Genomic DNA, 116473 nt, shown 5'->3' with positions numbered 1-116473 from the left:
ACAACAAAACAAACCCACATATGCTACAGTATATCACATATGTACAATGACTACATTGATGTCTAGACCCAATCCAACACATCTATAACCCTTCAAAAGAACTTCTATAACATGAGGAGCCATGAGAGGGAGAGCCCCGCACCTGGGTACCTCTGCACCTCAAGACTGATGGCTGCTAACTGATCCCTGAGATTGTGATTGGCAGGCACTGACCACCACTCAACTGGCCCTGGCTTCTCCACACTGCTGAGCACAGCAGGCAGCACGGAGGCTTGCTGAGATTCCCAATAAAATGGACATTACAGGGATAAACAACAGCCCAGCCTTGCAGAGGTGAGTGTTAGGCACGTACCACTTTTCCATCACACAATGTACCAGGGTTCACTGACTCTGGACTCTGTTGCAGAATTGCAGCATATAGATCCACACGGTGGGGAGGGCTTATTGAAAAACCAACAGCTCTAAATGACCACCAGTTCGCCCCTGATGGACTCTTTTGGTCAAAGAGCTTATGAAAGTTGCAGACGGGCGTTATGGTATTGATAATTGTATTTATCTGGTTCTATGATCTGTATGCCAGCAAGTTGAAAGTGAAGACTCTCCAGCTCTGGTGCTTTTAAAAGTATGCATTTAAATACTTTGGTGTTTGTCCTTGGAGATGTTTTAGAGCATACCTAAAATAGTATTCATGCGCTTTCAGAACCAAATATAAACTTGTATAATGCAGGTTACATAAGTGTCATCTTTATCTGGTAAACATTCCCACGAGCGCTGAAAAGAAAGGCTCAAGACCATTTACATCCGTAATTTTCACATCCATTAAAGAGATGAATGCTTTGATACTATTGCAGTGTTTATCGGCGGTCTCTGGGGATTCATTAAACTGAACACTCCCTTCAAAACATAATCTATTGCTTAATTAAACTTCCCAAATATGAAATTTGAACCCACATATCAGGAGAGAAGTTATCGCTTTGTTGTTGCCTCATTTGCACAATATTTTAATGAACACGTTGCTAAGATATATTACCATTTGCATGTAAATAAAGCTTTTTCCTCAAGCACTTATGGCTTTGATTTGGCTGCCATGGATCGTAAGTCATCTTTTTTTATGCTGAACGAATCTCTCAAGAATAAAAATTCAAACTCATTGACTGCTTAGTAAATTTCACAGCTTCTAGCGCTGAAGCACATCATTACAATGTGTGAAATTTTAATCAGAGATGTTGTGAAGAAACAACGATCAACTGACAACCATAATTAATGTCCTCTGTCATAGAGATTATGATGGCAAATTTGAATGTGCAAGTGTTTTAAAGAGCAAGGGGAAATGCATTAGCTAAATTACATAGCATGAAGCGGGTGAGCCATCATGGTTTTCTGTCACTTTATGTATGCGTTGATTTTCTTTGTTATAAGATGCCATTACTTTTAATTTAATTGAACAACATTTTGTTAGGCATACTGAACTTCTCATTTGTCATGCATAAATTTCATGCATGGTTTCTTGATACGTGTCACAATCAAAGTGGATGGGAAACATTACGGTGCAATGCAATTCTGTTGAAATGATGGTGTATATTACATGCATACCCACTGTACACATAATAATTTCAAGTTAAATTTGACCAAAAATGAATCCTAAATCTGCATGTGCATCTTTATTCAAATTATAGCTTGATTGTATCATAACTCTAAATCTATATTGAAAGTATTGTAGCGACGGGGCTACACAGTTAGCATTGTGCCTTGCTGTTCCCAGCATGCATTGTGTTCAGACATCGAGAGTTACGTTATTAAAAACTGAAACCATGGGTGCCATCCTGGTCATAAAGAAGAATGGCAGCTGGAGGTTCTGTGTGGACTATCGCCGACTGAACAACGCAACCCGCAAGGACTCCTACCCTTTGCCCCGCATTGACGACGCCCAGGACCAAATCGCAGGGTCGCAATGGTTCAGCTCACTTGACCTACGGAACGGCTACTGGCAGGTGGAGCTGGCACCAGAAGCCAGACCCAAGATGGCCTTCACCATCGACCAAGGACTCTGGCAGTTTCATGTGATGCCCTTGGGCCTCTGCAACGCCCCTGCCACATTCGAGAGACTAATGGAGAGGGTGCTGGGTCACATTCCCCGAAATCGGTGCATGGTTTACCTTGATGACCTTCTGGTCCATGCCACTGACTTCGAGCTGGCACTGGAGAACCTCCACCAGATATTCCAAGCCATTCGGTGGGCAGGGCTGCCCCTACACCCCAAGAAATGCAACCTCCATCAGCACAAGACCAAGTTCTTCTGCCATGTGGTGGGAGCAGAGGGCGTGGCCACCAATCCTGCCAAGGTGGAGGCAGTCGAGAAATGGCCAGTCCCCCAAAACCTCAGCGAGGTGCACAGCTTCCGAGGGCTCGCCTCCTACTACTGACGTTTTGTCCGTGACTTTGCCTCCGCCTGACTGTGACTGTGCAGCCGCCTTTGCCCAGCTCCACGCCGCCCTGACCACCACACCCATCCTGGCCCTTCCTGATCCTGGGCGCCATTTCATCGCGGACACTGACACCAGCAATGTGGGAGATGGGGCAGTCCTGTCGCAGGAGGGAGACGAGGGAGAGAGAGTGGTGGCCTACTACAGCCATGCCTGACCTGCCCTGAGCGCAATTACTGCATTACCTGACGTGAGCTCCTGGCGGTGGTCGTGGCATTCCATCATTTTCACCCCTACCTCTTCGGCAGGTCCTTCCTCCTGCGGTCGGATCACGCTTTCCTGACCTGGCTGCTCAGCTTCAAGGAGCCCGAGGGTCAGGTGGCCAGGTGGATCGAGGCCCTGCAGAGCTATGATTTCCAGGTCCAGCACCGAGCAGGGCGTCTGCATAGCAACGCAGATGCCCTCTACCGACATCCCTACGAGGACTGCAGACACCGTCGGCACCAAGAGGAGCGAGATGGAGCGACTCTCCAACTGGCCACCACGCGACAGGTCGAGCCAGGGTGGGACAGTGGGTTGACGCCAGGCCACACCCCCCTGGCAAGCTGTCTCTGCCTTGTCAGTGGAGACCAAAGCCTATTTTTCCCAGTGGGCCACCCTGGCCCGGCATGATGGACTGCTGTACCGGGTCTGGCGTGCGCTTGGCCGGGGAAGAAGTGTGTGGCAGTTACTGGTGCCCAAGGACTGGTGCCAACAGGTGCTACAGGCAGTCCACGGCTCGGTGGAGGCAGGTCACTACGGGGAAGCCAAGACCCTGAATAAGCTGCGCCAACGGTTTTACTGGGCCAGTTGCAGGAAAGACACTGAACTTTTTGGGCACTGCTGTGATGCCTGCACCGGCCAAGAAAGGACCGACTGGACGTTCCCATGCCCCTCTGCAGCAATACCAGATGGGGGCCCCCATGGAGCGGGTCAGTGTGAACATCCTTGGTCCATTTCCCACCACAGAAAACAGGAACCACTACGTCCTTGTGGCCATGGACTATTTTACTAAATGGTCAGAGGCATATGCGGTCCCCGACCAGAACCCTGCTACCACAGCAGAGCGGTTGGTGTGCGAGATGTTCTGTCAGTTCGGTGCGCCCGAGGAACTACACAGCGATCAGGGGCGGAACTTCGAGGCGCAGGTGTTTGCTGAAGTGTGCCAACGCATGGGGGTGAGGAAAACCAGGACGACGCCCCTCCACCCCCAGAGCGACGGACTTGTGGAGAGGATCAGTGATCCCAGTGACCCCAGTGTTAAATTTCATGTTAAGTAAGTCTTTGTCTCTCAGCTTGCTAGTCAATAAAGAGACTGTGAAAGCTAATTTGCGTCTTACTTCACCGATCGCCACAGTATGATAATGAAAATGTTATCTTATACAATAACAAGCCCAATGCTACTGAGACGGCTGTGTTGCTGGGACAATTTGTTTTATAATGCTCAACAGCTCATTAAAATGCAAATTGTGCATATGCTTTCATTTTCCACTACAGTAATCCAGGCCCAGCCGTTTATCCAATAACAAACTTTACCCAATTCACAATAAAGAGGGGTTGGTGTTAAGAGGAGGTTGTTGTTCAGAACACACGCACACACACACACACACACACACACACACACACACACACACACACACACACACACACACACACACACACACACACACACACACACACACACACACACACACACACACACACACACACACACACACACACACACACACACACACTTAATGTGCTCACTGACCACAGATTGCAAACTGATGTCTGGCTTGAAAGTGTCTTCATTTGCTCTCATACAGTAGGAGAATGTTATTAGTCCCTCTGTGACTAAGTTGTCTTTCAGTCTAAATTGTGCACTTAAAGATAAGACTTTATGATCTAGGCAGCTGTGAAGTTCTTCAAAGTCTTCTATCATGAAGGGTACTTTAATTAATCTAAATATAAATCAGGCTTCACATGCCTTTATAAGATTCTAATCAAATGAAACTGACTTCAAATAATATCAATAACTTCAGGATATTTGACTGATTGCAAGCAGGTTGAGGGTGTTGATGGGTGCGGAAGCATCTCACTGGTCACATACAGTAGTATAGTGGTTTTCATCAGTGAGTGTGTGAGTGGAACAGCAGAGGGAGAGAGGGATGAAGGAGGGAGACCGTGGGCTTGGCAGCGTGCCCAACTGTTACTAGGACCGTGCTCCCTCCTCTGTCACCAACGTTTGTTTCACAAGCCTCCTAATCAATTGGAATGCGGCCCTCGGAATAGAACTTGGCACGGAGCACTGTCTTCCCATTGTGCCTGCTGTTCACAGCTCAGAGAATACCACACGTCACTCATGTTGCTTTCCAATGTTCCTCCAGACACAGCGAACGAAGAGGAAATTAAACAAATTGTGCGTTTACTGTACAATATTGCTCTGTGCCAGGCCCGCTTCTGAGAGCAGTGTTCTTTTTTATCATCTACAGTGCAGTGTGTGTGTGTGTGTGTGTGTGTGTGTGTGTGTGTGTGTGTGTGTGTGTGTGTGCATGCATGTGTGTGTGTGTGCGTGTGTGTGTGCGTGTGTGTGCGCGTGCATGTGTGTGTGTGTGTGTGTGTGCTTGAGTGCCTTGCCAGGTGTGTGTCCTATTGTGTTTGGCTGACAAGCAGTGTTAATGAAATCACAGCCGAGGGTGCGGTGCGGGGGAATAAAGAGGGCCTGGGAGATCCAGTGTAGAACACTCCCCACGTGGAGGAGCTCTGGAACACCACACTTATTCTAATTTACTTCAGACATCGCCGAGTGGGAGAGCGCGCCCAAGCACACTATCATTAGTCCTCTTGATACAGTATCTGGCTGTAGGATGCAAATTGCTGATTCTTCTCACAATGGCAGACGCAACGCGTGTTCAGATAAAAGAGCCCCGACTGGAACAAGAAGACTGATAGGCCATCGCAGACAACAAGCAGCAGCATCAGCCCCTGCATGTTGGCATGTATCCCCTGACTAATCAGGGCAGCTTGCCTCTCACCGTCTCTGTCTCTGTCTCGGCCCTGCCAACAGATTCATCACTGGCTGGGTTAAAGAGGAATAAAAACACATTAGTGTCATGTTCAGCTGATAAAGAGAGAAGCCTGAACAGCAGCGTCCACAATGGTAAAAGTCTGGCTGTGGTATTTATCTGTGTTACATAAATCTTGTTTTCTGTCTATGCCAGTGAATCAGGGATGACCCCGGGGGTTAACAAACATTGTCGAGCCTTTCAGCTGGCGTGTGAGCCAGTGCATCGCAATAGCCTTGTCCCATCTTGTCATTTCTCAGCCTTCTGTATAGCTTTACTAATTGCTGGCAATCGACAGACAATGCAACGGAGGCTGAAGAAGGAAGGAGTGGGTTCTTGCAGTTTCTTGGCACTAACAAGGAGGTTTGGAGGTTCGGGGGGGCTCCTGTGGCCAACAACAATCAACAATGGATGTGAATTAGTCAGCAGGAGTCTCAGCCAGTTACAACCTGGATTAATTGGCATGAAAGGTTCCAGCATGGCCAGCGCCAGATCACATTAAGCTGATGAGGTTTGACTCAGTAAACTTGTACAAAAGCAAATCCCTCCTTATACCAACTGAATGACACCAGAGCATATTAACTTGTCCACTTATTTCCCTGTTACTCTACCACAGAGAGTATATTTATTTGTACTAAATGTGCCAGTATTTTAATCAAACAAAAACAATTATGTGCAAGACAATAATGGCATTCTGTACTACATTATCGCTAACAGAGAGCTGCTGCAGGTCCACTGAGAGAGTAACTAGAAAACAGACCAGCGCTCAATTGGATCCAAGCAGTTTAGCAGGTTAGGGACCTCTCCTATGACCACTTAATGGGTTATAATCATTCAAAAGGACATCAAATGTAAAATTAAATTGTTTAATCTTTTCACAGTATATGAAATCCATTTGTTTGTGGCTTGGAAGGTTACAATATAGAAAGTAATGATGATATCTGAAGGCCTCATCATCATTATTTATCTTTATGAGATGTTGCGTCTCACTAAATGCCACTGGGTTTGTTGGAGGGATGTGCTTGATTGCTGGTGATGCTTAGATGGCTTAATAGCTGGATTTAAAATGGCTAATAGTAGTTAATGTCTCTCTTTGCCATATTCAGGCATGACTGAACACTTGATTTTATAAAATCATATACATCCATGTAAATGATAAGCTTACCAAAAGGGATGCATGCTACATTATACTCAGTATACAGTACAATCAAATGATGGTATATCAGATCATTGAGAGTGTTTTTCTTCAGATAAGGCCAATGCAGTATTGTAAAATGCTTGTGGGTAAGAGTTGTATTGACAAAGAAATTATGGGCAATTGAATGTAACTCAAATATAATGAGGTATGTTCCCTTCTTATTTGAGCAATCTGTCCACAGTGCCATAAATAAATGAGCAAATCAATTCCATAGCGCTGGGCACACATGGGCCCTGTTATTAGTGCTTTGGAAGCCATAAAAGTTCATGAGTAAAACTGGCTAGCATTAATCAGCTCTCCCGCTGAGAATGAGGTCTACAGTATGTGTGTGTGTTTGTATGTGGAGTGTGTGTCTGTGTGTGTGTGTGTGTGTGTGTGTGTGTGAGAGAGAGAGAGAGAGAGAGAGAGAGAGAGAGAGGGAGGGAGGGAGGGAGGGAGGGAGGGAGGGAGAGAGAGAGAGAGTAGTAGAAGAGAAAGAGAGGGAAGGAAAGAGAAAGAGAGAGAGAATTAAAGAGCAAGATATAGATGAGGGGGCTGGCATGCCTCTGGAGGCCTGTGGACCAGCGTTCACCCTGCTGCCAGGCACGCTACACACACCAGAGACCTTATTTACCCAGCAGCCCTGGAGAGGACCGGGCCCCAGATCTTATTTACTCAGAGCCTGGCCAGCCATCAGGTGCTGAGGGGGATCTGGGCAGCAGCAAAAGCAAATACCCCAGATCAAAACCAACCTTGGAGGAAGAGAGCACAGCACAGCCAAAGTCCTGGTCAAGCACTAATGTTTACTCTTTGGTTTGGAGGGGCTATGGATGGACTCCACTTGAAGAGCTCACTCTAAATGGACTCCAAACCCCCCCTCCACCGCTGCGCTAGCTAGCCACCGTACCAGCCCAGCTACTCTTGTTTCTCATCTACCTGCGGTAATGTAGAGCCTCTCCTGTCTTTTCAACCTGCGCTGCCACTGGTCTCCCGGATCAGACACAGTGTCGGGGGAAGAGAGATGAAGACAGAGGGAAAAAAAAGGCCCAGCTAATGACTAGCTCTTATGCATCAGTGCACTTACTAATGAGCTTCCAGGGAGAGGCTGGAGGAGCCGGAGCGAAGGCTGAGCCGGGATGTGAGAGGCCTGGGCCATCACTTCCCCGCTGTGATCCCTGCCTTCCCACTCACAAGGAGCCCCGGCTCCCAGCCACTAATGAGTGTTAGAGGGAGAGTCCAAGCCTGGCGTCCACCTGCCAGCCTTCAGAGCCCAGCCTGGTGCAAGACAGTGGGGGTCAGACGCATTCCTGAGCTCTTAATAATTTACATCATATTGATTTCCTCACTGTTAGACACTCTCACCTGCATGGGCTCACTCTCTCTCTCTCTCTCTCTCTCTCTCTCTCTCTCTCTCTCTCACACTCTCCTTCTCTCTCTCACACACTCTCTCTCTCTCTCTCACACTCTCTCTCACTCTCTCTCTCTCTCTCTCTCTCTCTCTCTCACACAAAGCTGCACATTCCACCAGAGAGAGGAATTATAACGATACAAAAGAAAACCATGTTTCTCTGCCCTGGTTCCAAACTAGTTAAATATAACATTCAATTTAACTGTCTGTGCTCCAGTGGACTAACTATGCTCTACACATGTCAACTGAGGGTCTTTTTACATAGAGGTACACAGTTGGTTTCTTTGTGCTCATCTAATGCAATCAAGTGTGTGTTAAATGTGTTCAATCGTTCCGTACGAATGTTACATTAATGTCCTTAAATTGGCATTTAAATATATTTGCAAGAGGTGAATATTTCCCTACATTCTTTTTGATGTAAAACACACACAGCACCTATGTCCTATTTCAGTTGCATGCAATGTCTTCCTATACAGTCATTTTTCTTTTTTGATATGAAATACCAAACATAGGAGTTATTCAACCTAAAAAAGCCCTATCAAAGGCAGAAAAAGCAAAAATTAGAATAAATTATGCAGTTAGCATTCTGTTTAACCTCTCATCAGAAACAGAAAGGGGGAAATTAGTATTCTCCCATTGTCAATATGCTGATCTGTGTACTCAATCCTTTAAATATTCATCAACTCAGAACATAGACTTCTCCTCACTCTGATTTATAATTCAAATGATATGAATGTTACATAGGTATGGTGGCATTTCCCCTCTTCAATAGAGCCTTTTCCATTCCAATATTATCATAGCTGCGCTTATGAATGACTCTCACCACCTTCCTACTGGTTTCGTGGGGAGCCGAAAGAGGACTTCAAAGAAGACACTTTCTTCTGCCTCTTAGATTGTCCACTTTACTATTTATCACAGCAGTTCAGAAACAGACTCACATTTTAAGCTCCCACACATCACTGGCCTATTAATTTCCATTTTCAACTAATAATTTCTAATAATTAATGTCTATTTCATCGTCCTCTTCACTGCCACCCTGCGGTCAACTGAAACAGGCAGCAGTGCCATATGTGCTTTGGGAGGGGGGCGGGGGGGGGGGGGGGGGGTTGGGGGGTGGTGGGTGCTCCCCTCTGCCCATCCCTGGCTAAACTACAAGAGCCCATATGGCAGGCTTTTAGCCCGGCTCTGTTCGTCTGACTACAGTATGGTAATCTGACGCTGTCACGCATGGCCACTCCACAACTGCTTCATATCACCAGTCACACAGGTCTGGGTTCTGTCCCAGAGAGGTCAGTACTAGGAGCATCTGTCTGGACACATCAAGGCATGGTGCTGTTTCTCTGCTTGAGGTTGGATAATGACGGTCGGATGAATGCTGTGTGGACGTGTGATCATTTGATCTTCCTTGATATAAGTGTCTATTTCATATGAATTAGTGTTCAGTTTGGAAAGCAACCGCACGGTATATCCTACTTAGAGGATTTGAACAGGTAGCTTGCATTGTTGAACGGTTATCGTCATTTTTCAAAGATCCGTATTTTGACAAAAAAATTAATGTGGCTATAACAACAACTGCCAGAAACCAGTGGTTGACACAGACCTTGATAGTCAGTTCAGATGCTATGATGCTATGAAGTCACACCTAATAAAACCGTTAGAACCAACATACATTGAAATAAGAGGATAACAAACAAGTCCAATTCTACATGTTTTGGATCCACTCATTTTCAGCTTTTTTTGGAGGTTAATCTGAATCAAACTGGGTTTGATGCACATCCAGTGGTCAACCCTGCCCTCTGCTGGATAAAATGAATGCAACACAATTCAATCAATTGTAGATAAAGGAGAACCACACTTTGGGTTCACTTAGAATGTTTACGATATGTGGACAGTGAACCGCTAATGTAAATGAGGTGTGTGCGTTTGTAACGTGGTTTACTGTCCCAAACAAGGAAGACAAGTCTGCAGTCTGTCTTAAGAAAAGCTGATTGCATCATCAACCCTACTTTTACTGCTTCAAGATCATCAGAAAGGTAGAGTGAAACTGAACAAAACACCGTTAATTGATCTGGCTAATTGAGTATAACATGAGACCAATCATTGCTATTAGGAAAAGCTAATGTGATACTGAGCAGTCTCTAAGTCTTCCAACTCCTTCCAATATAAGGTTACCAACTGTCTTTGAACTGCCTAAATATTTGATGTAGGTCAATGCTGTGAAGCAGCTAAAGAGTGTATTTTAAAACTAAGTAGATTAGACAATGCTTTATTTTAATATCAGTCAGTCTCGGCAAACATTAATTATGTTTATTTTTAGGCTTTAGGCTAAATTAATAACTATAAACAACCATAACATATTTTTCCTTAAAATGTAACCCTGGTAAAAGTGTAAGGCCCGAAATAACACATTTGTTTAAAATTCACGAAGTACAATTATGAAATGATCTTTAATAAACAATGGTGTTTCCAGACTGCTTCTAAATGTGTTTCCTTGACAGGCAACCTCCCCTGCACTGAAATAATGACCTTGAGTCTGCTTTCTGCTACATTGGGTTGGAGTATTAATTTTGGATGCACAATGTCCTTAAAACAACCTGGTAAATTGCCCAGCCATGACTGTAATTGTTTATGAGGCTGTAAATTGCTTTGCAGTGGGTTAGCCTAATAACCGTGGAACATGGAAATCTATCCTGTGGGCTATTTTCTCTCTAAACTAGAATGATTTCCTCTGTATCAAATATGAACTAGTTACATTTTCTACCAATTTCAGTCAACACGGTGGTAATGTAGTCTGCCAACCCTTACCATGCAGTGTCCACCACACCATTTATAGCAAATGTCTACTTACTATATACAGTAGAGTATCAGGAATCAAAGACAAGAAGTACACACAAACTTTTTCCAAAGAAGACATAATAACAAAAATGTCTCATGCCATTGACTTTGTAACTGAAAGAGTGATGGGGTGCTGATCATGGAAAGCTTGAAATCAGTACTGATCAAGGAACTGATCCGTGAGTAATCAATATTGTGAAGAGTTGTGCTAAGTTATCAATCATTCCCAAAGATACACTCTCTTGTGAAACTATGTGTGCACTTTCACCTGGCTAAATTGTGACTGTACATGCTACTAGCCCTAGGACCTGCATGACATTGTTCAATGCACCGGAACACCTACTGACTGTTCATGAATATGATGAAATGAGAGCAGGAGAGTGTAAACTCTGACCAACACAAGTTAGACATGCTGTAATTGCAATACTTTACCTTGACACAGAGCACCTGTAGAGGGACCTGTCAGCTTGACATGGAGTTGTGAGACAGGAGGTTCTCGTGTTTTGTTACAAATGGACAGCGTCTCTGAGTCGTCTTGATACAGCACCAGTGGAGGCTGGTGGAGGTAGAAATCGGAGGACAGGCTCATTGCAATGCATGGAACGGAATGAGGAACGGTATCAAACATGCGGGTTTGATACCATTCCTTTTTCCGTTCCATGCATTACAATGAGCCCGTCTTCCAATTTCTACTTCCACCAGCCTCCCCTGTACAGCACTCACCCCAACACAGCCACTTCAGAACCAACGGGAACCTAATGCAGTGGATACAGTGTCCACTTGCTGCCTTAATGTCACACGTGTAGAGTGATTGAGGTATTCTCTGACGCTGAACGTATCCCAGGCCCATTGTTTACTTTCCACAGGCATATTGCTTTCTTCAAAAACAACTTCGAAACAAGCTAGGCTACAGTAACCTCTCCTTGAGTCTAAATCAAGGACTCATGATACTGTATGAACTTTGAGTAAAGGACAACTCTCGATTTCTATCAGTCTGAACTCCAACTTTATCAATTGTATTAACCTATGTATTTATCAAAGGGTCAGCTACATGTAGTCAGTTTCCAGCATGACCATGCTTTTATCATGCTCTGCACTTCTTATATCCAGAGAGGAGATACAATACAGTATCTTTTGCCTCATCTTAGTTTCCATCTTAGTCTCAATTATGTTATGGATATTATCTAATCATTAAATTAACTCATATTGTTATCAAAGGCATTGAATAGTCTAGTCTGGTCTTGTTCAAGCCACCACATACTGTACAGTATGAGGGCACAACAAAGGATTAACCCTCGGGTTTGAAACTCTGTGCTCAGCAGGGATGAGATGAGTTGTTTGTGTCTAGAGGTCATTGTCACATATCATGACTTGAGTCTGAGTCGGTTTTAAGCTCCTTTTACCTAGAGATCAGGTGGTGGTGTTATGTGTTAGGTGTGATTTCAACTAGGTCAAGATTCAGTGTGCGATCAGTGTGGTCAAGTAATGCATTCTGAAAAGGAGTGAGAGGAGACTGTTGGTAATTTGAATTGTTTTATGTTTTATTTATACTCTTTCTTTTCAGTGTCCATTTCAGTCCTTGTTAACCTTGCTTCAGGTGGCCTTAAATACGAATTCTCTCTATGAAAGGCAGAAACATTCAATGTACATTGCCAAAAGTTCCACAAGATGGCACCATAAAACCTTTCATATATCATAAGGCGCTACAATCTACACTCCTTCATATTCAAATCCAGCACACAGTCTACAGTATATGGGTATCACAAGACAAATTCCTCACTTTTTGAATAGCTTTTTCATGTTTACTATTCAACGATATACACTGGACATTATCACGGATGGACGCTATTGAATTTAGCATGCCAAACAAATAAGTTAGGAATTAAGTGCCTGAATAAACCATAGGAATAAACAAACAAAAAAGCAAGCTATATTGATAGTAAGCTGATAGGTACAATAAGCGTTTTCAGTTACATAGTCTAACTGTCCCTCAAAATGCATTAAGGCTATTCTAAATTCAGGATGAGTGCATGATGTAGCATGAGGTAACATTCTGTCAAAGACACCAATTATAAATGGCTCTGTGGTTTTTTAATAATGAAAGCCAGTTAATTACAATTTCCTCACTATGCCGGGAGTGATAAGATATGTGCTGATATGTGTTAAAATTAAAACAATAACTGCGTTTCAGAGCAATAATAACCTATGACTAGAGCTATGCACATTTAATAACCTGATATTTTGCCTGATCTCAAAATATGATTAATTAATTCTGCAGCTCATTTTCCATTCATTTAAGGGTAACTAGTGAATGAGATTGCATCAAATGAAAGCCTGTCATTATCTCTAGAACACCCTGAATTATGGAGCATGGATCTGCAATCAGTACAGATGACCTTTTAGTAATTGATGCTTTGCTGAGGGCTGAGTATTGATTTAAAGATGCTTATGCAACCCTTGTTACTGTGTATTTACTGATGCCATGTGTCCCTAGTGAGGGAATGTTGGACGTAGACACCATGCTTAAACTTTCTTATTTGGTCAACATCATATTACAAAACATGGTTTAAACATACTTACATACACAGCGATTAAACGATTTAATTTGCTACTACATTTCACAACATATTCTACCAAAATGTAAGATACATCATTAAGGATAGGATTAAAAAATAACAAGCTTTTTTTTTGGCAAACAGCAATGAGGAAAGACACTCTAGGAAAGACACAGAAGGAAATGTGGGCTGTCTAATTAAAGCATAAGAGATTTGAGCGTGTCCCTGCTGAGAATTTGGGCGTGGAGAGGAGCTTTGAGTGTTGGCAGTCCTCCAGTGCAGGGATGCTGTTACAGGCAGACTACCCACACAGAGAGTCCCCAGTGTAGGCTGTGCCAACCAGACAGACCATCAGGATATGGGCTTTTGTCTCTTCCTGCAGTAAAAAGTCTCCCATTTAAGACATATTATCTAAGGGCATATGGTTTTGCTAGGCTGGGTGTTGTATTGCATCAAACTGTAAACTGCAAAGTCAAGCCTAGATCTGAATTCTGTTTTTGATGATGATGACTGCTGGCCCTATCTTAACAACGACAACAGTCAAAACGACTCCCAGTAACAGTGCTTTCCAGTCATTTCTGATCCCAGGCCCAGATACGGTGATTTCCAGGCCAGATGTAAAGCCTGAGCCTGTGGCTGACGGGTTATGAAGAGATCAGAGCCTTAGAAGTATGGGGAGTCAATTGACATTACATTGAGAAAAAGCAGGAGAGGTTCCATTGGGGCACGGCAGTTTCCGTGGCAACGTCTGATCACGTCGCCTGGAAATAGCAGAGATGAGGTAATCACTCCATTGAGCTCTGCCAACAGTGGTAGTGAACTGGTTCTCCAAAACTTCCTCAAGAGGAACACTAATATTTTCCACAATCTGTGACAGCTGTATCAAGAAATCTCCCAAAGAGAAAAAGACAGAAAGCTGCTTTAAAATGTAACTACTTTCATCCTTAAAAAAATAAATGATATATTTCTAGCAGGTTTGATATGGCTGTTCTGAGAGTGGAAGGATAACATATTCACATGTTGTTTGAGAGAATCTGTTGATTCCATTATATTCCCCCTGCATATGTTCATATTCTGTTTGATAGCACAGCTTTGAATACTTGATTGTGATTGGTCGAGAGGGTTGATTATTGATTATTACTAGGTGCTGATTATGATTATTGTTTTTCATACTTGTCCTATAACTGTATGCACAGTATAACATATGAAGTTCCCTGTGATGAAATGAGCTGACTCATCAGCTTGCGACTGGAAAGGTCTCCTATATAATGTGGAGACCTATTAATAGCAGCTCGTTACATTGTGGTTTGTGGGTCAATTTAAAGACAATATACAAATATTCCAAATGTTTTTTAATGTTACTGTCAAGAGATTGTAAACAATAGTAGACAAATTATGTAATGCTGTAACTGATTGTACCATTTAATCAATAGTTTTGAATTGTTTACCCACTTATGTTATCCAAACGGTCTATTACATATTGATCTATTGCTCATCCTCTCATCATGTGCTATTACTGTATGTCACACTCTGCAGAAATCAGATAAAAAAGCGATAACGATTTGTGCATGTGTTTTAGTCGTTAAAACCTAACCCTAACTAAATTATTCATGAAGGAAAATGTGTACTTCAGGAAGTGTTTTCTGGGATAATACCCCCTGTACTATATGCTATTGAAAACGGCAGTGCATTGCCCCTGGGCAAACGATCAACATTTTTTAGTTTTTATGATAGTCTTAGAAAGCCATTTCCATCTGAGAAAGAGAGGCACTTACAGCTGGGTGATCTCAATGGGACACTATTACTAAGACTATGGAAATGTTGAAATGTTAAAGTGAATTCTCCAACTACAATTTTCTGTTGTGCCCTGATTATTGTACAGAGCTTGAATACACCAGTGATGCTCCAACTCGGAAGAGATAGTCCTAGTTTGTTTTTGTCATAATCTTGTGTTGTGCTATTCAGTTCTTCATTTGTGAAATGAACATATATGTAAAACAAATGTTTTGTTGCCATTGTGTTTTCCAAAGTCTTTCCAATTATGAAAGTGTTATCAAAATTAAGAAATATCCAAAGTGAATTAAATAAGCAGCAGCAGGCATTTATGTTGCAACATACTGCATGCTTGTGGCCATTAGTGTTGGTCCTGGTTCTCTGCCAAACCTCCAACACCAGTATGGTCGACCGCTTACATGAGGACAACCTGAGGATGACATTCTGCTTTGTGATGAGGCTGCAATCACAGCTTGGACAGTGACAGTGACAGACACAGCCAGAGGTTTAGGGTCAGTTGTTGCCCTATTTGTGTGTGACAGTGTGGACCACAAAATCCCTCCTCCTGGTCCCACCTACAGTGAGCCTGGCTGTGCACTAGTACAGCTGTATTCTCCCAGGGGCCAGTAGCACCTCCCTACAGGTAGAGACACAGGAGGACTCATGGCGCCACACTTCTCACCCTGCAAATGAATGGAAAAATGTGATGCGAGTGAGCCAGGTCTGAAAACAAGCTGTGGGCCATGGAGGATAATGAGGAGTTTTTCACCCCAGTGTGCATTATGCCTTCGCAATGCATCACCAATAATACCTCTAACTCCATTAGCCATGATGATCAATGAGCTCATTGCTTTCATTCTGCAAGTGACAACCAGTCCTCAAAAGCCCATTTGACACAGTATGTGGGCTTCATAATCATAACTGTTAGGTCTGTAACTTTAAAAATGTATAGCCTTAAGACGCTAAGCCCCTGACCTCTAGAAGATTACAGCATGCTGTGAAGTCATGTTAGAAAAGACAGAGGTGCCAGGAAGCTCGTATTGTTTGTTCTGTTGTTCTTTTGTCTCATTGGAGGCAGATGGTTTTGGCTGTGTGCGGGGATGTTTGGTATAAGCACAGTGGCAGCAGCACTCTATTTGGTGTTTTGCGATGGTGGATTAGTCTCTGAGATGGGGCAGTAATGGTTTATATAGACAATGGGTAAGCCCTCCGCTGTGTTCCCAGGATGGCCCTAATCAGAGGGTGGGGTGAGTGTGTGTGGTTCTGTCTATGTGTGTGTGTGTGTGTGTTTGTGTGTGTAGCATGCATGTTTGTGAGAGGGAGAGAAAAAGAGAGAGAGAGAGAGGGAGGGAGGGAGGCGATAGGGAGAGAGAGAGAGAGCAGGGACTAACACTGCAGGGGACAGGGAGATGCAGCTCCTGCTGTGAGACCAGGATTAGGCCCTGTACACTGGCTGCTGCTGCTGCTGCTGTTTTCAAATTGCTCTAAATTCTCAGAGATTAAGGGAAAAAATGAATGAACAGTGACAGGCTGTCATGGGGAAAATGTTGGTTTTAGAACAACCGTGCAATAACCAGAAAACATCCTTAAATAGCACCGAGCACTTTTATAGTGTCTGTTTTAAGACATATCAATGGTGCAGCAACAATAACTGTCTTATTATTAGTGTTTTGTACTTTTGCTTAGAAAATGCCATCTCAATTAAATCCTTTATCTAACTTCAAAACATCAACAGCCCTGAGTAGAGGATTTCTTTCATATGGATTCCTACACTACTTTCATGGATGGAAACCATTTGGGCAGACATGACGATCAATGGTCTTAGAGTTGCCGAACGATGCTGCTAATCACAATCCTCTCCAGCTCATCCACAACAAGATGTTATTGATGGGGGCTTTGTCAGCCTATTCCAGAGGCTGTATAGGGATGGTAGGTCTATAGGGAACAAAAGATCAGACAGTACACGGCTCTCTTAAATATATATAGAGGACTTGGGGATACATCTACAGCACACCTCAAGGGAAATCATTCATGACATTCACAGGCGGGACGCTACCTGTTCATCAGATGTCTCAGCCCCATAACTTCTACTTCCTACTAGTCTCTATGGAATCTCCCCTCTGAGGTCTATCAGCTGTCTGTACAGATGGTTTAACTCAGATTTATCTCATACAACTGAGCAGCATATGTTTTACTGTATACGAGCCCCAAACATTCAACATAAACATATAATCAGGACTATAATCGGTGACTAGCAGCAATTAGAGAGATCAAACCAGTGCTGGTAAGTCGCTGCCCTCACCATGTCACAGTTTAAGCTCTGCTTACTCTGTTAGCTAGTTCAGGAATCAGAGGCTAGTGCTGTACCGTGCCATAGCTCCAGCAGAGCCAGCAATTTCTATTTCAAGTCTTTCACACTCATGCAGATGCTGTTGAGAGATGAGAGAGCAGATTGGAGCAGATATAACGTCCATTACCCAAGGGCACCAAGGCCTCCTTGGGAGACTGTTTGCCTTGTATGGAGCTCTCAAATGAGGTCAGTAAATATCACCCCCTGTGATATGCTTCCCTATGCCTTTAACACTCAGCATATATTCCAACATAAATCACAAAGGCTACTTTGGGTAAAATGCATATAATATCAATATTTCTCACACCAACCGCAACATAGTGTAAGTTATTCTTTAACAACGTATGGTCCTCTGAGAATGTAGCAACTGTAACAACTACAAAATAATCAATTGAGTTTTAATTGTATGGCAATAATGAGGGGGTCATAAAAGCATGCCATGGTTTTCACATAACTGGATTGTTGGTGAATTATGACCACCTTCTGACAGGATGCTACTGTAGCTAACTCTGTTGTGAGTAATGGGTGGGACCTGCAGATTGCCTTAATCTAACAGTGATTTAATAAAAGCCCACAAATAAAGCTCTTAAGCCTGGGGAAGGCTGTGTTTTTCTGTAAGCCACACCAACAGTTCTGCACAGCCACAACGACACCACCACTGTGGCTCTTATAAGGGATCACAATACACCTGCTGACGGCAAAAATACACTAGTTTTCACTCTCTGTCCTGAAATATGTTTTGCCAAGAGCAAAGTGTGTCTAAATTGAGATGTGTGGGGAACTGTCTACACAAATCAGTCAAGAACGCCTGACAGACTTTCACTTCGAAGCTGTGCCTTTTAGTGGTCTTGTTGGTAAAATGAGAAAAACACTCAGCTGTAAATGTGACTGATGACATTGGAAAAGCTTAGTGTGTATAGTTGCACATTTCTTGCAATGTATCTTCAGTTGCTCATATAATATACCTTTACTTGTGTAGTAATGTTGTTTTGTATTGTATGTATTGTATTAACATGTTGTTACATTGTAATAATAATTTGCTTTGTAATTGCATATTTGTGTAAATGTATTCCACTGGTGCAATTAAAGTGTTATTTACACAGGAATACCCATTATGTAATGTTATAGTTTAGTTAGAATAGTTGCGTATTCTGCATGCATGCCCAAGTTCCTTGTGAAAATGTTGTTGTGTTTGTATGCATGTTCTGCCTTCATTCAACATGTTTTCTCAATGGTCCAGATGGGAGATGAGCTCCTGGTGAAATACTGGGACAGATGTTTGAGTTCAGTAAGAAGGGCTTTGCATTCTGAATCTGCACACATTTGCATTTCTACACAGCTATATTGTAGTCTACTATGGAGATAAGCTGCTGTCCATTGGATTTTTTTCGCTTGAATGTCAGTGTAGAATCCATTGAGTAATTCTGATGTATAAACCATTGAGGAAATGTTGCATAAGAGGGCAGTGTCGTGTACTGTGTGTGATGTATTTTAAAAAGAAAACCAACCAAACCACCAAGTGGTCTCAAATACGCCATGTGCCATTGATGAAACTTCAGCACCATGGACAAGCGCTATCGCCGCAGCCTGCAAGCTGTTACAGAATGTTTTCAATGTAATTCAGTTTAATAACTTGCAAAGCTGTATTACAATGACATCCAAGTACAAGGGATAAAGTACATCTTGTAATTTCCCATTCTGGATTGTAATTATCATGTACTTATTATGACCTCTCAGTAAGCTTTTTCGTGCACTTAGGGTTCATCCATGCTATACAAACAAAACCACGTGCCTCCCCATCACAGATGTAACTCTAATCACACGTATCACGCACTTGAAAGGCGAAATACACGTTTTGAGATCGCGTTTCCGATTACACTACAGTGTCTCCCTCACCACACTGGGTATGAACCTTACCCGAGGTGGTACTGTGTAGAGCGCTCACAGTGCACTAAGCCCCCAGGGAGTAACGTCACTCCCCCTGGCATATCAACCCCTGTCCTCTATTTCTGTCCACCACACCGCCACAGAGAACGTCAAGATCGCATCCATCTTCAACTAGAAATGGTTTGCAAACTAAATATAACCCGAGCAATCCTCCCCGATTCCGTGCGTATCGGCGAGGAGTCATTCAAATGCTCCGGTATGCATGCTGGCTGAAGAGTATTTCGGTGAAACTGGGAAAGGTCATTTAAAGTGGAGAGAGTGCGTGCGCCGAGTATGATTTGTGACAAAGGAAATATCATCAAGAGGCAACAATAGTAACTTCGGGCTTTCGTTGCAAAAAGCTCCTTTACACAAGAGCCCGGAATATATTCAATCATGCCTGTTCGAAGAGGTCACGTTGCGCCACAAAATACGTTTCTTGGAATAATTATACGAAAATTCGAGGGACAGAGTGAGTATTACTAAAATGTGCTGGCATCATATTGATGTAAAAGTGTTATTCCTCGCACTGTGCCAGTTGTCCTTTTTAGTCTGCTTGAAAAGTGATCATTGAGGAGGCATGAAGTTTATCTATATATATTTGAATATTTAAAATGTTACAAAAACATTCAGTATGGGTTTGTAATATTTTAAACATATTCATAATGGGTTTGAAATGGAAAAATACTGTAACTACTGATTGAATAACTGTGTTAAGTGCAACACAAGTCAATAATCATACATTTGTAGACTCAAGATGTAGAGTTCAAGATATACTCATATCAATTATTTTCAATTTCATACCACCATTGAATCCAATAAAGATCTACAACTTACAAATAACAGTAAAGCATAAATGCGCATGAACCTCTTATATCAAATAATACCATCCTACATTACGAGACCATGTTAGGATTGATATGAACAGACTTCTTTTGCTTGTTTTGCTTTCAGATAGGAAATTTGTGATAGCCAATGCCAGGGTGCCCAACTGTGCGATCATCTACTGCAATGATGGCTTCTGTGAGATGACGGGGTTCTCCAGAGCGGATGTCATGCAGAAGTCCTGCACCTGTGACTTTCTTCACGGCCAAGAGACGGAAGGACATGCCATTACTCTAGTGGCCCAGACCCTCATGGGCTCAGAGGAGCGCAAGGTGGAAATCACGTATCATCGCAAGGATGGTAAGTCAGTGACCCGGCAGAAAGGTGGTGTTGTACAGCTTCACAGCAGTATGTGTGGAGTCATGTTGGACAGCTGACGCACATGAGAGACCAAGTCTACAAGTCCCCCAGTCCTGTACAACATTTGGTTAGGTAGTAGGGGCTCTAATTGCTGCTCAGATGCACCATCAGTGACAGAATTACTGTAGAGATGATGGTTTATGAGGTCTTTACAGTGCACTTGGCAGAGAAAAGCAATGAAAGCATTTCTCTCCTTTTAGTCTCTCTGTTGACTAGTGTTGGAAGCATCTTATTTTCTTTGGGCACTTATGTTATAATGATATGTACAGTGAGATAATCAACTGAGAATCTTCTTTGTATGGCAAGAGAGGCACAGAAATCCAAGCCATTCCAATAGGACACTTCATTTTCGTAAACAAGATCAACAGGGAGGGACAAAGTGCTACATCCATATGCATTTTACTGTAGAACTGTTCCAAGAATTACAATTTCAGCCTCAACCATAGTAGTTAGCATAGCATAGTGAGAAATAGAACTAACCATTTGATATGGTAGATGTCATTGTTTTTGATTAGGAAGTATGATGCAGGTTGTAGTCCTTGTCTTTACACTCTGGCCTCTGCAAGGGAGAGCGCTAACCTCTAACAATGATCTCTAGCTTAATAATCAAAGAGCAATTGCATTACGGAGGTGTAATCAGCAGCATGGCAGGTACAACAGCACAATGCTGAACACAACTATTTATTAAGAGCCTGTCGGAGCAGAATTAGAGTGTCATTCATTCACCATCTATCCTGTTTCAGAGCATGAAGCAGCAGATGGTTCAAATATACTGTATTAAACTGGCAATCTGGTTGTTGGTCCTTGTTGACAGTCTTCTGTGTGACTAAAATACAACAGAGACAGAGAGATCAGATCATGACTGACAGGGTCAGGGGGGCTTGGTCGGTTGCCACGCAATGACACAATGTGGAGTAGTCTGCTGTGACAGACAGAGGGAAAGTGCTGTCTCAGACAGTTCATTCTAGTGTACAGTATGCTGCAGCTCACCTGCCTGTCTCACTGGCTGTCTGTCACACACTGTAATGAGGATACAAATAGCTCACAGCCAAAGCCATTTGCAATCTCGTTTCACAATAAAAATAAATCGATGCCTGTCTGCAATATTTTGCACGTCACACTGAAATATTCCTCAACAGTAGAGAGACCAAGCCTAGTCAGAGCCCAGACGAAATCAATCGAGTGATCAATTTACCGTGATCCGATTGGGGATCTAAACCTGAACCTCTTTCTTTTGTCCTCGGAATGAGAGTTTTCTACCCAAATTGGATCTTATTGTGTTTTTATATTACCACTGCAGGTGCAAATGGAGTCATTTTACGCTCTGAAGGTCTCTTAACCGAAACATCAGTGATTATTAAATGCTGTGATTTTTTTTTTAAAGAAAGCAGCAACTCCAGAGTTGCAAGGAGTTTTTCTTTACAGTTTTATAAGTAGCTCAGGGCCGGGCTCATGGAAGTGTAGATGCTGGTTCCCCAAAAAGGGGCAGAGGCGATGCAATGTGATAGGCCTGTCCTGCACTGACAACCTAACAAACACCATCCAGGAGGGCACTTTGTGACTATTGCCCCTTTCCTCCCCTACCTGTGCATGTGTCTGCTATAGCTCATTACCGCAGAAGGACTGTAACAATTGAATTCTTGATCTTCCCTGTGGGTGTGAGACCAAGCCTCATACTGTACATAAGGCTGTGTTAATCAGCTCTAATTACACAGAAACATTCAAGGACCTTCACCTTGGAGTACATTCTCCTTTTGTAGAAGTACTCTAAAAGCAGATGTTGTTAAATGGATATATGCCTTATAGGAATGTCATATATCAGTCCATTTTAAGTATACCCGTTTGACAGTACCCATTTTTTGTCCACTTTAAGTTCCATTTCCTGGAGGCACTGTTCTGCACGGATGGATGGAGTGTTTTTATAGCCAAATCCTAGTCATGATACGAATGGTATTCTGCAGAGACAGCACTCCTGCCGCCCTCTGTGAAGTCACAGTGAATTAGAATGATGTCGCTGCTCAAAGACATAAATCCCAAAATCTACTGCCATCCCTTGCCATCTTCAGGCAGAGTGCATTTTTGGTCAGCATAATACACCGCTCAAAGTCAGCGCCATAGCTCTTTTCTTATTCAGGCATATGACAGGAGGGCAGGTTGTATTTCTTGTGCCCCTTCTTGACTCATGGCAGTAAAGAACGTCAATGCTACAGTAACTTGCTCTATGGGTATTCAATATGCACAATGCACCATTGATGCTTTGGATATCCTCTAAATTAACTCCATATTTGAAGCACCATTAGATTTTTTATCATCCGGCTTCTGTACAGTCATCATCAGCCTGGGCATATTTTGGCTAATCGCAAGGAAATCATAGCCAGATGCTCCTCTGGTAGAATGGATTGTTTTAGAAAACCTGCAAGAAGACAATTAAAGTCCTCTAGGGACTGGTGATGAGAACTCTCACACAGCCCCGCTCTTGACTAGCAGGATTTAAAAGCCACTTCTGTCTTCAACCTCCTCCTCTTATCTGTTCCACACAAACTCCCCGTTGCCTATGATAGTTAGCATGAGAGCTAGATATAAGCCATAAGAAACATTCAAACATAATCATAACTCTCTCTCTCTCTAACCCTTCCTCGTATGCCTCAAGACATGACTCTTAATACTCCTCAGAGGAATAGAGAGCGAGCCGCTGTGCTCATGAATAAAGATGCCAGGGATGACACTGTGGTGACTTGGAATGAGCAGCTTACAGCGTAAATGCATTACAATGTTACTGTATGGACGCCACAATGCACATGTTCCCACATATGGGAACACACATGCAATATTCAAAGCATCTCTGACAGCAAGGGCCCCTATTGATTCAAGTTCCTTATGTACAAACCAGAGCTGATGGGGTGGAAAGTGGGGGATGTTCTTCAAGTCCCTCGTCTTCCTCCATTCCTCCACGGCATATATCACTTATATGTTAGCATATTTAACATACTGCACGTGACATTACTGCTGCATGCAACAGTAGTGAGACATTGTCGTCAGCATACAGAAATAGTTCAGCATGAGGCTATAGAGAGTTGATCTGGAAGAGGAAAGAGAGGATATGTGTCTCTAAATAACGTTAAATCATGTATGACTCACAATTCTCTTAAACCTCAGATGCCCTCTCTTTCTTTCTTTATCTTTCTTTCTTTCTTTTTTCTTTCTTTCTTTCTTTCCCTCTCTCTCTCTCTCTCTCATAACACAATATCCTCATCAGACCTTTACACTGTTGAGGGTCTTGAAATACAGTCAGTGTTTGAGGAAGCCTGGTGACATCAGAGGCAGCACATCTTTGGCATTTTGCCCTGCAAAAAGCTGAAAGTTAAGCTGCTTACGCGTATGCTTAGAAATTAAAGCAAAAGGACAATGGAGACCACAGTCGTACACAGCAAAACCCTTCGCCACAGGGACATCCTCCTTAATCTTTGTGTGTTCTGTTTAAACAGACAGGCGAGATATGAGAAACAAGATAAATTCATGATGTCTCCTTTCAAGGAGAATTGATAATCAACGAGATAAATGCTCATGAGTTTTGTAAAACGATCCTATTCTGAGGGGTGTAATATTACTTTGTAACGGAGTCTTAACAAAAGGAAGCTGACACCATAGTTAAATGGATAATGGGTATATAACAGTGGCAGCTTAGTTAGCCCTGCTGAAGGATCTGGGGCATGTGGTATGCGTGGGTGCTGGGTTTCAAAAGGTGGCTCCCCTCTGAGGACGTGAAGGGCCATATCTCCCCCTCCTGCGGGTGGGGAGGCGGGGGGCACAGGGTACCTAGAGTACACTAGGTGTGCTGCGGGAGACTTGGATGACTGCTCTCAAAAAGAGCACATGCATTTTTTAGTGTTCCTAGCCTCTTCGGTTTCTCTCGATATGTTACAAAACGCATAGTGTAGTGTACAGTACAGGGTTCTCCTGAGTCAAGGTCACGTGTTTCTTAAGAGTGAAGTCAGCCAGAGGAACGATCTTGTGAAGATTAAAACATCAGGTTTAATTTCAGATATGGTAACAATTGATATTCTATAAAGGAATAGTTTTCCTCACAGGACTGACCGTGATAAGTATCTGACAAGAAGTTAATCAATACTGAGTCTGGAGCAGATGGAGCCTTGGCCAGCACATCAAGGACACATGCCTCGTCCTACTTCCACATATTAATTCACATGAAAGGACATTTCCATCTCAAGGGGACCTTATTGAGTCCAATCCAATGGCCACCAAACCATCTGTTTTATCTTCCAATGAATGTTTGCCATCTGATTAGCCATTTCAGTCCACTTCCAACAAGTAAAATATTTACATCTTCAATGATGTGTGGGAATGAGGCAGTAATAAAAATATCAATATTTAATGATGTACACATTTGCATGTATTAATGTGTAGTAATAATAATATACACATTTGCAGATGTTATACAACTCAATCATATGTGCTGAAACACTGTTGGATCTTGTCGCAATTTTAACTATCAAATACAGATATACTCTCTATCTTACTAGCAAGCAAAACCAATAAGATGCACTTTGAAGTGAAATTGGTAGTTATCCTTGATGACTTGGAAGACGCTAATTAAAAATGAAAGTAGGCCATGGTGTGTAGCTTCCAGCAGTCATTCTCACTGAGGCGAGATATGGCCACATGACCAAAGGACTGCAAACAAAGGGTTAGTATGCCCATGCCCTCTCCTTAAATACCCCACTCCTGATTGGCTATGCCCCAGTGCAGTTGTGTATTTGGCCTCAGAAAAACAGCCCAGAAACAACCATGCCACATTAGATTAGCAAGATTATTACCATTGGAGGGTGTTAAATAGAATAAACTCCAACGAAAGCTGTTGTTGTTTTTCCATAAATATTTTGTATTACAGTATGTTCATGGAACACTATACAAATAAGGAATTAGTGGTTTAAACGATCAAGTGTAGGCCGTTTTACCTGCCTAGAGAGTTTACAGCTATTGTTGTTACTGCAGCCTATATCCCACCGGATGCTAATGCTAAGCTAGCAATGAAAGAACTCCATGCTGCTATTAGCAAACAACAAACTGCACACCCGGATGGAGCCTTTATTGTTGGAGGGGATTTCAACCACTCCAACCTGAGAACTGTACACCCATAATTCCACCAACATGTCTCCTGCCCCACAAGAGGAGACAACACTCTAGATCATGTGTATACAAACATTGCTGAGGCTTACAAAGTAATTCCCCTCCCCCACCCGGGACAGTCTGATCACCTCTCATTGTTCCTACTCCCCAAGTACACACCACTCATCAAACGTGTGAAACCAACAGTTCAACACACTGACTGTTACGGTCCCTCCCCCTAACCAACCCTCTGACACCACCTTGAGGCCACGGCGATCATCGCTGGAGTGCCCAGCCCCCAGTCGACAGCGCACCTGTTCCCTATCCCCTATCAGCACACCTGTGACCCATTCCCAATCACCCACCTATAAGAACCCTGCCCGGTCATCACTCCAGTGCCAGAATGTACTGTAACCTCACAAACCCTCGTCTTCCTCGGATTCCCCTCCTCTACCCATCCACGGACCTAGCCCCTACCCCCTATTCGCTACTGGACCTCCCTGCTACCGACCCCTGGACCGAACCCCGACTACTCCCCACGGATTACCCCACGGCACCTTTCCCCTCTCCCGAACTCAGTGACCTTGGCATCAGCACCTCCCTCTGCAACTGGACCCTGGACTTCCTGGCCAACAGACCCCAGTATGTTAGGTTAGACAACCACACCTCCTCCACCCTGACCCTGAACACCGGTGTCCCACAGGGCTGTGTGCTGAGCCCTCTCCTCTACTCTCTCTTCACCCATGACTGCGTGCCTGTGCATAGCTCTAACACCATCATCAAGTTCGCAGACAACACCGTGGTGGTAGGCCTGATCAGTAACAACGACAAGTTGGCCTACAGGGAGGAGGTCCAGCACCTGGCGGTGTGCTGTGCTGACAACAACCTGGCTCACAACACCAAGAAGACCAAGGAGCTCATTGTGGACTACAGGAAAGCTGGGGGCTGCAGACACACCCCAATCTACATCAATGGGATGGAGGTGGAGCATGTCTCCAGCTTCAAGTTCCTGGGTGTCCACATCTCCGAGGACCTCTCGGAGGCGCAGCAGCATCTATACTTTCTGAGGAGACTGAAGAAAGCCCATCTGTCTCCTAGGATCCTGGTCAACTTCTATCGGTGCACCATCAAGAGCATTCTGACAAACTGCATCACAGTGAGGTATGGCAGCTGCTCTGTCTCCGACCGGAAAGCCCTGCAACGGGTGGTGAAAACTGTCCAGTACATCACCGGTGCCCAACTCCCTGCCATCGAGGTCCTCCAGCGCAGGCGGTGTCTGCGGAGGGTGCGAGACATCAATAGCGACACCTCTCACCCCAGCCAAGGACTGTTTGCCCTCCTCCAAGGCGGTACAGGAGTCTCTGTTCCCGCACTAGCAGGCTCAGGAACAGCTTCTTCCCTGCAGCTGTTCCCTGTTACTCTGCTGAACTCAGAATCCAGGCTGTAGCCCAGCCTCCTCCCCACCTCCCAGCCGCCCCCCTCCAACCCCAACAACAGGAATGCTGACTCCCAGTATCAGTGTACCCTCCCCTCGTACCTCTACTGGATGCCCACTCAGGACTTCAATTTAGCTTTTGCACTCCTGCTTGTTTACACATACCATATTTATTATATTAGTCTCTAATTTACATGTTACATATGTAACATACCTCAAGACCTATTGCCCTTGTTCAACTGTACATATCATATTGATATTCATCTCATGTATATTCACTTATTATATTCATTTATTTATACTCACTGTAATACCTTATACTGGGTTAGGGTTAGTAATACTAACTCAGGGTTAGGGTAACTCAATACCTTATACTGGGTTAGGGTTAGTAATACTACATGCACTGTCTACAATATCATGTCTTTTGCACTATCTGGTTAGATGCCAAACTTTATTTCGTTGTCTCAGTACTTGTACTGTGCAATGACAATAAAGTCTAATCTAATTTTATCTAATCTAATAAATAAATGTTTTCAAATATAATGGGTTGAAATTATTATTCTATTTATGCCTCTCCCCAATTGTACAACAACCCTCATTTACCGTTCAACTAAAACTGAGGCTGTTGAACAAACAAATCTAGTAAAATTAAGTAATAAAGAGATTCTTTGTTGAAATTGTAAGAGGGATCAAATTGAGTGTGCAGCTTAACTAAACTGACGTCAAACACAGTGTAGTGTACCTCCTTTGGAAGCATTTAAATATCCTCCTGTTTGAAGCAATAGAATAGTGGACTTCAAAAGTAAAAGCATCAGAGAGAGCTGTAGACTCTTTTTTAAATACAATGTATTAAGAATTTCCTAACCCTTAATTAGCAGCAATGTTTTAAATGATTGATGGTGGAAATAGAATCAAATTAAATTTCCATCATCTTGAAATGGACACTGGTCTCAATACAGCATCTGCTGATTCACACATTTGCAGTACTTCTACACTACCTGACTAGTAGGGCAAGATATTTCACACCTGTGTAGACATCGGTGGGGAAGGATGCCTGCTTTTATCTTTAATTGAAAAGCATTCATTGAAAGTTATCGTTCACATGACCAAAATGATGTACAGTACTACTGTACTTATGTGATGTAAACATGTCAAATTTAAAAAGATTATAATCCCGAAATACCGTACCATTTATATATCTGTACGCTATACTGTAGCAATTTATACCACTGTATTGTCGCTATATTCCAAGCTATTTGGAATTTGAGAAGTTATTAGACACTGATCTCTCATGATTTTCCTCATACTTTATGTCCGCGGACCATCTAATAAATGACACAACCGCTTTGCCCGCTGACCTTAAATACATTCATAGGCAGCATGATAAAAGGTTTTTTCCATGATAGATGTATTATCCTAAAAGGCCAAAAATGGGGGTGAGGGGGGTGGCTGAGGGCAAGTGAAGCCAAGAAGAAAAATCCTCAAATCGCTAAAGATTTTCATTCCCTGGTGGCCTAGAATTTGACATTTAATATGACCAAGGAAAAACCTTATCTGCCCTTCTGTGATTGGGTGGTCTGGTGATACAATAATCCTGCTAGGGGACTGAAAGAGCACCTTTGGGGGGTGTAGGGTGATGATGGGGGGATGGGGGCAAGGAGATCTCATAGAGGGACAAATACAGTGAAACTTGAATCGGCTGACTGAGGATGTTGACAGACATGCAATAACTGTTGGAGATTATCCAGTCTCTTTGTATTTTTATGTCAGTCCCAATGATCTCAATGTGCTGTAAGTTGTCCATATTCTCACAGAGGGAATGAGGTACATAAGTAATGCCGCAAGAACAAATGTCACTGCTATTAATGTTTATGAACATGTAGCATCGAATAGCCTTGTTATCACTACAAACATACCTGAAAGAAATCAAATGCATGGCTGACTGTTCTTATGGCACATATACCAGTGCCTGGCAGAGAGGGATAGCCATTAAATAGAGAAGTATCATTTATTGGGTACCCAGGCGAGTGCACTTTTCGCAGGTAGGAAATAGTCCTGTGCAGGCAGAGAATAAACGGGGGAATTTTCTATTCAATCAGCCCGTCTGCAATAACAATCCTTTCTAATGACCATAGAAGGCTGTGAATAAGTCTTCTGACCACAATGGCTCCACTCCCCATCCTGATTTGAAGTAATCATAATTGTAGTAGTTTAGTTTTGCAGTAATTGTAGTAAAAGTTAAAGAAATTGAAATAATTTACTCTTTTACAGTTTTTCTTGTTAGTCACTCAATAATAAGCGTTTGTGTGTATGTGTAGGTGCACAGTATGAGTGTATTATGTGAGACCGTCTGTCGTTGTCTTAAGACAGTTTGAGTGACGCCAATCCCAAAAAAGATAAGGTAGTAATCCAAACTATGCTGATCTTGCTTTTCTCCACTGCTGTCTGCTCAGCGATAAAACGTGGACGTTTCCCTTTTCACACCTGAGTGGAGGTGACTTTCAGCATGAGACAGGATGAGGAGGGACCCCCATAGCTCAGCCTTTTAGCATGCTATTGTTATCCCATCTGCATAGGTAAATTCTTCTCCAAACGGGTTTCCACTGAATTAACCATTTTGGCCAGTGACAATTAAAGGGATGGTACAAATTTCAAGTGTCGATACAACAACACCTGATACTTCGATCTGACCACTATCACGCAGATATCGCTTTGCAAGATGCATGTAATGCAATGCGCAATACGCCAACAAAGAGATACAAGAGATACAGTATCTCTTGCCATGTATTACTGAAAAAGATGTCTAAGAAGATGAATAGGGGTAATTTCTTCATGTAATTGCTGAGAATCGTAAGTGAAAGCGATTAATCTTTAATCCCAATGCATCTACCTTTATGTCAAAATCCAAAAAGCTGCAAGCAGCACCGATAGCAAGTTTTTCACTCCAGGTTCTATCATTACCTTTACCCTGGTAAGGTCACATGTTCAGGAAAAACATCTGGCCCTATGGGGCTCAAAGTACTGTAAGCCACTTCAGTTTTTCAATCCCTGATCAGGGAAAAAGTGTTATTGCATTTTTTCCAATTCACAGTTTTGGAATGAAAACATAAAACACAATTTGTCCACAATTGTTAATAATGTGGTAGGTTTTCATGCAATAAGCCATCCTATTAAAGCCTGACATGTTAAGGCAGTTCAAGTGTGGCTTGTTATATTTAGTCAGACAGCAAGCCTACTGCTAATGAATGCTACTGGCAGGGTGTCTGTGAGCCTCTGAGTGGAGGAGGATGACTGTGAACACTGTTAATGTGAGTCCTCTGTACGCTCCACGCTAGAGGGAGGCAGAAATGGAGGCAGACAGACACATTTGCATCAGGACAGATTGGGGATCTTTTCATCTTTTTTGCTTATTGCACATCAGATGGCCCCCTTGAAGGGCACTCAATATGTCACTTGTTTAATGAAGGCAGGGACACCTTGGGAAAAGGAGCAGTTATTGCAGTCACTCGGATGCTGTAGATACTTTGAAAAGGCATGTTGAGTTTGGGGTTTTTGTCTGTTTTTACTTTGGTTGACTTGAAGGTTTCATGCAGATCCTCTTAACATATAACTTTTACACCTCTCCAATGAAAATGCTGTTGCTGCAGCATTCTAATTCATTGGTAGATTGGGCATTATGGCAATAGAGGCTTCACTGAGGGATTAAGGACTGTTAATCATGACCTGATCTAATGAGTGGATGGATTTAGCAGGCTGATCAAGTCTGCATCATCAGCGGCCAGACTGGGTGCATCTGTAAGCCAGGTAAAGCACCGAGCACAGGCATCAAGAGACCAATCAAAAGCTCCACCATTGGCTGATGCCAATGTGTTCACTGTGTTGTGGGTTAGGGATTATTTTCCATAATTTTAATGATACATACTTTACATTGTAAAAGTGTCTACATGAGTTTGCAAAAAGCCTCTGTTTAATCAGCCTTAATATCCACAGCATTATAAGAACAAGAATTTATAAAAAATTTAAATACTTTTTATCCAGTATTCCTTTGAAAGAAGAAAGCAATCAAATTGGATTGACAGTGATGTACTACTAAGGCCTTAGGATGCTTGGCATAACGTTCGACTGGCTGTAAATAGATTTGAGGACAAAACATATTTTTTCCCCAGTATCATCATTTCTGATGTTGTTAAATCGGCATTATACAAAGGGTTGATCAGATGAAGCATTGTGATTGGCCGAGAGGCATTCGAAGCAGTACTTTATTCCCTGATAAAGCGACAGCTATTAGTTTTTTTCCTCTTTACTGGCCCTCAGCTTCATATGGGGCCTAACAACACCCTCAGCTGTGACTTTATTCACGATAAAGCACGGCCTCTTGTGCCTTATTGCTAAAATAATACATTAGCATGTTGAGTTATAAATAGTTGAGAGACAGAAGTAATTCAAAGGTTACTTGAAAGTTTCTTTGTTCCATTATTACAGAAAGCCAGTAAAACTCAGCTGTGCTGTAACTGCTTCTCTTCTCCTAAAACTAATTTTCTGTCTTGAGTTCAGATTTTATTGTTGCCCAATTCTGCCTGGAGAAAGAAACCCTGGATACCAAAACATTCCGTACTCAAGTCAGTCAGGGCATACAGATATTGTTTTCTGTCATGGACACAAGACCAGACCTTTGATAATGGATTCTACATCAGCTTAGCAAGCAGCTCAGCACCAGTGAGACTATAATGATGCAAAACAAACCTGGAAATTCATTTTGTTCTAAGCTCTCACGTGTTTATGATCTTTGCATGCTATTGCAATGTGTTTCACACACACACACACACACATACATACATACATACATACATACATACATACATACACACACACACACACATATATATAAAGCTGGGCCTTTTAAGACCTCTGGTCCTTTTATTACCAAACACACGCCACTTAAGAGGTCCAGCCTTGACCAGGCAGTCACCCCATCATACAGGGGATTAATGATGAGCTATTACAAGCCATGAGAGGTGTTAGCCACGTTTTACTGCAATATCAATGTTGATAGAGGAAATAATGACTGCAACTCACAGAACTATCGCAATAGCATTAATGTCTCTAAATGTTTCTGTGTTGGTGACAAATGCTACTCTTGTCTCAGATGAGAAGTAATCCAACCCTAGGCATGATATATCTTCAAAAGAGAATTTTCAGGTTGCAGGCATCAGCAAGGTGATGGATTAGAAGTTACAGCAAAGTTCAAAGAGAAGATAAGCTGCTGCTTGGTATGTGACAGATGTATTTTTCTTCCAGGAACTGACTTTCAGTGCAACACTCACATAATCCCAGTGAAAAACGAGGAGGGCGTGGTGATGATGTTCATCCTTAACTTTGATTACGTCCTTGAGGAAGAAAGCAGCGACTCCACAGAGAAGCTCAACCACACGTCCCCTACCAAGTCTGATCAGAGTGAGTATTCTGCTCTATGCCCGAGTGTGAAATGCAATGTGATAAACGTAGGAACAAATTATAACAACAACAAAAACTGCATCTTCAGGTCTCAGACCACTCAGTCTCCAAGGCATCCAACTGACTGGGGGGGGGGGGGGAAACACAGAGCCCACTCAAAGGTCTGATGGGCTTTGTGGGGTTTTACCTAACAGAAGTGCCATTTAGTTCTCAAATATGTCATCCTTCTAAATAGAAGGGCAATTACATAATGGGCTACCACTAATTGAGATTATTCATGCACATGCTCTTCTACATCTGGTAGAGACTAATTAGGCAAGTCTGAGATATTCAACTCAAATTCTTGTAATGAACCTAGCCTCGTTTCAGGAACAGATTGTGTTTTTGTTTGCCCCCCCCCCCCCCCCCCCCCTCTTGAATAGATGACACATTTACCCTGTGACTGTATTCCTAAGAGCATCGTTTCTGAATGGGAAATGATAGAACCATTGCAGCGAACATAGACTTATTCAGCAGATGCCTATTGAAGGGTGTGGAGTTGACCATTTGTTCAGCCTGAAGGGCATTCATCTAGATTCTGCTCCCAATTAATTTTTCCTCTGTCATTGTTAGAACGCGGCCACCAATGTTCCTTATTATGTTTCAGATGTGCTTATTTTTAGGCTGTAGATAACTGAGCAGTGGTATTTGAACCGAGGCCAGTGTTTCTTTAGTTTCTCCTGTACTGCTGGGTGTCAGAGGGTGTAAATGTCAACCAGACATCTCTGCTTGTTCCTGATTGGAGGTGCTGAGCATCTCCTCCCTCACTGAGCAAGGCACAGCCATCCACTCAGTTCAGCATGAATCCCTCTACTGCACCAACGGCGCCGGGGGAAGTGTGTGTGTGTGTGTGTGTGTGTGTGTGTGTGTGTGTGTGTGTGTGTGTGTGTGTGTGTGTGTGTGTGTGTTCTAACACCACCACTAATCAGAGCTGATTGCTTGCGTCCATACTTTACTGAGATCTTTACTGAGGGGGACAAAGGCAAGTGAAGGAAGGCACAGAGAAGCATGTGATGTGACAGATCAGTAACCACATGCACACTTGGACAGTGCTTTATATACAGTATGTCTCTTTTTTATATTGCAGATGGGTAGCACTTTATCATACTGTAAATAAATTACCATACATTTACATATAAATGACATGGTCATATGAGAGCCATACATAGGTCTAGGTAATACGGTTATCACACAATGATGACCTATACTGTAAATAACATTAATTTCTTCACCACTACATACAATTTTAACCAGGTGTAGTTACCAGTTCTATTGAATTATTTAAAATAAAACACCAGGAAACACTTATTGTTAGAACATAATTTCCAGGTAAAGTACCCAGTGGAAATATTAGACTTAAAAATGCCACGTCCACTATTATTGGCCTCATACTAATGTGCTTTCCTTGCAAAGTGATTTTGGGGCAATGGGGGACTAATTATTATCCCATGCAGACAGTGTGTGTCTGCAGGTATCATAGCAACTAGCACAATAGGGTGCAGATAGAGTGCAGGGGAGAGAGAGTGAGAGAAAGAGTAATCCCTCTTTTAGAGAGTCTGCACACAGGAACACATCTCTCAGCAGTTTCCACATGCCACCAAGGCCTGAGCAAACAGAACAGTTACAAATGATGAGGGGGAAAAAGATTCATTGCCCTGTACACAAATGCATCTTTCCGCTATGTTATTTATGGAAAAGTATTGTATAACCTTATACAATACAATCAATTACTTTAATTTAGGATTCTATTGTCAGCTAGATTCACTGTGTGCAACCACAGAGATTTCCTCTCATTATGCCCTTCTCTTTGAACCGTTTAATTCTAATTTCATACTGAGTTATTGCTACGGATTAATAGCTGGAGTATGAGATGGAAAATGAATGTGTTTAGAGTAAATGACCCCAGGAAGGCTTAATGGTATAAATCGGACATGGTGAGCAGGCTTTCTTTAGGCTGGAAATACTGTTCAGTAACAGGGTTGGGGTATAAAAATAGGCTCTAACACTCTCTTCACTGACTGCTTCACAATAATACCATTTTCATAGGCTGTTCCTTTTTTTTTCTTCTTTTTTTACAAATCCACAAGCACAGGAATTTAACAACCTAATTCCCCAGACAATATTATACAGTACTTGACAAAGTGATCAGAAATACACAATAAATATACGACAGAGGGCTTAGTAGGAATCAAGTGCAATTATTCTCCTCTACCTTTTACAATCAACAGCGCCTATCCACAAGAAAAAATACATATACATACAAACATACATACAATTACTGAGAAATAACAACAGTCAAACCATGTGACAATGCCACTTCTAGCAATGATGATGGCAGCCATTTCTGATGACACTTACAAGCCTGATGTCATTTGCATACAGATTAAAATTCATCCAATAAGAGGAGTCGAGCAGCAACGACAGTCCATTTGATCTCATGATGATCCAACCCATGATATCAACCAGCACTACATACAGTCCAGTACTTCCCACCATCACCGAGATTAACCCAAATTCAACCTAAAGCAGCCCTCTAAAAGATTGCCTTATCCCTACAAAATCACATACTCACTCTGACTAGAGTGTCTCATATGATGGAAACTGAGACTTGCAGAGACACTGAAGCAGCTATCCCTCCCTACAGTAGAGTACAGTATGTCTGTAATGGACTGGATTCAGGAGACACCCATGGGGGTAGAGAGTGGACCTCCTGTCGTTACAGGGTATTTCAGAAGCTTGTCCACAGGAGCCTTGTTGATTGTGATGGGTTGATTGTGTTGGGGGCTTGTTGTTATATCAGCATATGCGGCAGGGGAATGGAAACAGATGGCAGTGACAAGATGTAAGGAGGTTACTGAATGACAACTGCCTCCTATTTATGAGTGAGGTGGGCTCACTTTCACCCTCCTTCTATTGTTAATGAGGCAAAACTACAGTGACTAATTCCCACAGGGGACGTTTACACACTGTTTTCCTGTGTGTCCATTCTGAAGATGCTATGGCTCTTGGTCTTGGTTCAATAAAGTAAAAGGATAGCATATCTTCCTTGTCCCTGCTTCTTCTTACACACTTGATAGGGGTATGTTTCATGGGGGTTTCTTGATAGGGGTATGTTTCATGGGGGTTTCTTGTTAGGGTTATGTTACTCTATGCCCAAACTCTGCCAAGTGGTCTATAGATGTTGTTCTGTGATCAAGGTTTCATTCATTAATCTTCAAAGAGGAGGGAACACATAGGAACACAGTTTGGGTGTTCTTGTTATTATTATTATTATTATTATTATTATTATTATTAGAGGATTCTAAATTGGCTCGGAATTGACTGAAAGATCCTTTATTAAAGTTGGCATACCTGCAATATTAAAAGAGAGGTAATGAGTAGAAATTCATTCACATACAATTAACTAGTTGGATTAAAGGTCAATTTCACTGCTTTCTCGGGTTTATCATGAACACACACACTATAAGGGAATCCAATAATAGAATTTCATATAATCAGGGAAATGAAAGTGTACCTTCAAGCTCAGAGGATAATAATGAGCTTTGCGCTTATTGGAAATCTGACTGAGGGGTTCAAGTACCAACACTTGCTACTGCTTGTGCTATACTGGATATCTTTGAAATTACAACAATCTACTTGATACATTTGTTCATATCCTGCACTTTTTTCATAAAAGAAAACACTCAAGGTATACTTTAGGTTGATATTCCATCCTTAAAGATCGAATACAATTTTTATTATGAAATTAAAGTAAATGCAGTAAAATCTCTCATCTCTCTTCCCATTCTAGTGTCCTTACATTACGAAATTGCACCGTTAGCGCAAGTACTGTATACAAAAGGTATCTAGACAATTTTCCACATTTGTCGTTTTTTTAGGAAAGAGCCGATTCTCACGATTCCGCCAGGCCGCCTTCAGCCTGATGGGAACCAGCAAACAGTCTCTTCCCCAAGAGGACCCGGACGCCGTCATGGTGGACGTCCCCAACCAGAACGAGGACTCAGTGGCCCTGAGGAACTTCCAGTCGCCCACCAAGGACAGCTGCAGCCCCACCGAGGCCAACGACATGCACGCTCTCATCAGCTCCAGCCACCACTCCTCCCAGGCCAGCGTAGGACCCCCCGGAGTCCCCCTGGACCACTCCTCGCCCAAGCACCCCTGGGAGAAGCTGTACCAGACAGAGAAGCACCAGTCCACCACCTGCCTGGCTCACCCCCAACCCTATCCCTACGCCCACACCATCCCCAGAGGGAGCATCTGCAGCATGAGACGTGCCTCATCCGTCCAGGACATCGAGGGCTTTAGCTCCAACTCCAAAGGCCTGTTCAGGGACCGCCATGCCAGTGAAGGTATAGTGAGATACAATAAAGTCCCTAAGTCTTCTAGGCCTTTGGTTTAGAGTGTAATAATGTTTGGGGACATGGTTTGTTCTTGTTTGATTCCAATTGTTCCCTTCCCTATACTGTGTACTGGTGGTAAATCATTACAGGTGAAAAGAACAAGGAAGTTCAGGCTAAAACAAGGTGCTGGTTCAGAAAAGTCGCCACAGGGTGTCCCGTAAGAACCTAGACAAGGACGTCAGAGTAAGGCAATAGTTCTTAGTTTGCCAACACACCATGCAGCACGCCAACTTTCACAGTATTATTTTTCCCTTCTCTTTTCCTCTCAACGCTCTTATGCTGCTCTTAGACAATGGTCGCTATATCACAGGTAACAATGTGCTCCCTGTCCATGCTTGCAGTGCACCGGACTGCTTTGAAGCATGTCTTTCAAGCAAAGCAATTGGCACAAGAGATGATGATTGTTCTCCCAGTGGAGTGCATATTGCATTTAAGAAAGTGTTATTATCGTGATTATATACTCAGTAATCCAGTGTGGTGACGTTGTTGTCATGTCGGCGAAATTAATGAATGGCGAGTGAACATCCCTGAATGAAAGCCTGCTGCCTGCACTGACTGTTAGCGATGCTATCCAGACGTCTGCATGACAGATACAGTAAAAAGTTTGTTTTAATTGGAAACAAAAAAAGAATCAGTCAAGCATGACTATGCATCCTGCTTCCCCTGAGCCTCCGATGCCAATCATTATGCTGATCATTATGGTTAAAGCTCATCACTACTGCTTTTGCCTTTGTCCATGTAATTAAATTGTAACTAATGTAACTAGATGGTCAACAGTAATTAAATGTACTGTAAATAGCTTAACAGTACTGAAAATGTAAGTATAGATTTCCACATTAAACCGAGAACTATTCCAAGGCACTATCAAGAACCTAAATAAACATAGCAGTATGTATAGGCCTACTGTGATTGTCATTTCCATCAAAAACGAAATTGTGACACTAGTGTCGACTTTGGTCCCTTATCAGTGGTGATTTATGTAAAGGCATCAACCACTAAACCTAAATTCTACAGTACATGATGTCTTTGGGGTCACCTCACTCTCCACTAAATGTCTATGCTGTTCTTGGAAACCTTCCAGGTCCATTTAATCACCTGAAGCACAGTCTGCTGGGCTCCACCTCAGACTCCCACATCAACAAGTACAGCACCATCAACAAGATCCCACTGATAGCCCTCAACTTCACAGAGGGCAACAACGACAAGAAGACACACTCTCCCCCATCCTCAGAAAAAACCATCATAGCACCAAAGGTCAAAGACAGAACACACAATGTCACTGAAAAAGTCACACAGGTGAGACCACTAACTGACCTTTTTAGGCAATGTCTTGTCAAATTAAATCATGTAAAAGATTGAAGATCAGTTCTATTTTGATTCTAATATTATGTTTTTTGTCCTTAGAGCATAATAGGCACATCCTCTTCACAAACCAATACAAATATGAAAAACACATGATTTAGTTACTATGGTTCAACCTGTGTGCAATAATGCATCATTTTTGTTTATTTTGCTTATACGCTGATTAAGCTGCTGAATTAATGTGTGACTCATAATGACATGTCATGTGATTTAATTAATGAAGTGAAGAAACCACAATATTTAAATTGATGTTTACTATTCCCAGTGCAGATAAACAAGCAGATAAACAAGTACAGTGTAGTCTATTGTAGAATCTCTCTTGCTCATACAGTAGGACAACTAAGCAGCACTGGGCAGTAACTGTCCTCTCATTAACGTTAGTGTCAAAGCTTAGTACAAGCTGTAGGGCAGAGAGACGACCCAGGTCCTGACGTCCCACGTTCCTTAGACTCAGTCTCAGACCCTATATGACAGCAGGACAGAGACAATGACAATCTAGACAGATTAGACATCTTATGCATGCTGTGCTACACAGCTACGTACAATACCATCCCATATAACTGTATTTCGAGTTACCGTAAGCAGGATTTGGAGGGGTTTCCACATTACATACACTACCTGTCAGGAAGCATAGAGAAATCCATAATTTATCTTGTGAATGTGGAGGAATGTGCTGAAGCAACAGAAAACAAGGACCCTCTGCCCTCATCACTTCTACTGCACTATTTATCAGGGGCAGCAAGGCCTCTCTTTGCAGACTGTCAGAGCCTATTAAAGCCAGAAGAGAGAGCAGAGAGCTCTCTCTGAGAATTAGATTACAGGGTTCCTGAGCTGACCCATCATTAACCAGAAACTAACAGAGATGTTATTTTATCTACCATTGTCAACTCAGTACTAACTGCTGTTTGAATTCTTCTCATAACAAGCCCTGCAAGGGTTTTCTGCCTCCTCAAGACCTTTAAACATTTATTGAATTACCTACTTGGTAATCGCACTTGATATTAAGTTGCCCCTATACCTGTGTAGTAATTACAGTGTTACTACACAGTTATAAAGGCAACTTAAAGTACCGTTTTATCATCTACCCAAAGAAACTAAAGAATGCAGTCACTCTCTCCCACTATGAGAATGGAAGGCTTCTTGGTCCATGTCTGATACGGGAAATGACATTATTATACGCCAGGACAGGGGCAATCTTCCTGTCTGTCAGGTTGGACGAAAAGAGTCTTGTTCTAATAGAGTTTGACCTTGCAGCACTTACTCTGAGGTTTGCTAAATCATAGCTGCTGTCAAGTTCTTGAGCAGGGTACTTTACCTGGATTGCTCCAGGAATAACCAGTGACTGAGATAAGTGGGTCTCTCTCCAATAAAACTCTCTCCGAGAGTAACAATGTCCGATATTTATGAATATGTCAATATCAATGTTCAAAGAGATTGTAACTACAGCATATGTGAAAGCAAACTCACCGTGTAGAACATGACTTTTTATATACTCTTCCACTACAGACTCTTCTATAATGATGTTACTTGCAAAATATGTTATTCTGCAACACTTAGTATATTTAAAACTATAATTTCAATATCATAGACTGTGTGTTTGCATCCAGAGCTCTGATTATGCATTTGAGAGTGGTCCCATTTCCCCAGCTCCATCACTCAACTTTATACCAAAACACGTAGTGGGTCGGCCATTTTGCAAAAAAACTAAATGAAGGATTGCACCTTTAAGAGCTAAGGTGAGAAATTCACAACTGAAATAATTATATGACATATCTCTCTGTATTATTACAGGTGCTGTCACTGGGAGCCGATGTACTACCAGAATACAAACTCCAGACCCCGCGCATTGACAAGTTTACCATCCTCCACTACAGCCCTTTCAAAGCTGTGTGGGACTGGCTCATCCTGCTGCTGGTGATTTACACAGCCATACTCACACCCTACTCTGCTGCTTTCTTACTTAATGACCGTGAGGAGCAGAAGAGGCGCGAGTGTGGATACTCCTGCAGTCCTCTCAACGTAGTGGATTTGATGGTGGATATCATGTTCATCATTGACATCCTGATCAACTTCCGGACCACCTACGTCAACCTGAACGAGGAGGTGGTCAGCCATCCGGCTAAGATCGCCATTCACTATTTCAAAGGCTGGTTCCTTATAGACATGGTGGCTGCCATCCCCTTTGACCTGCTTATATTTGGTTCAGGATCAGATGAAGTAAGTCATCACTAATGCATGTCTTTTGAATGTGTTTTTCCCTCCCTGTGAGCCTTTCTGCATATCACTTCAGTGTGGCTCCCCACTCTTTCCCCATTTACTAAGCCCAGACTTATGCCTGTGGGCTACTACTTAAAGCCTGAATCTTTCTGTCTCTGCTCTGAACGGATTACTGTATTAAATTGCATGTTGTTGTGTTTTTCTTTTTTTTCTGAATGGTGGTCGTTCTAGAATCCATTTACGTGGATTAATGGCTTACCAAATGGCAATCAATGATGCATTTATATGAGGAGCGAGCCAGCGGGGCTGTGTGCACAGCTTACATGCAGATGTGAAAGGGCCATTGGCAGGCAGGGCGGCTTGTTGGCTTGTTTTTTTTGGGAGAGGGAATATCCCTTCAGGGTCAGGAGCCGCCACTGTGCTTTATCATGCTCTGTTGGCACACTATAACACCAGAGAGAGCTCTCGATTATAAAGCATAATCACCTATTACAGTGCTGAATCAGATTAAGTATTAACGACAAACCAAGAGACAAACCCCAGTGTGTGTCATCATTTCATACTTTGAAAACGATGTACTGTGCATTTGGTTGGAAAAGATTGGAAAAATACTAACCTTATGAAGTGTGCAACCTCAACAAGCATACAGTACATATCCCAATTACAAAGTGACGTCACCACTTAGTATTCTGTATGGTGTATATCTATCTAATTTCATACGGTAACTAGTTTGTATTTTCATGCAATGTGGATAAAGGTCACACAACCATGCCTGAGTAGCAGGTTGTTAATAAGCGCTTCAGTGTTAATTGGCGACAACTACTATGGGTTTACGTTATTGATCCACCACTCCAAGGCATGGACGGCTACTTTATTACAACCTACACGAGTGAATGCCTGATTCATGTTGTTGTCCTTTCATGACCCAGTTGGTGTCTAAGACAGTAATGATCAGGGATCTTCTTAACCTTGCCTCCTTCCTTTTGTGTGAAGTCGAAATGCGTCCACAGTGACTACTGCTGATTCCGCATTAAGTTAAAATTTATTTTTCGACATTTTAAAGAACTGGCTGTATTATTTACTTACTGGATCAACCCTGGGCTATAGTATACAGCACCCAAAGACACATTTATCAAGACGCAACTTAATTATTTAGAGTTGAGAATGCCTTTTTCTTATTTTTTTAACCTTGCCAGCAGCACTGCCAGGCCTCAGCTTCTTACTCTGCTGGCAGCAAATCACACACTGCATTCTATTTCCTCATAACACTTGTTAACACCACCAACCTGCATTACAATACGATTACAAAAGCTAAATCAATCAAGTAAATTGATTGATAATGTCCGTGGTTTACCTAGCCAAAACTTAAATCAGAAACTATAGTAAGTATATAGTACAATATAAAATAGTATCCAGCTGTATAGCGTTTAGTGACACTGTTGGTTATGGTTATGGTTGACCAGATCAATCAGCTGCATTTTAGGTGAATGTAAGTCAGCCACAGCCAAATGGTATTTTCAGGACTCATCTAATTTACAGGCTTAAAAAGAGGGCTTTATTCTTCAAGAGCTTATGGAAACCCTTTCATCAAATGTGCAATGTATTTTAATCAATAGGTTACATTTAAGCTCATGAACCTGATGGGAGGATTATTTAAAATAGCCAGGATGTTAATTTATTCATTAGTCATGTAATTTTGTTCAAATAACAACTCTGGTTTCGTAACAAGGTTTTTACTCAGTGGGAATAGCTTGAAAGAAACTGTGTTTTTTTCCTGGCTTGTACCCCCTGAAGAGTTATTAAATTGAGCAGAACTTGAGAGAGCATGTAATTATTGGGGCTGTGCGTAAGCGTTTTTGTAAGAGTTAAGGAACCGTAAGACTATTTTAAGTCCTATAAGGAGCGGGATAAACCATTTAATGAGGGCACGGATACCTGTATGTAGTTACCAGAGTAAACATACAGTAGAATAAACGTATATGTCTAGACCAAGGGTTTGATAGACAGCTCATTAATTTGCAGTATATTTTATGTGTGTTTCACTAACTCACCCAACAGCACGTCTCACCGCAATTTGCAGTACACTTCTACCACAGAACACTGAGCATTCCCTCAGCTGCACGCCAGGGGATCCATATATTAGAATTACTGTCAGTTTTATCCATTAAGAAGTACAGAAAATAAAGAACAGCAGCTACTAACCTCACTTTCCAGGGCCATATTATAATTGTCAGGTAAATAAATGATCTCCCTGAAGGGGACAATTGTAAGTGTTGCTGGAGCCTTTTCTGATGAGACAGAACAAGCAGCAGCATGCTCCCAGGGACTCATTCATTGTGTTTCCTCCTGTGCAGACTTCAATAAAGGAGGATTTATCTGCAGGCTGCTTGTTTTCTGCAGCTCTGTGTTAATTTGGCTTTGACCAAAGAGGCATGGAAAGTTGCCAAGATTAAGACTGTTTGAATTATACAATGTTTAGAGGAGTGTGGAGAAAAACTCATTACTCTTGTTGACTGAAGTTGACTTTTTTTCCTTTTTTGTAGCGGTGATGCAAATGTTGTTGCAAATAACAAAAGCATTTGTTGGTGAAAACAGCCGAGGTAGATTCCAATGCAGCTTTATCATATCAATACTCTAAATCTACTAAGACCTTTTTATATAACCACAACAAAAATTGCAATGTACTTATAACATGCTAGAGTATTTTGAGAATAGAATAATTCCTGGTATATTCGGAACATTTTAACATGATTTGATGGCTTCTGTTCTTCATAATATCCGATAATGTCTCTGTGTTCCCTGTGACTGCTAAACATTAGTTGCTAAAATATGCTAAATGTGCACCCTATATCTTGTGTCTATAGACCACGACTCTGATTGGCTTGCTGAAGACAGCCAGACTACTGCGATTGGTGCGTGTGGCCAGGAAGCTGGACCGTTACTCTGAGTACGGAGCTGCTGTGCTCATGCTCCTCATGTGCATATTTGCGCTCATCGCCCATTGGTTGGCCTGCATATGGTACGCTATCGGTAATGTAGAGAAGCCTTACCTAGAGCACAAGATTGGCTGGCTAGACAATCTGGGGGTGTCCATCGGCAAGAGGTACAACTACAGTGACCCTAGCTCTGGGCCCTCCATCAAGGACAAATACGTCACAGCGCTGTACTTCACATTCAGCAGTCTCACCAGCGTGGGCTTTGGGAACGTATCTCCCAATACTAACTCAGAGAAGATCTTCTCCATCTGTGTCATGCTGATTGGCTGTGAGTCTATGACTTCCTTTTACTCACTGTCTTTGCTCTGAGTATTGAAATGTGAACTTAGACACTTTTCTCAATACCAGTTTTTAAATAGTAGGTACAGTAGGTACAGTCCAATGGATTATACAGTACAAATAGTGTTAAGTAACAAAGGAATTGTGACTTACTACTACTTCCCCTCTCTCTGTTCTGTTCTACAGCCCTCATGTACGCCAGCATCTTCGGGAACGTCTCAGCCATCATCCAGAGGCTCTACTCGGGCACAGCCAGGTACCACACCCAGATGCTGAGGGTGAAGGAGTTCATCCGCTTCCACCAGATCCCCAACCCACTGAGGCAGAGGTTGGAGGAGTACTTCCAACACTCCTGGACCTACACCAATGGCATCGACATGAACACGGTAAGCAGGCGTAACAACAAGCATCGCAGTATCAAAACAAGTAAGCATCTACACAGCAAGCATACACGTAGTATCCAAGTTTAATCCACAGTTTAATCTTCCTCACCTCAGTCTAGACAGTGAACGTTATAAAACGTGTTGGGTCACTCTGTCTGTACATAATATGCACTGGGAAACCAATGTATTATATAACATGTAGACAAAACAAGCCTCTATTATCTTACTGTAATAAAGCCATTACTGAATTGTTTAAGGCCATGTAAGTACAATGCTCATGCAAAATGCTTAAAAACCTTTCTTTTTCTTGCCTGCTTTTCAATTGGAATAACATCACGACACTGGTAAGAGTAGGAGGTACATATGTGAATTGTAACCATTTTCATAATGTTCATCTTCATCATCATCACCATCACTAGTCTTGGTTTAGCCACACTGAGCATTTCATACCCATTGGTGATACAGTATATGTACCTATACACGTTTGGAAAATATGTCATTTTCTCTTTGTACTGGATGTGTCATCGTGGGAGGAAAACAAGCAAGCAACAACCAAAGGAGTGTAGTGTTTGAGTTGCTATGCCACCTCATGTTGTCTGTGTGCCAGTATAGCGCTTCTACAGTACTTGCATGCCAGCCTCTCATTAACAGAGTGCTTTGAGCTGCTGCTGTGGGCCATGGGCATATGCCACTGATTGGCTTGCATGAGGCTGCTTGAGCTTGCTTTAGCAGAGGCCATTTCAACTCCAGTGTACTGTAGCACAACCTGCAGTACACAGCAGTGTACTGTACTAAAACCTCAAATCGTGGCTTTCATAACATAGTTGGAACGGTCACACTGATTGAACGATTTGTTTTACAGTGTGTTTATCAAACACTGCTAGTCTCTTAAACATAGCAAAAGGCTGCATGCGTATTTGTGCACAGTATGTTTGCGTAACTTCTGAAACAATTGCTGAAACATCATCGCATTCATTTGCATGTACTGTAGTCCCACTATGGGATATAGTAGTTGTGCCCATGCTCAATCCATATATCACATACTGTATATATGTATCATGATATATATATACATATATCATGATACATAAAATATATATATCATATACTCATGAGGTAAGTAGCTAAATCTTGATGTTTTTATGACTGCTTTCCCTTCCAGGAGATACACTGGAAAAGCCTGTCTTAACAAAAAAAAGGGTGACAACAAATAAACCATACATGAAAGATATGGATGGCTGGCTGACTCGAGGGGCGACTCTCCACTACCTGCATCGTAATTATCCCATTTTTCCACACTGTAGGTGTTAAAAGGGTTCCCTGAGTGTCTGCAGGCAGATATCTGCCTCCACCTCAACCAGAGTCTACTGGAGGACTGCAAGGCATTCCATGGAGCTACCAAGGGCTGCCTGAGGGCCCTGGCCATGCGCTTCCAGACCACCCACGCCCCTCCAGGGGACACCCTGGTCCACTGTGGAGACGTCCTTACCGCGCTGTACTTCCTGTCCCGTGGCTCCATCGAGATCCTGAAGGAGGACATCGTGGTGGCAATTCTAGGTAAATAAAGTCAATCTTGTACTATACAGGCTGCGTCGTAATGTAATGTTGATTGGTAGTATACTGTATTCAAGATGTCTGTACTGTAGGTGTATTTTGTTATTGATTAATGAGTAGTAAGCTAGTGTGTAGAACAGTATGTTCTAGGTTGATCATGTTCTGTCATAATGTGTAACATCTCTGCTCATTACGATTTTGCTCATTGATTGCTCATTTGACAGAATGTTTTGAGGTATGAAAAGACAAATACCTTTTTACATTTACATTTATGGCATTTAGCAGACGCCTTTATCCAAAGCGACTTACAACAAATACACCTGTTTAAGTGAATCATCTATCCATCAGTCATCACAAGATGAAGTAATCAATGCTCAGACCAGGGGCCATTGGCAGTCACAATGCTAGAAGAAGAATTTTCATATGAAATTGCATAAATACTCTACTGTACTTGTATTGTAGTACTGTGCATGTATTGTGAAATAGTCATACATTTCCTTGAGACATACTGCAATATCACACTTTAATTTTACACTTGATCTGGAACTGTTCCAACATTGTTTCTAGCAACACAAGGCTATGCAAATACCTAATGTCATTGCAGGAATTAAATAACCCAAGAACTGTGCTCAGTGGAGGGTTTATAACAATGGTTTCGAAAGCACTTATACTGACATGAGCATTCATATTTAAATTCCTCTCCTATTTGTTGTGTATACTTGGTTGGGCATTTAATTAAATCTGCAGATTTGTTGTGTTTGCTTGATGGACCGATTTAAATTATCGATTTAAATACTTTTGTTCAAGCCAGTTTCGGGTTGCCTGCTGATATGATATTTGCAGAGACAGAAGCCAGTTCAGCGAGATATACACCTCCCTAGTGGGGATCGAGCTGGGTCGCTTTTCAAACATACTCATACACTGCAGAAGATGTGCAGTGGGAGTTTTCTTGTCCAAATCTGAGAACTGACTGGAACAATATGTTCTGTCTACAAATAATCTTAAAAAATTCTTGTACAAAGTGTGAAGTGAACACTTGAGTGCATTCTAAACCAGATGTCTAATCCAGATGTGATTTTTTCACACATTTTGACAAGAATACTGAGGTAAGCTTCCACTCCTAAGGTCCTGTCTTTCAAAGCATTAGGACTGTTTATGTGACAGTGTAGCAACTCTGACATTTCTATTAAGTGGCTCTGTGTGAGACTGTTTGGCAACTTCAAAGAGCACAGTGAAATAGCTGTCACTGTCTAGCTCTTCTGGGCTTTTAATAGCCCCAACAGTGAGAGAACAGAGAACAGATACATTGGCTGAGGAAAAATGGAAAAGGGGATGGAAAAGAGGATGTTATGGATTGTGAAATATGGCTGTTAACATTAATTGATAGAACCAGTATTGCGTCATTGCATCATTACATATTGGCCATATTGACCCCCCAAATAAATAAGAAATGTATTCTTAGATTACACAGGTGCTGGAGGCTAAGCCAAGATGAAAGGGACAATTTTTCATAAAATGAAAGCTCCCTAGAGCAACACCTGACATAATAAGGTCTGAGCCAGGGTAAAGCTGCAGTGTCACATATAAACCAGTAATAACAACTAGGCATAGAAAAAGTCTTACAGAACATTTTCTTTCAAACAATTTATCACTCCACATGATGCTTTTTGAGAAGCAAAACTTCTCCACTATTCCATTTTAGTGCATGCTTCATGAGTGGAACTTGACTTTGTCTGGCATTCTATTGTGATGCATTTCGCATTCAGACAACCCTGACGTGGGAGCTGTGTTTCACGCTTCAAGTCTATTTTTAGGTTCTTGCTGTGTACTGTATTTACCATTACATTTCTTAGTAAATATCTGTATTGAATAGAACCTCACCTGATCCACTTTGTAACAGGGAAGAATGACATCTTTGGAGAGATGATCCACCTTTATGCTAAGCCTGGGAAGTCCAATGCTGATGTCAGGGCGCTGAGTTACTGTGACCTGCACACCATCCAACGGGAAGAGCTCTTAGAGGTGCTGGACATGTACCCTGAGTTTGCTGACTACTTCCTGACTAACCTGGAGCTAACATTCAACCTAAGAGACGAGGATGCTAAGGTACGTTTCCATCAAATGGCACTTATGGTCATAAAGCCTGATCAGCCGTTGGCTAATCTGTGGCATAAATAAAGTTCGAGAATATTCTGACCATTATTAGTCACAATAATAGAATACTCAGCTAAAACAAAGGTAGGCCAGGTGAGCAGTGGCTGAGCCAGAAGGGTGCCTTGTGTATTTTAATGACAAATGTTCCATCATCCTGAAAAGTCTACAATAGTCTTTTGTAGAATTATTCCATGCATCCCTATGAATTAGGCATATTTCTCACCATCTCACCATGTTTGCATCTATGCAGCCCAATTATTGTCAAGGTGGCAGTGATTCAGATGGTGAAGAAGACACAAAGGGCAGAAGAAGCAGAAGAATTTCCTTCACACCACATCCATCTAAAGAAGGTGGGTCTCACACACCGAAGTAAGCATAGAATCTGCACCAAGTGCTGCCTTTGTAGAAATGTTTTCTTCGTTGTTATTTTTCTACTGAACAGCGGCTCTCTCCCTGAGGAGGTCTGTGCTCTCTGGAACAGAGAACGGTGTGTTCCACTGACTCTTGTTGATTACAATTCCACAGGGGGGAGCAACAAGGAAGTGGAAAAGGACTCTGTGAAGAAGAGGGACTGTTACTCGTGCCTAAAGAGAGGTTCAGAAGACATGAAACTCTCAGGGAAGGAGGAGCTGAGGTCTCTGAGCTCGAGGACAGGGATCCAGGGTTGTCCCTCCGTAGAGAGCCCAAACCTGGGGCTAGTAGACACAAACCCCACTGGAGACATCCAGGCTAGGGACTGCATGGAGAGAAGAACTTCTTTTGAAGGTAACTTCAGCGTTTCATTATTGAGAAAGACATAGATAACCCACGGTGCTCAGACATTGACTCCTGTTGTTGGATTAGGGCAACCAAATACCAAACCAAAACACTCATCTTTAGTGTCTACTCATACTACCCTCTAAAATGTCTGAACAGTTCATTATCTGATTTCGAATGGACTGTACATTCTCTCAACTAAAAAGCCTTTAAGGTCAGGACTAGGGACCTTGTAAGTATCCTAAGCGGAATGTCTTTATGACAGTGGGGAAATGAAAACCCACAGTTGTAAACATCTCCTTTAAGAGGATCATGGTGAACATCATCCAATTACACCCCCACCCCCTCCCTTCAAAAGTCAGTGTTCTCACAAGCATAGAAATAGGTTTAGGAACGGGTCATTGTTTCAACTAGCTGCAGATAAAAAGCATCATGCAGGGTTGAAATACCAAGAGATGTCAGTGGGTCTAAGACAGGACCTCCAGCACACTATAGCAGACTTCATTATGCACCTTGATCATACAGTATCAATCAGGGGAGGCTGGTGGAGGCCTCAATGTAATGCGTGCAAACACGTTAATACCATTCCTCATTACATTACAAGCATTACAATGAGCCCGTCCTCCAATTTCTACCTCCACTAGCCTCCCACTATATCAATCCTCTTTATAAATCCCAGACTACCGCCGTGTTTACGATGGTAACTGTCCCATCAAAAGGAGCACTGAGAAGAGTCTCAGTGGAGCCAGCTTCCATCTACGGCTTAGTCACAGTGTGGCCTTTTTTAGAGGCTTTAAGAAAATCTGCCGTAGCTACCGCTTTTGAGTCACATGCTCTCACCCCCAAATGTGCACGGTATGTCCTAGTTGTTTCTCATCTGAGGAATGTAATACCTTACAGCAGTATGCCTTCAGACGACTGTGGGAGAACAACATCCGATTTTCATGCTGCCCACCTTATCCCCTATTTTTGGAGTAAACCATACATAGCGCCATAAATATGAGATAATTCCCACTTATTCAAAAGGCTCAATAGACAGTCAATAGACGGCAACACAGGGCCATGGTTAGAGGTATAGTATCAGGTCAGCTGGTGTCTTGTACCAGGCAGATTATTCAGGCAAATACTGCAACCAACCCCATCATCTCCATTTCAAAGTGAAATCATCCATGTGGGTTTTGCAATTCTCATTCAACATTGAACTAGAGCCAAGATGGCTATCAACCATTTGGGTTGTGTGTGCTGTAGGCCTAGATGATAGAGACAACAAAGAGTCTTCCGTCCAAAAACAAACCATTGAAAGTCCTGTGTGAGCGTCAAAGCGGCACCTGCTACAGCAGATAAAGGCAAAACAAAGACATGACTAGCCATGACTGTCAGTTTTATCACCAAAGAGGTCCTGTTACCCACCAGCATGAATGATTGGAAGGCTAGTACTAGCAGGTGTCTAGCAGAGATAACACCAGAGTTAGCCTGCAATCTGGATGTCCTGCTACCTTGTCTACATTAACAAAACATTGCAATAGCAAGTCTACAGCTGCAACGCTAGGCTAATAAATTAAATACACACAACTTTCCACCAAATATTAATGGGGTTCTATTTCTGTGGTTGGTTGGTTAGGGATTACTATGGGCTGACCCACATGTTAGGCTATACAGTAAGTCATGTGTGTCTGCTTCCCTCACCAGATCTGTGCAGTGATAAATGGCCCGGCGAAAAGCCCACAGACTACCTGGATGAGTCAGCACAAACACAAGAGCTGAGAGGGGAGGACGACTCTACGAGCGAAATCACGTATGGTGAGGTGGAGCAACGCTTGGATCACCTCCAAGAGCACTTAAACAGGTACATGTACATCCACTCGACCATCTCTGACCTCTGATCTGTCAAGAGTATAGGCTTCCACAGATAGGTGCTATCAAGCTAATGCCCCAGTAATGAAAGACGAAGTACTAACATTAATATTATAAAGTCCTTGGGCTAATAAATACATTTAATATATATATATATATATATATATATATATATATAAATAAATAAATATAATAAAAACATTTTTAAAACAAAAATAAAAATGTCATTGGCTTTTCTACTGTACAGCGTTTCAGAATGGCAACATAAATTCTGAAGTATCACTAAAAGCCCATTGTTGTAACACTGAAGGCACCTCATGATGACAAATAGAGAACTCACGTAGGGTCTGAAACAGTGCCAGACGGATGGCTGTAAAACTACACCATAAATGGCAGCACACTCCCCAGATAATACAATCAGAAATCAGGCAGCATCACAACATGTAAATGAGCTGCTTGTTCACTGTACAATAATATTTTTGATTCCCCCTTATTTCCCCAGGCAAACAAATGGGTAACAACACACCAGCCGGCATTACACTGAGACAGACTGGAAGACAGACAGACAGACAGACAGTTCCATCTCAATTAAGACACATTGTCTAGTGAACTCTCTCTGACCCTGTTTTTACATTGTTTGGAACCAGGATGTGATGGTTCAGCAGCATGTATCTGCCATTTAAAGTATTTTTCAGTGGTAATAGCCATTGGTCGGACAAGGAGACAAGGCGACGTAATTGCTAGGACGTCATACTCCTCGGTCAGGCTATAGTCATAGCAACGAAAAATACACTAGGTTGTATGTAACCGCGCAGAATGCATACCTATTGTATTATCTCTTTCTAGGATTTATCAGGATCTGATTAAAATTATGAACACATTTGAAATGTACCATAGTGTGAATAGTATTCTAGTAATACAATATACTAGGATATACAGTATATAAGGAATTAATGTGGATGACATCATTTTTGATTAGTAGTTGGGAGTATCACTCCTCAGAGAGAGCAACAGCCTACCACTGTATAAGAGAGAGACAGTTGACAGAATACATTCTCAAGGTGGCATACTGTGATCCTACACTACTGTTCATGATCAAAGTAGAGCATAAGCTCCCTCTAGTGCTAAAGAGCACATATTCAACTAAGTGATCATACTAAAATGGTAGCTGTTGACTATGTTTAAATATCATTCCGTATCCTCCAGTAATTCACTACATAACCAACGATAACCACATATATCTGTCTTCTCGCTGTGTATTCAGGCTCGAGTCCCAGATGACATCAGATATTCAGACCATCCTGCAGCTACTGCAGAGGCAGTCCACTCTGGGACCTCCAGCCTACAGCACTGTGACTGCCAGTCCAGACTATCAGAGGCCAGCTGTAAGGGTCCAGCCAATTGCTGCTTTGACCACTAGCCATTACTTCAGCCAGTCATCAGCACAAGTATGAACTCAACTGTTGTGAGTCAAACAATAACACATTGCAAGGTTTTTTGAAAACAGAAACCTTCGTGAAGATCATGCCTAACGTGAAGTGATCTATTTTGAAATGCCACTGAACTAAATTGTGTTGTATCATTCCATTGAATTACGTTCAAATGTTGGTGGTGGTGAATAAAATGATGACAGCTAATTTACATTGAAAGAGGCAACTGCTTATGTGTGTGCTGTGTGTATTTTTTTCAGAGTACTGAACAGCTGAACTTGGATAAGTCCCATCAAGAATCCAAAGACTCACTGTCAGGTTCAGCTCACACGGATGGAACCTTAGAAGATAGCCTTACAGTACTGCTTGTACAAAGACACACACAGGACCCTACCACAGCACATCAACATTCAACATCCCTCCTTCTTCCAGTGGAAACCTCCTCACCATCAGACTCATCCCTCAACAACACTGGGATACATAGACCAGCCTTGGACCCAGGACCTCCGAGGCCATAACACTTGACTTTCAGTTGCACTGATGTAGTAATGCTGTAATTTTAGTAACATTATTGTACCAACGTTGTTACAGCACAATTTTTGTATCTAGTTGGAATCCGCTTGTGCAGATTTTGCAATTACACAAGCGGAATAAGGACTGTTCCTGTTCCAGCATGTTACAATATTGTTACTAGAGTCATTACCATAGGGAAAGAACTGTTATATCATCTATGATTATTAGAGCATTACTACACAGGTATTGAAGAAACCTCATGTAGAGTGTTACCGATCGTTATTTCTGTTTGCCTGTCTTCTCTGAAGTGTGACTCAGGGTTTATTAATGGACTATTGCATTGCAATATGTAAAGTATACTGTATTTTTTCTTCTTCTTTCTTTAGAAGATGTGCATTATGTTTAATCATGCGCATGCACCCTTGATGTTCCACTGCCAGCAGCAGAGACACCATGCATACATGCTTGTCCAGGCACAGTAGCTAACGTGCATGTTTGAGAGTGTTTTCTGTCGCATGTTAACTTGGAGTCAGGCCTCTGACAAGCAAGTGTGATGTTGGCATGTTTACAAGGCAGTGCATTCAATTTTGTGTTAGTATGTTTCTTTTTGCACTTCTTATTTGAACCAAAATTAGCTCATGATATACTGTATAATGATGACAATGTCAAAATATTTCAGACATTTGGTTTTTGGTTTCTTTATCTAATTGCATATTAGTATTGACTGTAAACACATAACTGTTAGTAAATCAATAGGCCCACAAGATATATTGGGTAGTGTGCCTGGTAACTAAATCCAAATATGAAGTCAGTATCTCTATGTAGCCTACACACTGCTCATTCTATACATCAACAAAATCACATTGTTTTCCAACAGTTTTCATAGTTAATGCACATAACATCTCTTAGGAAAGAAAGATGTACAAATATGTAAATGTATTCTTTTTTTTTTTTTTTATTCCTGAGAAATATATTTGGGGGAAGGGTGTCATTCATATGTTAGTGGTAGCACTACTGTAGGTTTGTCTTGGAACGATGGGAGCAATAAAAATGAAAATGCAAACATTTACTTTTGAAGAACTTCCAAATGGCTGAGCTTTTGTTATGTCAAAAACTTTCACCATCAGAAAAAAGTATTGCACTAATTAGTTTGAATACTTAGGAAATTGCTGCTGATAGCAAATTCATTCTCTTTCCTCATATATTTACGTTTGGCACCCATTGTACTGCAGAATACATACTGCTGTACAACAAGCATTATTGAAAATGTCGTGCTTTTCTCATTTTTCACCTGTTTCTATAGGCTACAAACCTATCCTCTGTATAAGGTAATAGGCCTAAGGACAGCCCAGTAAATTGCATGTACCAATGAACTAAAACTTTCAAGACGTAAAGCATAAGGAAGACTGTAAGCTATAGGACGAGCACTTAGGAAAGATGCAGAGTTGTAGTAAAAGAATTAGAATATTTAGTGATGATTTTAATGAAGTGTACATTCATAAAGCATATATTATGCAATAAGCTTTAATAATGCTACAGGTATATAGTATGTAGCTAACATGTAATGTGCTTATTGAAAGTGAATGTTTTTGCCACAAGTTCATTATGAATAAGCTTCATTAAGCTTAAGTAATGGTCTACTACCTACATAATATGTCATATTGTGCTTATAAAGGTGTAATGAATGCTTTATGAACATACAGTTTATGTAAATTGTTACCAAATATTTAAAGACATTAATGTTTATTTTCACATGGATTAGTACACAATGTGTCACCTGTTAGAACATCCCCTAAAATGAGTAGGTAATATAGGCTACTGTGTTATGCTGCAGCCTGAATGAAATGCCCTGGAAAGTTTCAGAATAAATCGGTCTGTGTCCACCATATGCTTTGATAAACAATAACAAAAAAGTAAGAATTGCTGCACATTTGCACTACCTTGAGCTTTGATACACTTTTGTGGTCTATTTCACGTTTTTGGTGCATTTTCGAAGTTCGCCACGAAGCCTACTGCTACACTTATTTGAAGGTTTCTACTCTGAAGTATTTAGATAATGTATAGGACATAGCTGATAAGGTAATTAACTATTTAAAGGAATAAAGAGGTATATTGGATACATTGTCATGGTACAATTCATTGTTTCATGTTAAAATCGCTTTGAATGTTTTTACATGCATGGCCACTTCACCAATGTACTTTAAACATCCTGTATAATCTTGAGACTCCAATATATGTATTTGAATTTGGCAGGAAAAAACAACATGATTGATAGTCGGCCTGCAGTGACACAATGGGGTTGCTTTTTTGGGTCAGACTTGAAACAAAATGCCTTGAGATTTTTGTACTTACTGTAGATCAGCCTGTTGAATCTGGAACATTCTGGTTTACCTGTGTATCCTTTATCGCACAGAGTTAGTTGGATGGTGAAGACTTATATTTTTCGACCCCTCTGATATCTGAACAATACGGACCCCTAGTGGCTTTTTTTATATCAGTGCATCATCGAGATTGTAGAGAAACGAAACTGAAAGTCCTCCATTTCTTTACAAGAGAATATCTGTTGAGTCACATGAATTTTAAAGGCTGTTCACGGTAGTCTGCTTTGCATCCGACTCTCTGTACTTTGGCTTTTGGAGTGATATTATTACATGGAAATGGCCTTTGACATAGATAATACCAGGATTAGTCTCATTGAGGATTTCAGACCCAGACTGAGACATCTCATTCAAGTAGAGCCTGTTCTGGATCATCTGGACTTCCTATCGACAGACCAAAAAGATATGGTCAGAAATAAGGCAAAGACGGAGAGCAACTACCGAGCAGTCGACCAACTTATTGATTTAGTCATCAAGAAGCCTCACCCAGATGGTTGGTTCAGGACATTTGTGAGTGCACTTTCAGCTGGAGGCTGTCAACATGCAGCGAGTTACGTGGACAATAGTCCCCCAAATCCCGCTTTGGAGGAAGAGAATGACATTTGTGTCCGACTCATTGAACTCCTGTCCCCAAGTCTTTTGGAAATGAAGACTACTGACGTATGCCACACTTGTTTTCATTTAGACATTCTCACCGCAGAAGACCGTGAACTTGTAAGTAGGTCCATGTCGCATTAGTCTACAACTCATAGGAAACATGAAATAGTTAAAATAGACTTAATTGACATATTAAATTATCTGGATGATGTTTTCAACACGACTACGGGCAACGCTAAAATGTATCTATTTACATAATGCATAGGCAGGTAAGCAAAAGTGTACTGTAACAATGTAGTCGTTTATTGTTACATTGTGACATTCTTACAACTGTCAAAGGTCTACTGTAGGTTTAGCTGTTATACCAAGCACGAGCAAATAAACTCACAATGAAGATAACAGTATCTAAAGCAATATTTCTAGGGTGGGGGGAGTTTACAAATCCAATGCATAATGTTACAGAAACTTCAAACAGGTATCAACATACTGTTAACATGTACAGTACTCACAATGCAACAATCTAGATGTAGGCTGACTACCTAGATGTAGACTGACTAGTATGTGAACATACTGTAGATCATAGAGTAATGTTTTACTGAACAATGTATCCATGTTTATGTAGTACATCTCTGAACCAGAGGAGGGCAGACTAGTTCCACTAATATTACAGAGCAGCTGTTGGCATCTGTCAATCTTTCATGATTGATTGGCCTATAGGTCTCTCTCTGTCACATTCTATTAAAATCATTATATTTTTGTTCTACTGTAGATACTATCTGAAACTACAAATAAGGGAAATATTAATGGTGCGCGTGAACTCCTCAGAAGAATAGTGAGATTTCCACCAGGGTGGTTCTCCACCTTTCTGAAAGCATTACAGAATACTGAACACACTGACCTGTACAAGGAACTGATAGGCGAGCCTCCCAACAATGATGCAAAAGGTAAGACCTTGTATTAGGATTCATCAAATCAAACTCATTTGAAATTGAGGAATAGTTGCAGTGAATAAATCATGCAACATCCCTTGCCCTTTCACCATTTTGAGTGTATTTATTAGATTAATAATATAAACTGTACTCATTGATGTGGTTAACATTAGTCTGAACCTCTGCTTTCGCATTCTAGACCCAGCGACAGGAGAGGGCGATGAGCCACATGGTCTGATGGAAGTGAACGAACCTCCGGGGAACGATGGGAATGATGCCACCGTGGAGGAGGAGCCCATGGGAGCAGAGACGTCTGTTTCCCCAGGTCTAGGGCTGGAGCTGCTGGACAGCAGTGTGACACAGAGGAGTCTGGATGAGCCCTCAGAGGCTGCTTCTGATACTATAGGTGGAATATTAACCCAAACCAAGTCCTACTCTATCATTGACATGTACATTAGTGTATATTTCATACTAGTTATAGTAATAATGATTGTAATGATGAATCGCATAGGACAGTGTAGTTCTGTTTTAATCCCTGCCCTGTATTAATCCTCTATGCATTAATGAAGAACATATGAAATCCAAAGTTGTCAGAAGAGAGTGCATTTGAGTCAAAGCATCAGTCTCATACAGCAGTGTGGACCTGGAATAGTTGTCCAGATGCTCTTTAAGAAAGCAGTACCAGTAGAAATCAGAAAATACAATACATAGTAGCATAGTTATTCAGAAAAATGTACCAAAATCAACAAATGGAATTGTGCCCATTTAATTTAAAATAATAATTTAATGTGGAAAACAACTGATGGACTTCACCTTTTGATGTTATTTGTCTAATCAAGTTTTAATTGATATTTCAGACCTATATAATGACAATGGAGAACAAGTGGAATCAAGTGAACCTGCTAACAGCCTGAATCTCTCAGAGTCAGGTAAGGTTCCATGACCATTGCTAAGTGGAAGTAGAGGGACTGGTACTGTAAGCAGCCCTGATCCATTCCACATCCTGTTAATTTTAGGAAAACAGATTAATCTGCTTAGTTATTTGAACAAATTGTTCTAAGAATGTTATGCAATTGGATTTCATTTTAGAGGCTCTTTTTTTCTGTCTGACATCAATCCTGCCCCATTTGCTGAGTTGGGAACCATCAAAGAGTCACACTATTTGAAGCCATCTCTGGATTAGGTTATAGCGTGTCTGTGCTAGTATTCATCTTGAAGTGTTAAACATTTTTGAGTAGAGTGAGGAAATGATAGAAATACAGTGCCTTAGGAAAATATTCAGACCCCTTCACTTTTTCCACATTTTGTTGCGTTATAGACTCAATTTAAAATTGATTAAATTAAAAGAATTTGCCATCAATCCACACACAGTACCCCAGAATGACAAAGCGAAAACAGGTTTAGAAATTTCAGTAAATTTATTAAAATTAAAATACAGAAATACCTCATGTATTCAGACCCTTTGCTATGACACTCCTGTAATGACAACCTGATCCACAGTCTGTAATTGATTCCTATGCAAATCAGATATAAAAACAAACATATAAATTCCAAAATTGCATGAACTATAATCCTTGCATTAAGATGGACTCAAATCAACTTATTGAGTTTTAGCTAATTGTGTCGTAGCAAAGTGTCTGAATACTTATGTACATGAGGTATTTCTGTATTTCATTTTTAATAAATTTACTGACATTTCTAAAAACATGTTTTCACTGTCATTCTGGGGTATTGTGTGTGGATTGATGGCAAATTCTTTTAATTTAATCCATTTTAAATTGAGTTTATAACACAACAAAATATGGAAAAAGTGAAGGGGTCTGAATACTTTCTGAAGGCACTGTATGTAGGAGTAGAGAATGTCTCGGCCACTTCTTCATTTAATACGTTTACTTTAGGTCAGCAGGAAGCTCCTCACTGAGTCAAATTTCCTGAGGAAAGTAATAGTTGTTTTACTGACACTGCCGTGATAGCAGTCGTTTATCTCTACAGTAATAAATATTATATAGAGTTGTGCTGGCCAGGTTTGCATATGTTCTAGATCATTTTGATTGAGAGCATGAACGGATCTTGCCGTTGGTTTGTCGTAATAGAGGAGTGGGGAGTCTGTAGCTCTCTTAGGGTAGCTGGAAAATTTAACAAAAAGGCAGTTTGAATGAATGGAAGAGTTCCTACAGCTTGTCCTATTTGGCTCAGCCAATATGTTCCATGTGTATCATGACAAACCACTCAGAGGTTAAAGAGTACAAAGCATAGCCAAGTCTCTCAATTACAAACACATGCTGTTTAGACTCTATGGTACTGGATTCTGTAGTACTGCAGAAAGTAGTGGAAGAGTTAGTTGGTCCACATTATTCGATGATTCAGTATGATGAAATGTCATTCAGTAAAACAAAAAGTGTTACTGATAAGAAATTGTGTTTAGTAGAATATACTCAACCATGAATCTGCAAGCAGTAGGTCAAATGATAATGGTGTGTTGCTTGATGTTATCATCACATGTGTTTAGCAATATTGTTACCGCTGTGTTTAACTACTGCTGAAGGCTTGATTTCCGTATTTCCATTCCAGGAAAGCATTCCTGCTTGTTCATTCCAGTAGGTGGCTTGCATTCTGGGGACTGGATGGTTCCCAGTGTCAGTGACTGTTGATGGCATTAGTCCAGCAGAATTTCTGGTGTCATAATGGTTATTTGGAGTGATGAGTCAGGGGAGTTGAATGTGATCTGACAGGTGGGCTAACAGGAGGATGCGGCCAGGTGAAGCCTGACATCCACATTGACAGCTCTTGCCAGTCAAACAAGCCTCTGATGACACCACAGTGTATCTGTTTTCGTGCATGCATAAATATTATTTTTAAATTCACTATCAAGACAGTGGGTCATAATTAGTTTCAATGTGTCACATTATTTAGTAAATCTATGTCTTTGAGGTTTGGGCAGAATGCCTGGTTTGGGCAGAATGACTGGTTTGGGCAGAATGACTGGTTTGCATTTACATTTACGGCATTTAGCAGACGCCTTTATCCAAAGTGACTTGCAACAAATACATTTGTCTAGTAAGTGAATCATCTATCCATCAGTCATCATAAGAAAAAGTAATCTATGCTAGGACCAGGAGCTATTGGCAGTCACAATGCTAGAAGAAGGAAGAATTACTTTGGACAGAATGACTTGTTTGGACAGAGCCAGTACGTCTGAGGTTACTTTGTGTTTCCATAAACTAATAGAATGTGTGCTGCTCTACTACATACTCCTACTCCTACTCCTACTCTTGAACTACATAAAATATATTGCATTTCAGCTTTCTGCATCAAGCAGAGAGGCAGACCCTGTGGGATGACTGTCTTATTGACATGTTATTGAGCATAGCTAATGGTGGAATTTCCTTCATAATAAGTCTGGGGTCTGGGAATGGCTGATAAATGAGCAGGGAACTATAGAGGGCACATTGTCTACTTCCTATTTAGTTAAGGCCCCTATCTCTTCATCTCCATAGTTTTGTGTTGCACCAGTCCAATTTAATACTGCTCCCCGAGACAGTACTATGACCTTGAACATAATGAGAGTCTGGGTCTGAGTAGGTAGATTAACAAGTTGACTATGTATATGATGTTGTTTTAACCACAGGGTTGAGGACACAGTTTAGTAGCAAACCCCAAGCAATGACAGGTCAAGCCTTTCCAACTGTGAATGTTGTTACTGTTTCTCCTAAATGCAGGTTGCTGACGTGGATAATAGTTTTGGTCTGAACCTCTGTTCTACTTTACAGACTGCAGTGACACCACCACCACCGCAGCTGCTGCTGCTGCTGCAGGAGGCCCCAAAAAAGCTGACATTGTTCTCCGAGATTATCAGATGGATGTCGCAAAGCCCGCCTTGGAGGGGAAAAACATCATCATATGCCTCCCTACAGGAAGTGGTAAAACCAGAGTTGCAGTCTATATTACCAAAGAACATCTGGACAGCAGGAGGAGAGAGGGACAACCAGGGAAAGTGGTGGTCCTGGTCAACAAGGTACTGTATATCACTCCATTGTCCATACATAAGTCCCATGCATACAACCTGTGTGTGTGTGTGTGTGTGTGTGTGTGTGTGTGCGCGCGCACATGCTCACACTGTAGCATAGCTACATGTGTAAGGATCACAAGAAAGCACTGCTCGTACAGAACTGGGGATAACACAATTCATGTGGCTCCTCTGACCACAAATGATATGTTCAGAGTAATAAGAAGCCCATTTTACCACATGTCACATTGGCAAAGATATTCATGCCCTCTTTCTTAGTCTGAGGATTTATCGTATATATATACACCACAGCACACATATTGAAAAACATTTTCTTTTTTGTAATAGAAGTGATCCATGATACACATCCCTGAGAATACAGTATACTGTATTGTATATTGCTATATATTGTAAGTTACTTCTGTATTATCTTTACTATCAGCAATTGAAAGACCCCAATCCATTACCAATTTGAGAAATATGCATAAAACCCAGCATATGATTTGGTTGTTCATTAAGTGGGGTGGGGGGAATAACTCTCAAACCTCCCCAACTAAAACACTAAATATGCCGACTTGTTGCCCGGCCAGTTTGAAATCCTGTCTCAAACAAAGTGAATCACGCCATTAAGATAGTGTACACATATGCACTTTAGTGTTGTCAGTGTAATCCAAACACTCTATTTTGTTTACTCAGTTCATAAATAGAGGCACCAGAAGCCTTTCAAACATATAGAACTTAACCAATGCGTGTGCACCCGCTACACAGTGCATACTAGAAATCCAACGCAACATTGTTTGTAGTGAGGCAGACCCTCAAAGTGTGATGTCATTAACCTGTAGTTTTTGTGATACTGTATTTTCTCCTTCAGGTGCCACTGGTGGAGCAGCATTACTCCACCGAGTTCTGGAAGTTTCTGAAACACAAATACAGAGTGGAGAGAGTTAGTGGAGACTCCCAGCTCAAAATTTCCTTCACAGAGATTGTCAAAAAAAACGACATAGTCATATGTACCGCCCAGATTCTGGAGAACTACTTGGAGAGGGCCAATAGTGGAGATGACGATGGGATTCAGTTATCAGGTATAGTCACCTGGCTTTGAGTTGCTCAATTGCTTCAATAGTATGATGCATATTTCATGAAACATTAATGTCCATGGGGGTCGGGAGGTAGCCTAGAGGTTAGAGAGGCAGGCCAGCAACCAGAGTACTGCCATTGTGCCCTTGTGCCCATTAACTGCTCTACAGGTGTTTGTGCCTCGGGCGTGTGTTTCTCTCTCAGGGTGGGTGGGTGTGTGTGTGTGTGTGTGTGTAGGGGGTTGAAGCAAGAGGACAAATTTCCAATTATTGGTTCATTTGCCAAATCTTTGTTACCTATAGTATACACATGTATGAAATGCATACATTCCTAATCCCATGCAAACGTAAATCAAACTGTCAAGTCTTTGGCCTTGTGCTCCATCATATCAAGTCTATTCACCTTCATGAAAACTATTCTTGAATCAGTTCGCTGAGAGGTGATTTGGATCGGATAGTAAACAGGATAACTCACTGCATCTCCACTGAGAATTCACCTGACAGGTTCTTGTCAAAGTCAAACGCTTCCGGATTTCCTGGCCACTCTCGCTGGCACTCTCCAGTCCAAGGTGGAATACCCCTCTCAGTGGAACATATGCTGTTTGTTGAAACGCCTGAGAGATTGTTTGTGTGTGTGTGTGTGTGTGTGTCTGCTGGTTTCCAGGCCACACTTCTGTTCAAGCCACCAGTGTATGCCTGATCAAATTCACATGAGAGCCTCTGTCATTGCGTCAGACTCGACGTTCCACTCCAGACTTCTGTGCCCCTCTGGGGATGTATTTGTAACACCCTGTTCAAAGTTGTATTTGTGAATGCCTCCTACCTCCTCATCACACGTCTCTCATTGCTGTGAAATACGCATTTAAAGCTGTTTTGAGGAATGTCCTCTGGCGACATTATAATGAGATGTTGTGGTTTAAACTGCACTGTCGAGTTCCTTGAAAAGTCGTGGCTTTTGTGTGGTCGGAGGAACCCAAACAGAGGCAGAAATGGTGTAGTCTAATTTGTGAGTGCAAATAAGCCACCTCTATATTTACAGGACAACTGATGGCAGAGAAAACGGAAACAAAATCCATTTTGAAAATAGTAATGCTAGGGGAGAACCTTATCCTTTTGAACCCTGCAGCAATGTGAACGGACCCACCCAGTACTATGCAATAAGGGATTAGTCTGAGTTTCTGGGACTAATGAAGAATGTTTCATTATCTTGGTAGCTACAAACCAAAATAACCCCCTAAATTCACAGACTTGACTATTGGTGTTCTTGCTGTCTGTTTCTGTTGTGTACTGTAGATTTGTCGTTGATTGTGATTGATGAGTGTCACCACACACAAAAGGGAGGGGTCTACAACCACATCATGATTCGCTACTTGAAGCAGAAGCACAAGAATGCCAGGTTAAAGAAAGAGCAGAAAGATCCGATGCCCATCCCACAGATCCTGGGCCTGACCGCCTCACCCGGAGTTGGCGGGGCCAACAAAATGGAGAAAGCAGAGGAGCACATTCTAAGAGTAAATAGCATGCACTTCTACCGCTCTCTCTCTCTCTTTCTCACACACATTCCCTACCTCTCCCTTTTTCCCTCTCTTACACACACACACACACACATTCTTCACTCTCATTCTTTCCCTCCCTTGGTTTATTCAACACAGTCCTCCGTCCCGGTCAAGCCCTGAACCGCCCATACTCCATCCCTCATTCATTTAGTCCCCTGCTCAACAGGCCAAGCTGTTTCCAATGTTCCACATGGCCCTCGTGCACCAGGCAGCCATAAACGTCATGATGCCTCTCATAGTTTTACCACAGAGGAAAAGATTGAAAACAGCTTTTTGCTTAAACTCTCTACTGGTCATACTGAAGTTAAAATAGTTTAGACATTACTAACGTATTGTGATTATTGGTAAACGTACATTATACTGTAATTGCCTACATTGCTAAACTCTGGTAGAGAAGTTGATGGTTCCTGACTTGTATGAGACGTCATCATATTTGCTGCCATGTTTTGTCTTTGGTAGATCTGCGCTAACTTGGATGCCTATAAAATAATGACGGGTAACCTTGGGGAAAACAAAAGAGAACCAGTGAAAAACATTGCAACTGCTGAAGAGAGAAAAGAGGTAGCCTACCCATTATACTCTGTAGTAGAGAGAAAGATGTGTCCATTAACACACTGCATAGAAGCTTCTACATGTATGTCTTGTATCATAAATGATATTGTATTATTATATCATAATTATATATATCAATAAACTGTGTCCCTCTCTTGTCAGGATCCATTTGGGGATGTGATTAAAGGCATCATGAATGCCATCCACGTCCATGCTGAGCTCAACCCCACTTGTGACCCAGGCACCCAGAACTATGAGCAGTGGGTGGTCCAAAAAGAGCAAAATGGTGAGATGTGACACATCCTTTTTCTTCATCCTCTCCTAAGAAGAGTTGCAGTCTTACACTTCACACCCACTCTTCATACCAAACTTCAGAGTTAAATGAAGAAACACTCTGTAATTTGACTATTTAAAAATGTTGTGGTCCCCCAGCTGCAAAAGAGGAAAAACAGAAAGTGCGAGTGTGCGCTGAGCATCTTCGGCAGTACAACGAGGCCCTGTGCCAGAGCAACACCATCCGCATGTGTGATGCATTCAGCTTCCTGGACAAATACTATGAGGAGGAGCGGAAGAAGAAACAGGCTCCTCCAGACGAAGAGGAACCCATAATAATCACTGACACTGAGAGATTCCTCTTCGTACTCTTCAATGGTACTGAACAGTATACTGTAACTAATGTCAGTTGTTCTACATACAGTAGCAATAGACTAGCCTGCTACAAAAAAAACTGTAGATGAATTACCGTATTTGAACTGTTTTGAATTGACTCCTTCTAAATCAATGTTCTGCAGAAAACAAAGTCAAACTGCAGGATTTGGCGAAGCATCCAGAGTATGAGAATAAAAGCCTCTTTGAGCTGAGAACCAAGATCCTGAAGGAGTTTACATGTAGAGACAAAGCCAGAGGGATCATTTTCATCAAGACACGTCGCAGTGCCATTGCATTAAGCCAATGGGTTCAGGAGAACACCAAGTTTGAGGAGGTCGGAGTAAAAGCTTGCCATGTCATTGGAGGTGGAGACCAGAGTGTGGTGAAACCCATGACCTCTGTGAGTGTATTTTCCCCCATTTTATGGCCAATTTGAATTTACTATAGCCCATCTGTTCAATGCATAGCATATCAGCGTAGCATAGCCCATGAGTTGCACTGTGTCAGAAAGCAAATGTAGTGTTGGAAAGCTCCCTCACCAGTGTTCCTTTTTCTGCCCTGAACAGTTTGAGCTAGTTTAGTGGACAAGCTACAAGCTACAGTTCACCAGACAAGGACATTAAAACCATCTGCTCAAAGCATACATTACAGTAGCCTAGCTAGCCTATCAGTTGCACTCTCAGACTTTTGACAGGAAACACTAACAGAACTCTATATCGCTCACACAAAACACATCATGGTCATTTATTTAACATAATTTACACTATTTACATAAATGTTGCACATTTACACTCTCTTTGTGTGTGTATATATATATATATATATATATATATATATATATATATATATATATATATATATACACACACACATATACACACACACACAAAACACTTTATTAGGAACACTATACTAATACTGGGTAGGGCCTCCCTTTGCTCTCAAAACAGCCTCAATTCTTCGTGGCATTGATTCCACAAGATGTTGGAAACATTCCTTTGAGATTTTGGTTCATGATGACATGATTGCATCACGCAATTCCTGCAGATTTTTCAGGTGCACTTTCAACCTGTGAATCTCCCGTTCTACCACATCCCAAAGGTGTTCTATTGGATTCAGATCTGGTGACTGGGAAGTGACTGGTGACTGGAAGAACACTGAACTCATTGTCAGGTTCATGAAACTAGTTTGAGACAACTTTTGCTTTGTGACATGGTGCATTACCATGCTGGAAGTAGCCATTAGAAGATGGGTAAATTGTGGCCATGAAGGGATGCATAGTCAGCAACAATACTCAAATAGGCTGTGGTATTCAAGCAATGATTGATTGGCATTAACGGGCCCAAAGTGTGCCAAGAAAACATTCCCCACACCATTACACCACCTCCACCATGAGAACGTGTACAGGTGTTCCTAATAAAGTGTGTGTGTGTGTGTATATATTCACATCTGTTTTAATCAGGCTGAGCAAAGGGATGTTTTGAACAAATTCCGGTCTGGTGAAGTCAACTTGCTGATTGCCACGACCGTGGCTGAAGAGGGTCTGGACATAGCAGAGTGTAACTTTGTTATCCGATACGGCCTTGTGACCAATGAGATTGCCATGATTCAGGTCAGTGATGTCAGAGGCTAACTGCTTGTGCCAAGTCTGAACTTTCCAGAATTTAAATTTTATGAGGTTCAGATGAGTTTGCTTTTATACACTGCTATTAGTGTATCATTAACATAGTATTACATTGCAATGTAGTTTGCTTTGTATTTTCACACAGTAGTGGAGTTAAGCAGTTTGAATTAGAGATGGAGTAAGGAACTGTTCTTATGTGTTACATTCCTTTAGGCCAGAGGCAGAGGCAGGGCCGAGGACAGTACTTACACTCTAGTGGAGGTGGAGAACTCTGGGGTCGCTGAACGCGAGTGTGTCAACGAGTACCGGGAGAAAATGATGAGCAACGCCATCGATAAAGTTAAGAAGTTGAATCAGGAGGAATACGAGAAGCGGGTAAGTCTTAACTGTTTCTGCCACCTTCAAATAAAATTGTATTTGACTGACTGAACTGTAGCAAGCCACATAATGTGCTGTGAATTTTTCCCTTCTCCTCTATTAGATCATGGAATATCAGACTCAGGCCATAATGGAGGAGAGAGTGCGAATGACCAAGAAGAAGCAGAAAGGGATGAAAAAGGAGAGTCCGTCCAAAGTGAAGTTCAGCTGTAGAGGCTGCAGCAAACCAGTCTGTTCTGGCCAGGACATTGAAATCATTGAGAAGATGCACAGAGTCAATGTCAATCGACAATTCAGGTACAGTGCCTGTACATTGTACAAAAAAAAAAAAAAAAATGTCCATTTTTTTCAAAGCTATCTGTGGAAGTTTGTATTATATTGTACCTTGGTGTAAGATTTAGACTGTTAGGAAACATGCTGATCAGGCCAACCATTTGGAACTGGTTTTCACAACACCCAGTGATGAGTGATTGATCAAGTTAAGTGTGACAAGAACTATCAAACCAGTTAACATACAGGTTGGTATGACATGAAGACCCCCCTAAAGACCTCTTCACCCCCACTACCCCCCCTGTACTAACCCTACCCCATACCCTAGAGACCTCTTCACCCCCACTACTCCCCTGTACAAGTTCTCTCCTGTTAATAACAGGCATTACGACTGCCAATGGCTCCTGGTATGAGCATTTATTACTTTGTCTTATGATGACTGATGGATAGATGATTCACTTACTTAAACAAATGTATTTGTTGTAAGTCGCTTTGGCGTCTGCTAAATGCCATAAATGTAAATGTAAACATGAAGATGTTAATGCTATGTATACTGCTTCAGACTGGGTGATAGATCAAAGAATAATAAGGATCCATTGGTAAGGATCCTAGGTACTATATGCATTCAGATATACTGTGTATCATAGCATCAATGAATCAATAATGTATTGTTCTTTGCAGCGACCTTTTCATTGTAAGAGAAAACACCGTACTTCAAGACAGACTACTGGACTACGAGGCCAACGGTATCTTAGCTTGCAAGGACTGTGGGCAGGTAGGTGTGGGGGATGCCTAAGTCTAAGTAACAAAAGTCTTCACATCTCTAATATTCCTGTATGATCTTGATCTGTAAGTACTGTAAGTGAATATACCTGTATCTTAAAACAAAAACATGTCAGACTCACGCATTCATTTCTTCCACCGCAGAGATGGGGTTCAATTATGCTCTATAAGGGGATAGAGTGTCCTTGTCTTCATGTCAAGAACTTTGTCGTGACCTATGATGAAAAGAAGAAGAACTATAATAAATGGAGTGAGCTTGCCATCCAGTTCCCTGCTTTCGACTACACTGAACATGCACGCCTCATGGCCCAAGACTCGGAGGATGAAGAAACAATGTAATAGCCTGAGAACGATAAGAATTACCACTCATGAATCAAAGCACATACATGTGGTTGCCTGCACTTGTGGTTGTTGATTTCCAATCAAATTACCCTAAAATATTCACTGGAAGCTGCAAATGTGAATACTATGTGTACTGTATTGTAACAATGTGACTTATCCATTTTTAAGACCATTATTGATTGTGTCAAACCACTGCATTTCGCTTCTGTTAGTAAACATATTGGGTGATACTTTAACACAGCGTGAACAGATCAAACACAATATGGTAATGAACTACTTCACACACTTCCCTCTCTCTTGGGATTCTGTGGAGGTTCCTCTGTCCCTGTGGTACTTTATTACCAGAGTGCACCTGTCAGCACACATGCTCTCATTGCATCTGACATGCAGACAGGTGGTGGTGTTTTTGCCGTTAAACTGTCCCCCCCCCCCAAAAAAAAAAAAATTCATAAATACACTGTTCTGAGATTTCTTTTAATCGTCTGTACATTTGTGCATCAGATTGCCCATGACACAGGTGACGGTTATTGGGTGAAAGGGATATACCTGTTCTATGCAGGGCTATGGTGATATTGTGTTTGCTCTGGGTACTCAGGTTTGGGAGTTAAGTGGATAATCTAAGGCACTAATTAAAGGAAAGACAATTGACGATGGTTGTTCCACATACTGTGCCTCCTTGGTTGCTCTTTTCAATGTTAACGCCAAATGCATGGCTTTCTGAATATTTATCCAGAATGCAAATTTCACGAATGCTAAGAGAAATTAAGCAGAAATCAGCTTGAACGTCAAAATAAATAACAAATAAAATTAAAAATTAATGTGCCTAATTGTTATACATTAAACTGTATTACTACAGTACGTTGTGTTCGCCTTTCCTTCTCTTTGACATTCTATCCACCTTGTGACACTAACGGAATGAGGTTATGGAAGTACTGTTCAATTGAAAGTTTACATTCTCACGATGCATAAGAGAGACCACAAATTACAGTATATGTTATGGAAATGCATGACTTAAACATTTTAACTGATCATATCAACCGTGGGATTCCTCCATACAACTGCATGAGTTATGATATATGGTCACTCAGTGGACAAACCACTTCCTAAAGATAACAAGTTGGGCGCCTTCGGGAAAGTTATGTGGATTGCTGACTTCGAGGACGCATCTCTGTGACTAGTAAGAATTCCGAACTCTCCTCACGGATGCATCCTGGAGTTCAAAGATAAAGCCTACAAAAGAAACCAAGTTGAACTTTAACCGAACGGAGTAAAGTTTTTCCATTTTTTTCCATTTATTTGCGGATTCATGAAGAGTCCATGCTTTTTTGCCTGCTATATGTAAGTAATTTGTCCCTCAGATATTCAGCAAAAGAAGTCGACTGTCACTCCACGTCAGCGAACCAAAGGATACAATTTGAGAGCTGCTTGTCCAATCACTGGTGAATGTCGATAACAGCATCGGTGCTATTATGGTCAGTAAACTTTACCTGTGTCCGTAGGCGCTCTATAATGCAAAGTTCAATGTTTTAAAATTAATTTAATGAGATTGATTAACATCCGTTTATCATAAATTGCAATTTGTTGCTTGTCACGCATTATAAGTTGTTAACAATATCAAGACAATGTCATTTTTTCCTCTACCATGCACGATATTTCATACGAAACTTTTTGCTACATTTGTCTCACTCACCCTCACCTTTAACAGGGCTGCGGTAAGGTGCTTTGGGGGGTGGTAGGGGCGGCTGTCGTCATCACGTTAATAACTGTCCCCATGGCAATATATCTGAATAGTAAGTCTCTTATGTCATTCATGGATGACTTGTAATTCCGCCAAGTTGGTTTTCTTTCATAGAGTAAACATTATGCGCACTGTCTGTAGCCTATCTTGCATGTGGGGCCAATTTTGAGGGTAAATACATTTCAAATGTAATACTGTACCAACACGTTTACAGAGTTTTTAGTCATAATCACCATCATGATATAATCATGGGCAAACCCTGAGGCTCCAGTGAAAGTGAATAGGAACAAGTTACAAGTGCATGCAAACATCTGATATGTGGCGCCACCAAGTGATTGCTATTGCCACTGTGAATGGATCATACACTCACCGGCCACTTTATTAGGTACACCTTGGTAGTATTGGGTTGGACCCCCTTTTGTAGCCCATCTGCTTCAAGGTTCGACGTGTTGTGCGTTCAGAGATGCTCTTCTGCATATCTTGGTTGTAACGAGTGGTTATTTGAGTTACTGTTGCCTTTCTATCATCTCAAACCAGTCTGGCCATTCTCCTCTGACCTCTGGCATCAACAAGGCATTTTCGCCCAGAGAACTGCCGCTCACTCGATATTTTCTCTTTTTCGGAACATTCTCTTTAAACCCTAGAGATGGTTGTGCGTGAAAATCCCAGTAGATCAGCAGTTTCTGAAATACTCAGACCAGCCCGTCTGGCACCAACAACCATCACACTTAAGTCACTTAAATCACCTTTCTTCCCCATTCTGATGCTCGGTTTGAACTTCAGCAGGTCGTCTTGACCATGTCTACGCGCCTAAATGCATTGAGTTGCTGCCATGTGATTGGCTGATTAGATATTTGCATTACCGAGCAGTTGAACAGGTGTACCTAATAAAGTGGCCGATGAGTGTATGTGTAATTGTAAGCCTTTTTTAATGATTTTTTTTATTTGAAGATAGGCCCTTTTTGACCCTATTGATTGGTGGTCTACAAACATAGCCTACAGTATACATTTGTATACAGTTTACATTTGTGCATATATTTTCAAGTAGATTGTGTACTGTGTCAGAGAGCAGTAATGCAAGTTGATTTTCATGTTTCAGGAGAGAATGCAGGTGGCCTCAAGAGGTCTTTCACCTTTGCAGATTATTTCAATGACACAATAAGGTACAAATCGTATAGTTTGCTGTGGATATCAGGTACGTTTTAATCAGTCAATCAACTGCTTTAATAGAATTGTAGTGTTCAGGAAGTAGTTGCACCAGCAACTACCAGAAAAGTATACTGTACATGAATTCCATGTTAAATTCTGAGTGAGCTGTTTTGCAAACCTACTGTATATCAAAAAGTATAATTTTCTGTCTTATTCTGTTATAGATAATGAATACCTGCATAAAACAAGAGAGGGCAATGTTGTCCTTTATAATGTTGAAACAAAGGAGATGTCAGAGTTTTTGAGCAACAAAACATTTGTAAGTTATTTTTCATGCAAAGAACATTTATCCCCCCCTAGTATATTTCAAAGCTGATCTCTTCAATGTATTATCTTTTAAAATGTTAAATGTCTGCATTGTAGGAACGAGTGGATGCTACAGATTACATACTCTCTGCTGATCGGAAATATATCTGCTTTGAAAGTAACTACACCAAGGTAATACATGTCAAATGTAATACATTTTCTGTGTGGTTTGGGGGGGTATCCTTTTATCAGTTCTTATCACTTCTTAACACTTCACTGTTTTAACAGAAATGGAGACATTCATTTACAGCCTCATACTCCATCTATGACATGGAGAGATCGTAAGTCCTTCCAGTTCACCTCTGCTCTGTTGATCATGTTTAAACTCAACTTAAACTTTCATTTTACAGTTTCATTATTGATTAAGACAAGTTTTGTATATCAGGCACAAAACAAACTTATTTATGTTGTATTTTGCTGCCTATAAATGTTGCAACATGCTGGCCAACTTAAGAAAACCACTGTTATGTCATTATGATTTGTACCTTTCTGAGGACCTTGTGTTTCCATCTTGTTCCTCCAGAACATTCGTTAATCCTGTAAACATTCCACAAGTTGTGCAATACTTTGCCTGGGCGCCAACTGGGAACAAACTTGTGAGTAAAGACCATCCATCTAACCTAGTACTATGTCTATTCATAGACAGAACAATAAACAACAATTTCATAGACAATAATAAACAAAGAATCTTTACAACAATATAAAATTCCAAGTTAGTTTTGTCTGGTGTGCCAGCACCACAATTTTCTCTCTCCCATGGCTAGCATGGGTGTTGGCCCTGAGAGATAAACATGCCAAACATAGTGGTATTGGCTACAACACCCAAAAGATTTTCTGCCAGGTCATGAGACTTTTGAACAGGAAGTCCAAGTGAGTGGTGCGATGTCTCTGGTATAAACCAAAAACGGTGGAATGCTGGCAATAACTGAAATGGTAATCTCTCTCCCAGGCTTACATCTGGAATTACAACATTTATTTGAAACCCAATGCTACTGCAGCTGCCATACAAGTGACCCATAATGGAAAAGAGAATCAGATTCTCAATGGTGTCCCTGACTGGGCCTATGAGGGTGAGTCACTTTTATTCATTTAGGGGGAGGGATGGAGTTCATTTTAAGTTACATACAAGGTATCTCAATAGGCCTATCTGTTTTCCTCATAATTTCCAGAGGAGGTTTTTGCATCGAATGAGGCAATATGGTGGTCAACAAGTGGAAAGTTCCTGGCTTATGCAGAATTGAATGACACAGAAGTCCACACTATTGATTTCTCTTGGTATGGATCTGAACAGTACCCCAAAACAGTGGTTGTCCCGTACCCTAAGGTGAGATGTTCAACTGAATGTTCCTTTTTTGAGCATGGAATTAATTATTTTGACATTTTGACATGGTGTTTTAGACATACCACAGGTGAAATATTATTTAAAATACCTAAAATACAATAAGTAAATTGTAGGAATGTTGTGTTTATGTTCCATGTCCTTATTCAAAAGAATTCAACTTGTCAAGTTTAATCAACCATGTTTTCTCATGTCAAGGCTGGCTCAACTATTCCTAAGGCAAAGCTGTTTGTAGTTGATACAACAAATCCATCAAGTCGGACACAGGTGGTTGTTCCAGACTCAATTGGTGCAAGGTAGTTCACCGTCATGTTGGGTGATAGGAATACATATTGAGAGTGGTTTGAATAGACCAATATCGTCACAGTCCTCACAGACATGTAAAACCTGTCGCTTTGTGTTGTTTTTCTCACAGTGATCACTATTTAAGCTCAGTCACCTGGGTTACGGACGAGCGCATCGCAGTTCAGTGGCTCACAAGGAAGCAGAATCATGTCCTTTTACAGATCTATGACTTTGGCGGAAGCAAGTGGAACGAGAACGGGGTACTTGTCACCTCTCCTTAGGCACTGTGTGATCTTTGGACTTCAACAATCAGTGAAGGGAGAAGCATGTTCTTCAGGAACAACAGGAACGCACCTGTTGTGTGATGCATATACAGTAGGCTAACTGGAAAACAAAGTCATTTTGTCTTGATAAATGTACATCTTCTTTTTCTCTCTTAGAAATTCGAGCAAACAAGCAAGACGGGATGGGTTGGTCATGTAAGTTCACTTACTATGAAGGAGCCATTGCAAATAAGTATAGCTTGCTGTAAAATATGAACTATTGTGATTAACGATTGTTTACATTTTTCAGTATACTCCCCTCCTACCTCTCTTTGCAGAGGATCATATCAGTTTCTACAAAGTGATGAGTGACACATATGGTTATAAACACATACATCATGTGAAAGATGTAAGTATTCAAAACAAAAATTCTGTTTACTAGGCTGGAAGTCATTAAAATGTTAGACCAATAAAATACAGTCTGAATTCTAACAATGTCTGAATGCTATCTATGAAAATCTATGAAAGTGTATATTATTCCAAAGGGCAAGGCAACAGCCATAACCTCAGGCAAGTGGGAGGTCATCTATATTACAAAACTAACTAAAGATGCCATGTAAGTATATATGTAGTAGATACAAAATCCCAGGACATGTATTATAGGAACCCTCAGAAAATTATATATTGCAATTATTATATCATGTGCAGATCACATCTTAAAGGCAATTTTGGAATTGTATCAATGCTTCAAATGTATCAAACCAGAATTCCAAATGACTGCTGTCTTTTTATGTGCAATAGTGTTAACCATTTGTTTTTCACAGATATTATATAAGTAATGAGTACCAAGGAAGACCTGGACAGAGACATATTTACAAGTAAGGAAGTAATCTCAGTCTACTGTACAGATGAATATGATAGCATAATGTTTCTCAAGACCCCAATTGATAGTGCTTGATTATTGAAAAAAAAAAAAAAAAAATTGAATACAAAAGACAACAATGGAAGTATTTAAATTGGCGGTGTTAACTCGTATGACCTGTTGTTTGTTTGTTTGTTTATCAGGATTATGATTGGAAGCAGCCATTCAGCTCCTCAGTGCCTCACCTGTGGCCTGAATAAGGACAGATGTCAGTACAACTCAGCTTACTTTAGCTACGAGGCCTCCTACTACCGCATGGACTGCTACGGTCAGTTACCCTAGCATCCCCCTGAGCACTCACTCATCCATGAGGAATACTGTAATTGAAAGTAACTTAGGTGTGCAAGAGCCATCCATGGGTAATGAAAACAGTTTCCAACACGTCGGCTAATCCCTGAGGTCATTCGGAGAACAATTGCCCTCATGATGTAATACAGTATTCCTGTTTTCCGTATTCTTGTGTCTCAACAGGACCTGGAATGCCTTTTATTACACTCCGGGACAATAGAGGCTCAGGTTCAGGTATGCAAATGAACTTAGGAAGTAGGGTAGCATACCACAGTCATGAAGATAGACTTTGTAACCCTATGTAGGTTTGTAAAACACTACCATGAATACCATTGATCTGACTTTCAGATGATAGACAATGATGTTTTGTTTTAGAGCTCACAGTTCTTCAAGACAACAAAGAGCTTGAAAACATTCTAGTAGAGTTCCAGATGCCAACCATGCAGCGTGGCTCCCTGAGGATCGGAGGATTCGGTGAGACTAATAGCTTATAGAAACTGATCAGCTAAATCATGGAATGCAATATCTAATGGGCATTTATTATTATTATTATTATTATTATTATTATTATTATTATTATTATTATATATTCCAATAGCTTAATGTTTTTTGATTTTTTTTTTTAAACCTTTTTTCCAACAGATCTTTGGTATCAGATGATGTTACCCCCCAATTTTGATAAATCCCAAAAATACCCTCTTCTAATTTATGTGTAAGTTTACAGAGATCTCATTCTCTTCCTATCACTACCTCCTCCAAGTTCAGTACAGTATGTGCAGTAGACCTGTAGCTGTGTGAGGTAAATACTATATCCTGTACTGATCTCTCTTGCAGATATGGTGGGCCCTGTAGTCAAACGGTAGATTACCGTTTCAGACTAAACTGGGGTTCGTACCTCGCCAGTACCGAGGGGATTATTGTTGCCAGTTTCGATGGAAGGGGAAGTGGTTACCAAGGTGATAAAATAATGCACTCAATCTACCAACGGCTTGGAACGTATGAGGTAGAGGATCAGATAACAGCTGTGAGGTAAAGTGCCATTGAACCTCAAAATGTCAAGCATCTGGTCGAGAATAAAATATATAAATATAAATCATATGTAATGTATGTGTATTTGATTATGAACACACATCTGTTTCCTTTAGGGATTAATCTGCTGTATTGAATCCATGTGTGGGTTTTGGAATTCATCTGCCTTTTGTCTTTTATAGAAAATGCAAAAGTTTTGTTTTGTTTTATTTGTTTTTGTCATTAGGAAATTCATTGACATGGGCTTTATTGACAAAGATCGCATAGCCATATGGGGTTGGGTAAGTTTCATACTGTATTTATAATTACACTGTACAGTTATACTGTTTATTTTTTCTCATTATACGTTTTGCATCACTTTGATAAAGTTGTTGAATGTTTATATTTTTATATTATGTCTGATTACTGTAGTAATAACATATTTTTCAGTCATATGGTGGCTATGTGACATCCATGGCTTTGGGTGCTGGAACTGGACTCTTCAAGTGTGGAATAGCAGTTGCCCCGGTATCTAAGTGGGAATATTATGGTACGTGTCACAGTATGAGTATGCAATCACATAATAATTGATTTCATAATGCGTGAACTGACTGAGAGAGGCAGGGTAACACTTAACATTGTCATGCTCATATACCTTTTTAACATGTTATTACACAAGTAACTGAGGCTTATTTGTTTCACCCTGTAGAGTTTGTATTTTTACACTAGCTATATTTCATTTTCAGATGCGGTGTATACTGAACGCTACATGAGTAAACCTGAGGACAATGCTGACTCTTACAAGGTAAAGTATTTGAATAGTCCTCTACAAATGACCTGCAGTCCTCTACAAATGATCTGCTCTATCAACCAGACTTAACCAGATGATCATGCTATAGATACAGAGATACATTAAAACAAGCTTTCTGTACATCCGTTCAACAGAATTCTACAGTGACAAGTAGAGCAAAGAATTTCAAATCAGTGGAGTATCTGTTGGTTCATGGGACTGCTGATGGTATGTATCTTTGTTTTGAGCAAAACATATGCTTAATGCTGTGTATGCAATACGGTAGGCTACTCAACAAATGCATTACAGATTAACTTTGCTCATATTTTCGCAAGCAAATTCAACCTGATTGGACAGATGGATGTGCTTCCCTGTGAAATCAGGTGTTACAAACTGTTTGTCTTTCCTTCAGACAATGTTCATTTCCAGCAAGCTGCACAGATCTCCAAAGCCCTGGTCGAGCAGCAAGTTGACTTTGAAGCAATGGTAAATATTGGTCCGGGGATGACAAACTGAGGATGCATGATGATGGGGGTGAACTAGTGTGTCATACAGTAGTCTGCATTGGCTCTGGTCTACAGTACGACCACATTAGATAACGCTGTTAGCATTTAACTAAATTATCTCTAAGTCTATTTGGGTGTTAATACTGTGCATTCCAAACATTTTACTGTCTACAAGACATCCTTGACATCATAGAGCAGACTCTTATATTGTGAATATTCACTTATAACACATCTATCTAGTCAAGTATTAACTTTAGTCTTTTTGACTCTTTTCAGTGGTATACTGACAAGGATCACAAACTTGGAAGCCCTGCCCTGCGTCATGTCTACACTCTCATGAGTCACTTCCTACAGAAATGCCTCGTCAATCCCAAGTAGATCTAACAACTCCTGCCTTCATGTCCAATGCCTTATTTGGCTCAGTATGACAGCATTTATGTATGCTACCTTACAATTTTGGCTGATTGTCTGTTACGTACCTAATGATATTCAAGGATCTGTTTTTATATTGGTTAATATGTATTTACTATGAAAATTGAATTGCTTGTAAAACATTGCCTATTTGTATTTGATATGGAATTACTCTGTTGTTGATCGAGCAAAAATGTGACTTTTCACCACTATGTACTCAAAAGTATTAGCATGTTTGTATAATGGTACACATTTTATATCTATGACGTTAGTAATACTGGTTTTAATATACACAAAGTTGTTATTGCACTGAATTTGTTGTGTAATGGTTACATTTCTGTTGTTGTTATTTGACATACTATATGAAATACCAGTATGCTATATTGGAAATTGTTACATAGTAAAAGATGTATCTGGTTTAAAAAATGTTGACAAAGATTTGTTGTGTTTCTACACATTTAAGATTAAAATAATGAACTAAAAAAAAAGAAAACTCTTCTTTTGAATTTCATTTAGCCTGTGTACTGTATAGCTGCACATTGTAGCTGCACTCTTTATAGCTGCACATTGTATAAGATCCACTTGCTATCTTTGGACTCAATTCCCAACATTCCCATTGGCATATGTCTGATAATATTTACAGTATCTCTCATATCTTATCCTAAACCTTAAATGTTATTTCCTTATTAACATTTTTGGCCACAAGCCTATACCAATAGTAATCTATGTGAATCCTGCACTCACAACTCCTTCTTTCCCCAAAAGCATAGTTCTATGTTTAAGCTTTGGATGAAAGCCACCTCCCTGCTAGTGTTATCAATAGTAGTCCACTAGTACCACATTTGTTAAACTGAAAAAATTTAAAAATGTAGTCCTTTAAACAATATGCAGGGTACTGTCCCTACATACTGTAGGTAGGTAATCAATAATGAGTATTCATACAGTACAGTATGCACCTTAAAAGCACTTACTGTATGAGCATTATGATTTATAAACGTATACAATTTGTATTTGTATTACTAAAAAATGGTAATAGGAAATAGTAATCCTTGTTCAGCACCACACTCCTTGTTAGAAACAAATGTGTTTATTACTTGACTTGACTTGGGAATACACTGGTGTGTGAAAAGTGTTTAATGTAGTTTCACTGACTGGACATATTGTCCTAAATTATTCCATGAACACTGATGATGTTGTCTTGACACAGGAAGAGTAAGCCAGGTAATTTGAACACAGATGTTAGACAGTTGCATAAGCATTAGAACGAGTTTGACAGGATGGAATTGTGTTTGATTTGAACACCTAAAGTGACAGTTTTTACCCCTGGACATTTCCCACATCTCCTCTTAAACAAAGACGGAACCGCAAATGTATCCAGTGCATTGAGACAAGCCCTGACTAATGGACTGAGAGTAATAGGGAACGTGCTGAAGTCTCTGTGGGGAGGGTGCCTGCCACCTGAGCAGACACCCTCCTCAACTATATAAGGCTAGACAGACCAAAAAGGGACCATGAAGCAGCTCCAGGGAGCCTGACAGGAGAGAAGCCAGAAGAAATCTACGCATCGCACACTCCCCGTTTTTTCATAGACTCTAATCAGAGTAAACACAGGTGAGTTTTACCAAACCCACCTCACACTTGTTAACAACTGCCTTCCATTGGAGAGCTTTGGCTCTTCAGAATGAGGGTGATATTGTCTTGTATTGAGGAGATGTTCTTGTACTGAGATGATGTTCTTGTACTGAGATGATGATGTTTAGGTGAAGTACTGTAAAAGCTCTCTACTCTCTTTCCTGCGACTATCTAGGAAGTCAAACCATGAAAGGCGCTCACTCTTTGGCTGGACTTCTGCTCTTGATTATTGTTCAGAGCAGCTGGCAGATCGCAGACCAGGACACAGAGGACAACTCTAGGTAAGAGCCTATTAACCACCTGTATTACTCTCCTCGACCCTTTAGGTTTAGGCTTCTCCTCTCTCTGTTAACCAGCATCTTGTAAATGTTGAATTGTATTTTTTTGTTTTTGCAGCGTATTGACAGAGGACTCTTTATTCAACGAGCCAAGGGGGCTTACAAACATGAAGAGACACTCAGAGGGAACATTCTCGAACGACTACAGTAAATACCTGGAGACAAGGCGAGCACAAGATTTTGTCCAGTGGTTAAAGAACACAAAGAGGAGTGGGTAAGTGTGTGTCTCTCTCCTGCTGCTTTTGTTTATTCTATTGATGAAGCAGTCATCTCCAATAAGGGACAACTTAATGAGTAGTTACTATGGTCAATTTGATGAGTGGGATTTCAGTATTCATGCTGATATGTGACTGTGATGAAAATATTTTTGATGATGCATATTGCAAAGTCATTTTTATTGTATGGTGGTGATATCAGATATGACTTCAAGTTACCTTGCATCTTAATGCTGTATTATACCATAGCTGAAGAGCAAGTAAGTTAATGCACTTAACTGCTTATTGTTGATATACAGTAGACATCAACAATTCAAATGATGGGCAATACAAAGGACTAGAGTGCACTGCAGTGCAGTCTTGACAATTAGTCCGGCACCACTCAAATGAGAAGTTGTTTAGCTTCATTCATCGCAAAAGTAACCAGTCTTATGGGATGGAATTTAGCATGTGTGCACCTCGTGAATATCCCTTTGCTTCTCAAGTGGCCCCAGCAGACGCCATGCAGACGGGACCTACACCAGCGACGTGAGCTCCTACCTCCAGGATGAGGCTGCTAAGGAGTTTGTGTCCTGGCTGAAGACTGGACGAGGCAGACGAGAGTAAGACTCCTCTATTCAGCCAGAGAGTCCCCCCCGCGTCCCCTGCCCTCTGACACCCCTGCGACTCATACAGAATGACCCTGTACCATCTCTTGTTTTATAACCTGTATCCTCCTTTCTCTGGTCACACTAATAAAACCCCTGACAATTAAGAAGTTCTGTGTTGCTTGTTTCTTGTGTGGGATTGTTGAATGGGGGGGGGTTACATTTTTTAGGCACATCATCACATTCTTTTTATTCATATGAAGTTTTCAATAAAGACATACACACTTTGGGAGATCATTGTCTTGCTCCTGCTGTATTTATATTCATTCAAATGTCTGACTATATCTAAAAACTTTAAAAAGAGCTACGTTATCATGAATTTCGAAATACTTCAAATACTAATACTATTAATATAATAACTCAAAATACGATTTAGAAATATATTTTTTGTGTGGCTGTTTCTAACAGATGTAACTTTATGTATTGAGGCTGTTCCTAATAATAAGTATAACTGATGAGTAATACTTAAAGGTGCAATCTACAATTATCTACAAAATACAATGAAGACTGCCCACCACTGGTAAACAGCTGAGGGGTGGGGCTGGAGAAACATAACCACTCTCAATTTCATAGACAGAGCTATGGAAGCAAGGACTGACCATCCATCAAGATTATAGTTTTAACCATGTTTTGAAGCTATACAGTGTTTGTTTACAAATGTATTGTTTACAAACAATGGAGTAAAACAAGCTTATAGTTTGGGTTGTAATGGGGTAAGACAGTTGAATTAAGCTCATGAGGCATTTATAAGTAATATTACTATTATTATTATTATTATTATATATTCAGACCCCTTCACTTTTTCCACATTTTGTTGTGTTGTAGACTCAATTTAAAATGGATTAAATTAAAAGAATTAGCCATCAATCCACACACAATACCCCAGAATGACAAAGCGAAAACACATATTTAGAAATGTATTAAAATTACAAATAAAAATACATAAATATTCAGACCCTTTGCTATGATCAATCAACAAATCACTCAATAAGTTGAATTGAGTCCATCTTAATGCGGGGATAATAGTTCATGTAATTTTGGAATTAATATCTTTGTTTTTATAGGGTCTCTGATTTGCATAGGAATCAATTACACACTGTGTAGATTAAGATGTCACTACCAACTCAGCAAATTTCATAATTTTCTCTTGATCCTGACAAACTCCCCAGTCCCTGCCAGTGACAAACATACCCATAACTTGATGCAGCTACCACTATTCTTCACACGAGAGATACTGGAAACTGCATTGCATGTGCTGGATTTGCACCAAACTTAATGCTTTGTAGTAAAACCAATGAACACATTTACAGTCACTTTCTTTGCTGTATCACTTGAATTCATTGTTGCAAGCATAATTGTGGATATGAGATTAAGGGATTCATTTTGGCCACTTGGTTATAGACCAATTTTGTAGAGTGACTGGGATGATGTTGTCCCATCGACTGTGCTTTTTCCTCTCCACCATTCAACTTTGTAGATTTTTGTAAGTCTCCCCAGGCCTCAGGGTCGCATTCTTGACAAGTTTTGTTCCTCTCCATTTGCTCAGTTTGTAATGGCAACCTGATCCACACAGTGTGTAATTAATTCCTATGCAAATCCTAGGCAAATCAGATTCCTATAAAAACAAAGATATTAATTCCCAAAAAACTATTATCCCCGCATTAAGATGGACTCAATTCAACTTATTGAGTGATTTGTTGGTGACATTTTTGCATATTAGCTAATTTGAGTGTCATAGCAAAGGTTCTGTACCAATTACAGATTGCCCCTTTAAATAATGTCATGTTCAAGTTAAATCCTTCTATTCAGAGAGGCAGAACTCAAATCAATCATCCTTGAGGATTACCATGTGCTCCAGGGGGAGACTCTTTGGGATTTTATTCAGGTAATAGAATAACACAATGTGTCACATCTGCTCATTTTACCTTTCAACACGATTTCCCAATGTAGGACTGACAGCAAGGAGAATTGAGGAAACTGATAAAAACAATATGTCAATCAACATTCACTTGTAGAGTTCAGTGATTGGGTCTTACTGGTATGAAAAAAAGAATATTCACATGAGCCAGCTAGATGTCATGCTTGGGGACGCTATACCTCTCTGAGCTGTCAGGCAGTGGACCAAACCATCTGTTGATTAAAGACTCCAGCCCACTCATATCTATTTTTATTCTAATTCTCTAAGGGTCATATGCTGGCATTTATCACCATAACATTTTGGACTAATTGTCTCTCATTTGTGAGCAAGGTTACCATTATGTTTAATATGTTAGTCAAATCAAATTGTATTGGTGAGGTACATCGCATACAGCCGTACGTGATATATCTAAATTGACATTTTTGTTTAGTGACAACCCCAGGCTTCTATGATCACTGGGAGTTGATTTACTCCAAATCAGACTGTCTCAAACAGCCACAGGTCAGCTTACTGTGAGAGACAACCATCTGCATCAGTGATCAAGAGAGAAACATAAATGTGTTTAAAAGAAATTTATTAAGTTTGACGTTTACACTTTAATAGTTAATGTACATAAACAAGATACACAATAAACAAAGGATAAAGGGATGTTTTGTATTTGTATTTCCTTTACTGTACCCCTTATGGGTTTCTGCCACAAAAACTGACCACTCAAAAATATAAGCTAGGTAAAATGAGTTACAGGATTTCACAATATTTCACAATAGTTTGCTGACACTCATACATTAAAACAAAATCATTTTTTATTGTACAAAGGAAATATATAGTTTAATCATCTTTAATAGAATAAATATACTATACATTTTGCCTTTCTAGAAAAAGTGCTACTGCATTTGTTTCTATCGCCATGTATGTTGCCCTTAAGCAGACACTTTCAAGTATTAGTTTCAGCTTCATCTTTAATTATTGAGATAACAATTATTTCTGGGGACACATAACAGTTCCATGACAAAACAAGTATTAAAAAAAATGAGAATGACACACAAGCGTTAACTGTGCAGACCTGTTGTACTGCACTGTACCTACCTTGAGAATATTGATATGCGCACCTATTCCAAATAAGCGCTTTTACTTTGCCACTATTTTCCTCTTTCACATTGTTTCAAGATCTCTTGATACAGTAAGCATACATTATTAAACCAGGTTTTTGCAACAAAATACATTGAAAAACTTGTATGTACTTGTATGTACAAGAAAACATTTCTCACCATTTGGGTATGTCATAAATAAAAGCTATTTTCCACTTAGCTCATTAATTGTGGTAATACGATTTGACAATATTGAAAGCTGGCACACTATTGCAAAAAATTATTGAATTGAAGTCATACATTAAATGCTTAAACCCAGATGAAGTATTCCCTTTGCACCAAGAGAAGCAGATGCTGGATATTTAATAATAAATGGTGAATTCAATTCTTCATGCATACAGTATACTGAGACTTTTTGTCGATATATAAGTTAATCAATTCTATATATTACTTGCTTCCATCATCTTTAACTGCAGTAACGTACAAACTATTCAATCAATTGTATCTATGTGGATAATTTTTCAATTTTAACAGTAATATGATATTTAAAAAATACAAAACATACAAAATACATACAACAAAGTTAAAAACAAAAGTAACTTGAAAACAGTTTCTTAATGTGACTGGTAAATCCTCAGACATAAACATTCTGTTACAGTAAAACTACCCCCGCCTCTATCTTGCTGGTATTACTTGACATTTACAAACACACACAAAAAAAAAGTACTTTTTCTTTAGCTTGCCTGCTGAAGAGGCAGGCAGTTGCAGACACATCAACTAAATACTGTTTAACACCTTTGAACACATAGATTTACAAGACAAAAACCTAAAGGAATGGCAAACTGTGGCACACAATATTGGATGGTTTAAAAACACAGTGGAGGGGGGTAAACGTCAGAGACTAGTCTCCCTGTCCAAGCCCTTCTGCTTCTTCCACCTCTTCCTCTTTGCTGTTGCTTTATTAGATAAGCTGTGGATAACAAAATGAGGTGTTAGAACATTCCGGCATTCATGCAGAGGAGGACATAGCTATACCTATCAGCTGTCCGGCTCCAAATCTACATTCCGAAGCTACCATCACCTCATGTCTTAGTTGGGAGTGGTTCTACAGTACATCAATTGTGTGCACTGATAGGCTTTACTCAGAAGCATGGTAATCCACTCCAATTGAATCCAAGGCATTGCATGTTCCAGACAGCTGAGAGGTACTGCATAATGGGGATCAGAACAAGATAGTATAAAGGGGTCAAGACCTCCGGCAATTACATGGAAAGGCAGTTGTTACAATAGACGGACATGAAAATGAATACCTCTCCAGCTGTTCCACTGTCTACCAGTGTACGAGTGCTTGGTTTTGAACTGTCTTTCATTGCAATTGTCGAGGTACAGAAGGATGGTAAGCATGCTAGCAGAGCCTGAGGGGTAGCAGCAGCAGCAGCATGCATAGAAGGCCCCTATGCAGGGCACATCCTGGCTGTTTCATTATCCCACATAGAAGGCCCCTATGCAGGGCACATCCTGGCTGTTTCATTATCCCACATAGAAGGCCCCTATGCAGGGCACATCCTGGCTGTTTCATTATCCCACTTAAGACTGAGCACATGTTCATTTTTCACTGCCTGTCATATTCGAGGTTGATACTCCAAGCAGTGAGTAGATAATAGACTTACAAGTGTGGTTTGACCCTCATCAATACTGTAAAAGAGTATATAGGCCCACAGTAGGCCTATGTTTATCTTTGCTTAACATTGGCAATCCTCAAAGTTCTGTAGAGCTGTGTACTCTCAATGGACATGAACTTTGAGTAGAGTAGAAACTGTAAAATGGACAATGTGTGGGATTTTATACAATGCAAAAGCAGCATTGAAATTGAAATGTGCATATAATTTCAACCCAAATAGTAAATTGAAAAAGAATATCCAGCCGATCCAGCTCTGCCTCATATCATGCAAAGATAAGCGTAAATTATTCATTCCAAAAAGTGACGGTAACCAAAGCTGTGTATGGATGGGCAAACAAGGACACAGGGAGTAGGTTCTTACCTTTGGGGGATCAGCATCTAAGAGGGAATAAGGGAGCTTATGATAGAGATGGGATGGAAAGAGATCTACAGTCAAGAAATGGGACAACTTATCAGCTCGACAATGGAGGAATAATACTTCTGTACAGGTTTAAGGCTGAAAGAGAATGTCAATAGAACTTTTGTCCACGAGTTGTCCACATACTGACACAGTATATCAACAAATCTGAAAATACTACTTCTGAGAACTCACAGTTTGCTATGGTAAAATGGGTACTTTCCATACTAAAACCACCCTGACACCAAATGTTGCCTGGTGGTTTGTTTCTATGAATCCCAAAGAAACTAACCAGGAAGTCATACAGTAGGCTCATTGTGTGTTTGCAATTTTACCCTGTAAGTTCCAAGTAAATACATGGCAATGTGCTATTACAAAAAAGTGCAACCAACATGTATCTTATGTCTTATGATGTCCCAGTTAACTATACATTATGGGCTGAATCCTAACTTAAGTAACTCATATTTTCCCATAAATCGTGTCTCACGTGTCAATGGGAGATAAATGCAAATTACAAACACATATCTCCAGTTAGGATCCAGCCATATTCATCCACAAACTGACAAAAGTAAATGTAAAGGTTAGCATAATGACATAATCAACATTAAAAACACAAAGTATTTTAAATTCCATATACAGTAATTGATGGTAACATTTTACATTACTGTTGCTATTAGACCTGTGTAGTAATGCTCTGATTACTCCAGTACCACTACTGTATTAACACAGTTACATAGTACTGAAGTAATCGATTACTCGAAGTACAAATTAGTACCAATAGTACCATTGTATGAATTACTTACCAATCACTTCATTGCTTTGTAAAAACAGATGTATACTTTACTTACTAACAGAGTAATTGCAGCATTAATACACAGGTACATTGTATTGCCTGTAGAGGCAAGGTAGAGCACCGCAATGAAAAGTGTTACCAAACTGACATTGAACTCATTTTGAATAAACATTTCTGAGGCAACTCAATACCTTTTTGAGTCTAGTTCCTGTTTGGAGTTGTCTGAGTTCCAGATGTTTCCAAAAGACGATTTGGACATTTCATCTGTAATGTCGACGTTGGAAGGGTCACCCCTAAGAAAATAAGACATAAAGATAACAATAAACATACCATGTTACTAAATAATATGCTAATTATAAGTCAAAAGTCAAAAGTCAAAGTGGCTTTAATGTCAATTCTTCACATGTCAAGACATACAAAGGAATCGAGAGGACGTTTCTCACTCTCCCACGGTGAGACAGATAACTTACAGCAGTCATAATAGGTTATCGGTTTCCTCATCATATGGGATTATAATAATGATAATTGAGAACTTACTTTTGATATCCCCCTAATGGCACTTGCACGACTCCCTCTTCCTCTGCCAAAATACTCCGCTCCTCCTGATACAGAAAATAGCCAATAGAAATGTGTTAAAAATGCTTGGTACAGCACAGTGGAACATACTGTATAAAGGTTGGGTGCCAAACTATTTTCATTTCAGCTGCCTATTTGACAACTGCATACAGTAACTGCTTATATCTGCTTATATGACAAAAACATTACCTCCTCATCAAGATCTTCAAGTTTCTTCTTCTTACTCTCTGGCATGAGATCATCCAGCCAGCTCATCTCTCGCTTGGTGAAGACTAAATCCATCAGCTTCCTAATGAAGACCAGAGCTAATACCTGCAAGGAACACAATCTACATTACGTACCCCTGACTATCATGTAGGCTTATGCTGTTTATGTTGTTGCCTTGACGTGTTGTGATGTTGCTACTGTGATGTTTGTGGGACATAATGTCTTCTTGTTGTTATCTGTACAATGAGCTCCCTCATATCTATCTATCTATCTATCTATCTATCTATCTATCTATCTATCTATCTATCTATCTATCTATCTATCTATCTATCTACCTATCTATCTATCTATCTATCTATCTATCTATCTATCTATCTATCTATCTATCTATCTGCATCATCAGCCCACTACAATGTACAGTATGCAACACTCTACTATACCTGTGTATTAACACCGCAATTACTCTAGACACAACATCGTATTAACAGGCATTAAAGTGACTTACTGTAAAGTGCATATTGTACCATATACTACGGTGAATACTCTCAATGTCTTCTACCGACTGTTCTTAAGAAAAATCTGATGTGGCCAAAGAAAGCTTTGCAGCCTGATTGGTTAGTTAGTCGTCATGTGAGGGGCCCAAGGCCAATCTCCTGAGAAAAGAGAGAGAAGGGGAAGGGGGGGGGGGGGCTGTGCGCACCATCATAGGGAAGACGATGGCAGCCTTGGAGGTCTTGATGACCCACAGCATGACCAGACAGGTGAGCTGGATGATGGTGAACAGGTGCACCTTCCTCAGAGGGACGTGGCGCAGGTAGATGAAGTCTGGCTGGTGCTTGGTTGGCATGCCGAAGAGCTTCAGACGGTCAAATAACTGGGCAAAGTAAAGTAAAGTGTATTTGAGTATTTTGAAAAGTGCTGGACAAATAAAATGTATTATTGTTATGATGTATTGTTATTATTATTATTATTATTATTATTATTATTTATTTATTTATTTATTTTATTATTAAGTGTTACATCACAACCTCAGGAGTATCAGGTGTATAGTATCAGGTGTATAGTATGTGTATAGTATCAGGCGTACAGTAAGCCAGGCAACAGAATAAAGGGTTATGACTGCCTATGGCCCCAGGTCTGAGCATTGATTACTTATGATGACTGATGGATAGATGATTCACTTACTTAAACAAATGTATTTGCTGTAAGTTGCTTTGGATAAAGGCGTCTGCTAAATGCCATGAATGTAAATGTAAATGTAAATGGTTACATTTAAACCTTGCGTTATCTCGTACCTGAATGCCTTTGAGAGAGGATGCTCCCATGTAAAGGAATACTCCGTACAACACAGGCATGGGAATGAACTGAAAGAGGAACAACAATATGAAACAGGCGTACATACATACCCACCATCATATCAAATACAAAGACAGTATCCAGATTCATCCGTGTTGATGCAGAACAATCCTCTGTTATTATCAACGTCAGTTAAACTCTGTGTATGTAAAAACCTCAACTACAACGCATAATAGATCACAGTGGGTGTCCCCCCCCGCTCCCCCCCCCCCCAGAGAGCTATCGGACCTTGAGCATGGAGGTCATGAAGACAGAGCAGCCCATGAGGACGAAGATCATGAGGCCAGTGAAACGCTGCTCCCTGATTCCCAGGAACTTGGGCTGCTCCCCGGGGGCCGAGCATTCCGACTCCAGCTTCAGGCTGTTGACGTGGGAGATGGAGAGGACCGTGGCCGCCACGAACCACGGCAGACCCATGATGGAGCACACTCCCAGCATCAACCCCACCACGCACAGGTCCAGGTGGTACCCACAGCCTTTCTATGAGGAGGAGACCAACACACTACGATTAAGAATAAAAACACTTTTATTCCGTATTTTGAGAAGTGTGTACCGTAAAAGAAAGATGTGGTTAAACGAACGCGTCAATCAACGAGTGTCATCTAAAGGACCAGTACTGTAGAGCTCTTTGTATAACGCGTCATAATCAAACGATTACTACGACTGAGCTACACATACGGTAATCTACGGTAAGTGAATTGAACAGAGATCATTCAGGCTGTGGGGAACCAAACGTCTGCAAGAAGCTGAGCCCCATCGGTACCTTTAGTTTGTGCTCCTTCCTGTTGATGATGACAGCTGTGATCTGCTGGTCCATGAAGATGAGGATGGTGCAGAGCAGAGCAGGGACGGCCGATATGACGGCTGTCCACCAAGGGTTGGGGCCCAGGGGGCTGATCAACCAGCCACGGTCATCTCTGGTAGGCTGTAAGGACAGTGGGTGTTGGTGATTATTGTGGAATATGATCTGTTATATGGGACCATATATATTGAAAAATGGATGCACTCACTGCAATGTAAGTCTCGTTGGATAAAAGTGTCAGCTAAATGGCATATATTATTATTATTATTATTATTATTATTATTATATTATTATTATTACTTTGTTTTGTAGCCTAACCTACCTTAAAAACACTGGGGACCTGAAGTTTTGGAGATGGGATCCCTAAGGCATGGTCCACCAGAACCATAGTGAGGATGGTGATGAAGACGGCAAAGTCACTGATGATAGATCTCACCTGAGCAAGAGAGGATGGCATGTCGACACAGCACGAGAATCACCTTTGTTCAACACCAATAGCCATTTAACACCCTAAAACCTTTGAGCTGTTGATTTGTTTTAACAATTACGATTCCTTTGCATTCCAGCTTTCACTTGTTCTACAAAACATAGGATTGTACTTTGGTGAGCGATAATTACACAGTACCCACATCTGACCACTAGAGTGCCCCATTGCTCCATGCAACTAAACTTTGGTTCTGTCTAGCAGCATGACTGCAGTTTTACCTAGACACATATAACGGCCACAAACCAGTGGGATAAGAAGTTGAGTGTGCCTTACTTTTGTGGGGAAGTAGCGGCTGAACTTAAACTCCTTGAGGAAAGCCGACATGAAGACTGTTGAGAAGAAGAGAAGGACGGACCAGAAGCAGACGTCTGGAATGTAGGGTCCATGAGGGCCACAGGCGCTGCCCACAAACTCCCCTCGCTTCTCTATGCAGTCCTGCAACGACAGGTAGAGGAGAGGGTTTGGCCTACCATACTGACAGGTAGAGGAGAGGGTTTGGCCTACCATACTGACAGGTAGAGGAGAGGGTTTGGCCTACCATACTGACAGGTAGAGGAGAGGGTTTGGCCTACCATACTGACAGGTAGAGGAGAGGGTTTGGCCTACCATACTGACAGGTAGAGGAGAGGGTTTGGCCTACCATACTGACAGCCAAGTCAAGTGCATTCTCACACGATTATCACAACACACTTTACATCAGCAAGGAGTTAAAAATGAAAGTATGTACAGAAAAAAAGCAGCAAAAAGCAAACAATTCACAGAGTGAAAAGCTACACGATCACCTGGTGGTGATGGGGACCTCAGACTAAAAAGAAAAAGAAGAAAAAACAGAAAAATAAATACAGATCATAGTCACTGTGACAGGGGGATTAATACTGTGTAACAACTACTAGTTTCAAAAGACCTTAAATTAGGGTCAGAGGTTAAGAGCGTCCCTGTCCAAAAAAAGTGAAATGAAAACTAAAAAATGTGCTTTTATGGTGATGGCATCGGTAATCCAGCGTAATCCTGCCCACATGTCCTTAATCTTCTCTGTTGGACCTGCTCCATCTGGGAGAGCGTGCCGCTGAACAACCTAAATCTGCTTGGTTGGGCTTTGTAGTGTGAATTAGTGCTATTACCTTGACCTCAAGGGCTTCCCAATAGATCTCTGAGGCGGTGATGTTTTTGGCCTCCCAGTACTGCAGGGTGGTGTTGCTCGGATCGGGAGGTTCAACACATGAACATCTGTGGAAGTACAACAACACCTGGTTCAAAACCTAATTGGAGTCTTGATTTAAATGTATTACCTTAGGTAGACTCCTTAAAAGCCCTCAAAATCATCCCCTCATCTTTGCTATTAAAATAATGGAACTTAAATAACTCAGTGGCAGTTACGTTTGTTAATACCCACCCATCTGTTTATTCAGTGTCTCATTGTGGATGGAAGCAAGCAGAGATTTATGGAGTGCACCATTAAGCAGAGTTAATTCCTAACACTAATAGGAGGACAATGGCAGACATACGAATACTGCGTGAGTTTGTCCAGGTTGTTGTTCATGTTGATGGGGTAGTGTTCCCCCAGGTGGATGAGTTTCTCCAAGGCCTCGTAGATGAAAATGATGCAGATGAGCGAGGCGAAGGCCTCCTCTGTGAAGCGCGTGATGTAGCAGACCAGTGAGCTGGCGTCTGTGGCCACCAGCAGCAGACAGAAGAACGCCGTCCACAGCCCTATGCAGGTTCTCAACGAGAGGTAGGACAGACCGTAGTCCCTGAGGGGAGAGGAGAACACACACATGTAAACAGCCCTGTAGCATCGCCCCATCTCATACATTACATTCCATCATCTGTGAGATTTCTACTCCATGTCTATCTGGTTCATCTGACTCTAACCCTAACCCATTACCACAATGCAAGTTAATACTCAGTATAGAACATGATCCATGTAGTCTTAATACAGCAGTATGTTACAAAGGTCATTCTATTCTACATGATTGTTCCAACTGCTACTGTATCCCATCTGACAGTTATGAGAGATTATCAGAGATACATTAAGTACTATATGCGCAAATGGCCTGGGCTGAGTGCCCAATGGCCTATTTATTCATTGAGATGATTAAACCTGTTGGGCTTATAGAGCTATATGTACTGTAGTAACAAAGACTCACTTGCAGAATTTAAACAATATCTTCTCAAACACCAGCACAGGCCCTGTGCTCCCCAGTATGGTGAGTGGCTGGCCCGCGAACAGGGAATAGGCTATTCCTGTCATGGAGGCGCCGAACAGCGATTCAATTGCACTCTGAGAGAAAGGAAGAAAGATGAATATGTATGAGAAGGAAAAAGGGGAGTTCAAATAAAGTTCTATCACCAGTCAGGTTAGGTGTATGGGGTATGTATAAGATATTCAGCCACTCATGTAGGAAAATGACAGTTGGATAGGAAATACTCAACAACAACAAAAAAATACATTCAAATCATGTAAGTATTTTGGCAATATACTGTAGTTTTCATCAGATCGGGTGTATTGGACAGGGAGGGTGTCTTACTATGCGTCCCTCTGTCGCCTCCCCCAGCAGACCGCCGAACGTGATGACCGGTGACATACACGCACAGTAGAGGAAGAGGAAGGAGGCCAAGCACTGCAGACTGACTGCGTCTGTGTAGTCTGACAGGTAGTGTGGGATCTTGCGCTTGATGTCCTTGAGGAGACCGCCGCAGATTCTGGAGATAGAAAGACAAAGGAGAGACTTCAGTTTATCTCCTGGGGTGATCTATCCCCACTAAAGCTCACATTCAGATCAGACTTAGAAACGTCCTATAAGCAACTGACCTAAATCTATATTACAGAACCTTTTCCACGAATGGCAAGCCAACATTCACTAATTAAACACTAAGCAACGGACTCATATTCAACGACACTGCAACTCACTACAACATTAGGGGAGTTAATGTTAATGTTATTATCTGACGTATAGCTCACAGTTAAGAGATTAGAACAACAGAACCTTGTTGTGGTGGTACTCTCCTCACCCTACTTAATCAGTCTGTACAGTGAAGCCCAGACACTCGTGAGGATGACTTAGCGAGTGAGTTCATGGCCCTGTGGCAGAACAACCAACCAGGCACTTGTGAGCTCACTGCAGTACTGCAGGTTGCTATGGTAACCATTGCATGACTTCTACACTTAACGATGGACTGCAAACTGTCACCTGGGAGACTAAAGTGGCCTCTAACACTAGCCTCTTTCTGCCCATATAGCTAGCAGCTTGAGATCTGTTTTTGCTTTAGTCTACATGTTAGTGAAGGACATACAAGTAGTGATGTGGAACCAGGCTAGCCAGAGCAATATGGCCTCTCAAATCATGTCAATCTCTATCTTTTCATCTTTATTTCCTCTCCTCAAACTCTATCCACCTTCAGTGGTGTTCGCATTCTTATATCCACTCAGAGGCTCTGTGCCTTCTCACCTACCTCCCTGTACGCTGCAGCTCCGGGCCTCCATGGCCTTCATGCTCGTCTTCCTCCCCTGCCTCCGCAGACCCGTTAGGCATGCTAGCAATCTTCCTCTTCTCCTGTTTCAAAAAACAACATACTCATCTGTTAAGTTATGATACTTCTAACACAAAATGACTTTTTATCAAATTGAAAGATACTGCTGTGATTCATATCTCCACTGAGGACTGTATCAACAGAGCAGTGAGACCACAGACTGGTGAGTGGTGGTTGCAAACAGAAAGCAAGAGAGGTGGCCAAACTGCCTCACCTGAGACGGTACATTCTTTGGGGGCTCTATTCGTATGGAGGGGTCCCACTCCCCGGGTGGCAGCACTGTCACTTGGTCAAGGAACTCGTCGATCCCAGCAATCAGATCATTGCGGTCCTTTGCTTTGTACGCGACATCATGGAAAACCTTGCAATGAAACAAACACATAGTCACCGACTGACAGGCTCATTCAGTCATCCACCATGGCAACTAGCAGATATCACGTTTCATTAGCTCAGTCCAGACCAACTACAATACAGAATGTATTCCCATGTGTTCCATTTGCAAAAAGTCATAGTGGCAGATCTGAGAGGCTGAGGATCATGGAAAGAGTGATGACTACTCAACAGGTGTGTATATGTCATTAGAGTCCTGAGTCGTGTTAAACACTGAGAAACATTTCACCACTTAATGAATTTGATGAGATGCTCAGCCGGGCTGTGAAATGCTGCAAGCTGCCTGTCTGCGCTGAATGAAGTGTGGAACATCTAATGATGAAGTTTGGCTTGACATTCGCTCGCAGATTTGCCTCAATTTCCCCCAAACAAACAGAATTTCCAAAGCAAAGTGTCTTAACAACCATGACAGCGTGTTGATTAATTGAGAGGTTCTCTTACCTCATCTGTCATGAGTGTTGCGATGGATCTGCCAATCTCATGGTACTGCGTCCCTTTACCCAGAGGCCCAAGTAGGATGAACAAGAACCTTGCAGGGAAAGACACAATTAGGGCATTTTGTAAACCGTCTCATGTCTGGATCATGGTTTGTTGCTTTTTTTTGTTTGTGTCGAATGTACAAGCACAATAAGCTATTATATTATTTTCCATTCCATTCTAATCTATTGCATCATATTCTAAACTACAGTAAGCCACAGTAAACATGGCGAGGAGGGACTGACTGAATTCCAACAATAGAAATGTGATGTTTCTAACCTGGTGGTGATGGGGACCTCAGCCAGGCCGTTCAACATTACGGCAGGGGAGAGACGAACAAACGCCACCAACGGCTTGTCCAGGAACTCCAGCTCTCCCACCAAGACATTGGACGCCTCGGCACCTGGCGGAATCTTCTTCATGAAATGGAGGTCTATCTACATGGACACAGGAACAGAACAACATACTGTATTTAATCTAAAAGAAGATTGTTAGACTAAAAGGATACTTAGATTACTTAGAATACTTAGATTAAAAGGAAATTGTAAGAAAAAAACAGGCTCTGAAACCCTAAAACAACAAATGCACTGTTGATCTGCACAGAAAATCTGTAACGAAACAGTTTGACCTGTTTTGGAGATAAATTTAGATTGGGCAAGTGGATTATATGTGGATCATAACATATACCTCTGTAACACATGTACAGTGTTATGTAATATTACAAGAGATTATGATCAATAGCCACATGTGCTAATAAGCAGTTATATAATATTTCTAAAGGTTGTGATCTCCTTGTGAACTGTGTTTGCCCCCACAGCACAGTGGCAAATCCATCCAGGCCTGGGCTAGCTGCTAACTGCTAACTATCTAATCCTATCTGTATTCTGCTCCAGTCTGGTATGGAGCTGCACTGCGTCAAATGGGAGAGCTGTAGCTTAAAGAGGAAACTGAGGGGGCATCAGAGTCCCAGTTATGGACAGGATGCTGCTTATGCTCATGTTTCTCTGTATGGTGAAGCACCACAGCCCATAAACAGAGTGTAACAAATAAATAAACTTTGCAAGGAGTGTTATAAGACTCTTTGTAAAGCATGAATTTGTTTATGAATGAATTATGAAACATCAATGTAGGCCTTCAAAAGGGTTAATTTATCTAAAGTGGGACCGAACTTTGTTTAGAAGATCCTACCATTTGAAATTGCAGATGCATTGATCAATCAAAAGATAATGCATCATGTTGTAATGAAATTAAGAGAAATATCATGGCAAAATGTGTATAACAGCGACATCTGCCTCTGAACATGTAGATACAGAATAATGGACTGTACCTGTTATCACACAGCACAGTAAAGATACTAGTAGTACTAGTACACATTAAGTAGCCATTAGTATCCAGAACATCATGTCTAAAGGAACAGTAATCTGATTTTAGATCCACAAATATCTGGTTTCATTGTGGGTTTTTGAGTAGCCTACAAGGCATTGCCCTTTTATAATATGTAATAAATATAAGATAAACCACATTAGACAGTTTAAATACTAGAACAAAAAGGCTCAGATTACAGACAAAACGTTCTAGTTCTAGGATTTTGCTGTAAGTAAGATTTGCTGTTGTGCCGTTGTAATTTAGAGTTAATGGCAGTTGAATGACATAATTGTTTCACTATACTTAGCATGGTTTAAATTCTAATCCACTAATAGAAAGAAGTTTTCCATTTAATATCAAACCAATCCCGCCAGATTGTACGCAACGCAACCTCAAACAAAATAGCCTACCAATTGTTTATCTTAAAAAACTGTTTAAAACGCAGCAGTGTGGAAGTGAATTTATTAAACGGATTATCTTTTTGCCACTGCCTACTGCCTACTGTAAACCACTACAAATCAAAACAGCAAGGTTAGTGTGTTGAGCGCAACCCATAAGAGTGTTGCACAGAGTACTGTACCTTACTGAAGTCCACAGCACTGTTCTCTCTGCTGACTTCACCTTTGCCCTCTAAGGGGTTGGGCAGATGAGACTGGGGGGAGATCGTCTGACCTGGATCACACAGACAGCAGAGGGAAAGGTCAATCAATGACCTTTTGACCCCTCTGGACAAGGTCAACTCAAAGGCTTCCCAATAGTGTAATAAAAGCCAATGATGATAAATCACAGTATCGCCGACGCCACACTGACAGCTCCTCACAAGGATGAGCTATCTAATACTACATCACCCACAAAGACCCAGGGGTGGACTGGACTGACTTTATCTGTGATTTATCAGACATTGGCAGAGTGCTGTTTTAGTGCACATCCCCAGAGAGAAGAGAGAACAAAAGCTTGAAGGTGGGTGGCTGGGTGGGTGGGTGGGTGGGTGGGCGATGGAGCATGGACGTCATGGATGGCCTTGGCGAGGGTGGATGAAGCATTGATCATTAGGGAGTTTAGCACTGTTCCTTCTCACAAGAGGACTGACTGATGCAAACACGAAATTAGGCCGAAACTGCCAAAAATAGAGCGTAAAGAAATTACATCTGAGGATTCATATTGAATTCATATATCAAGGGCACAGATAAATACTAATTTCCGTGTTTGATCCGTTCACAAGCGAAGCGAGTGTACACTATCAGTCACTAACAGTTGCATTAAAAACAAGGAGAAAATAGGAGAATTAAAGCATGCCTTGCAGAGTTTAATTTGTACTCCAAACTCCACATGGTGTCAACGAGAGGGCACTTGTGTATGAGCAATTTACTGTAGTAGCTGCGGCCCATGAAGAAACACCAAACTGACAACCCCTTTAGATGTAAATGCTAATGCTAGCAATGAGTAGGAGGGTGCCTCCGCTCCCACGGCAACAGAGTTGTTTATCAGTTATGCACTCTATGCTGCTTATTAATTTTATGGCTTTTGGAAAAGCTCTCTACTAGAATGAATGTCCAGGCGACACACCACTCAGAATTTAATTATAGAAGAGAATTGTTTACTAAAAGGGTTCTGGGTGTTCTTCATGTATCCAAATTGGCAAACATGTGGAATACTGGCAAAATTGCTTCCGAAACATAATTCCTGTAAAAGGTGATGGATATTCTCAATGAGGTACTGTATATTGTAATTTGTAGGGAACTACTGTATTCAATTATCAGTGAACACTATCGTACATTTGTATATGTTCTCATCCATACCTTATGTAAACTTAACATCCTAGCTACATTTTATGATAGCCTTATCACAAGTTTCCTTAATTAGGAAAACATATGTTAATCTCTGCTACAAGATCTTTCAACTCTATCTATGTTGATATGCCCAGTAACATCACTATCATCTCACTGTCCTCACTTATTCTGTTATTCACACTGTCTCACCTGGTGGGCTATCACTGACTCTCCACAAAGTCACCTGCATTACAAAGCATTCCTCTTTTGCCTAGCTGACATTGACATAAACATATTGTGAGATTACCACCTTCACAAGTTATGTTTTAGGAAGTGATAGCAGAGAAAGTCTGTCAAGGTTTAAGTTGCCTGGGTCCGGGTCATCCTCCTTGTCCACGGGCTGGATATCAGACATATCCACCTTGACGGGCTGGGGTCTGGGCGGCGGTGGTGGGACGAGAGGGGGGAGGGTGGTGGATGAGGTTGGGAGTGGAGAGGAGATGGAGACACACTGGGGGCAACAGAGTGGCCATGGGACGCAGGATGAGACCTGCCTGTCACTCCTAGACCCAGCTGCCATAAATGAGGCCCATAGGGAGGACTTAAGGGTAGAACAGAGAGATGGGCCGCCTGCCAGACACACACACACACACACACACACACACACACACACACACACACACACACACACACACACACACACACGCACACAGACACACACGCACACACACAAGCACACGCACACACACACACACTTGCACAAATACACACATACACACAAACACATAGGCACACACAAACAGACAGAGACACATACGTACACACATACACACACACACACACACACACACAAATATATATATAAACACACCCACACCCACCCACACACACACACACACACACACACACACACACACACACACACACAAACACACACACACACACACACAAGGAAACAAGAGAAGAGAGACACACTGAGACACTAAAAATAAGGTCAAACATGGACAATGTAATGTAGAATGAAAACGCCATCCGCACGGGATAACTGAGGCCATTATCACCTGAAAGGCGGGCAGCAGTATGGCTAGTCCCTGTGGATAAGATCAATTACACACCACAGGACACACACACTGTGTAAAGCACACACTGACTGCTCATCCTGCTTCAAGATGCATTCCCATTTGATTGCCGCTGTGACTTGCAGGACCATACAGGACACTCTCCACAGGCTGTGTGTTACTCACCGTTCTTGTCCACAGAGTTTGTGTCCCTTTTGCCCATGTCGGCGAAGGAGCGCACTATAGGGATGCGTTTGGCGAGCTTCTTCTGGTTCTGGTGGTGGTGCTGCTTGAGGAGGGCCTCGCGGATCCTCTTCCTCATCGTCTCCTCTATCGCCCCCTGCTGGTCCAACACCATGTCTGAGGAACCACAACACAGACAGGAAGTTAACACAGACTTGGACATGGTGTAATGCTATACATTCAGTTGTTCTATACTTGTGGAATAATAACACTGTAATATAACTATAATTACTCGAGTATTCTAGTCATTTACTCTATTTAATCTAGTAATTGCTTTGTAATTGCATTTGGCAGAAGTCCCTACTGTATAACACCAACAAAAACATTTATAGTCAAAGGGAGATAATGTACAATAATTGGACATTACCACCGTGTGCTTATGTGTACCACTGTGTGCTGTACCTGCAATCTCTTCCAGTGTGTTGGCCCTCATATCCAACAGCACTGTGCCGTTGATGATGCAACTGCGCAGCTCAAACAGGCTGTGTAAGGACAGCGTGGCTACGTAGGGCTTACTCCATCTCTCCCCTCCATCCTCCACGTCCTCCTCAAACTTCAGCCACCTGCACCAGAAACGCAGGAACACAGCCACAGTCACATCAGGCCAGGGGATTGATGTCAAACAGCTGGGTGTACAGATGTCACTAATAAAGCAAGCTTACACACACACACATACACACACACGCACACGAAAGCAATCATGCACAAATACACACACACACGTACGCACACACATGCTTGTGAGCACACGCACGCAGATACTTGCAGACACGCATGTGCAAACACACACACACACACACACACACACAGGAACACACACACACACACACACACACACACACACACACACACAGGAACACACAGGGACACCAAGGACAGGAGAGGGGAAATGTAAGCTGTGGTAGGGATTGACAATAAACAGTAAATAAACCAGGGTCAGTCAACATCTGTTGAGGGCTCGGCAGTCAACTGGGACAGTGGTGCCTCGTGGCGCAAAAAAAGTAGTTGAAAAGTCACAGTGGCTAGTTTCTCTCGTCTGTTTCCAATCGTTTCCCTCTAGATTTAGGCTGCCATGCGTTGCTCATCAGGCAGCTTTTATAATTTGGGCTTTTTTTAGCCCAACTCAGATGGTTACACAACTCTCCCTCTTTATGTAACTTTAACCCTTTCTTGTAACAGTCGCTCAAGGGCATTGGCACATCTATGATTTGCACAAACTGAGGTAAGGAATCATTTAAAGGTCTTCAGAGTATGATATTGTATGTGGAATGTCATCAATTGGCCTTATTGAAATGCAAACCTAAGAACTACAACATTGTTAAAAGAGAATGGAATCACCCAGGATGCGCTAATGATTGGAATCACCAATGCTTTACTCTAAATCAGCCCCAGGGCCCTATGGCCTAGCCACTGCTGGGAACCTGAAAGGATTGGAGAGTAATTGCATTATGCTAATTGCTCCACCTTAGAATTGTCACCATATTGCTTACATTGCCCTTCAGAGGTATTGATTGGAAAGAGGAAACATTTTGTCTTCTTGCAGCTCTATTCTCAGTTTGGATTTGAATTCAAACACACTTTTTTCTTTCAGATTGGTTTCACTTAGAAAGTACATTTTTTAAACATACTCCCTCTATTTCCGGGCTCTAAAAGTATTGAAAAAAAATAATTTCATGTCCAAATAAAGCACTCATGTTTTGTATTTGGTTGACAATCCTTTCCATGACCCCACCAGATGCTGAGTATATTATTTGGTGATGCTCTGCCAAGCCTGTACTGCAACTATTTTCAGTTGTTGTTTGTTTTGAGGTATTTTTGCCCCCCCTAACTCTAACACTTCAGCAAATGAAATGCATGTTCAATTGGATTTAAATCCGGAGATTGACTTGGCCACTCTAGAATTTTCCACTTGTTGGCCCTGAAAAACTCCGTAGTTGCTATGGCAGTATGTTTGGGGTCATTGTCTTACTGTATGATGAAGCGCCGTCCAATGAGATTGGAAGCACTTGCTCGTACTTCAGCAGACAAGCATGTTGTTTCTGTACACTTCAGAATACATTCTGCTGCTGCTGTCGGCAGTTACATCATCAATGAAGACAAGTGAGCCAGTTCCAGTGGCAGCCATACTGTACACGCCCAAGCCATAACACCCCCTCCACCATGTTTCACAGAATTGAAACATTTCAATTCTGAATGGTGAAACCAATCAGAAAAAAGGATACGTTGAATTAAAGCTGACACTCTCTACTTTAACCTCATAGTAATTGTTGGATTTCAAACTGTTGGATTTCCAAACTGTTGGGAGTATAGAGCTAAAAGAAGAACATGCTTCCTCTTTCCAATACTCATGGAAGACACGGTATACCTATCCTATCCTTTCAGATCTAGAATGGTAGGGGGTTAAGGGCCAATTTAGAAGCAAGCATACAAGCATTCAGTGATGAACCCTGATTAGCTGTGGCCTACCTAGCGGTTTCCCTCCACTCAGAGTCCTCGCCCTCTCGCAGGCAGATCTCGTCCAACTCTGTGAAGAGGTCATGGGGGATGTGCTCCTCGTCATCGTCCTCTGTGCCCAGGAGGAACTGCACTCTCTGGGACGGCGTGTCTAGAGCATGGGGTAAACAAGGTCAGCTGTTACTTCTCCATCAAAAAACAAGGGCATCCACATTACTGTTGTGTCCTGTATACTTCCAGATTAAGTGTGCCACATGCTCAGAGTGGTTTCATGTAATGTAGTGCAGCTAAAGTAATTGAAAGGAATTAACAAATACCAGATCAGACACAGACATAACACTGTAGTCACTGTAGGGCAGCCAGACTGTACTGTATGTGGATGCATTAAACAGTCTTTATTCATTAAAATAGAAATTGTACAGAATATTATTCATTATTCAAGACCAGTTGAAGGTCGACAGATAATGGCAACACTGAACAGAAAACATCTAGGGTCCCAAAGGTGAATTACCCAAACATACTTCTGCCCACCAGAGTGTGGTCTTACTGTACTTACTGTATGTGGGAGACTCTCTACCATCCTCCACTCCTGAATCCCGCTCCCTGCTCCTCCTCCTGTGTCTGTGTCCGTGGTGCCGATGTCTTCTATGGCTCTTCCTGCCCATGGGGACATGCACCCCTATGTAGAGTGTCCTATGGCCTGGGGACACCCAGCACATGTGGAAGATATTTCGTTATGTCATTCATTTATTTGGCAGTGATCATGCACAGCGTGTTGCTTCATAGCTTATCTGCATCAATGGTCATTGACAGAGAGGTAGAGAGATGTATTGAGAGAGGTCAAAGCTGTCTTTTCATTCAATTACACTATTACAGTACATACAATAAGCACGTCTGCGCTTTTTGGAATACCAGGTCAATACCAGATGGACAATAGGTTACTATAATCTGGATTTCAGGATTTCACGTGTAATTCATTTTAAGTGGGTACCTAGCGCACTTCTCTTTGGCAGTAATTTAATAACATGTGTGCAATCCTTTTACTGATATCAACATCCTATCAGTTTATAAATAATGTTCTAGGGATGGTTTTAGCCTCAAACATCTGCCACAAGAGGAACATGCAGGCCTACTCTCCTTTATAATCCCCTAGGGCATCTGGCAGAGTTTGAAAAAAAGAGAAAGTCAAAATATTGACCAATTTCTAGAGCATCAGAATATTTCTGTTAAACTGTGTTACATAAATGGCTGTCCGCATAATCTGTTTATGGTTGAAACAGATTGTGTACAATAAAATTGTAATATCTATGACGTCAATATCAACAAACACACTATTTAATCAAGAGAAATTCATTGCAAAATGATCTAGCATTTAGCATGTGTGCATAAATATTCTATTAATTTGATATATTGATGAGTGATTAGTGATTCACCTGGTCTTATCCACAAACACCCTATCAAGCCAGTGATCAGTCTTCAGACTCAGGACACAGAGGAGGGAGACGGTGAGGCATCTTTCTGGGATCTACAGCACAGGGTAGACACTTTCTCACTGTCAGTGAGTGCTGCTGTGGCAGTGTGAGTGTAATCCACAATGACTCAAACCTGCTTTCGCCTCAGGGACAAAACACTGCTCAGTGACTTCTGCTCTGGGCCTCTGGCTACAGGCAGGCAGATATCTATGTTTCTAGCTAAAGCACCAGCCTCTGCTGCTGTTCAATCCTATTCCCACAACCACCAGGATATCTTGACTAATCACTGCTGCACTTCATGCAAGTACGTTATAGTAATGTCAGCACTCTGAAAAATGCAAAGCTTGAAATGGAGATAACATGACTATGTAACATCCTTAAAAGCTCAGCATAAATTAATAATTCTGTGACCGTTTATCACTGGGGCAGTGTGTGTGTGTGTGTGTGTGTGTGTGTGTGTGTGTGTGTGTGTGTGCGTGCGTGCGTGCGTGCGTGCGTGCATGCAGATACTGTGATTCAGACCTGTCACGAGTCATTCACCCTGGGAGAGAGAGCCAAGTGACATCACACGGAAGAGTCCTAAGCACTCACTGTTGGCATGGGCTTAAACATCGTCACAACACGCAGCTCTGACAGAGTCACCAGCCACTGTGCATTAAAGCAACTTAAAAACCAGGTTTTTTTTTGGGCTCAGGGTTTTATCAGTGCTAACAAGGATAGCCTTTGCAAACACAAAATTAGAAATGCCCAATCTCTAGTTCACCCAAATAATGTGTATCTCTCAAGGCATTTTGTTATCATGGCACAAGGTGTGTTTAATCTAAACATACAGTATCATAACATATCATTTTAGAAATGTCAGTGTCTACAGTACTGTCACTAAATGAATCATACTTACTATTCTTTGGAATACTATATGGTGAGAACCACACGACTGGCCAATAATTCTCTCAGCCTGCTCATTTGTGAAGGGAGAACAGACAGAGGTAGTTATGCGGCTCCCTAGGTCTATCCTCCAGTGTTTCACAGCGCAGGCACTAAAATAGGGTATTTCTAGCGATGTCACGCCTGGCCAACCAATCAGAGTGTCTTCTTCTCTCCTCATGAAGAGCACTGCAGCTCGAGCTGCTCTCCTGCCACCGCCTGCTCTGCTCATGCCTCATGGGAGATGATAAAAACAACCTGTCAGAGAGAGACTCTCCAAGGACTGTGTGGGTGGACTATAGTGTGTTTCTCCACCCACTCTGGTTCATGCTTTAAGGCATTTGAAGGTATTTTCAAACGCTTATAACTTGTTTTATTTTCGTTTGTATTTTCCAATTAGGCCCAATGACATCATCGGGGGGTCATTTTCTCAGGACCTTTTCTTAGTTTCTTTTTGACTGCAGAACATAGAAAATGTTTTCAAATATGGTATATGGTAAATATGGTATGGTGCAGGAGATAATGGATATGATGTTAAACAATAGTGAAGTGCCCCTTTATCAATGTCTAGGTACCTTCGAGTTCCTCCTTCCCAAAGTTGGTATTCAGCATGGAGCGGGTTCCTCCCCTGTCCACCACGGCCTCTTCATCATTCCTCTGTGGAGACACAGATCAGTCAGGACCTCTGCACTGCACCCATTGGTGAAGAATATGTCAACAGAATTTGCCTGCCTTTGATAGGCTATGAGTCCATCCTGTCTGTCCTTCAACAGTTTGCAAAAAGGTTGATGTGCCTTTGGGTTACTGTATATCACTTTAAAAGCGTCATCTAATCTACTAAATACTCTCTCCCTCTCCCAGTATGGGATGTACAGTAGACACAGACTAAGCATTTTAATACGAGCTGACCTCTGAGTCTTCCCTCAGTAAGCTCATCTTGAATGAACTTATTCAGACAGTTTCCATGGCAACTAATATAAAGTCCTGTCATATTTGTGAGGAAATGTTCACAAATATGCAAAAAGCTTTGCTGAAAAGGCCTCTGATATGAACCTATCAAAAAGCGTGATCATGCCTTGCTAGAGTAGAGTAAAGCCTTGTGCTTTTCTTGGTGGCGATACAGTTACTGTGACTTAAAGGCCACAAAGTCATTATGCAGTCATTATCCACCCCAGGGGAATATCACTGCTGTGAAAACGATGTCATTACACCCAGGGGTCTCGTTAAGCCTGGTTACTCTGAGATGAGTCATCCTGTAATTTACCACAACTGAATACAGTCTGAAGGCTGTTGTAACTGAGCTGCATGCACATGGTACTGTAGCCAGGTGGCCTAGGTATTCAATGGCTCTGCTCAAACAATCATTTACTAAAGAATCAACAAAAAAACACTCCAGGTATTTCCATCACAATTACATGACCATGACTGATGATATAGTGAAGTAAAAAAAAGAAAAAGTTACAAACTTTACTGTACATTCATTACCCACAAATTCCACATACATATGTCACGATTACAAACAACTAATTACTGTAAAGGTAATCTGGTTGGGTCTTACTGTCTTAATTGCAGGAGTAGCAAAAAAACATACAAATTAATTGTTTATACTGTATAACGTGAAAACGGTGGAACAAAACAGAACATCTGCAGAAGGGATAGATTAGCTGCAGAAGGGATAGATTAACATCTGCAGAAGGGATAGATTAGCTAGGACATTAGTGAGGATGTTGAGCTCAGAAAACGTACTTAACGCTAACAGACAGCAGGAAGACAGCAGGATTGCGTGGATAGGGATGAGGAGGAGGATGAGGGAGGGAGTGTGAGGAGGGCAGGCATGAGGAGGATGATGAGGGGGAGAGAGTGTGACGAGGGCAGATGTTGCAGTTTAAGGGTTGAAGAGCATGACAGGATGTTTTCTACAGTCATTTAAAGGGATTCAACCCTTTAAACCCCTTAGAATTACTTGATCTGAACAGCCCTTGTGCGGGACAGATGTCTGATCAATGAAGCTTAAAAATCCTCTTTTCACAAACCATGACACTGACTGCAGGATGTTGAAAAGTATGATTTATTAGCATTATTGTCATAGTCATAGTATTTCGATACATACAAAATACATAGACAATGTTGCTAGAAAATCATGTTTGATCAGTTCCCATGAAGAGCAGAGAGGAGCAGAAAACCCCCACAACATAGCAGCATCCCAATCAGTAGCGGACTGGCCATCTGGAATCACTGGGAGAAATCCCGGTGGGCCGGTCGATCTGTGGGCTGCGGGCTGGTGGATGGGCCAGTCGATCTGTGCGCTGCGGGGCCGGTGAGCCCACTACTCCCAAAACCCCCCCGCTCCCCTCCGCCCCGTCGTTTTGTTGTCCCAATCCATCCCTGCTCTGACTCCGAATTCAGTGAAACCCAAAACTCACAGTCACGCTGTGCTGCTTAGTGTTAACTCAAGCACTTCAGCTTCACTAGGCAAATGCTGCTTGGTTAGCCAGCAGGCAGCTCCACCACTACAATACCAGTACCAAGCTCTGCTCAAGCATCCGCAGACCCATTGTTTACATGTCTTATTAAGTGGGCTCCAGTCCCTTAGCTACAATGCTAATGAGCGCACGCATGTGGCAGCAGGGAGGTCATGTGACCACATCTCCCGGGAGAGGTGTGTGTGTGTGTGTGTGTGTGTGTGTGTGTGTGTGTGTGTGTGTGTGTGTGTGTGTGTGTGTGTGCGTGCATGCGTGCTTGTGTGTGTGTGTGTGTATGTGTGTGTGTGTGTGTGTGTGTGTGCATGCGTGCTTGTGTGTGTGTGTGTGTGTGTGCGTGCATGCGTGCTTGTGTGTGTGTGTGTGTGTGTGAGTGTGTGTGTGTGAGTGTGTGTGTGTGTATGTGTGTGTGTGTGTGTGTGTGTGTGTGTGTGTGTATGTGTGCATGTAGCCTTGTGTGTAGGCTACTGTAGCACTGCAGGCAGGAGTGTGCACGTCAGCAGCCCACTCAGTGACGTCTGCGGGAGGCTCACTGGCAGTCTCAAGGGCACCTTGGAGGAGGGAGCAGAGCAGAGGAGAGGAGAGGAGAGGAGAGGAGAGGAGAGGAGAGGAGAGGAGAGGAGAGCGGCACACACACACACACACACACACACACACACACACACACACATACAAACACGTACGAGCACACACACACACACACAAGCAGCAGAGCAGCATGGCTCGATGAAGATGTATCTCCTCTAATGGCCACCATCTACAGGGAGGTTGTGGTTGCAGCCTGCAGCAGGTGAACTGCGGGGGGGCTCAGCTAGAGCACTTTAGTGCTACAGCTCTCTAAAAAGGGTCTTTGGATTTGGGGATTTTGTCAAATCCCTCTTAGCGAGCCTATGCTGTCTAGTGTCTGACTGGTGTATCATTAAAACACTGCAGGCATTACTTTAAGTGTAGCATTGTACACATAAAGGTCCAGTATGTAACATTCAAACTTTCGAAAAGCTTCCTAATGGTTGTAATGTCTATGTTTAATCGGTTGTGATTGAAAGAAATATTTCATTTACGAAAAAAAACGCTTTCCAAATGGAGTGTCCTGCCTGACAGTCAGTTTGCATATAAACATGTTGTTACTGCCTGGGGTACCCACCGATTTTCACCTTTCTGTCTCTGGTGGCTGCCTCTTTGAATCATGTGCGCATGCAGAAAAACAACAGCTAATGTCCGACACTGCAAGTCCATTTCAGAGCTTGTATTATCATTAGGGAGGATGTTGTTGTTTGGAACTTTGAACTGAATTTTGCCACGATGGTGACAAATGTACGCCCTGCTCCTTTAAATCAATCTCAGCAATATTCTCAAGATCCATAACAAATGCAGTATTTTGCCCATATTGATAACAGCCCACCCACATGCAAAGCGATCACATACATACACTGTAACTGTGGGCCTCATTCTAAATAATAGCATTATCATGTCCTAAAAAATGAATGGAATTTAATCTGCCTGAAATATAATCCATTTATGGTCCCTCCCCTCCTGACAATAGAACCACTGTAATGACACACTCCTCCAAATTACAATGTACACATGCAGATACATGATACACATAGACCCTCTCTGCGATGGACTTAACATGTCACATATTACTAAGATATTATGGGGGAGGAATTGTGAAATAGTGTGCTGGATAGTTATTTCAAGTCTAAGTCATTCTTCACTTTTCTATGTGTCAAGACCGAGAAGAGGGAACTGTGAGTGACCCAGAAAACTGTCCTCTCCCTAACCACTGAAGTCCGAGGAAATCCAAAAGAGTTCACTGGAGGACAAATAGCAATGACATGATTATTGAAAAGGTATTTCCAATAGGTTCAGGTTTTACCCTGGCAGAATGAGCAGTCAAACAACAGTGTGTGTGTGTGTGTATGTGTGTGTGTGTGTGTGTGTGTGTGTGTGTGTGTGTGTGTGTGTGTGTGTGTGTGTGTGTGTGTGTTTGTGCATTCATGCTCAGCATCAATTATGGATTGGTCTCACAACTATGTACATACTGTACTGTAGAAGCACCATCACTGCACTAAAGCTGCCATAAATCAATAAGCATGTCTGAGCTTGCAATAATGTGATAGATAAAAATGGCACACCCTGAATCCAATCAATAAACATATCGGATTCCATGTCACTATTCCGACTGCCAGCATAGACAGGAAGGGTTCAATATAGTACATGACATACTTAGCTTCTCTGTTACAGTACCATCATAGAACATCTTCCTGTGGGTAGTTCAGGGTAGTAACACTGTTACCAGACTGTATATCCTTCAAAACATTGACTATATTCTTCGAAATATTCCTAAAGATTGACAGTCATTGTGATTGGTAAACATGCTACAAAGCCCCTTGTTCGTGACACAGCAAACTCTGGACAGCTGTTGCCAAAGTTTAGCACACAGATTATCAAATAGTGAAAATGCTGCTTTTATTTTCATGTCATCCACTAAAACGGTCAGTCACTGACAGATGAAATCTACTTATTGTACAACCTAAAATAGTTTTGAGGACTAAAAGCTTGTAAAACATAAGCCAAATAGAGTGGGCTGGCTGGAGTGGGGAAGAATGGAGTTTTGGAGACACTACTGCTAAACACTTTTCAGAACCATGACCAACCACAAACAATGTAGATAGATAGATAGATAGATAGGTAGATAGATAGATAGATAGGTAGAGACAGAGATAGATAGATAGATAGATAGATAGATAGATAGATAGACAGACAGACAGACAGACAGACAGACAGACAGACAGACAGACAGACAGACAGACAGACAGACAGACAGACAGACAGACAGACAGACAGCTAGGTAGGTAGGTAGGTAGGTAGGTAGATAGATAGATAGATAGATAGATAGATAGATAGATAGATAGATAGATAGATAGATAGATAGATAGATAGATAGATAGATAGATAGATAGGTACTTTATTGATGCCCGAGTTATAAGGCGTTACAGCAGCTCACATCACAAACAACAAAAGTAATAATAGAATAAAAATAAAATAAGACATCTGAAACATTGACACTCAACGTTGTACTCAAAAAGAGGATGACAAAACAAGGAAAAACAAGAATAATTGAAAGGATTGGTTAACCCAATCTATGCAAGTTTAAATGTATCAATGATGTAACATTGTGCAGATGTAGAAAAATATTTCTGCCAATGGCCTGGACTTGAAACTCATCAAGACTGCAATGGCAGTCTATGTAGAGCTAACATCTGGGACTGGCCGAATTAGGGCACACAATACAGTACGTAATGGATGGAGCCAGCTCTGCCATAAGACCTGCCACTCCCTCCACACACAATCAGAGATGTATCCAAAAAATAAGATCTATGTCTATGAGTCAACATGAGTGCGATGATTCATTCATTCTGTTTCCGACAAACACTTCAGCTTGAGTCTAAAGTTTGGCGCACTTTTCTTGAACACCATAGATCATTTCAATGCTGAAGGACACTGTCTGTCTGTCTGTCTGTCTGTCTGTCTGTCTGTCTGTCTGTCTGTCAGTCTGTCCGTCTGTCCATCTGTCCGTCTGTCCGTCTGTCTGTCTGTCCCCGGCTATAGTTCTACATGGGTCAGTGAGGTTCAGCCCCGGGCCATGATGATGATGATAATCTGGTGCTAATACACTGGAGAGGGATCAAAGTGTGTGCTAGGATTAAACTATACACTGCACATATTTGTTTTAGCGATACATGATGGCTACATTAGCCGACAATAAAAAGCTGCTTTATTCCCATTTCGGTTGTTTACTTCCCAGAAGTACAATAATGCTAGTTATGTTATATCATTCTTCACCATATGTGCGGTATAGAAGGCCTACATTATGTATGTGTTATTTTGCATCTTGTGAGCTGGTGTAGAGTAAAACTGATTTAGGCTTCTTTTTCACTTCTCCCCAAGCAATATCTGGTGACCCACTTTCCCTTGCTAGAGCACCTCTCCCACGGATGAGTGGCAAACCAGGTAGGCTACAACATTCAATATTAATGATGAAAGTGACATGGCACATATGAATGAAGGTCAAAATTACTGACTAGCTAATTCCCATTGGCTACAAATAGATAAAGATGGCAGAAAATCAACACAATACAACATCCTAACTCTTGGCCTTACTCTGGCTGGTAAGGAACTGAGCACTCAAAGTCAAAATCACCTACAGGCCTAGGGGATTAATGGGGGCAACCAAAGTGATTTAATTGGATGAGGCAGACATTTTGGGGCCTGATCCCTGCAGATGCCAATGGTCACTCAGGCAGCATCAGCACCAGCACTATCATGACAACACGGGAGCTCAGAGCTTAGTATATAGCACAGGGTAGCCTACATAGCACAGAGAGCAGACTACAGACCTGTCCTCCACTTTTTCCCCAAAACAAAGTTTGTGCGTACCTAAGACATACAAGAGCATATGGAAAGACACTCTAGCCAGGTTCTGTGTTACTGTATAAACCCCCTAAGCAGCTTTCAATGGTGCATAATTAATATGTCTGCATTCATCTCCTCTGTGGTATCAGTGGAATCAATGGCTGACATCAGCAGGACATGCAGGCTCTCTCTGTCCCATCTCAGGGCTGCTCTCCTCTCCTCTCCTCTCCTCTCCTCTCCTCTCCTCTCCTCTCTTCTCCGCTCCTCTATCTCTCTGCTATCTCATCAGACCTTTCACAGGTATACTGCGTGCTCAAAAACAATGTCCACTCTGCTGTTAATCTGTAGAGTTCAAGCGGTAGCATTGTCCTCTAAGCATATTATCACAGTGCACTTAGCAGTACTGCAGGATAGGGTACAGCTGTTTTGTCATTCAGATGGACCTCCATAAATCCAACAGATCACCATAACAACAAACCCATAAGAACACTCCAAACAAACAATCACTTCACCTTGGGGATGAGAAGAAATCTGTCAACGAATGAACCTCCCCAAGCACAGAGCAGAGAGCCCTACCTGAGAGCTGAAGCGACAGTGCGGGTCCAAGCCTCCAGAATGCATGACCTCTCCTCTCCTTAGGTTTCCTCTGTTAGTGTACTGAGTGAGTTAGGCTGCTGCACGAGGAGGCTGCGCTCCCATGAACCTGTGTACGGTGCCTCTGTGGGGACACACACAGGCACTCTGCGGAGCAGTCAGTCTACCGTCTCACCACACTACCAGAAGCTCTGTTGATTCTCCCTCTGTTGATTCACGCAAGCGGAATACTTTTGGCAACTGAGCATCCCCTCGTCCGCCAATCCCGCATGAGATTACAGCGGTGACATCACTGCTGCTGTCCAGCCTCTCTTCTAAGAGGCAGAGATAATGCTAAGCCACTGTGTTTCCTCCTCTTTTGTATGGCTTTTCTGACTAAAGCCCCTGTGTAGCAGCTTGCCATCGCTGCAGCACTGTATAGTTTAGGGTAGTGCAGCAGCTCAATGCACCTCCCCTGGGGCACTCTGGGAATGTTTCCAGTATCTGCAGTTTGACCTGTCAGATCAGCCCTCTCTAGCCTGACTTTGCTCTCTGCAGACTAGAGCTTAGGTAAACTGATACTATGGGGCAATAACAACACAATATGTCCATATGCAGCCTTGCATTAATGCATATTCTATCATTGCTAATCGGAAATGTCTGATAGGGAACGCAATGAATAAAATCATGACAACATAAAAAAAATATTTTTTAAAAGAAAGCCGACTTACCACACTTCTGCGTCCAGGAGTTGCCATCTGAAAAGTCAATAGTATTGTCAAACACATGTTAGAAGTCTTCACATTAGTATTTATGGTAGTGTAATACAGTCTTGCTGGTCCCAGATCTGTATGTGGTTAAATCATGCATGGTGTGGGACAGTCATACTAGTTGACTGAACTGAGCACAGGACTACAGTCCCACATACAGTAATGTAGTCACACACAACCTTGAAAATGCTCTGTCATTATCAACATTCTTAAAGCAAGTAGTTGTAAGTTTCACACTTTATATTCATTTGCTGTTATGCTATGGAGTGGCACAGTAATTACTCTAGTAACAACATTGCATTACAAGTTGTTAGCCTACATAGCAATGGAGTTGAGAGGTTTTTGTTATCAAACATGTGGATATAAGATTACATTGACACTTGAACAGGGAATAACCATGAAGCCAACAGAATAAAGCATGTATTCATCTGTATTTAATGTAGAGTGGCTTCGGGACGTATTCAGTCTTTTTCCACATTTTGTTGTGTTATAGACTCAATTTAAAATGTCCATCAATCCACACACAATATCCCATAATGACAAAGTGAAAACATGTTTTTAGAAATGTATTAACATTTAAATACAGAAATACCTAATTTACATAAGTATTCAGACCCTTTGCATATGACACTCTTAAAATGAGCTCAAATGTCGTCAGTATGTTGAAATGAGTCCATCTTAATGTAAGGATAATAGTTCATGTGATTTTGGAATTAATATTAATATCTTTATAGGGTCTCTGATTTGCATAGGAATCAATTACACTGTGTGGATCAGGTTGTCATTACAAACTGAGCAAATGGAGAGGAACAAAACTTGTCAGGAATGTGACTCTGAGGCCTGGGGGGAGACTTAAATGGCGGAGAGGAAAAAGCACAGTCAATGGGACAACATCATCCCAGTCACTCTACAAAATTGGTCTATAACCAAGTGGCTACAAAGAATCCCTTAATGGAAAATAATCTATCTCACATTCATAATTGTGTTTGCAACAATTAATTCAAGTGATACAGCAAAGAAAGTGGCTGGAAAAGTGTTTATTTGGTTTTACTACAAAGCATTAAGTTTAGTGCAAATCCAGCAAATGCAATGCAGTTTCCGCACCATCTCTCGCGTGAAGAATAGTGGTAGCTGCATCATGTTATGGGTATGTTTGTCACTGGCAGGGACTGGGGAGTTTGTCAGGATCAAGAAAAAATTATGAAATTTGCTGACTTGGTAGTGACATCCTAATCCACACAGTGTGTAATTGATTCCTATGCAAACCAGAGGCTATACAAACAAAAGATATTCATTCCGAAATCACATGAACTATTATCCTTACACTCAGAGGGACTCAATTGAACTTGTTGAGAGACTTGTTAAAGACATGTTTTTCGCTTTGTCATTATGGGGTATTGTGTGAGGATTGGCAAAAATAAATAAATGTAATCACTTTTAAATTGAGTCTATAACAAAAAGTGAAGGGGTCTGAATACTTTCCGAAGCCACTGTATATTCTAACACTGTAAATAGGATTGTCTTTCATCACAGGAACATATAAACAAGTCACATGCTCCTGCATGGTGATCAAGTACTGCTGATCAAGTGTGAGGACTGAGCATATCAAATCGCATTTGCTCAGAAATACATTAACAAACACAGAGAACAGACACAAGCGTAAAGTGCTGTAGGCAGAGATTAGTCATCATGTCCCATTGCTCTCAGCAACGGTCTGATGCAACACAGTCACTCATATTAGGTGGGTGTGTGGGTGTAACAGTGTGGCAACAGACTACAGTCGTGCAGCCCCAGTCAGTCAACTGGGGGACAAAGGATTTCATATTTTGAAGTTTGTTTGTTTTTTGTTTTTTGAGGGGAGGCAGTCCTACTCTTAAATATTTTTTTTAATTTTGATTGGATTGAGATAGTGAAGAGTGACAGGAAAATAAGGAGCAGAGGGTATGTCAGCAGGGCATGGGGGTTTGTACTGTACTGTACAACAAGCTGCATTTCCACCAAGATTAAATGGGATGACGAAAACAAATCTTTTTTTCGGGTGACGGGAAGTGCTTGATAACGCAAATAAAAATGACTATTTTTAATTTAATCTGGACTAGTTTACTAAATATGTATGCATCTTTTCTTCCACAAGCACTTGAAAAGATGCTAAATTGAGGATAGGCCACAGACTGGTTTGAATGAAGGATTCACCCCAATGCACCCTGAACCAAAAGGTTCTGTCAAGTGCTTGCTAAAACGTCATTCCCAGACAATTACTGAATGCGGTATACTGCAGGAAATGCCTATTTCAAATTTAATTCGGATTAGTTTACAAAATACTCATACATCCTTTCCACAAGCACTAAATTGAGGATAGGATGTCGTTGAAAGCAGCACTCACCCCCAATACATCCTGCTAAAATAACAGACTACGTTCTGGGAAGTACTGGTTCTAATCTCATCCCTAGACATTCACCACGGGACATTACCGGCATGGCTACAGACAAGCTCAGATTTGGCCTAATGGGCATGAGAATAGGAAAGATTAGGTTGCCTCCCATCACCTCCTTGTCTGTATCAGAATGTGTTCTGTAAATAGGACAACTTGTTCACTCATAACTGTGCTCAGTTGTTGGATGAGCCTCACTGATCTGTAGCAGAGCATTTACTGATATTAGGAATCCCTGAAGTATGAACAGGATCCAGCTAAACCTCTATTGACCAGGTTTAGGATTTCATACTGTACATCACATTCCATCTATGCTTCTTTCTATGGATTTCACTGTAACATAATGTATAATCTATTGCCCATTGGTTAATATAATCTAATGGGAACATCGGGTTTTACTCTGGTTTTACCAAATTAATATGAAATGGCATCTGCCACATCTGAACCACTTAATGTAATGCAACTCTAGTTAGGAAATTAACCACATGTGTATTGTACTGAACCACAGAAAATGTATTTGTGAATGTCAGTTCCTTCATTTAAACTCAACTTGACTAAATGTACCTTCTTTATTTATTTATTCTTTTATTTATTTATTTTACATTACTTCAATGTGTCTACTCTACTCTACTCTACTCTACTCTACTCTATGGTAGATGACAGACCAATAGTTGTGTGCTGCCTGTATAGAGGAAAGGAGCACTATACAGCAGTAGCAGCAACAATAACTTCATAAAAAGGCTACAAATTTCACTGACATTTCAATCAAGGCTTACAGAATACAGTGTCTGTACTACTCAACTACTGAACAGCTATCAACCACAAAAATCAATAACACTAACAACCTGTTTCCCCCAGATGTTGCATCAAGTTGACCTAAATTACATTTCTCATGGAAATACAAAAACACTTTTGTGCATAGGTAGGTAAAAACGTCTGATGTGTAGAAAGTGTATATGATGCCCTATCTATACGTAACTGCAGGTGGTTGATGTGTTGGAGATGTGTTGATACTCTCTAGACCAGGCTAACGGGTTTCCTCTGATTTCAACCATATTCATATAGCTCAGTATCGTGGTCATATGACGATGGTAATACATTTGACATAGTAATGGTGAACATGCCTAAATCACTATAGCCTTCAGTTCATTGTCAACTTCTTTTATAACGACACACGATGGGATACTGTGGATGTGCGCCACAACGAAGAAAACGTCCACTGAATCAGAACTGGTCAATGGAAGAGAGTGGGGCTCCTTACCGTTGGCAGCAGCGGCTCCATCTGTGCACCTTGGTCCTTGATGTCCATCTTCTGTTTCCTGAACTGTAATACCCCGTGTATGGAACTCTTTTACTGAACGTTTTAATATTCCTGTCAGGTCTTATATTGCGGTACAAAAAAAACAAAACACGAACTGACACGGTATGGTCACATGTTAAGTAGTCGTCGCAGAGCATTACCAGTTATCATTATTCCTCATAGGGGCGCAGCAAACCACTAGCAACCTTGTTTCGTGACGCGGCAGAATAAATCGTGAGCCCCATCTCTTATAAAACTGAGAATTATAATGGATTTTTTTTTTTATCATAGTATGTGTATCTAACTGAACTGTCGTTGATGACAAAATGATAACCACACGATGTTATCATAGATAAACAGATTCAACATGTGGAAAATATAAATCGAAGTAGCCCACACTGAGCACTAGTATAACTGTTTTTTTGGGGGGGTTTTTCAATTAAATGAGAAAACCTATGGCAGCCTTAATTAAGATAATAGCCATGTGTCCAGTAATCAAATGCAACCTTGAGAAGTAAGTGCAAAGTCATAATGTCCCTGTTTCGATCCATAATCCCGTTCTCTACAGGTGGACACCAAACCCTGCACCCACACCTGTTGCTTCTCCAAGAGCTACTGTAGTTACTGTCTTTCCATGTTGTTCAATTTTGATTGAACAGTTCCCCATTTGTGACATGGGGATCCAACAAGAATACCTTGGATTTGGGGATTTTGCAAAGGTATAAATCCTAGATTTCTGCTTAAGGACAACCTGAAGCACACTCAATGTAGAATGAGGGTCACCTCACTTTAGGCACTGGCTGCTTCAATCCCAATCCTCCAACAGAACATACAACTGGGGTTTGTCCCACCTCTAACGCCATGGTAGCAGCTCTCCTCTAGCTCTCAGTAGCGTCAGAGGAGTCCATAATGCTCTCTCTTAGGTCAAGCAGTGCTCCCTCACCAGGCAACCTGTCCCTTATGCCCTACAGTCCCATGGCCTCAGAAATAGTCTCATAATCTCATCATCCAGCACAAGCTTCACCACCTCCTTCCTGCTCTTGACTCTTCCTACTGCTTGGCATAAAAACGTAAGAACTCATAGAATCATTCAACTAGCTGGCAAAGTGAATGCTGGTGTGATTGATATATCTTAACCAGTGAGTTTTACAACTGCGTTTTGAAGAGATGCTACAGTATTGTTGTCTCTAGTTCTTCAAATGTTGGCTTAAGTGTTGACTGTGTAGTTCATGGTATAATGTTAATCAATGTCTTATCTCATTAGACCATAAAGTCCTCAGTTTTAAGGCCAACTAAATTTAGCTAAATAAGCGTTTGCTCGTGAGAGTGGGGAAGTGTGCCTCTCTGTCAGGTAATTTCTTAACAATAGTTATGTCTATTTCAGGGACCAGTTTTTGGCTCATAGTGGCTAAAATGATACAAAAGCCCTGTAGCATCTATTTAGTTATATCAAAAGCCCTGTAACATCTATTTAGTGATATGCAGACAGCCAGGGCCCTTAAAGTTACGAGTTATACATCTAAATCAAGGGGAGTAGTGATTGGTTTATTGAAATACTACATTATATGCAATTCTAAGATAATAATCTCACCAGCTGTCACAATATTCATAGTTGAGTATTTCTAAATATGCTACAGTATTGAATAATAACACATAATAACTGATTCATTTTCTGAAAACAGACACCATTGGTTTTAGGAAAGTCTTTGATGCCCTCTGGTGACGGCAAACATGAGTGTTAACAATCA

The 116473-nt window shown here is 41.3% G+C and overlaps 5 protein-coding genes across 5 annotated transcripts; 4 read left to right on the top strand and 1 right to left on the bottom strand.

Annotated features, from left to right (window-relative positions):
* Positions 1-19929: 19929 nt before the first annotated feature.
* kcnh7 (potassium voltage-gated channel subfamily H member 7) lies at positions 19930-52736 on the top strand (the record flags this gene model as incomplete). The annotated part of the gene is made up of 16 exons (XM_083682108.1): positions 19930-20005; positions 20488-20718; positions 32639-32794; positions 36712-37182; positions 37523-37543; positions 38315-38529; positions 40387-40812; positions 43677-44076; positions 44274-44473; positions 45775-46027; positions 47925-48130; positions 48429-48528; positions 48704-48943; positions 50624-50780; positions 52053-52236; positions 52479-52736. 16 exons carry the CDS (start codon positions 19930-19932, stop codon positions 52734-52736), a joined length of 3594 nt encoding a protein of 1197 aa, XP_083538234.1.
* Positions 52737-55312: 2576 nt separating this feature from the next.
* Positions 55313-68722, top strand: ifih1 (interferon induced with helicase C domain 1). The gene is made up of 16 exons (XM_083681785.1): positions 55313-55823; positions 56476-56650; positions 56835-57041; positions 57493-57564; positions 60406-60650; positions 61513-61723; positions 63011-63228; positions 63733-63834; positions 63988-64111; positions 64258-64476; positions 64617-64873; positions 65936-66085; positions 66311-66472; positions 66579-66772; positions 67427-67520; positions 67673-68722. The coding sequence occupies exons 1-16, from the start codon at positions 55383-55385 to the stop codon at positions 67865-67867; spliced, it is 3066 nt and encodes a 1021-aa protein (XP_083537911.1). The 5' UTR covers positions 55313-55382; the 3' UTR covers positions 67868-68722.
* A 71-nt stretch (positions 68723-68793) lies between these two features.
* On the top strand, positions 68794-77049 carry fap (fibroblast activation protein, alpha; the record flags this gene model as incomplete). Its single annotated transcript, XM_083682107.1, has 26 exons — positions 68794-68799; positions 69576-69660; positions 70708-70803; positions 70982-71076; positions 71181-71255; positions 71352-71404; positions 71647-71719; positions 72073-72193; positions 72293-72447; positions 72661-72758; positions 72878-73007; positions 73188-73226; positions 73321-73419; positions 73556-73626; positions 73835-73888; positions 74076-74200; positions 74404-74454; positions 74596-74694; positions 74863-74932; positions 75055-75249; positions 75476-75530; positions 75679-75778; positions 75975-76033; positions 76174-76246; positions 76431-76504; positions 76801-77049. 26 exons carry the CDS (start codon positions 68794-68796, stop codon positions 76900-76902), a joined length of 2253 nt encoding a protein of 750 aa, XP_083538233.1. The 3' UTR covers positions 76903-77049.
* Positions 77050-78753: 1704 nt separating this feature from the next.
* Positions 78754-79726, top strand: gcgb (glucagon b; the record flags this gene model as incomplete). The annotated part of the gene is made up of 3 exons (XM_083681707.1): positions 78754-78848; positions 78964-79119; positions 79606-79726. The coding sequence occupies 3 exons, from the start codon at positions 78754-78756 to the stop codon at positions 79724-79726; spliced, it is 372 nt and encodes a 123-aa protein (XP_083537833.1).
* Positions 79727-83693: 3967 nt separating this feature from the next.
* slc4a10b (solute carrier family 4 member 10b) lies at positions 83694-114734 on the bottom strand (the record flags this gene model as incomplete). The annotated part of the gene is made up of 27 exons (XM_083682136.1): positions 83694-83743; positions 84816-84851; positions 85836-85937; positions 86182-86246; positions 86410-86532; positions 87128-87301; positions 87723-87791; positions 88012-88263; positions 88547-88708; positions 88908-89021; positions 89346-89507; positions 90194-90299; positions 90578-90823; positions 91220-91353; positions 91601-91775; positions 92526-92626; positions 92818-92964; positions 93435-93522; positions 93750-93907; positions 95416-95507; positions 97849-98022; positions 98308-98468; positions 100372-100510; positions 100916-101059; positions 103331-103412; positions 110956-110982; positions 114687-114734. 26 exons carry the CDS (start codon positions 114732-114734, stop codon positions 84833-84835), a joined length of 3264 nt encoding a protein of 1087 aa, XP_083538262.1. The 3' UTR covers positions 83694-83743; positions 84816-84832.
* Between the last annotated feature and the right edge of the window lie 1739 nt (positions 114735-116473).

The sequence above is a fragment of the Argentina silus genome, assembly GCF_951799395.1.
Source record: "Argentina silus genome assembly, chromosome: 12".
NCBI classification, from domain to species: domain Eukaryota; kingdom Metazoa; phylum Chordata; class Actinopteri; order Argentiniformes; family Argentinidae; genus Argentina; species Argentina silus.
The sequence above is the reverse complement of the archived record's forward strand: the minus strand, read 5'-3'. Positions and strand labels throughout refer to the sequence as shown.

Bases quoted from the DNA above. Each gene is read 5' to 3' on its own strand.
- ifih1 (XM_083681785.1), top strand. From the start codon at position 55,383: ATGGAAATGGCCTTTGACATAGATAATACCAGGATTAGTCTCATTGAG. The intron at 60,651-61,512 runs GTACTGTATATC...TTTCTCCTTCAG, and splicing joins TGGTGGTCCTGGTCAACAAG to GTGCCACTGGTGGAGCAGCA. The intron at 63,835-63,987 runs GTAGCCTACCCA...CTCTCTTGTCAG, and splicing joins CTGCTGAAGAGAGAAAAGAG to GATCCATTTGGGGATGTGAT.